General features: G+C 47.8%; 4 protein-coding genes across 8 annotated transcripts in view; 2 read left to right on the top strand and 2 right to left on the bottom strand.

Annotated features, from left to right (window-relative positions):
* The window catches only part of MMGT1 (membrane magnesium transporter 1), a 4,640-nt gene extending 1,280 nt beyond the window's left edge, over positions 1–3,360 (bottom strand). Inside the window, exons 1-4 of the mRNA XM_075435770.1 lie at positions 3,223–3,360; positions 2,884–2,936; positions 1,906–2,009; positions 1–977 (exon numbers count right to left, since the gene is read on the bottom strand). The exon at positions 1–977 is cut by the window's left edge and continues 1,280 nt beyond it. Of these exons, the coding sequence (XP_075291885.1) occupies positions 815–977; positions 1,906–2,009; positions 2,884–2,936; positions 3,223–3,304 (402 nt within the window). The 5' untranslated portion in view covers positions 3,305–3,360 and the 3' untranslated portion in view covers positions 1–814. The remainder of the gene's footprint in view (positions 978–1,905; positions 2,010–2,883; positions 2,937–3,222) is intronic.
* Positions 3,361–5,408: 2,048 nt separating this feature from the next.
* Positions 5,409–30,900, top strand: SLC9A6 (solute carrier family 9 member A6). The gene is made up of 16 exons (XM_075435376.1): positions 5,409–5,682; positions 11,632–11,831; positions 12,202–12,279; positions 12,955–13,031; positions 13,962–14,074; positions 16,377–16,482; positions 20,737–20,878; positions 21,107–21,212; positions 21,439–21,527; positions 21,745–21,858; positions 23,451–23,562; positions 24,027–24,180; positions 24,361–24,391; positions 25,626–25,705; positions 26,353–26,458; positions 27,500–30,900. Exons 1-16 carry the CDS (start codon positions 5,424–5,426, stop codon positions 27,773–27,775), a joined length of 2,043 nt encoding a protein of 680 aa, XP_075291491.1. The 5' UTR covers positions 5,409–5,423; the 3' UTR covers positions 27,776–30,900.
* Positions 30,901–46,026: 15,126 nt separating this feature from the next.
* FHL1 (four and a half LIM domains 1) lies at positions 46,027–78,398 on the top strand. 4 transcript variants are annotated; one of them, XM_075435834.1, is made up of 6 exons: positions 46,027–46,104; positions 74,119–74,300; positions 75,000–75,177; positions 75,667–75,836; positions 76,423–76,609; positions 77,399–78,398. In XM_075435834.1, the coding sequence occupies exons 2-6, from the start codon at positions 74,145–74,147 to the stop codon at positions 77,554–77,556; spliced, it is 849 nt and encodes a 282-aa protein (XP_075291949.1). In that variant the 5' UTR covers positions 46,027–46,104; positions 74,119–74,144; the 3' UTR covers positions 77,557–78,398. The 4 variants fall into 4 exon arrangements, with proteins under 4 accessions (XP_075291949.1, XP_075291950.1, XP_009939747.1 ...); XM_075435835.1 differs by lacking the exon at positions 46,027–46,104 and adding an exon at positions 66,083–66,136; XM_009941445.2 differs by lacking the exon at positions 46,027–46,104 and adding an exon at positions 66,223–66,336 and having other exon boundaries at positions 77,402–78,398.
* Positions 78,399–81,060: 2,662 nt separating this feature from the next.
* On the bottom strand, positions 81,061–126,352 carry MAP7D3 (MAP7 domain containing 3). 2 transcript variants are annotated; one of them, XM_075435831.1, is made up of 20 exons: positions 126,227–126,352; positions 112,328–112,429; positions 111,429–111,509; positions 109,822–109,985; positions 106,035–106,149; positions 105,044–105,076; positions 100,416–100,517; positions 98,077–98,175; positions 97,575–97,673; positions 96,397–96,522; positions 94,170–94,315; positions 93,666–93,796; positions 92,852–93,096; positions 87,957–88,092; positions 86,683–86,863; positions 85,422–85,526; positions 85,108–85,161; positions 84,061–84,154; positions 83,417–83,615; positions 81,061–82,286 (listed from the first exon to the last, which is right to left on the bottom strand). In XM_075435831.1, the coding sequence occupies exons 1-20, from the start codon at positions 126,312–126,314 to the stop codon at positions 81,977–81,979; spliced, it is 2,610 nt and encodes an 869-aa protein (XP_075291946.1). In that variant the 5' UTR covers positions 126,315–126,352; the 3' UTR covers positions 81,061–81,976. The 2 variants fall into 2 exon arrangements, with proteins under 2 accessions (XP_075291946.1, XP_075291947.1); XM_075435832.1 differs by lacking the exons at positions 109,822–109,985; positions 112,328–112,429; positions 126,227–126,352 and having other exon boundaries at positions 92,852–93,099; positions 111,429–111,512.
* Between the last annotated feature and the right edge of the window lie 14,433 nt (positions 126,353–140,785).

Raw genomic sequence — 140,785 nt, 5'->3', positions numbered from 1 at the left:
CTTGTGAACACGGCGTTCAGCCATCTGAGGAACATTCCCGTGTTCACAACCACAGAGGACAGGAACACAGGGGGCACACGAGCTGAGCGTGGCAGATCATCTACACCGACAGACGCAAGCTGCCTCCCCCTCGCAGGCACCCAACGTACAGCCACGTCCCGGGCAACCTGGGGCAACACCAGGCAGTTCACATTTAAACGAAGGACGGCAACAAAGAAATTAATGTGACAATGAAAAACTAGGGGGAAAAAAACTCCAAACAACCCTTCACACAACTATGTTTCAGCATTGTAAAAAAATAAAAGTGAAAGCAATCTTTTTGACTTCCCGTGCCTACACCGTGCAGGTCTCCTAGGCGTTCTAGGCACCGGAGACGCTGCCCCTCTTTCTGCTGTTAAGTGATGCAGTGCACACAGCATTTCTGAAGGAGTTCCATAAACTGTAGTGCAAGCAAACTGAGAAAATAAATAGCACTCGAACATTCCCTCCTGTCAAACAACATTAATCGCAGTAAAAACTAGCTTGCTTTTTGTTTTAACTGAAGTTAAGTCAGCTGCAACTTGTTTTAATATATGAAAATTTGAAGATGTGTTTCACAGCATAACTGCAGAATAATTTACACTGCATTGCCAATTCACAATTCAGTCATTTTCATTAACAGTGTACAAAGAAGGTCCTTAGTTTATATATATATACTTTATAAAGTCTGGAAGATCAATATAAATACTGCTCCAGAAATTAAAAAAGTGTTTACATCCCCGACTTCAATATTACATCTCAGTGTCCAGGATTATTATTATAATCTGTAAAAGTCTTAGCGGCGCAGAGGTTCAAGTTTTCGAAATTTCAGTGACGAGCTGGATGACAAAGCATCTTGGTTTGAAGAAGAATTCACTGTGTCTGGGGACTGGAACAATACTCTACCACGATGATTAAATACATAAAAAGACGGATGGTTCCTTAACGTGTCAAACGTCCTTCAAAACAAATGTGAAAAGTCAACGTTAATACTCTTTTAGAACTGGGGTTTTGGAAGAGTCAGTCCAGGGCACACCAGCTTTCACAGACACAGAAATGTAAGTTCCCAAACTCCCAAACTCTTGCTGACTTTGTAAGTTTCCTAAACCAAAACATGGAGGGAACACAAAGCCAAGCGTGACAAATACCGACTGCTCAACGCGCAGAGGCCTCCAGCCCACTGACAAACCCAGGCCTGCGGCTCGCTGCACGCACCCGATGTGCCAGCCTTAGCTCAGCTGTCACTGGTGTTAACACCGCGACGCTGTTTGCTGTCAGCCTGCCGTCCCTTCCTCTGCCTGAAGCCAAGGGCTTTAGGTAAACGCTGTGAAACACAACAATGTCAGCTTGTTTGCTTTCCATACTCCCCTGCGTCTTTGGAAGTGCCCAGAGAGGCCGTGTCTGCCCATCCAATTTCACACCCTTTTCAAAAATCTCGATTCCAAATCCCTTATTTTCTCAAACTCTTTCAGATACTCTGCCTTGAAGCGTGAGACTCAAAGAATTCAGGCTCTCGTACAGAAGCAAAGAGCAGCAGAGGGCGAGCCAGGCACACTGCCCCGCAGTCGACGAGACCATCTCACGACGGCAGTTTGTGACTGCTGAGCTCTTACTTCCCACGTCGGCATTTCATTCCTCTACCAACTCTGCACAGCAGGATTTTGGATGAGGAAAAGCAAAGAGTTTATTTAGTTTGTTCCGGGTACCTAACTCTCTCTGAAATTCAAGACATTGTTGGCTTTCGCAGGCGTGACTGCTCCCCCCGCCTTACTGTCTACAACACGCACTTAAGAAGAACTGAGCTAGAGAGCAAGCTCCTTCACAGCGTTCACTTTGTACAGAGAGCAGCGGATACAGGTGTTTATGAAAAGAAGAAATAAAACATACTTATTTTTTAGTTCTGAAGTGGCATCCATGTCTTTAAATTCTCCTGCAATATGTACTATCCCATAGCAGGTAACTGCAAAGGCTAACAGAGTCTGAAGGACTATCTGCAACAGAGGGAAGCACAATGCAACGTACACGTTACGAGATATTCTTCATATTTACCAAAAAAATCTCATCTTTCAGTGTCCCTTTGCGCTTTTCACCCAGGGACAGTACGTCCTGTACAGCAAGCCAACGTCAGGGAAACTGAGGCACGGGGAGATGAACCACCCGCCTACGCAGGCGCGGCAAAAGGGTGGCCGAGCTGCCAGGAGCGTCAGCCGCCTGACACCGCTCCGTGCCGCGTGGACTGAACCGGCTCACGCGGCTCCTCGGCAGGATCCCTCGCACAAAGCCCGGCGTTCTCGCGCACCGAAGGGCCTCACGCTCTCTGCGAGGAGCGAGCTGGCTGCCAGCACGCGCCGTGCAGCGCCGGCAATGCTGCTCGGTCCCAGGGCCGTGCCTGGCTGTCGTGGGCATTTGACCTCCTTGCCCTTCTGATTAAGCAAGAATGGAACAGGTAATAACTGAAGCGGAATTTAAAAAAAAATCTCAAGCAAATAAAACAAGACAGACCCTCTTCCTGAAGCAGGCTGTGCTGGGATCAAACGGGCGCGCAGCCCCGCTGGATAAACACACGTCAGCCAACGAAAGCCAGAGGGAGGAGGATGTTTATGCTGCGAAGCAGGAGACGCAGGCACCGGCTGCGTGAGCTGCGCTCGGGGCGTTCCTGGGCCAGCTGCTCCGGGGCCGCTCTCCAGGAGCGGAGGGAGGTCTGGACCCGGGGCTGGCTCTCCCCGCAGGCAGCTGGGGCAGCGGCTCTTTGGGAGAGCGGGAGCTCGAGCCAAAGCGCGATTTATGAACTACTTCACCCTTGCTGCTTGCCCGCGACACCAAACCAAAAGCAGCTGCGAGAGGCGCCGCACCGCTGCAACTTACGTCCACGGGCAAGGTCTCGTCCTCCTTCTCCGTCAGCCTCATGTAGGAGCGATCTGCAACACAGAGACGGGCGCGTCCAGCCGGGAGGGAGCCGCGGGGCACGCGGCACCGCGCCCGGCAGCCCCGCGCTCCCCCCGCTCCGTCCGCCCCGGGCCGGCAGCCTCGGCGGTGCCGCGGGGACAGCCATGGTGGCCGTGGCGGTGATGGTGACGGTGATGCCGCGGCCCGGCCCGGAGCTCCGGCGGGTGACGGGGCCCGGCGGGCCTCCCCGCGCCGCACTCCCCACCCCCCCTCCGCCGACGGCATCGGCGCGGCCCCCCCCGCCGCCCGCTGACTCACGCTGCGCCGCCGAGAAGGCCGCGTGGGCCAGGGCGAAGAGGCCGAGCCCCACCAGCCCCTTCCACACCGAGCCGGCCGCCATCGCCGCCCCCGCCTCCGCCGCCGCCAGGGGCGCCCGCCGACCCCCGGCGCCCGCTGATGGCGTCACGACGGGGCGGGGCCGGGCCGCGCCCGGGGAGGGGCGGGGATTACGGGGCGGGGGCGTGGCTTTCTCCAGCAGGGGGAGTGGCCGCGCCGCCGCTTTCCCGCGTAAGAACGAAGCCATTGAGAAAATCCAAGGGGTCGGGGGACAGCTGGGGGGGCCCCGTCCCGTCCCGTCCCGTCCCGTCCCGAGGCAGAGCATGGGGCCACCGGGGCCCGACTCCCACTTCCCATGTGTTTAACCTCAAAGCTTGAGGAACCTGTCCGAAAAATAAAAAAGAAATCGGTGTCGGGGGATGCACAGCGTGTGCAGAACAGACGCCGGGGGCGAAGCGAGGGGAAACCCGACGGTCCCGCCCGGGCCTTCCCCACCCCCGAGGCACACAGCCGTTCTTGGAGGCTGTTGGCTGCAGGCCGCCTTCCAGCCGGGCACTGGGCCATTGGTCGCAGGCCTCGCCCCACCCGCACGCCTCGGCGTGGGGTGAACGATCCGGGATCCCCCCGGCCCCCCCAGCTCTGCCCTCCCGAGCCCCCACATGCGATGGAGCACTCCTGCAAAGCCAAGGCCTGCGCAAAACCCCTTCCTTCCTGCAAATCTGTCCTGGGGGGGGGAATTCTTTTTTCCCCTCTTGCAGACCTCCCCACGCTCTGGCCACCTCGCAGAGCCTCTTTTGGCACCCTTGCAGCCCGCTTTCTCCCTTGCAGCCCCTTCCCCAGCACTCCTGCGACACCCGCCCCCCCACCACCACCTTGCATCCCTCTGCCCTCTACACCCCTGTGGCCCGGTTCCCCTTCCCTGCAATAATATATATATGTATAAAAAAAATACATCTCCATGTGGAGACCAGTGATGAGTGGTGCGTCTCAGGGGTTGGTACTGGGGCCGGTGCTGTTCGATATCTTTGTCGGCGACGTGGACAGTGGGACTGAGTGCACCCTCAGCAAGTTTGCCGACGACACCAAGCTGTGTGGTGTGGCTGACGCGCTGGAGGGAAGGGATGCCATTCAGAGGGACCTGGACAGGCTGGAGAGGTGGGCCTGTGTGAACCGCATGAAGTTCAACAAGGCCAAGTGCAAGGTCCTGCACGTGGGCGGGGCAATCCCAAACGCAAGTACAGGCTGGGCAGAGACTGGCTTGAGAGCAGCCCTGACGAGAAGGACTTGGGGGTACTGGTGGACGAGAAGCTCAACATGAGCCGGCAATGTGCACTTGCAGCCCAGAAAGCCAACCATAACCTGGGCTGCATCAAGAGAAGCGTGGCCAGCAGGGCGAGGGAGGGGATTCTGCCCCTTTACTCTGCTCTTGTGAGACCCCACCTGGAGTCCTGCGTCCAGCTGTGGAGCCCCCAACATAGGAAGGACATGGATGTGTTGGAGCAGGTCCGGAGGAGGGCCGCGAAGATGATCCGAGGGCTGGAGCACCTCTGCTACGAGGACAGGCTGAGGGAGTTGGGGCTGTTCAGCCTGGAGAAGAGAAGGCTGCGGGGTGACCTTAGAGCAGCCTTCCAGTACCTGAAGGGGCTACAGGAAGGATGGAGAGGGGCTTTTCACAAGGGTGTGTAGGGATAGGACAAGGGGGAATGGCTGTAAACTAAAAGAGGGCAGATTTAGATTAGATCTTAGGAAGAAATTCTTCACCATGAGGGTGGTGAGGCCCTGGCCCAGGTTGCCCAGAGAAGCTGTGGGTGCCCCCTCCCTGGCAGGGTTCAAGGCCAGGTTGGACGGGTCTCTGAGCACCCTGGTCTGGTGGAAGGGGTCCCTGCCCATGGCAGGGGGGTTGGAACCAGATGAGCTTTAAGGTCCCTTCCACCCCAAACCAGTCTATGATTCTGTGACTCTGTATGTAAACCCCCTCTCCCTCGGGCTCTCCCCGCCGCCCCGCCCATCCGATTCCACCCCAGCCCCGCCCCGTCCGTCAAAGCCCCGCCCCCCGCCCCCACCCCGCCCCCGCCCCGCCCCTATCCGGGCTCCCGGCCGCGCTGTCCCCGCCCCCTCCGCGCCTGCGCCCAGCGCCGCTTCCTGGTGGCGGCGGCGGGGCCGGGGCCGGGGCCGGGATCGGGATGGCGCGTCCGGTGCTGGCGCTGGCGGCGGGGCTGTGGGCGCGGGGGGCGGCGGGGGGGGAGATGGCGGCGGCGGCGCGTCCCGGTGCGCTGGAGGAGGAGATCGTGTCGGAGAAGGCGGCGGAGGAGAGCCACCGGCAGGACAGCGCCAACCTGCTGGTCTTCATCCTGCTGCTCACCCTCACCATCCTCACCATCTGGCTCTTCAAGCACCGCCGCGCCCGCTTCCTGCACGAGACCGGCCTGGCCATGATCTACGGTGAGGGGCGCGGGCACCCCCACCCCCTGCGCGGGGGGGAATGGCGGGAGCACTGGGAACCCCATCCAGACCAGTCCCGGCTCCGCGCTGGGCCAGCGGGAGCAGCTTCCCGGTCCGTGGGCTGGGTGGGTGGGTGGGTTGGTTGGGTGGGTGGATTGGTTGGTGGGTTGGTTGGTTGGTTTCCAAACCCTGGGTACCGAGGGCTCGCCAGGGCCGCGTCACTCCAAAATCTCCGATGGCGAGGAGCTGGGTGGGTTTTCCCGGGTGACCTCGCGGGGTGGCTGCGGCGTGGGGGAAGCTGGCGGGGTTGGGGGCTGCCACGTGCCGAGCGACCTGGAAACCGTGTCACAGAGCACCGACAGGTCCTGCTCGCCCGCTCCAGGGTGAGAGCGGGGACTGGGGCAGCACAGACCGGGCGTTGCGCTGGTCAGGAGGCTTCTGTCCTGCATGCCAGGGCCGGGGGTTGCGTCTCCACCCGGTGTCGAGCACGCCCGAATTTCCAGAAGCTGGCCGAGAAGAGTGGAGAGGCCATTTGGGGAGACGCTCCCACCCTGTGCTGTGCTCAGGGACCCGCAGGACCTGTCATCCTGCTGCTCGGGGACCTGTGCACATGAGCTCCTGCATTTGGGGTTCCTCCTCCCACTGTGACAGGACCTGTCGGTGAGACGCCCCATGTGTGTTCCCACCAGAAACGGGGCGAGGCCGTGGGTCGGGGGAGCGCGTTGGTAGCTGGCTGGACTTTAATGGTGGCCCGTGATTTACGGAGGCGACGTGGCCGTGTGAAGTGGCCTGAACCGCTGTGTGGCGATGCCGTACGTGGCTCTGCCCAGGTTGTCTGTCATGACTTGGGAGTTCAACCACAGTAGGTCTGGGAGTTGTGCGGGGCAGTGATTGACACGGCCACGGATCCTTATCTAGACGAGATTTGTTGAGTTTGGGACTGAGAAGGTGCCTTCTGCGGAGTGCTGTGGTTGGGGTCTCTTCTCTGCACTGGCCTTGCCTTCGCTGGGTGTGGGTGATGTGCGACCAAGCTTGGTCAGAGCACAACGTGGCCGAGTCCCTCGCCCAGCAGAAAGCTTGGCTCTGGAGGCTGTGACCTCACCCGTCTGAGCCGTTGGCTTTTGTGATCCGAAGTTTCAGTTAATTGGAGGTGTCCTTCCAGACGAAGGGGTGGAGACGCTTGCGTCAGCCCAGAGGCACAAAGTACTGCTCTGCCTTTTCGGATTCCTGCAAGCCCCAGGGTGCCGGCGTTGCTGGCCTCCTGCCCGGGGCAGTGGTGGTCACCTCCTCGGGACAGGAGCTGTGCTTCCAGCATGGAAGGTCCTCCTGCTCCTGCTGCCCCGGAGCTCGCCGCCACACCGGCTTTCTGTTCCTTTCATGCTTTCAAACTTGCCCTTAACCTTGTTTTTCTTCTCCTGGAGTTTTCTTCCTCTCGGTCCTCCATTCTCCCTGACCCACCTGAGAGCTTCCCTTGCTCTCAGAGGAGGACCCGGGTTGTTGCGGGCTCCTGCCCATCCGTAAAACGCATCTTCTCTGTCTGCTCTTTTGCAGACTGTGCTGAGAGGGTTGCTGCTGAAATCAGTAAGGTCATGCAGAACATCCCGAGTTTTTCCCTGCTGTCAAGGCTTTTGGCGATTGCTTCTCGGGTTGTGACAGCTGCCGTAGGAAAAGGGGTGTGTGATTTCCCAAGGACTGCCGAGGTGCTGCTGTTTTACAGCCACAACTGAAAAACTGCAGGGAGCGAAGCAGAGACCGCTTCTGCTTTGCTGTCCCTGGCCCCCTGCGATGCCTTCAGCCCCGGGGAAGTCCGCGGAAAATGTGGAAGTGCTGCAGCAGGCAGGCTGCGAAACAGACGCCGAAATCTGGGCAAGGGAAGCAATTTGCAAAAGCTTGTCTTTTTCTAATTAAAAAAATCCCCACAATGAAGTCAGATAAACCTTTTGCAGACATCTCTTCTTGCTGAAATACATCACAGTTTTCTTGATGTCTGTGATTTTACCATAAGTTATAAGCTCGTGCTCCAGGTGGATTTATATCTTACAAATCACGCTGCCGGCTCAGAGCTGGTGTTCAAGAGCCAGACACAGGCTGGAGTAATTTTATGGTGATAGACGAGAGGTGTTTCATAGCCCCTAAGCTTCATTTCAGTGTTTCAAATGAGGCGCCCGTGTCTGAGGTGCTCAACATTGAGGACGATTAAATGAACAATCTTGTTTCTGTTCTTCTCGGGGGCTGGTGGTGGATGTGGCAGGAGCTTCTCTAGAAGTTCAGTTTCCTGCTGCTTGTTCCCGCTTGGCCCCTGGGTTGCGTGGGTCTGAAGTGCCGGTTGTCAGGATGCCTGCAGTTGCTCGCTAAGTTTTGCGTTCCTTTTGGTGCCCAGACTAATGCTCGCCTGGGGATCCCCTGCGCTTCCGTTGTTGTTAAATGCCGAACGGTAACATATTAGTCTTCATTTAAACCCTTACCTCGGAAATGTTCAACAGCACCTTATAAAGAAAAAAAAAGCCCATGGGCTTTTGTTCTCTTTAATGAAGTTGGGAGAAATGCAATGAGAATAATCTCTTGCACTTTGCATAAAAGAACTCAATTAATTTACCAGCTTTGCCTTTAGCTTCGCTGCTCCTTGCAGCTTTCGGCTGGCAGCTTCCTCGGCGTCAGGTTCCCTCCACCCTGCTCCCTCCCAGGGCTCGGTTTTGTAAAACTTCTGGCTGCGAAAGCGTGTCGATACTGGCGGCGCGGCTCACGAGTTGCTGCTCGAATGGCCCTTCAAGCACCGAGAGAAGCTGAACCGTTTCCTACGAGACCTGCGGGGTCCCCTGGGCTTGGTCCAGGTAGCCTGAGCCCAGGACTGGGTTTGGTGTCTGAAAAACCTTGGCATCGGAGTCGGGTTTGTCCCGAGTGCCCCCAGCGAGCATCGGTAGGTGGGGAGGGCTGAGGAGAGACCCACCGCTGGGCAGGAGGGGCCGGTGGCGGGGTCATCGTAATATCGGCCGAGTAATTGGCTTTAAGCAGCGCGGTAAGTAACCGTGATGGTATCTCTGCGCCGGGAGCCGTGGGCACGTTGCTGGCTGGTTCGCCCACCGCGAGCCCTGTGTGCGTGTGTGTATTTGGAGGTGGGCGTCTTTTCCCACCCGGGTCCAGGGAGCTCTGGGAGCGTCCCAGGCAGCGTGTTACAGCGCAAGATGAAATGCCTGGCTTTTGGAGCCCCACGCACAGCCGTCTTGGCAGATATCGTAGGCTCATTACGTCCCTTTTCCCTTATCCTGTTCCTGGCTGGAGCGGGAATTCGGCTGTGGCTGGCGCGTGGGGCCGGGGACAGCTGCCCGGGTAAGCGAGACGGCGAGGAGGAGCAGGGCTGCTGTCAGGTGTAGCGCTGCTTGGGGACGGGGATTAGGAGCGGAGAGGCGGGTGAGTCAGGATCCTTTCTGAATTCCCAGCGGCGATGTCCGTCCGTCCTGCCTCTCATGTCAAAGCGCTGAGCCTGGGCGTTGAGCTGGGTGGCTTTCCAGCTGACAAAAGACAGGCAGCTGCTGCTGCCGGGGGTTTCTGACTCCCACATGAAGCTCTAAAATAAATATTTTTTTTTTTTTTTTAGAGAAGACTTTTAAAAGCCACCCCAGGTAGCTCTGGAGGGCTGCAGAGTGTGGTGTACCTGGTGCTGTAGAGGGTAAATGAGGTCTCCAGTCTGGCTTTCCTCCCTTTCGTTTGAATTCTCACTGTAACTGTTTAAAGCTGCTTAGCAGTCATAAGCAGATGTCAATAACCCTCTGCAGCTTGCTTTATCCCAGCGAAGAGTTTTTCTTGTCTCTGATGGTACCTCGGGGGTCGTCATCTGCTGGGTGAAAGGAAACCTGGGTGTTTTGTGCCGATGCTGTGGTGCCATGCCCCCGCCGCCACATGCTCACGTGAAGGCGTGCTGTGGCATCTCAGTGTTCTTGCCTTTGTTTCCGTGCTTTTATTTCCAGAGCACTGGAAGATCACAGGAGCAAAGAGGCTAGCAGGAAAGTAAGCAAAAGGATTCCTCTTTGGTGTCCCCTGGTAGCGTCGCTGGTGTAAAAACAGCTCTTGGATGCTCTGCTCAGTGTGATGTTCCCTGGAGCAGCTCTCCTTGCTGGAGCTGACCATGCACCAAGAGACCTTTTCTGTTGCTGCCAGGGCGATTCTGCACCGATGGTGCAGTGCGGGATAAAGCCCAACGCACGTGATGAGCCTGGCCGTACGTGGCTGAAAAGCATCGGTCGCTTTGCGAGAGCAGCTCTGCTGTGCTGCAGAAGGGCCCTGTGTGACCAGGGACGGGGTTTTGGGTGCAGCTCCCAGGTCCGTCAGCCTGGTCCCTGGGATGAGCCGTCTGCCTCACTGGTGTGGTGCGTTGGCAGCGGTGAGTCCCTGTTTGCCTCTGCCCGTGGCCTGGGTGCATGCGTGATGGCCCTGCTGTGCATGGCATCCCCTGCGACGGGAGGTGGGGGCTTTTCTTCTGGCCATTGGCAAAGTCAGCAAATCTCATCCTGGAGAACCGCTGTCGAGGGAAGAGAAGACAAAAACCAGGCGTCAGGTTGGGAACTGGCTGCAGGGGATGCTGTACGTGCTGGGGCCCTGCAGTCTCCAGCCTGGCCGTGGCGGAGCTCCTGCCCAGGCTCTGCTCCCGTGAGATGGTGCTGGAGGAAGAGTTTGGTGTTCCCTTCCATCAGGGTTGTGCCCTGCCTGTGGGAAAGCACAGAGCAAGATCTTAATTAAGGCAACCGTAAAGAAGCAGGAGTGTCCTGGGAGGCAAACGGAGAAGCCTTCTGAGCGTTGCGGTCTCCGTTTAGTTCCCACAGGTCTGAAAGCTCTGCATAAGTGTGTGGTTCAGAGATGGGGTTGAGATCCGGGATTTCTGCGGCGGCTCAGTGCTGCCTTCGTCGAGGAGTTTCCAAACCCTTTTGTGCTGAAGGCTACGTGGAAAGGTGTCTTGTGGGACATCCCTCCTCCCCAGCCTGCAGAGGTCAAAAAGCTCTGCCAGGAGAGCACGCGGCGCGGCGTGCGGGTGAGTGGGAGCCGGAGGAGCCTGCACCGTGTGAATGCTGTTAATCTGGATGTGAGACCTCGGAGCGCGGCTCATCGGCTGCGCTGCAAACGAAAAGTGCCGTATAAATTGCTGGCTGGCAAATTAACCCCACGGTACTCCCGCGCAGCAGCGGAGCCGGAGGCAGCGTCGGCTCGCGGGGCTGTCCTGGGGCTGCTGCTTGTGGTGCAGAGCTGAAGCTTGCCGGTGGCGAGGAGCAGACCTGCATGGTCAGCCTGGAGTGGGAAGCTTTTGTGGATTTTATAAAATTGGGATCACTGCTGTGCGGTGTGAAAGCTGCCGGGGGTGGGAGGAGGCTGTGGTGCTGCAGCGTCGTAGGAAGGGTGCTCACTGCCCTCAAAGCGTTCATGGTGCTTGCTCGGTATCGTTCTTAATCCCCTACCAAAATGAAGGGTTTGGTGTGTTTCTGTAGTGGCAGAACGTGCTGCCGTCAGGTTTCCAGGTGCAACGTGCGCAGTTTGGGCACGTGTGAGCAGCGCCTTGCCCGGGTCCCCAGCCGTGTGCCAGCAACACCAGGGTGCTTGCCCTAAGAAAATCGGCGTGCCCTTGGTGTCGGCTGTTCGCTGCACTAGGGCGAGGTTCTGACTGATTGTTGAGCAATTAAAAACCTTCAGGACCAGTCCGTGCCTGGTGTTAGAAGGTCAGCACGAGCTTGGAGCATTTGCGTGGCTCATGGGAGGATGCGGGTGGTTTAATGTGGGCCGGTATCTGGATGGTGGCTGGGAGGACGCGGGTGGTTTATTGTGGGCCGTTATTTGGGTGGTGGCTGTGCTCAGCGTCTGCGCAGAGGGTCAGGATCCTGGCGTGCCTGATGCTGCGTCTGTGCTCGAAGACATCGTCCCGGGAGTTTGCCACAGCTCGTCTCACCGGTGCGTGTCCCTCCGCAGGGGTCCTGGTCGGTGTGGTCCTGCGCTACGGCATCCACGTCCCCAGCGACGTCAACAACGTGACGCTGAGCTGCCAAGTGCAGACCAGTCCTGCCACGCTGCTGGTGAACGTCAGCGGGAAGTACTACGAGTACACCCTGAAGGGGGAAATCAGCGCCCAGGAGCTCAATAACGTCCAGGATAACGAGATGCTGAGGAAGGTAAGGGAGCCAGTGACTGGAGAGTGGAGCGATGCTCCCCACTCCCTCTGTGGGATGGGTCCTGTGTCTGCTGGATTAAAGGATGTATTTTTTTTTTTAACTTCAGTCAGATTGTGATCAGCTATAACTTATAAGTTGAACACGATATAATGAAACTCTACTTTCAGTTGATCTTAATTTAAGCTGTTTAGACTCTGAGCTGTGTCTCCAGAAGATCCCAGACACATCCTCGGCATTGGCCCGACAGCATTTTGTCTGGCGGGCATACAGGCTTCCCTCCCTATGTTTTATATGACTTTCTTATTTGTGTTTTGTCTTGCAAAGTCTTAACAAACCATTTTACTGTTGTGGTTTTTTTTTTTCTTAACAGGTGACTTTTGATCCTGAAGTGTTTTTCAACATTTTGCTTCCTCCAATTATATTTTATGCAGGCTACAGCTTGAAAAGGGTACGTGCCTTTACAGCACCTACGTTTTTAGTTCCTCTGCCTCCAGAGCATTTTTAATACTTGAGAGTGCTTTAATGCTTGCTCAGCAGGCCAGGGCTGCGGAGGTGGGTATGGTTTTCCCCAGGACATGCGGGATTGTAGGAAGCAGGGATGAGAGTGTCCCAGTCAGTCTCGTCCGTCCCTCTGCCCCGGGAAGGGTCAGCGATTTCCACCATTTCCAGCATGGGTTTGTGCCGGGATTTTTGAGGTCAGCTGGGCCATTTCAGCCATCCTTGCTTTCGAAACACATAGGAGGGTGGGAAGGTTTTGGAAAGCAGCAGCTCTCCGAAATGCTGATTTGGAAGGAGAGGAAAACGATCCTGTTTAGCTTGCGGGAGAAGGAAGGAGGAATGCTGCTGGGTTAGGAAATCAGTTCCCAGGACTTGGAACAGCGCCTTATTAAGTACACGGGTACACGAGAATGATACGTTCGTGTTTATTAGTGCTGCATTAACATCTGCTGCTCTGGTGGTGTACGCTGTTGTGCTGGGCACCCTTCAGCCGTGCTTGTCCAGCTCGTGGCTTTTGAGCTAGATCCAAGCTGCTACGGACACTGTGGGTGCCTGTGCAGGCTTGAAAGAAATTGTTAACGAAATACAGTTCACGCTGAGGTTTTTTTTTGTCTCCTCCTTCTAGAGGCACTTCTTCAGAAACTTGGGCTCCATCCTGGCGTACGCTTTTCTCGGCACGGCGATTTCGTGCCTGGTGATCGGGTGAGTAGCTGGAGCGGGTCTGGTTCTTCCGCGGCGGTTTGAGCCACACTGGGAGCAGCGCTCGGAGCCCGGAGCTGCGGCCGCTCATCCCAGCCCTGAAGGATCACGCAGGCTCTCCGGCAAACGATACTGTTTACTGTCCCGACTTTCGCTGTGTGGGCAGGGTGCTTGCTGGCGAATTGCACAGCGCTTGCTCAGGATCCCGAGCAGAATAGTTATATACATGGCAAGGAAACTGTCACACTTCTCTGAAGATTGTCTTGAAAAAACAGGCAGTGACTTCGAGTTATTGAAAGCGCAGCCCTAACAAGCATGAGACAAGGGACGGGCAGGATCCTAAATGCGTGTCCTGTCCTTACTCGCTGGAAGCAGGTGCCTAGCGAGCACGGATTGGCTTTCAAATTATTTATCCCTCTGCGCAGAGGGAGCTAGATGATCCCCGCGCTGAACAGTAGCACGCAGGCCGGCGCAGGTTGTTCTCCACTGGAGAGTCCGGCGGATTCAAGCAAACTCAGCATCCACATTATCTGTTCCTCACTGAAAGTTTTGGCCATTTCAAAGTCAGGCCAAGGTTGTCCCACTGGAACGTGTTAATGTGAAACAGTGGAAAATGATCGTGAGACCGCACGAGCCCGGCTGCTGCTTTTTTTTCGTTGTGTTGTGCTCGCGGAGGAGTTTCGGTCCCAGTTCCTCACCAGTGCTGTGTTTGTGGCCTGCTGTGGCGGGTGCTTTGGTGCATGTGGTCCAGCGTTCGCCTCCGAGACCACGACCATGGGGTTTCACCAGGCTCAGCTCAGCCAGCACAGTTCTTTGGTGTTTGGCATTTGGGTAACTTTAGGGGCTGATCTGGCAAATTCAGGGGAACTGAGCTGGTGTGAATGTCGTTTTCATTCACTGCAGAGATGAGTAATTGCCTCTTCTAATCACCAGCTCTGTCGTGTATGGCTGCGTGGCGCTGATGAAAGTCACGGGGCAGCTCGGGGGAGACTTCTACTTCACCGACTGCCTCCTGTTTGGTGCCATCGTATCGGCTACTGACCCAGGTATGTTAGATGGTTATTTTTTCCCTCATTGTGCCTACATTTGGATCTGTTTTGAGTTGTGATGAAGAGGGGAAGAAAGTCTGAAACCCCTGCAAGTTCCCTCCTTCTGATTTTTGGAGTTTATTTGTGACATTCTTAGAGGTCGAATTTGTCTCCATGGCTTTTTATTTCCTTCTGGTTACGTGTAGTGCACCCTCCAGACCTCTGCTTTCCTGAATCTGTGTTCACAGTGAAGTCCTAGGCCGTCTCTCGACTTCACTGGGCTTTGGGACAGGTCCACTGTGTCCCTGCCACCCTATGCCGACAGCTGACGCTGAGCAAGATGTGGAATGTGGGGAGGGGTCAGTGGATAGTTCTAGTTAGTTTAGCCATTTTCTTCCGCTTCCATTTGGGTGGAAATTTGGGAGGTGCTAATTTAATTGAAAATTGATCTTAGTGAGCAGTACTGAGGACAGGAGTGACATCTTGGTTTACTGATGCTCTTCATAGATCAAAACTATGAAAAACATGCGTTGTCGAACTGAATTTTACTTAGTTCATGATTGCTTTTACACGGTGGCTGTTTATTTGCACGTTCAGCTTCACCTAAAAAGACAGGACCACGAAAAGGCCTCTCCTTCCTCCTGCCCTTTGCTGAACAGGGCTCGACCTTCTTCCTTTGCAGCCTGGCTGCTGCGTTGGAGACCAGCGCGGTGGGCCTGGGGGGCGGCAGCATCGCCCCCCTGCCGATGTTACGGTAGCTTTGGGGGATCTTTTTACATCCAGATGTTGGTCAGTTTTGCATGGAAGGGAGAGGTTGCATGTCTGGATAAGGCAAATCTCCTGCCCTTTTGAGACAAGTGCCAGTGGCTGTCATTTCCAGATGAACTGGGACTTCTGCCCGCTCGTCTTAACAATGAGTCGTTTCTGTTTTCAAAGGCAAAATGAGGAGCATTGTGTGTATATGCATAGATGCAAGAACAACGCTGCAGAACATAACCTGCAGTGTAAAGTGGCAGTAGCCACATCTGTCTGCCAGGTGGAGATGCGAGATGTGCATTCCCCATGAGTTTTTAATAACTTATTTTTTACCTTTCCCTAAGATTTGCCAGGTTTTGGTGTGGCTATTACTGCTGATATTTTTATTAAAACAAAAAAAAAAATCAACTTGAAAAATAAGGTACAATGATTTCCCAGCTTCTCCGAACGTGTCTTGGGTGGGCCTGCATTCAGGCCACCGGTTCCTTTAGTGGGGAGCTGTTCCCACGCGGCTGCATCCTCCCCGTGACTTCGCCGGGGTGTTGACATCAAGGGGGGGCACATCTGCAAAGTGGGGAGCACCTCACAGACGCAATGGTGGCGTGGTAGGTCTGATGGCAGGCGGGCAGAGGCCAGGCAAGGACCGTAGGTAGAAGTAATGCTTAAAAATGCTGCGGATAAGCTGTTGGCGTCGCGTCCCTGCTTCAGGCTTGGTAATAGGAACAAGAAGATTTCACAGGTAAAAATGGAGCATTTCTCTGGGCTTAAAAGGGTTAAACTCTTTTCAGTGTGCACAGATGAGTCCCTGAATGCTGTTTTAAAGGACGTTCAGAGACGTTGGTTGGAAGAAGCTCATCCTACCATGGCAGATGGAGATGTGTGCGGTGCACCATGTATTCTATCTCGCTTGCTTTAGATGTTGTGGTTTTTTGCAAGGCTGATACACAAAACCTGCCACATTATTATTATATTCTTGGAGGCACTGGATTGCGGAAGGGCTTGAGGGTCCTGTGGTCTCAGCCACATGGCTGTAAATCACAAGAAACTCCTGCATGGAGTTTGAGACGATGCCTGGCTTTTTCCGGTTAGGTCTGACAAGTCAACACATCTATGCTGGCATTTCCAGTGTGTCAACCTGTGTTGAATCCAAGGATTTCTCCTGGCCTTCTGCAGGTGGATGAAGGCTCTCCCTGATGCTCTGAGCTAACAGCGTCCCAAAAGCTGGGTGGCTCATGTCAGCATGGTACCGTGGTTCAGCCCACGAGCTCAGACCCTCAGGAACCTCAGAACAGAGTTTGTTCATGTCTGCCTGCTAAAGACTGGATAGACCTAATGCTCAGGACGTGTTTTAGTAAAAGGAGGAGGAGGGAAATGATAAAGCAAATCCAAATCTGAAAGGGCAGAAGGGAGATGATCAAAGTGAGCGTGGGGGGCAGCTGGCACCATTGCAGCAGAGTGGCACAGATGTGCAGGCAGGCAGCTTTCTAAAAAGAGGCGTGTTGTCTTTGATTACACCAAAATAACGGCACCTTTTTGAATGTCTCTCTATTTTTCTATTTGTCAGTGACTGTTCTTGCCATATTCCATGAACTCCAGGTTGATGTTGAGCTGTATGCCCTTCTCTTTGGCGAAAGCGTCCTCAATGATGCCGTTGCCATAGTGCTGTCTTCGTAAGTGTGTTCTGTTTTTATTTTTAATTGTATGTTACATGTCAGGCATTGTGGGGAGCCACTCGGCCGTGCTTCTGTATAATGGGAGCATCGGTGTTTGCAAGACCAGATTTCCATATTGTGTCCCCATATGCAGCAGTGCTGCCTTCTGATGCATGTCCTCACTGCAGACCGCAGCTTGGGATTGCGGCTTGTCCTTACGACTTCCCCTGCATGACGGATAGTTTTGTTTTGCTTTTGTGGCCAGTGACCCAGCCAGAAGGAAGTTTTTATGTCCCTCTGAAAGGAGATAAGCACCGTGTCAGCTTTTCAGCCCCAGGATCCCACTGAAACCCCTCGCTGATGGCTTTGCTCCCACCTGTCTTCCTTCCCATCCACAAATACCTGCTTTTGTTGAGGTGGAAATAGTTGGTAAAGCAGCTGTTTCCTTTCTCTCCCCACTTTCTGTGCATCAAGATGGTATTTCTAGCAGCCAGAGTTAATACCCTGGGCTGAATGCATGGGAAACTTGCTGGCTTTCTAAGGAATGTTTTATATTCTTTAATATTTTATGTCCTCTGCACGAAGGACGTATTTTATCTGCGTTTTCACTGTATTGTCATCACAGGAATTTGTTTGGAAATACATATTATCTGCACTGGTGGCAGGTTAATGTATAGCTCAGACTAATGCAGAAGATATTTCTAGAATACTTGTCACTCCGGCGTGCTGGTTGCGTGGGTTTTGCTGAGGTGGAGGCAGCAAGTGACATACTGTGAGCTGCCTATCGCCACCCGCATGAGCTGTATTTACTGAAAGGAGTGTTTCTGTTGAGGTTTCTGGAACTGTTTGTATTGCTCGCTCTGGCTTGTGTGCCGGATGTGTCACACTGAGAGTAAGCGCTGCACAGCCAGGTTGTGTTTCAGAAGCGATCCCGACTGAGGAGGAGACAGGGTCTTCCAGCCTCTGCTGGGACGTTCTGGGCGGGAGTGGGTGGGTTCAGCATCAGAGTAATGGGATTTGTGGTGGATCTCCACACACGCAGGTGACTGCACCACGCGTGGTGATTTGCCTCTCGCGCTGTTCCAGTACCAGCTTTGTAGCTGTTGTTCTGATTTCCCACCTTCCTCTTTCCACGAGCGGAGTTCAATCCACCTCTATCCCTGAAATAAGATAATTTGCACCAAAACCGCTGCTCCGAGCTGCAGTCAGCAGTTATTTTGCCGCAGGGCTTTTGTGCAGACCAGCCCAGCAGCATGCTGACATCTCAAGGGCTTCTCAGCAGTTAACCCGTGCGCGTTTTAAAGCTTGCTGTGGTCTTTGTCTTCACTGTCACCATAAGCAGCACGGGGCAGCCCCGGTCAGCACAGCGGGTGTTGTTCGGTGCAGGTACCTCAGGGACAGCCGTGAATCACCTGGACACAAGCACATCTTGGGTGCAAGGAGGAGATGAGGGCCTTTTGCTCCAGGGAGGAGAGCTCCTCCAAGATCAGTCCAAAGCTCCTATTTATGGTTCCCCTTTTTTAAATTTAGTTTGGCATTTGCCTGTTTCGCAGCAGAGGTGCAAGTCGGGGAACCACGTGGGGACGGTTCTGCTCCCACAGGCAGAAGACCTGCTCCCCTATTAGGAGATGGCCTCAAGTTGTGTCAGGGGAGGTTCAGATTGGATATTAGGAAAAATTTCTGTACTGAGAGAGTGGTCAGGCACTGGAACAGTCTGCACAGGGCAGTAGTGGAGTCCCCATCCCTGGAGGTGTTCAGAAAATGTGTAGATGTGACACTTCAGGACATGGTTTAGCAGGCATGGTGGTGATGGGTTGGCGGTTGGACTTGATGATCTTAGAGGTCTTTTCCAACCTTAATGATTCAATGAGATGCAAGGGTGAGCAGGGAAGGTGGAGAGCTGGGGGGTCTCTGGGTAGGTGGGCTGTGTTGATGGAGGAGCTGCTGCCTGGGTGCCAGCTGGTGGTGGGTGCTGCCTTGTCCCTGGGGTGACGAGGGGCTCCCGCCACAGCCACGGGTTCGGTGATTGGCCCCAGAAGCGCCGTCGGCTCCTTGCATGTGGTGACAGCGAGCGCTGCGGGCACCATCCCTGCGCCAAGGGGGATGAGGACCCGGGACTGCTCCGCAGTCTCTGCCGGGAGCTGGGTGCCCCGAGGCCCCTCTCCTCCCAGCTTTCAGTCCCAGACAGACGTCCGTTCCTGCCCGTGGGGAGCAGGATCCGTGCCGTTCTGCTCTGCCTCGTGCTGGCCTGGCAGCAGGGAACCAGTTGCAGGATGAAGAGGAATTGAACCCAGAACCGAAAGCCGGTGGGCAGCGAGGTGCCGGGGCTGCGGTTCGTGGGCGGGGGGGTAAATGCAGCCGCAGGGTCCCCGCCTGCTTCTTCCGAAGGGAGGTTTCACAGGGGCTGGACGCCACGGGGAGCCCCACGGGCGGGCACAGCGGAAGCAGAGCACGCAGAGGGCGGCTGGCGATAATGTCTTATTAGCAACGCAAAAAGCAAAACCAGAAGGAAAACTGTGAGAGGTTAAAATGCAAAACCGACATCCAAACAGTTGGTTACGGAGGAGAAACGAAACCAGTCTGGATTTAAAAAAAAAAAGCACACCCAAACACCAGAATAAGAGGACATTGGTGAAAAGGAAGTAGAGGATGGGACTGATGAAAGAAATTAAATCACAGGGAGAAATCTGCGGCTTGCAGTGCAAAAGACAATGCAGAAAAATGAAATGTATGAAAAGCAGGGAGGTTTAGGGAGGTTTAGCAAGGGAAGTGACCCGTGACGCGTTGGAAGGGGGAGGATTGTCAGTCCTGTTGCAGAAAAATACTGGTGTGTAGTTAGGGAAAAAGAGCTGCAGGATGTGTGCACGAGGCAGTAACTTTCCGTTCCAGCAGAACTGGGGAGGTTAAACAGCAACTGTTTAAAGTTCACATCCAAGAGTTTTAACAGAGCCAGCCAAGGGATTGCTAACTAGCAAGTTAATGTTTTTGGGAAGTTTACATCAAAGAAAGCGATGCAAGGAGTCGATAATAAAATGGGATTTAGGTGATGGACAGGGGACCCCTGTATCTCAGCCTTCCTGAGTAAAACAGTGGAATGACTGATGCAAGGCTCGGCTGATGCGGAGTTGGGAGGGAGCAGATTCAGAGATGGGATCAGCGCAGAGACCGATTTGCCGGCTCATCACAAAGATCTGTTGGAGTTTGGTGGATGAAGACAACAGCGTGCTGTAGTGAGCCAGCACTGTGCCGTTTGCCTTGCTGCCCAGCGATATTTCACTTCAGAACTTGGAGCAGTGCAAAATAAATGTAGTGCACATTAAATGCAGTAAAATGGCATAACTTACAGTTCCCGAGGGGATATTCACATCAGCTGCCTCTGTGGAGTTGACGGAGAAATGCAGGCTTCCCACTTCAATGCTTTGTGGTCCCAGAGTGCCTGACTTTATAGAAAGCTGATGCCAAACCCCCAAAATACCATCATAAGGGCTACGAGGATGGTGAGGGGACTGGAGCATCTCTCCTACAAGGACAGGTTGAAGGAGCTGGGCTTGTTCAGCCTGGAGAAGAGAAGGCTGAGAAGGGACCTTATAAATGCTTATAAATGTCTGCAGGGTGGGTGTAAGGAGGATGGGGCCAGACTCTTTTCAGTGGTGCCCAGCGACAGGACAAGGGGCAATGGGCACAAACTGAAGCAGAGGAAGTTCCGTCTGAACCTGAGGAAGAACTTCTTCCCTCTGAGGGTGACGGAGCCCTGGCACAGGCTGCCCAGGGAGGCTGTGGAGTCTCCTTCTCTGGAGATGTTCAAGACCTGCCTGGACAAGGTCCTGTGCAGCCTGCTCTGGGTGACCCTGCTTTGGCAGAGGGTTGGACTGGGTGACCCACAGAGGTCCCTTCCAACCCCGACCATTCTGTGATGAGTGACGGGCTGTTGCCGAGCAAATGTAATTGCAGGAGATCGGGCAAGAGACAGGCGTTGGTCCGATGCTCTCTGATGTCTGGAAGGAGCCCATGCAGAGCCGTGCCTAGGAAGGGTGGCTGAGCTGCAGAAAGCTGTCCAGGAGCAAAGGGGGTCCCCCAGCTCCCCGGGACAGGGCGAGCGTGTGGACGCGGGGGGTTGCAGCGTGGGACCCGGGTTTTGTCTCCCTGCTGTCTCAGGCTCGGTGTTCGCAGCCGTGGTGGCACTTCGCCAGGCTCGCGCAGCACGGCGGAGGTGCCTCTCCCTCCCGGCTAAGGAGCGTTGTGTTCCTGTGTGTGCTTTTCCCCCTCTTTCAGTTCAATTGTTGCGTACCAGCCGGCGGGCGACAACAGCCACACGTTTGATGTCACAGCAATGTTCAAGTCGATTGGGATCTTCCTGGGGATATTCAGCGGATCTTTTGCAATGGGAGCAGCTACTGGAGTTGTGACAGCTTTAATATCCTTTTTGTTGTTTTTTCCAAGTGTTTGCATAACAGCTGCTTTTTTGTCTGCACTGCATTTCACCCAGATCCAGTGTTTCGTGATTTTTTTTGCCTAAATTAATGAAAGGCAGCGCCACAGCCTGTTTAAGGGCAGGCTACGTAGCGTTGCTGCATCTCACAACTGGGTTTGATACGCTCTTAGCCTACAGCTTCTCTGCAAATTCTCCTTAGCCATCTGCAACGTCACCAAGTTCACCAAACTTCGGGAGTTCCCGCTGCTGGAGACCGGCTTGTTCTTCTTGATGTCCTGGAGCACATTCCTGCTGGCCGAAGCGTGTGGCTTTACAGGCAAGCCCCAGCACGGCCCCGCGTCTGGGACGGAGATCTGCAGGGGTGATGGGCCTGTCGAGTTTTGCTTCTCCCAGTACCGATTGCAGTCGGGGCTTTCCCTCTGCTTTCGGAAGTTTAATTATGCTGGGCACTGGGGTTATTGCATGAAGTTCCCTGCGCTGGTGGGGTGCAGCTCAGCTCCCTTTTCATGGCCAGGAGTCTAACGTGGTGCTCTGCTCTCCAGGTGTGGTGGCCGTGCTCTTCTGTGGGATCACGCAGGCCCATTATACCTATAACAACTTATCTACGGAGTCCCAGCACAGAACTAAGCAGGTGAGAGCTCCTCAGTCCCCTTCAGCCTCTCTGAATTTCAAGTTCAATATTTTTTTATTTCCCTTTAGCCAGAATGAGGGCATCCGTCTTTCTACAGACGGATTTTACTAGGGTTGTGTCTGCAGAAGTATTTATTGTGTGATGGATGGGCTAACATGTTTTTCTTGTTAACTCAATGTTGTATCTAACTCACTTTTAATTTGTTTTTCTCTTTCAGTTGTTTGAGCTTCTGAATTTCTTGGCAGAAAACTTCATCTTTTCCTACATGGGACTCGCACTGTTCACCTTCCAGAACCACGTCTTTAACCCTACCTTCGTGGTGGGGGCTTTCGTATCCTTTGGAGCCTGGTTTACAGAACAAGAAAAGAAAGGGAGAGGGGCCTCATTTCTAAGTTGTGTTCTTCATTCAAGTGCGTGGGGCTTTCTTCAGTCAGTCTAGCTTTATTTTTAAAAGGGAATTTCTCCCATGTAGTGGTGTCTTTGCTGGTTATTTTAAGAAGATGGAGATTCTTTTCCCAGCTTTTCTGTTTGTGTTTTTTTTTTTTTCCCTCTCTTGTCTCCTTTCATGGGCATTCGAATTAGCTGCTGCAGGGACACAGCGTTTGATGTGAACGTGGTACTGAAGCCCTGGGCTTTGTTGGGTGGCAACGTGGCACCAGGAGTGGCTTTGCAAATGGGAACCGTCTGGTATAGCCATTTATTTCCACTTTTCTCCGCTATTCCATTTGGTTGACCCCGAAAAAAGCATTTTTTTTTTGTCAAATAGCACAGTTAAAACGACAGTAGATGCCTCTGAGTGATGTCATGAGAAAGGATTTCCCCTTCTGCAGGCTGATGCTGATGGAAACAAGCTATTGGCCCTGGTATGTCTCAGAAAAACAAGGATTTTGAAGGAATTTTTTTCATAACACAGAGAAGCCAGTTCAGATGTGCAGAATTATTTTCACCCTTTGCAGTGAAGCGGGTTTATACGAGTAAATAAAATGTTGTTATCTTTGCCAGTGCTGGCGCGTGGCTTTGCCGCGGGGTCTGCTGAATTTCCCCGATGAGTTCTCGCAATGGGGTAAGGGGAGCGAAGAGCAGGGAAATGCCATTTGGGTGGCGAGATTGAAATTTTGTGCTGTGCCTCTTCAGTAGGAACTGGCAAACTCGCTGATGAAATAGCTCATTCATGAGAGAGATCATGAAATACGTCTCTTATGCAAATTCACGATGTTCAGGAAAGAACATAAAAGCTGGAAGCATTTTCCATATTATTCAAGGCTGTGCTGAATACTGGCTCCAAGATTATTTTTGCCATCTGGGTGCCGGTATTAAAAGACACAGCTTCAAAGATAAAAAGCAATATGAAGAGGCTGGTGATTCTTGTATCTTGCAGGCTATGGAAACAGAAAGAGTATTAGTGTTTTTTTTTCCCTTCTCAACTGCTGCTGCTTTCATTTTGCTGAATAATCTTTGGGAATTGGCCTTGGCTTAAAGCTTCAGACCCAGCTGTGAAGTGTGGTGCGCTGGGGAATGTCAGAGGGGTTGTGGTAGCTGTGATAACTTGAGCTTTGCAGAGGACAAATAATTCTTGGGGTGGAAAATGGACCTGGCAGGGGAGAGCAGAGAGTGGGAAACTGTGGTTTTTCTCTCCTCTCACTCATCTAACCTGCTCTCTCATCATTTCCCTTCTTTGTGTGTGCTTGTCTCCGTGTGATGTTCCTAAATGGCGATGTGTGCGTTGCTCTGGTGAGGCAGTAGCATGCTCTTCCCCCGCTGCTGTAGCACTTGGAGGTGGGCTGTTATCTTTGCACCCAGAGGGCTGGTGTTTCTGAGGCTCCCCAGCGTTTCCATCAGGCAGCAGAAATTGGCTCTGTGTGCAGAGGTGGGATGCAATGGGAGGCACAGGAAGAGCAATTTCCTGAACATGTGCAAATACAGCTTGCTATCTTCCTAGGAAGAGCTGCCAATATTTACCCACTGTCATTTTTACTGAATCTGGGGAGAAGAAATAAGATCGGAACAAATTTGCAGCATATGATGATGTTTGCGGGTACGTTATTGCATCCTTGCCTCCGACCGCCTGGCCCATCTGCAATTCCTTGTCCCTGAGCACCTGGAAATATTCCTTATTGAACTCTAAATCTCTTATGGGCAATGTCTGGAGAAGAGGCTGGGCGGGAGGGGCTCCCTTAGGCTCGGTTGCGTGAACGCCTTGGTTTTGAGATTGGGAACGGGCTCCTCCTGCCCTCCACTTGAGTGCACGGCGTGGGGCAGGAGGAAGGTCTGTCTTTCCGGGCTGGGAAAGAGTGATGATAACCCAGGCTTTCACAGCATATGCTGTGAAACCATCCCTGTTAAAGCACCGTGGTCTCCTCCGGTGGTGGATGTCCCGTCAGAGGGACAGGACCACGCGTGGGGCAGTGTGCTGTCGATCCCGGGTGGAGAAGCCTGCGGCGGGGTCGGCCGCCTGTGCTGTGGGCTAACACTGCTCTTCTGCCGTCCCTTCCCCGGCAGGGCTGCGAGGAGCCATGGCGTTTGCCTTGGCCATCCGTGACACGGCCACCTACGCCCGGCAGATGATGTTCAGCACGACGCTCCTCATCGTCTTCTTTACGGTGTGGGTTTTCGGCGGGGGCACCACGGCCATGCTGTCCTGCCTGAATATCCGGTGAGTGCGGCGTGCATGGGGCTCTCCTGGCACAGCAGGTCCTCTCCCTCCTCCTGCTCTTGAGTTAATGTGCTCGGTTTTAAGAGACAAGAGGAAGATCATGTCCTTCTCTCCTGGATCACAGCACGTACCCGCCTGGCATTGCTTCTGCTAACCCTGTGCTTGTTTTCTCCTCCGCAGAGTCGGTGTGGATGCGGATCAGGAGAACGTGGTGAGTGTGGCGCTGCCAGGCAGCCTCTGTCGAGGAATTTGTGCGGTGTTCGTGAGTACAGGGGTTACATCGGGACCCTGTGAGTGCCTGTCTGTGCTCCGCTGCCTTCCACCCGTGGGAGGGTTTTTAGCTTCTCTGGTGAAAGTTTGCAGTCAGCGGGAGTCACGGCTTTGCTGTGCCCTCTGTGGTTATAAACAGGCTTGCTTTTATTCCGCTTGAAAGAAGGGTAGAGAAGTAACGCTGGACTGTTCAGTCAGTCCACATTGCTGCGATAGGTTCGGTCTCTCCCTTGTTGGGTCTGACATAAATATCAAAAAGTGCATGACACGGAGGCCGTCTGCCTCGTCCCAGCATCCAGGGCAGTACAGAAATGGTTTTTACTGGCCCATTTTTTGTGGCATCTTCCATCCCACTTTTACCTGTGGGTACCTGCAGCCTCCCCGTTGCCCCCAGTTTCCTTTGGGTCATTATGTGGCAGCCCAGGAGCCACCGACCGCGCTGAGAGGAATGCTGGAGTGTTGGGAGTTTTCCTGCCCGGTAGCCACAAGCTGCCTCGGTCGTGCGTCTGCAGCCCGGTCGTGCTGTGGCTGCGGCTCTGATTGATTTCAGTGTGGGTTCTGCACCTTGGAGGTTCATTTTATTCAGAGCCATTTATTGGGCTGTTCACCTCCTGGAGAGAAAGCATCAAGTGCTAAAGGGCCCAGAGCTGTAAATCTGAAAGCCAAATTTCTGTGAAATACATAATTGTATTCATAGTCCCTTCCAAACAGTTTTGTGTTTTTTCTCCGACTAAAAGGAAGCCAGGAGTCCCTGTAACATGCGATTATTTGCATACAAAAATCTCAGGCGAGGTTTGATGGAGGTTGGACCTGTCAGTCACTATTAAATATGATGTCTGGATGCAGGCGCTGGCTCTGAGGCACTTTAAACCTCGGGGCCAGAAACTGGAAGGCTCCAGCAGAAAAATGGTCACTGTGTGCTTTGATACCACCTCCCGAAGGCTGTTGTACGCCGCGAAACGCAGAGCGAGGTGCCGGATGCACCTTCAGCCTGTCGTGGTGTGGATGTCCTTACGCTCGCTGCAACCCAAAGGTTTCTTCTGAAGGGGCAGTGGGAAGCTGTGTGTCTTCTTCTGTCCCCCTGGGAATAACGCGGTGCCCCGTGGGGGCTCCTGGCCCCGATCTAGGTCGTGGCACGTTGCCCTGCCGCTGTCTCATGTTTTGCTCTCCCGCAGGGTGTCCCGGAGAGCGAGAGGAGGAGTACGAAGGCAGAAAGCGCCTGGCTCTTCCGCATGTGGTACAACTTTGATCACAAGTATCCTTGAATGGTGGTCGGCACGCGCCGTGCCACATCCCGTCTGCCCGAGCAACACCATTGACCTGGAGCGTGACTCACTCCCTGCTTAGCAGAGGAGCCAGCGTTTGCTTTCCCGTCGTGCTGCTGGTTTTTGATTTGCACCTCCTTGTGCCTGTGGCTGCAAGAAATGGCCTTTTCCACCCGCTGTTAACTGGGAATGCAGCAGTAGCTCAGTTCAAAGCTGGGCTCTCCAAGGCTGGACGCCCAGGGAGTCCTCGATCCCTGTGGCAGGTGGGCAGCAAGGGCAGGGGGTCTGCTCATTTGTAGCCCTCTTGCTAGACCCGTGCCTCTCCTCTCTTGCCAATGCTTTTCCATGAATTGGTGGAGGAGCGATTAGCCAGGCTGAGAGGCACAGGGTGATGGGACAAGTGATGCTGCTAAATCTTTTCTTACCAGGGCTGTGTCCTGATCCACCTACGTCCTGCTGTGTTTGATTGCATTCACGTTGCTCATCCCTGTAATTTTTGTGCTTCCAGGGACTTGTGTTTCTTGCCTTCCTGTCGTTTCCTCAAGACATTGAATCCCTCGCTGCTGCCTCTGCATCCCACCCCTCAACTCACCGACATGGCCCTATTCCTCTTTCTTCCTTAACCAACTTTCTGTAGCTATCTGAAACCTCTGCTGACGCACAGCGGTCCTCCTCTGACGACCACGCTCCCGGGGTGCTGTGGGCCTATTGCCCGGTGCCTGACGAGTCCACAGGCATATGAAGTGAGTCCATCGGTGTCCTTTCTGTCACAGTGTCGGTGGAGTTTGGCGTGTTTGTGTTTCTGCGTAGCTTTTGGATGCTGCTCTGCAGCTTTGAGCTGGGAGCCTGGGGGGAGGTCAGATCCTGGGACAGATGGGTGGGCTAATTCCCGTGAGCATTTTGCTTTTCCAGTTGACTGGCCATGAAGGCATTTGTGGTGTGGTCATGGTGGTTCCTCAGTGACAAGCTCCATGAAGCTGTCACAGCTGTCCTTCCCCAGGCCCAGCTGGGAGGACACATGATTTCCCTATCCCCTGCTTTCTTCCAGGCTTGCAGCTGACCTATTCCTGCAGCCCCTTCAGCTGCATCACTCACAATCGAAAAGGTTTCCAGGGTCTGAACTGGGGCTGATTTTCTCCTGAAATGGTGAAGTGCTTGTTTGAGCAGCCCAGACAGGCGGGGAGATGACAGGCAGCTTTGGAGAGCCCATAGGCAGCGACCTCTTCCACCGCCGCTGCAGAGCCTGCGTGGACGCGTGCTCTTTGAGGAGCTGGGTTTGCTGGTCAGGTTCGGCCTCCCATGGCTCTGCGGGTGGCTGGTGCCGGCACGGCTCTGGCAGGGCCGCGGCTCTCGGGGCATTGCCATGCCGGGAGCCCCTTGCAGCAGCAGCTCTCCATGGCAGGAGTTTCCTTGCCCTGGCTGTGAAGTATCAGCATCAAGTTCCCTGCAGAAAACAGATGGCTCCGATGGGTTGGCGATGCAATTCCTGTGGTTGTGGGTATTTTAGTCCAGTTAAAGCCACTCAAAACTGCATTCCCCACGTATCTGGCTACGGCATCAGAACGAGGAGCCGAGAGCGCCCTTGTAGGCAGTCTGCAGAGACGTTGGTGTCTTGTGCGAGTCTCCTGGGCTCGGAGATGTGTGTGTGGCACATCAGGTTATGGTCATGGTGCAGGGCAGTCTGTGATTTGGGGCGTCTATCTGCTTGTTCACCGCCATCGTCTGATTTCAAACTCAGCTATTCAGGAAGACTTAAACACCATTTTCCTCCTGTTTCTCACCAGAATCAAGAGCAGCTGAAGGACGATGACTCTGACCTCATTTTGAACGACGGGGACATCAGCCTGACCTACGGGGATTCCACCGTCAACACCGACAGTGTCGCGTCCAGCGGCACGTCGCGGCGGTTCGTGGGCAACAGCTCTGAAGACGCGCTCGATCGGGAGCTGGCTTTTGGGGACCATGAACTTGTAATCCGCGGAACGCGCCTGGTCCTTCCCATGGACGATTCAGAGCCACCGTCAAACGTCCTGGATAACGCAAGACATGGTCCGGCATAAGGTTGTTTGGTTTAATTGACAGTAATATTTGCATATATGATCAAGAATATGTACTACCTAAAGTCTAATGCATGTCTCAAAATGTCTAAGCTGTATAAATATTATTTATATGGTGTCAGAAGAATATAAATATTCTCTGCCAAGCACTTGTAAAGAACAAGCTGCAAATTTAAGTTAAAAACTGTGTTGACTGCACTGTGTAGGGTGGAACTGTTTTAGCGTAAGAGTCTTTTGCACACAGTGAGCTTCTTTAATGTGTGGTTTGATGAAGGGTTTAGTTCCCAGCGGGATGAGTAAAGGAGCTGACTCCCTGTTCATCCTCTGAGCATAGGCGAGGAGGGTAGCGAGGTGCTGGCGAGCAGTGGAAATCACTTCCTATTCAGATGAGGGTTGATTTTTTTGTTTTAATTTTTTTTTTTTGTCTCTGATCTTTGGATTAGTCACATTTGAAATATCGGTGAAAAAAATCTGCCCACAGACCCTCTGGCCGGGCAGCGGCCGGTGAGAAGGATGCTGGCTTTGTGGGAACCTGAGCTGGGACCTGGAGACTTTGTGCTTTTCAGTGACCCTCTGCCCAAGCCCTGCTTTAGTGGGCTAGCGGCAGGCACCGGCCAAAGCTGAGAGCAGGGGCTGCGGGTGCCTGGCTGCCCGGTGGGAGCAGGAGGGAGGGCTGGGTTGTGTCTGTGCTCGTGTTTAGGAGAAGGAGGTGATCCCACAGGAGCTACACCAGGCGCGCACAGATTCTAGGGCTGAGTCCTTCTTTCAGTTGTGGATCAGCCGTCAAGTCCTCAACTGGCAACTAAATTTCACGTTTGGGAAGTGACCGTGTCTTTGTGCCAGCGAATCTCTTCTCCTGCAGTCACAGACGTAGCCAAGACGCGCAGAGGTACCGCGGCTGCGCGCGGGGCCGCGAGCCCGGTCAGCCTCGAACACCAACTTTACAGCTACAGATTGACACGGTACCTCCGGACCTCTCCAGAGGAGAGTTGTCCGTCCGTCCGTCCTCCTGTATAGTCAAAAATCATTGCACTTTGTTTAATGACTCCTTAGCATGCTGTGTGTCTGTAATCTCCACCCCATCTCTCTCACGTCTCTTACCGTTTAATGAGAAAGGTTTGCGAGTTGATTTTTTTTTTTTCAATTTTTATTTTCCAAGGAAGAGCACAGAACAATTTGCGATTTCACATTAGTGTTAAAGGATTTACTCTGTCATTATGGGAATGGCCAAAGGTGCAGTGAAATTGTTAACCCTGCCATCCTCCTTCTCCTGAAAAGGGGGAACGCAGAAATTTACTGTATGTAATTTTATTGTCTGTTTTAGCTGCAGTTTTGCTATAAAAACTTTTCAGGGTTGCCGGTGCACTAAAAGCCCATTCTGGAGCTAACCCTCTCCAGAGGGCTTAAGCAAAGGTGTTTTTAAAAAGAGAATATATGAAAAAGAGCCGGGTGAGTCTGAGCACTCACAGCTCCCATTAGCTTTCCTTGGAACAAGCTCGGCATCTCTCAGGGTCCGACCCTGAGACCCCAGAGCAGTTTCCCCACAGCTGTTTTCCCCAGCTGTTTTCCCCAGCACCACCTGAGAGTTGGAGGAGACAGGAAATACTAAAATTTTGAGTATGTATATGTATAGTTGAGAAAAGAAATTTAAACTTTTTTTTTTTTTCATTTTCTCAGGTCTAAGTAACATTGCCTTAAATTTATGGATGTGAAACGAATTATTTTGGCAGTTTATCCCCAAGAAAATGCTTTCTTTTTCCTTCTGAACAAAATGTATAAGTGTTGCCACAGGACTCCTCTAGAAGGGGGGTAACGCTCTGTATTTAGATAGGGCATCTTCCTGGCACCAGTCAATGGCAGTCTCACTGTTAATGTAGCTGTTGGGTTAGCGCTAGCCTCTTTGTTTCCTGCTATGCAGGAATTCCATAAAGTGTGCATTTTATATGATGTCTGTAACTTAACTTCATGGGTTTAAAAAAAACAAAAAAGGAAAAAAAAAAAAAGTAGGTACCCGTTGACTTTAGGTTTACTGCATCACTTCTACATCCTGTTTTGTGTTTGTTTTGCCTTTTTGAAGAGGTATGATAAATAACTACCTCGTGTTTTTTCCTGTATGACCTGACTATGGATTCAATTTACAAAGCTGGCGTTGGTGCAGCTGGAGGCGCAGAACGGTTCCACTCCCCCGGGAAGCCCGTGGTCCCGTCGGCCGGCCCCGAGCCCCGGCGCAGCAGACGGGCAGCCCAGGGCTCCCTCCCAGGGGATCCCCAGCCGAGGGGTGAGTTTGCAGCCGAGCGCTGCGAGATGGCCGCAGCGTAACGTTTCACCATAGCCTTGGTAGCATTCCTCTCTTTCTCTGACCCTCCAGCTTCAATAATTTATCCACTCTCTTTAAGTCAGCACATGACCGTAAGCCTCAGCTTTTGACGCCGGTGACAGTTCAGTTAGTATGTTAAAGCAAAAAAAAAAAAGTTAAAAAATGATGATTTCATGGGTTACCTGTGAACCCTTACGATCCATGCATAATACAACCAGGACTGTTTTGAATAGTCTTGGTGAATGAATGAATCTAAGCTGAAACTCGGGAGTGGTTTAATAAATGACTCGGATTCATCCTCAGCTGATTATGCTCTTTGTCCTGCTGCTGCAGAGAATACGGGAGTGCCTGGTTTTCAGCGCAGAGCCCTGATGGCTTCCGTGCTGCTGCTGAAGTTGAGGGTACCTTGGAGAATCCGTCCCCGAGACCTTTTGCCAAATAGATAAGACAGTCCCGAGGAGGCAGTTTATAGCTCCCGCAGAGATTTAGAGGAGGTGCCCTTCTTCTGTAAATTGAATTTTCATGGTTTTTTGCACATGAAAAAGCATTGTAGGCGAAGTTATGATTTGTACTAATACTGTCGATTTGTGTGGTAATGGCATTAACTCCGTAGTTCTGGTGTTTGTGCAGCTGATCTGTGATAGCTGATGATCACTGTCGGACCTTCTGTTTACACTGACTAAATCCTTTACTGTTGCGTTGTACTGTGAAAGAAGGATTATGGGCCTATAAAAGATTTTTTTTTTTTTTTCTCTGGACTTGTGTGTACCATTTCATTAATTCACACGGAAATAAATCTGCAGCAAAGTGACGACGTGCCGCTTGACCTTCTCGGACGAGTTTGTTGTGGCCTGTGGCCAGCGGGTAAGGCAGCAGCCGCGGATGCAGGTGCCGAACCCCGCGGGCTGGCGGGCGGCCGGGCTGGGGTGCACGCTCCTGCCTTCGCCCCGGCTCCCGAGGCACAGCCCAGCCCTGAGGCCGTCCTCCCTCGCAGGAGCAGGCGCCGGGGAGCGGAGAGGCGCTGATGGCTGCTGAAGGGACTCTTCCACGGGCAGCAGAACGCAGCCGGGGTAGTGCTGCACTGGCATGTGCCCTGGGGCGGTGGGGGGACCTGTGGGAGAGCGTCGCGACGGGGTGCTTGCAAAATTGAGGAGCTTTCGTGGGCTTTTCTGTCCTGTGTTTTTGCTGAGTTTGCAGTTGGGCTCATGGCGGGTGACTCTGCCCTCCGTCTCCCGTCCATACCGTTTTTTTGGTGCTGTGCGCTGGCAGAGCAGCTGAAGAGGTTGTTCAAACGCTTTGCAATCCTTCGGTACAGAGGGCACCTCAGAAACTCCAGGAATCTTGTTTGGAGGGCTTTGATTCTCAAAGGACAACCTTCATCTTTTGAATGGCATTAACATACGTTCTTCGTAGCTCTGTATGGCTGCAGGAGGATAGCCCCTAACACCTAGTTAAACACACTTCCCTCCCGTCCATAGCAGCGGCCAGCCGAGGGGACGTCAGTTCCAAAGGACCGCAGTCCTCGCGTGGGGCAGCGAGTCCTGAGCTCTCGTGCTGGGCTTTGCCAAAGCCTTGGCTGCAGCTCGCAGAAGTGCCATGAGCCGCCATGTGAGGAAGGCTTGTCCAGCATCCCGCGGCGCGTGGGTGGCCTGTGCTACTGGAAGTCACAGGAGCGGGACGAGAGACAACGGCGTTTATTTTCTTACTGTGAAATGATGCCAGTTCCACCGCGCGCTCTCACACCTCAAAATCCTGACAATCAGAATAAACACCGCTAATCCTGCTGCACGCACACCGCCCAGCCGGGCTTGGGTCGTACCCGGGCACTTAACTAAAACAAACAAGGAGAGAGTTCAGCAGTTGAACAAACGCCTTTTGGCAGCTCTTTACCCTTGCAAACCCTCAAAAGAAGCGCAGCACACCACTTACAAATGAATTGTTTTATTGATATAAGGTATGACTTGGGCCCTTGGGCTCCCCATTGCTGAGCGCCGTCTCCATTGCCCAAAACGTAGCTGGGACAGGCGGGCGTGCATCCACCCCCCTGGCTGGGACGGGCTCGCTGTCAGGCATGTCGCTTCAGCCATGCAGAGAGGTTTTGGAGAGGTGCTGTTGAGAGGCGCTGGAAGAAGGGACGAGGCAGATCCCAGCACGGTCAGGGGAGGAGGACTTGCACTGCAGGTAGGTGCGTAGAGCCGCCACATGCTGAATAGTCACTGTTTTATCAGCTCAGTTCAGTTTGAGCAGAGTAGGGACAGCTGTCAGTTAAGCTGTTGTACCGCCTGGCCGTGTTCACGTGGGGCGCAGTAAAGCGCTGGGAAGTGGGCCAACGCCGGGTATCTACGGCCTCAAAAACTCACAGGGCTGTTTTTGGAGCAATCCTGTATTCTCATGCCCAAGGCACGGACAGTCCTGTGCGCTCGGCTCTTCATCTCAGTGGCATGCTGGAGAAGCCCTTACGTGAAGCAAAATAGAAAAACCAAACTTTTGAATCTTCTTTATCTCATCATGGCCTGCACAAGGAGTTCTTGTCCTTGCGGGGTCCTCTAGATGGCAATATTGGAAAGGACAGTAATTGTCCATCACTGCCATGTTCCTGCAGGTCCGGGCAGTGCAGAGGCCTGGAGCCCACCCCTGTTCACAGAGACCCTCTCCATCCCCTGCCATGTTCGCCATGCCCTATGCACCACATCCAGCTCGAGTGTTTATCTTTAATGGCCTCAAGTTGCATCAGCGGAGGTTCAGATTCGATATAAGGAAAAATTTCCTTACTGAAGGAGAGATTGGAACAGGCTGCCCAGGGAAGTGGTGGAGTCACCGTACCTGTAGGGGTTCAAAAAACGTGTATACATGGTTTAGCAGGCATGGTGGTGTTGGGTTGATGGTTGGACTTGATGATCTTAAGAGGTCTTTTCCAACTTTAATGATTCTGTGATTCTACAGAAACAAGAAGAGACCCCATGGCGACACTGACTGTTGATACACCGCAAGCCCATTTGCCGAAGCCACCACCTTCTCAGAGGAAGCGCTCAGCTTAGCGATGGCCTCGTTCTGCCTCTGCACAGAAGAAAGGGAGGAATTTGGTAACACAGCCTGGATCTGGCTGTCTCAGCAGGGTACCTGTGAGTAGGCATCAGCACCCAGGAGTCCGGAGATGGCTGAGGTGATTTTGTGCTCAGAGGCTGTGCATCTACCTTGCATCTTACTTCCCCCTTTGAAGCCAGCTGCTTCTTGGCATTTTTTTTCCCCTGTCAGGCTTTTAGAATCAGGAGTTTAATGCTAGCGGTCAGAAGCGGGTTGCAGGATCAGTTTTAACCCCTTGGAGAAGAGATGCAGCCCTTGCTGGAGCTGCTAGCAAGTGTCAGAGCTGGTTCAAACCCCCCACACAGCATCTAACCTGCAAGGGCACCTTCCTCCATGGAGATTCTCCCTCCAGGCTCCCCAGCTCTCACAGGCAGGACATCACCTGGGCTTTAAGCTGTTCCAGCACGAGAAGTTGCTGTCATCTGCAGCCAATTTGTGGCCACGATGGCTGTTTGCACTCTTGCACAAGGACATTTCTCTCTGCTTGGCTCCTGCTTGTCACAGCCTCAAAACAGTGTCCGTCACCAGATGTGGGGAATGTTCTGGAGGAAATAGCTTGGCAAGGTAAGAGAGGAGGTGGGGATGGAAGTGCCTCCCGGATTCTAGTGGGCCCAAATATATTCTTATAATGCTAAATTGCAAAAAATCTTCTGGTCACATGTGTCTGTGGGTGGAGACTAATTGGAAGACGAGGCAAGTGGAGGGGAAATGAAGTGATGATGTCTCTGCTGACAATCGCAACAAGATCTGCCAAGCCGAGGAGAGAACCCAGAGGCTGTGGGAGTATTTGTGTACTCTCTGTGTCCACTGCAAACGTAGCAACACTGCCCAGCTCAAACACCGCGTGTGCCCGCTGCTTTCCATCTCCTCTGCTCTCTGCTGAGCTGGGAGCGGTGTGGGTGGCAGCTGATATAAAGGCATTTACAACTCGCCTGGCGCCGTCGACCGTGTTAATATCAGAAGCTGCTTTGCACCTTGCTGGTAGGAGCAGCACTGGGGACAGCCTTGCAACCCACTCGACCGTTATAATTCGGCGTAAAGGAGAGCAGCAGAGCAACGCGGAGGGTCTGATGTCCCCGAAGGCTCCTGGCCCTGGAACAGGCCCAGTAACAAGCGAGGCAAAGTCTTGGTGGGTTGGCTGCTGCAGAGGTGAGATGTCAGGGGTGAGGCTGTGACTGGAGAGCCAAAGCCGGGGAAAGCAGAGTTCAAGCCTGTCACCGCTTGACATTGCAGGATGGTACCAAAGGTGTGCAAAGGTCTGTCCTCAGAAGGGAGTTTGGGGACCAGGGGCTCTGGAGCCTGTTACTTTGGGACATGCAGCCCTCAAACAGCCCATCTTCATGCTTGTCCTTACTCCAGCCCTTACAGTCCATGCTTTGCACCTAGAGCCTGGGTCAGAGGCTACAACGTCCCTTAGTGACTGCAGGAGACTATGTAAGGTCCAGGACTCTGGGGTAGCAGAGCCTTGAATTTGTTGTCCGATATTTAGACATGCATATATACAAAAGGATTTGGTCTTTGTTGATTGGCCTTTCCTAGGAAATTCCACCAGCTGTCCTCCTCCGAGGGGTGCCAGCGATGCTCCAGCCCCAAGGAGTCCATATATGGTTGCAATCTCCTAACCCCGCATGTTTCACAGAATAGTGTGGTCATAGCTACTTTTAAGGATATGTGTGAACATTGCTCCCTTTCCTGTATGCATAAGCTCCCAGGAATGCGGACAAAGATAAAAAGTGTATAAGTTAAAGCTGTCAGCTTTACGCAGCGTGTCAGCTCTTCGACTCGCAGCAGCAGCAAGGTTAGTTATTCTAGCTGGCCCACACGGGCGCTGCGCTGAGCTGGGAAGGCACCACGGTGCACACGATGCTTTATGAATAGGAAAACGCCAACCGGCTGAGCATCAAAGCGTTTCGCAATGCAAATGTGCCTAGGCTGAGAGCAGCAGAAATGTGTTCCCTTGCCCCTCCTCCTCCCTCTCTAAGCACATGCTAACCTACAGCCAAGAGCTGCAACCCGGCTGCTGCCCCTGAGCCCTTTTTGTCTGTGAGGGACTCCTGTAGCCTGAGTTCTGCCTCACCCTTCTGCCAGGGACATCTTCCCGTTCCTCCTCGCTCTGTGGCAGGGTGTCCACAGCGCGTGGTGAGCTCCTGCTCTGTTCGTTCTCCAAAGACAGCAAGAGGAGCTATTGTCCCCTTCCGTATTTGTAGCAGCAAATGTCTTGCAACCCACGGACCTCCTCCTCCTCTTCCCCATGCTAGCTGCGGCCCCTTTGCCTGATTCAGGATGGGCTAATCAGAGAAAATCAGAGGGGGGCCACAGTAGGCATGTTATGAACCTGCATCCCATCTGCAGCATCTCCCTTGCCTCTCCCATGGCACTGGCCTGTACCAAAACGCACCTTTTCTGCTTGGTATCTCCAAGGCCATAACCTTAAAGACAGCTGAGGGCAGTACATCTCCCACATCCCTGCAGCACCCTCGTTCTCTGCAGCGCCTTCAAGTATCTCCTCTGCACCCTTTGATGATGGATGGCTAAATCTGCTCCTCGGTGATATGGCTCCCTCCTAACATTCCCAGAGGTACAAGACGAAGGAGAACAACAGATGCAGCACGGCTTGCTTTTTCCCTTTTCCCAGGCAGTTAATATTAATCACTGGTGCTTTTGGATATGCTGTGTGAATTCTCCCAGCCTCTGAAGCTTTTGAGCTCTGTAATAAGAGAGAATTGGAAATGCCTCTGAATCTCAGTGACAGAAGGGCCAGATTTTATGCAAACTTCTTCTCCAGATACTCTGCCGAACTTTTTAGCTTCAGAATAGACACGAACATCCTAAAGCTGTTTAGCTGAGTTACAGCTGGTTGAGTGGTCCGAGCTTACTATTTGCACTGGTGTCCATTTCTCAAAGTGCGAAATCAAGGATTCTGCTGACGAGGCAGGTCAAGTGATACAATGCTGCAAACACACCAGGTATGTCCAGATCATGTTTTCCACCTTGGGACTTCAGAGCTGTGTCTGCTGCTCACACGACAGTGGCCAAACTTTTGCAAAAGGCAAAAGAATTTCCCTCGTGACTTCGTTTCTGCTCTGCATGGGCTGGTTCAAAAGCTGGAGCTTTGTTGCGGAGATATTTGCTGTCGATAAAATGCCTTAGCTCCGGGACAGATGCCTTAAAGGGCTGAGTTCTATTGTCCCGCTAGAGAGAAGCCAGCGCCCTTGGCACAGTTACACGCCCAAACTCAGCTCCCATCAGCAACTTGTTGCTTCAGCTGGAATCTGTCCGTGCTCCGATGACAGAGCAGATAATAGACTGATGGCACTCGTGACAAGGGTGTAGGGGTTGAGTAAAAAATTCCCTGGAACAAATGGATCACCCTGTCTTTACAAATATTTAATCTGAACTTCCATACCCAGCACTGAGCCTCAGCAATGCTTACAAGACTGGATTTTATTGCCCTAAGAAAGGAGGAGAGCCCAGCCAGGGGCCAGGCCCGTGCCCAGCCGGCATCGGAGCAGCTGTGTTCGCAGCAGCAGCACGGAGCTGGCTGGGCTGCAAGGCTCCGCTGATCTGGGGACTGGCGGGGCAAATCTAACGCTGCAGATACACCGGGCTTGGAGAAGGATGCATTGGCACCCTTGAGCTGGGAAGAGGACCATCCGCTGGCTTCTTGGGAGTGGATCCGACCCGGGACACTGAGAAGCTGGGGATTATGGTCCATCTGAAAGTCCTGGACCACAACAAGTGGGACAGTTAATACCTGGACTTCTGCGGCTGGCCGTGCTCCTGATGCAGCAGAATGAGTAAAGCCGAGGCGCAGCGTGTAAATATTTATAGCCCAGTTACCAGGTTTCATGTTTGGCCAGTCCCTCTTGGCTCCTACCGCTTGATGTTTGTGGCTCTGAGTTGCCAAGGACACTTGCGGCGTTGCTCAAGGGGCAGAAATCTCTCTGAAGGGAGCCAGGGGCATCACTGGGGCACTTCTCCTAGGTGGTGGGGCCAGCCTGGCAACATCCAGGGCACCGGCCGAATCATTTCCGCAGCGAGACTTGGCTCTGGCTGCGGTGCCACACCACAGAGGCACCCCCTGCACCCACCCAGCACCTGCATCCCAGCCTGCAGCTTTGGGGAGGGGGACACAAGGCACTGAGGAGCCCTCAAAAGTCGGTCTGGCAGGGTTTTTCACTGACCAGCCTGGGTGTGCATGAGGGAGGCGGGGAGTGAACGCGCGGTGCCCAGAGCCCTTTTCCTCTCGGGGGCCAGCTCCGTCACCCCTCGCTGTAGGGTGTTGCTGTGCTGAGAGAAGGCTCCTTCACCAAAATCTAAACAACTTCTGCATAACTCTCATGTTCTGCCTCAGATCCAGGGTCTCTAATGCCAAAGATTTCTCCCTGCTGGTGGTTCAGTTCATTCTTCTGTTCCCAACTCTTGCTTGAGCTGCTGAGGGAAAAAAATCACAGTCTGTTTTTACTGAAGATATTTATTTCAGTTTGGAAGTGGAAGGAAGACAGCTTCTCTATATCCATGTCTATATCTGAGATCTTTCTCTTGGGTCTCTTTCAGCTTTGACTTCAAACCATCTTTAAATTTCTTTTCTTCAGCAGAAATCAGCACAGAAGTGAGCTCTCTCATTTTCGCATAAGAAATGAATCCCAGAAAACAGGGTTTAAATCAAAGCAAATACACCCATGCTCCCTTTGCGCTGGCTGAACTAAATCAGTTGGCAATGCCTTCTGAACTGGAAGGACGGCAAAAGTCCAGCACAGATAAATCTCCTTCAGAGAGGGGTATCATGTCTAAAATCTTTTGGTAAAGAGAGCTGCCTGACAGCTATTTACTGCGGCTCCTTCAGCACACTGAGCTCAGGAAATTGCATTCATAATTTCCTTAGTGCCAAACGGTTTGTAATTTTCCCATGACTATTCCTTTTTTTTTTGTTGTTTGTGAGACAGTTTTTGAAAAGCATACACAGATTTACTTTTTGCCTAACTATGAAGTTAACATGAAGCATATACTTTAAGGTGACACCATTCACTCAATTTGTTTGACATAGGGAATAAAAAAATTGTTTGGCATAGGGAATAAAACTCCCCAACCTTGTTTGTGACTAAGCCTTCCATAAATAACCTTATAAGTTTAATATAATCTTTTTTATCTAAGGGAAAATTGATCTGACAGAGAAAGTTAAAATGATCGTGCAGCCAATGCTGTCGGACAACAGGAACAAGCAGAAAATGCAGAAAGGTGTGACCTGGCTTCTCTGCGTTCTCATCAGCGTAGGTCTGAGTAGTAAGTATGATTCCCAGCACATTTATATGCAAAAAAAGGACTTGACTCTGATTTAGCCAGAGGCACTTGGGTCTGATGAGCTGGATCTGTGGCCTGATCACAGCTGTGTCCTTGGACAAACTGCTTCATTCTCCACTTTGCCCTTGGTGTAGCTGTGGGCACCATGTGGGTCGTTCAGCTTGGTACCTTGGAGCACACCAAATTTAAGCCTCAGCATAGCTCCAGATGCCAGTAAGTATCTTACTAAATAAGGCTTTCACCAGCATTAATTGTGAGTCACACAAAATTACTATGCAAAGAGCCAGCAGAACGTTAATTAAGACTCCTTAGATCCAGGCTTTTTTTTTGGACTCGATGATCTTAGAGGTCTTTTCCAACCTTAACAATTCTACGATTCAGAGAGCTGTGGAGACGCTGACAGCGGGCAGCGGAGGGGCTGGGGTGCGACTCGCATCCTGTCCCACCTCTGAGCAGGGCGGGCTGGAAGAGGCTGTGGCAGCACAGGAGGTCTGTGGCGATGCCTTGCAGTGATGCCATGTCTCCAGCTCTTCTTTTTGAACCTGAATCTTCTCCACAGGGTGCTTTTATGTCTGACAGCTCGTCCTCTTTCTACCTGTCTGTTGTCTTTACAAAGCCTGCATTTTAAACAGAAGACGAGCAGCTCACAGTCTTTGATAACACACCTCCCTAGGAAGCATGTGGGAAAGGAAAAGTGATATTATGTCTTTTTAAGCACATGGGAACCCAAGGCACAGCGAGACAAGGTGAACCCCTCCAGCCTGGTGATGTAGACAGGGCAAAGGCAGCCCCAAACTAGCTAAGCAAGGGGCTGCAGGCACTGAATGCAAACGCTCCTTTCTGGAGCGTGTCCATAGCACAGCCGGTAGCCGCGGAGCCAGGCAGGTAGCGCCTGAGGGACGGATGTTATACAACTCCGCCAAAGTCAAGCAAGAAGTTTGTACCGGGATGAGGAATTTAATTTTGGTCCCCTGAGCTGTAGGCAAATGCTCTAAGTCCCAGGTCATGCTGTGCCTATCGCTTCTCGTGTTCATTGCAATCAACTAATCCAGTTGTGTGTGTTTCTTCATGGTCCTCAGCTTTCTAATTGATTGGATTTTAGCTGCAGACTCAAGCAAAATGAAATTTGTCAGGCTTCAAAAAATCTCCTCTGCTATTAAAACACTTATTTTACTTATGCTAGCCTGTGGGTACCTTGAATTAATTTTTATCCAAGACTAAAATCTAAAGCTGAAATTAATAGAGGAGCCTAATTTCGCTCTGATGCCTGGAAGCCATCTTTTCAAATCTGGAACATGAAACCTCTGGTGAGCCTGACACCAAGGAAAAACACCACTGTTAAGGTAATTATGTACAGTAAGATAAAGATAAACATGTTTTAGGTGTGCATAACACAGACCACCACCAATCCCTTTGCTCTGTGAAAAGTAAAAGCTTGTATTAAAGTGCTATCACTTTACCTCATTGCTATTAGAATCCTTTTTTTTTGTTAAATCTCTCTGGATATGTATCCACCCAGTAACTGATAACTGATAAAGACCAAGCTGACCAACAGAGCCAAACCTTGTCTCGAATTTTATCTGTTTTGCTTATGCAAATACTCAAATATTTGTTGGATTTCTGTCCTTGTTGAATGGCTGGCCAAGGTGTTTGCCGGAAGGGCCAAAGTCTGGAAACGTTTAAGCAAACTGTGACCCAGCAGCTGCTGAAGTCAATGGAAACTTACTTGACTTCAGCAGACAGTGGCTGAAAAATTTTAGTCATAGCGATAGTTCTGCAGGAGCAAGGTTGGTTGTTTGCCCAGACTATTCCCCGTGCTTCAGTTTGTGGGCTCTGCTCAGGATTAGCCAGGGTTTACGCAAACCGTGAGACCAGGCGAGGCTGGCGGGTGAGGACGGAGGGGCAGAGGTGTGCACGCTTGTGGGGTAGTGTGTCCCACGGGTGCGTGGCCAGGCGGAGCGATGCCCGTGGCCGCAAGCCGCCGGCTGCTCCCGCATCCCTGCCTGTGATCCAGCAGGCAGCAGGAACAACACCGGGACCCAGCGCATGAATGTGGATGGAAACGCTGAGGTTCAAATGATCGTGGAGCAGAAAACCTCAAGCCCTACCCTTGGCAGAAAACCTGGCGTGTTTGACTAACCCCCTGCAGGCTGCAGATAGATAGCTGTGACAGCTGCCAACATACCCTGAAAACTTATATTGTTGCTGGAAAGACGGTTGGAAACCTTCGTTTCTGTTGCCTGTTCAAAACGTAGCCACGCCAGGGCTGGAGAGTCAACTGATGGGTCCATTTTTGCAGGGCCCTGGTACATCATCTTTTATAAATGGGAGTCACCTTTGTAATTTTCCATGCACGAGAGGAGCAACTTGTACCGGGAGAAGCATTTTGGCCTCTGCCAAAGGACGCCAAGCAGGCTGACACGGCTGCTCCTCTTAACCTGATAGCTGAGCCATCCCTGCAGTTGCTTTTTAAAGGTGGGAACAATCTCCAGCTAGATCCTCTCTCCATGTGCACATTCTGGTGTCACTCAGGAAAATCTGAGTAGCGGCGATGCTTTGAATAACGAAGTTGCTGTAATTACTCCCAGGCTCATCTGATAGTGGTCTTTCAGCAGGTGATTGCCCAGTTTTTAAAACCCTCTTTTGATCCCGTTGATCCAGGTTTGCTGATGGTATTGTAGGGCTATGATGCAGATGTATTTTGACACTAAATGGTGGCAAGCTGAGTAGTTTTATGCATGTCCCCAGTACAACCACAACCCTTTTCTTTGTGTTCTTCTGTTTTGCCCACTAAATCCAGAGCTTCCTACTTCATCCTTTGCTGGTTTGCACAGCCGCTGGTGAAGACAAATCCACTGATGCCCCTCAGCAGCCATTGAAGCCCTCGCTCCCATGCACGGGTATGATTTCCAAACCACCCCAACAGGAAGAATTACAGCAGATGTGAAGACGGAGAGCTGACTGACGCCTGCTTTTTGCAGAGGTGCAGCAGCAACTTGGAAAGCAGCACGTTATGTGTTTAAACTCCGTGGAAAAAGGGTTTACATCACTGATGTTTTAACCACACTGTTATAAAAACCCTCACAGCCCCACCCTTACTCACTCCCCAAGAGGAATGACTCTCAAATGTTTCAACCTTTCCATTACTTCACCTGCCTGGAGACTTTTTGCTAATGGCCTGCTAGGTAATTAGCCAGTCGGTCACAGGTGAGCCCCAGCTGCCTGCAGGGCGGGGGTTCAGTTTGGCCACGAGTTATCCCCCACGGCAACAGAACGGTGGGGTGATTTGGAGACTGCTCTGTCTCTTTCCTTGTTTCTCTTTTTTTCCCCACTCCTCCTTTTCTCTTGGATATCTTGAAATGCCTCACTGCAGGGTGCCGTGTCTCTGTGCATCTGGGGCTACAGCCTTTGGAGAAGCTGGAGGACATCTTGAGGAGCGAGCCATCACTAGTGCCTTGAGGGAGCAGCTTTCCAACATGAGTCTTCTCTTTTCAGCTTTTGTCCAGGAGCCCTGTGTGGGTTACAGGTGCTTTATATGCCAGCGGGAAAACAACCAGCCCAAAACAGGGCATGGGTCTGGAGTATGGGGCCATGGACAGCCAAACAGCACAAAACCAGCATGGGAACACCTAGCCTGTGTGGCTGCCTCTGCCAGGAGGTTTCCCACTCTTGGAGGCTAGTGTGAGGAGGTGGTTGTGTTTATACAGACAAAGTCTGTAAATCAGGCAAATAACAGGGCAGTGACCCAGGGGAGCCAGTGTGGATGAGGAGGTGAGAGGGTTTGTGATGGCACCTTGTCCCCAAAATGGCTGCTTCCCTCAGGCTGCAATGTTGGAAGGAAAAAAGAGCCCTTCTGGCTGTTTTGGACAAAGGGGTAGTGTTGCTTGTGAGAAAGGAGGTCTATCTGGAGAGGGTTAACGAAGGGGAGTGGTGATTGTCCTCACCTGGGGCTGAGGAGGGAGTGGGGGCAGCTGAGGGGAAGTAAGGGCTGAGTGGGGAAGGAAGGGCTGAGGCACCAGCCCTGCATGCTGGGAGAAGAGAGTGTGAGGGTTCTGAAGGGCTTGTGTGGTGAGGTCATCCCTGTTGGTCTGGAGAGCTGCTGTGGTGTCCCAGAGAGGACAGGTGAGTGGGACAGCCATGTCCCCTTGCATGGGGTGGTTAATGCTGCTGTTGGGTCCTGGCCTGGGGACACCATGTGTGGGGTATGTCACCCCCAGTCCCAGCCTGGCACATGGGAACCAGGAGGACAGCCAAGCCCGCCCAAGGGGTTTGTGAACGTCATTCTGCGTGGATTCACCCCAAAACGCACGTGGCTTCCTTCCACAGAGTATTGACTTGCAAAATGGGACCCACTGCTTGGAAGACTTTCCTCCCTTTTGTGGCTGCAGAGAGGTTTAATGAAATCAGCATGGAGACCCAAAGGATGATGCAAAGCACATCTCTTTTCACCAGTGTGGACGAGCCCAGGATCTGAGGTGAGCCCATTGCTTTGGGGTAGCGTCCTACTCCACAGGATTTCTTGCAGAGCGCTTGGCTGTAGAGCAGCCTCCCTGCACAGCTCTACAAGCTCCACCATGTCCAAATAAAGTTCCCTAGCAGTTGGATTTGAGTGAGTAATTCAACGGACTCAGTTTTTAAGTGCTTCTGCTCATAGTTCATTTTGTTTGGATAACTAGTCAAGGATACATTGGAGCATTGGAGTCCTTTAACTTCTCGTGCTTGCCAAAAATCAATGCCCCTGGTAACCGATTATATTCCATAGCAAGCAATGGTGATAGCAAAGGGTTGACTCAGAGTTGTCTCAATCCTTTGAAATGAGTTGTGTTGTTCTTGCAGTTTGTTCTTGTTTAATCCAATGTTTTGGCAGATATTTTTATCGTGGTATATTGTATCTGTAACATGGCAATGCCCGAGTGCCTTTTCCTCGACTCTAGTTGCGTGCCGTCCTTGCTCTCTAAATCATCTTCTGTTCTTTTCCAAACAGAATAAAGCTGCTGTTGTGATATGCACGAGGTTAAGACTGCTTAAATTCTTCTCTGTCAGGTATACTGGTCATTTTAAGTCTGCAGATCTAAAGTTTGATGCTGCAAACCCTCACTTGCTGTCAGGAGCAGCAGTATTGAAGGTGGGGTAGAGCAGTTGCTCTGTGCCATCTGCCTTTGCAGACCTTTATTCTGCTGCTTTTTTTCTGGATGAGACACTGTGCCCTTGGGGCCAGCCGGGGAGGCCAAAAGGGATCTGGAGGATGCAGCAAGCGTAGGATCAGGCCTTGAGCTGTAATCCAATGAGAGCAGCGAGCTACTGTAATAGCAGCTTGCTCTACTGTAATCAGCGAGAGGGACATTAAACAGATCGATTTGTTATTTTGCTGCTGCTCTATTAGGCCAACAGCCATATTGCCTTAGAGTTGCTTTTGATGGCAGCTGGTGTTTGGGATTTGGCAGTGAAATCTCATGTTTGTGCTGTGTGTAGAAGGCATCTACTGTTTTAAATAAGAGGTCGAGGATCCTGATAGCAGACTGATGATGTTCCCTGCAGATATGGGATGCTTGTTACGCTGCTGGTGGGCTGCAGGTACCTGTTGACAGACTTGTTTGCTTACTAGCATACTTGTGCTCCTCCAGGACTCATAACGTCGTTGTGGTCTTCCAAGATGCATCTGCCGAGATGCAAGGTCAGTCACAATTACCCCTGTGGAGGCAGTGGCCAGTCTCTGGAGAAGGGGCATTAATTAAGCTTCTCTGGTACAGGTGCTCCTGGAGCAGGGTCCTTTCTACTCTTATGTCCTCCTACCTCTGCTTGTGGCCAGAAGCAGGAAGGCTCCTTTCTTTGCAAGAAGAAACCCTGCAGGAGTTGGCTGCAGAGTAACTTCTCCCTGACATTTTCCTACAGCTGTGCAACATCTGGATTTTCTTTATATCCTCACGTTCTACAACTCCGGTTTCTCCTGGAGATTTTGGCTTGATCTACCTAATAGGGAATGTTCTGTCTGAATGTCCCATCCTTGAGGGGTCTTAGTCTCTGCGATTTCTCATGAGTCCCAGAGCTCTGCAGCTGCAATCATGTAAGCAACATCATACCTCAGGGGCAGGGGGCTTTCGCTAATGTGCTTGTTGGTCTGATGGTTGGTTACAGACAGCCACTAGAGAAAAGCTGTTGCTGATTGTAAATAAGTTTTATGCTTGTTGGGAGAGCCGTTGGAAAAACGAGCTAGAAATGGGTATTTGGATTCTTTTGAAAATCAAATGTAAACTTCAGTCCATAATGATAAATAACGTTGAAGGTTCACATCTGTATTTTATGCACGCCTGAAGTTGCTCTTGGCAAGCGGTGACAGTCTGAGCCTTGAACCTCAGAGCAACCCAATGTCCTCGTCCCTGCTAGGAACATTGTTAGTATGGATGATGCGGTGTTGGAAGAATCTGTGGGACTTACCTGTTGAAAGAAGAGACACACAGAAATACAAACGCTTTTGTAAAGAGCGTGTGTTTGCTCTTATGCAATGCTTGTTTCATTTTACCAAACAAACAGGAATTCCTTGGCCCGAGTATAACGATCTGCTTTTCAGGGATACCGGCGGGGTGTCCGGCATACCCACCAGGATGCCCAGCCTCCCCTGCCGTTAGCCAGCAGCGCTGTGCCTCTCCAAGGCACCACAAAAGCTTATTTGTAGGGCAAGAGCTCCAATCCAAGCACCTCCTGTTAAAAAACAAACTAACGTACTTGCTGGACTATGTATCCAACAGCAGAAGCATGCAGGAAAGTAAGACAAACTTGGAGGACATAAGAGCAGGGCAAAAAAAAGGGGGTAAGGGATGGGGAAAGGAGTGGGAAAAGAAAACAGAAGTGAGTGTTGTTGGATTTGTCTGGTGCGGTGCAGCAGTAACAGCCAGATTTATTTAAAAATAGGAACAACTTGCTACCTGATAGTACTTTTTCTCATGTCTGCTTTGAAGAAAATACTCCTCTTTCAGCATCATTTTTGCTGTGCTTTCTTCAGCTGGGTTCCTTCCCTCCCTGCAGGCTGCTGACTTGAAACGCATCCCTGCTGTTTATTTTCTGTCCTGGAAACTCTGTCTGTGAACCTGAAGGTGACACATACTGTAACGGAGCTGCCAGCAAAAGCTGTAGCTTTGGGAGAGGGTCTCTTGGACAGGATGGAAGGCTGGTGACAAATCTGCCTGTAAATGAAGCTGTTGTGTGGCATTTTCCTTGTGTGAAACAGCCTGGGAGCGCGACTCCTAGCACTTTGGGGTAGCAGGGCTTTGCCCGGCTTGGTGAGTCCCGTGGGTCCCAGTAACAGTCCTGTGGGTCCCAGTAACAGTCCCGTGCTGCTGTGGGGAAGCAGGGAACGGCTATGCTGGCAAAGTGCCGTCGCTGGTTGGGTTTCCCCCCCTGGACTGTGCCGGGGCCCTGGGAGGAGCAGGCTGTTCCCCCCTTCCAGCTGCTCCCCGGGCAGGCACGGTGCTATTGGCTGGACTAATATATTTTTTTTGTTGTTGCAACGCGCCTCCCTGCTATAAGTGGCAATGTAGCTGCTGTCCCGCACAGCCGCACGCAGCGTCCAGTCCATCCCTTCCCTCCTCCGGGCAGCGGCCGCCTCGCAGGCTCCCAGGCTCTCCGGCAGCCAGTAAGCTCATGCCTCTGTCTCTCTGCCTCTCGAGCATCATCTCGCTGAGCAGGGCAGGGAGCCTTTCGGCATCCCACGCTTCACAGATCTTTGGATTTTGGGGCTTGTTCTGGGTCTTTTCGCTGCCTTGTGCCTGCTCTGCTGGGGAAGGGTTTGGGAGAGCAGGGCTGGGGGAAACGGGAAGTCTGTGGATGTATAACATACTTTTAAAACACTCTTTCTAGCAAGCAGTTTCTCCATGGATCACTGAGTTAACCTCAGAAACTGCCCCTGTTTTATGCAGTGTTTTGGGGGTGGGATTTATCTAAATTCTTGCTTCTGATTTCTCTTGCATCCTCTTTTTCTGATACACCTATTCCCTCCTGGAAGGTGGTGGCTTTGAAAGTACAGGCAGCCACTGGGTTATAAATACAGCTTTTCTCTTTGCTTCCCAGCCTCGTGGGTGTTTGGGGAGTGTTAGCAGTGGTATGGAGCTGTGTAAGGGCTGTCAGCTGGGTGTTTTCCTAGGCAGGTGGTCAGATGTGCCTGCCTGAAGCTTTTAATGACAGCTGGGGAGGAAACAGCCAAAGCAGTGGCTGTTCTTTGGGCTCTCAGGTGATGTGATGCTCTGGTAAAGTGAGGACTGATACCCTCCGAGTCATGGGAGCAGCCTGGCAGTAGCAGAATTGGGCAACATGGAAATGCAAGCTTTTACTTCCTAATTATGACATCTTTCTTTCTATGTTATGGAATATCAGGCAATTGCAGAGTTTCTGACAAGCCACACTTGCAGCGGTCCCCATGTGAATGCAAACACCTTTATCTTTATACAAATACTGCACCTCTGTCTCTATCCAGATTTGTGGAATTACTTGCACAAGTGAAACTATTTGTCTGTGTGTTTGCAAGACGGGTGTTTCTGTCATTAGTCTTTTCTTTAGCAACCAGGCAAAAGATGAGTGTGTGTGATGCTGGTCCAGTTTGGATTGTGTAAGCAGGAGCCAGTCTGCCGTTTAGAAATGGATGTGGCTGCTTTTTAATTCACTGAACCATAGCACATGGAAGGGGGGGGAAAAATGATTAAAACAATCCTCCCACCAGTTAGTCTGTTACCTTGTTGTGAGAGGAAGGGTGTTTTTTAGAAACAACAACAACAAAACTTCCGAAAGGAAACTGATTAAATTCTTAAGCCAGGATGTACAAAGCAAATAGCTGATCAAGCAACCAAATATGGCTTTAAAATGTAATCTTTCTTTTTTAGTGATAAAAGCACCCACACACTTCACTTCAGTGACAACATCCTCTTCTCTTCCCCTCCCCCCAGTACAGCGTTTTTTGAGTACAACCCGGTTCTTAATTTTTCCTTAAAGAGCAAAGCATATAAAAAAATCATTCTTGACTAATACCTGCTAGAAAAATGTGAGTTAGGTGTTTCGGAGCTAATACCACAAATGCAAAAAAACCCCCACCAACCACCAAAGAAACCCAAGAGCTCAGTGCAAAAGAAAGTTCATTGCTCAGATTTTGGACTGCGGCTCTAAGGAATCGGTTCAGGGCTGGGGTTTGACAGCTGGTGTCTGACTTGTGCTGCTCCTGGGGAGTTTTGGCTGCGGGGGGTCTGTAGGACTGGGCTCTCAGTGTTTCTAACTGGAGAAGTCATTCCCTGCTGTGAACGATGGCCTGCCTCCATGTATGCTGGTGTGATTCTCTGCCTGGGTGTAAATAATGGCTGCTGTTCAAAAGGAGACAATGTTTAGGGTACTCAAACACTTGAGAATAAACACTCTCCAGCCCATCTTGGCTGGCCTGTTTTTCGGAAGCAGCCTTTCCATCGAACTGTACCAGGAATGGAAAATCCAGACGTATGGTACGAAGCAGCTGGTGGGAGCCCTGTCAGGTCCCTGTTCGCATCCACGAATAGGGGAACGATGCTGTAAGATGCGCTTTATCTCCGATCTAAGCCCCCATCCTGTGGATATGATGTACAGTCCACACCCCTTGCACTAGGATACTACAAAAGCTTTATCTAACTGCCTTCCTCGCCCCCAAGAAGCAATTCACTTCCTCTTGTGTAATACCTAGAATTATGTAATTCCCAAGAAACATTCAAGGCCAGGTTGGACAGGGGTCTGAGCAACCTGGTCTAGTTAAAGATGTCCCTGCTCACTGCAGGGGGGTTGGGCTAGATGACCTCTAAATGTGCCTTCCAACCCAAAGCAGTCTATGATTTGATGACTCTATGTGAAAAGAGGGTAGTTCTGTGTTATAGGATATCCCATGGCCCTTTCTGTACTTCGTGCATGGTGGGGGATATTTGTGCTCCTTTGGTGTGTTCCGGGTACCACAGCTGTCGTCACACTCCCACCTTCATCTTGGAAGCACGTACTCCCTGTCAGTACGTACAGCTCCTAGCACTGGGTGGGGGCTGGGCCATGGCTGAAACTTCCAGTGCTTCAGTGGAGAAAACTAATGATGGGAGCCAGGAATAATATTGTCCCCTCAGCAGGAGACTGTGTGAATGATGTCCTTTTAAGTTTTCTTCCCCCTCCAGGGGATGCACTGGGGGGATTTATGTGTCAATTCCTTAAAGAACCTTGGAAAATTCCCCTTTGCTGATGAGCCGATCCAGTCCAGCCTATGTTTAGCACTTTCCCTTTTCGTGCTGCTCAGACCTGCAGTCCCAGTGGCATTAAATGCAGCGAGGTAACCCTCGCCACCAGCAGCGCGCAGTTTGCTCAGGCTTTGGGAATGCCCCTAAATCGGAGCAGCTTCCTGGAGAGCAATGGGCAAGTTCTGGCTGGCTGCTGCCAGGCTTCCTCGGGGGTCACGCTGAGATGCCAGTGTCACCTGGGGAGGGCTGAGCCGTGCAGCCGGTGTCCCCCACTCGCCCTCGTGGTCCCCAGCCATAGTCACCTTGAGCTCTGCGTGTAGGAGGGCAAGGGTAGCAAAGCTGAGGTTTCAGAGGCGCTTCTGTAAATCTAGCTGTGTGGAAACACTTTTTCTTGAAAAGGTAATGGAAATAATGTCTATACAATAAACCTCCTCAGACCTGACCTGTGATTTTATAATAAAAAGTGCATTGTAAGTCAAGATACTTCATCTTGATTCATTGGGATCTCTCTCTTTTTTTTTTTTCCCTCCATTTCTCTATTTCAGGGGATGCAGACAGGGAGAGTAACAAAGCAGAAATGTCTGAGATCAGTCGTTTCACGCCTGATTTTTGCAGAGGGAGTGTGGGAGGAAGAAAGGCACCTCATGTTTCATTTAGATACCCTGATTTGGAGATGAATTTTAAGCAGATGGCTCTTGAGACACTAGGACTCCGAAGGATTAAATGCTATTTAAATAAATGCATGCTTCCACTCATGCAGCATGGTTTTAGAAGGACTGTGCTATATATTCTGGCTTCAGTTCTTTTGTCGCTGGATCCAGTAAAAGCCCTGTTTGCAACCACTTGGCCAGGTGTAAGAGCAAAGGCACTGGGACTTCCCTGCGGTTTAGAGACTGGATATAGCCCAGCGTGTTTCAACTCCCTTCTGTGCTTTGGCTGGGGCTTTTTGTATGTGGGCAGCCCAGACCCAGCTCTGGGGATATCACCCCAGCTGGCTTCTGTGGGAATGAATCGGAGCCGAGAGGCTGAGGCTGGTCTGTGATGAGCGTTTTTCCCTGCTAACCCTCCGCCCATGTCCAAAGGGAGCCTGCAGGTTGAACAAAAGTACTGCAGACACTTGGGTTCTGAAACGATGTCTGAACTGGTGGAATGAAGTCCCCTAAAGAAGGATTATGAGATGCTCAGTGCGAGGAATTAGTCCTGCAGTGTCTCGAGGCAGTCACAAAGTTGGGCTAAAATGAGGTCTATGTGCTGGGAGGGAGCCTGTGGGTGGATGCTGCTGAGCCTGGGCGCTGCAGAGCTCCGCAAAGCAGGCACAGTGTGGCAGGGAAAGACAATAGTGTCCCAGCTGCTCACCCTCAGTCCCAGGGGATGCAGTGCTGTGCCTACCACAGGCTCGCTCTCCCTAGACCCCTAGCCAAAGATCTCCTACCAGAGGTTGATTCATTTTGCTGCTCGAAGTATTTCCCACAAAGGCTTTTCTCTGCCCCAAGCTGGTATGTGGAAAGCCACAAAAAAGCCTTCTTGGTGGGGCAGTGTTCCCCCTCACTGCGTGTTCCTGTAGCATGTGCTGAAGCAGGATTTGGCCCTTGATGCTTTCGGAGTGATTCAGGCGCATGTGGTGCCAAGAACGCTGCGAGAGCCAATTCCTGCTGTCGGAGCAAGAGAGAGTGATGTTTTCTGGGGGATGGATGGATACTCATGTCCTTCTCCAGCTTTTTAATCTCCCTCTGAAGAGATGGCAAGTATGGTTTGTGTCCTATGTCAGGGCAAGGCTAAAATGACATTTAGGGCTTTGGAGCTATTTGAAAACAGGGAAGGATTGCATTATAGCCACGCTGGAATGGGATAGGCAGGGTTCTGAGGAAGCACTCTTTCCAAAAAGGCCAAATTATAGAGTGCTGTTGAAAAGGTTGGAGACCCAGGACAGGGCTCCCGACAGTGACAGAGCTGCAGCCAGTGTGGAAGGGCTGCTATTTTGCTGTGCGCCTGACTGGAAACTTTAAAGCAGAATTACAATTTTGGTTTGGATGCTGTTACAGAATTGCACTGTTTTTTGTAAATAGGAAATTCAAAACCTCTTGACCTCAGATTGGTGTTTTAAGAAGACCCACTCATTCCACAGATGTGCCTGATCTTTTTTTGTTCCTTGAGCTGACCCTAGTGACTGGTGTAATTTGGGATGCACCTCTCCCCCTCCTGCTTGGCAGAGCCAGTGCGTAGGCGGTCAATAGTTGTTAACTGTCAGGGATTAAAAATGGTGTGGCACAGCTGCGTTTGTCGTCCATTGGGATCGAATGCAGAATCCTAGTTCTCACCCAGACCTCTAATGAATAACAGGAAAAAACTATTCCTGCTGGGAACAAGCACTGCTGGGTGGCTTTTCGGCTTCCTTGATTCTAATATCTTTCAACCCCTGGAAAGGGGAAACCAGAGAAGAAAAAAAAGCTTTCCCACCTGGAAACTCCTCCCACTTGCCTTCAAGACATCACAGACCTTCATGCTTTGTGATGCTTTGAGACACATGGGGAGCTTCAAATCAGATGATGGCTGGTTCCAGTGGCGTCTGTCTCCTGAAATGATGGGTTTACGAGACCACTGTTAACAACCAATTGCGTGTGCTAGATATGCCGAGGGACTCCTGTTGGGAGGCATGGTTGGTACGGGGATCTATGATCCACCTATTTAGCTTCAAGCTAGCTTCAGTGCTGAAGCAGCTGCTCCAGTATGTGAGGGTTCTTGTGTTACACCAGCATCTAAGCAGCAGAGGACTTCAGAGCTTCTGGCAGGGCAAGAGTTGTTCTCCACTGTTTTGCTTGGCCAGAGACAGTGAAAAATCCACTCCATCCTGGTTCACAAGACAGAGTTTTGGAGGGTGCTGCAGGTGCCTTTCTTACTTTGCTAAGAAAAATAGAAGTGGGTCATAGCACTAAACCCATGGCTGGTCCAGCCCACAGTAGTTGTTAGTTGGCTTTCCTGCAGGGAATTGGCTACCAGCTCTTCCCCAATTGCCTTCATTTGGGAATATTCAGTTTTCATGTGCTTCCAGTGGTCTCTGACCAAAGATCCCCTTAACAGTAACCATGGAACCACCCTAAATATAGCTCCCCCATTGCTGATAGGATGCTGGGTGGGAGAAAATTATATGCTTTCCTTTAAAGAAATGCCCCAAATTGTGGGAACCATTCTGACTTGGCAGGCTACTTGCAAGGCATTTGCTATTTGTTTAACTTGGGACTGGCTGCCCCTGGCAGTTGTTACCATCAGCCGCCTTTCTTATCTGCTCTTTTCTATAATAAACACTGGAGCAAAGGTTTGGAATTAGTCACTTCTGAGGCACTGCTTGCCTGCCTTTCCAGCTTCTGGCTTATCTCATTTTTTGACTTTCGAGCCTTTTCCACTTTGTTCCATTTGTCCCTCTTCTCAATGAACTGACACAGCGAAGAGCTCTTTAAAACACCTCGTAGGTGCATCACCCCCAGGACCGCCTGCATCCCAGCAGACACGCTGCCCTGGCACAGCTGTGGGCACTCACGTTGCTGCTGGGTACTACGGAGATTTTTCTAGCATGACTTCCCTAATCCAGGGTGAGTGGTTCTGGCTGATGTCGGTTCGGATGAACAGCCTGCGGAGGCGGTGCTAAGATCCTGAAAGCATCCTGGGGGCCTGGCACTGTGTCCTGCTCTTTAGTACAGCCTTAACTGCAGGGCAGTTGGTGGTTCGAGGGAATGCAAAGGCAGACAGCACCTCCAGAAGCACAGGGGTGTGTGGTCCTCGCTCAGAGATTGGAGTCATTCCTACTGATTCGCTTCCACTTAAAAATTCCCCGGTGATCTCTAAGCGTTGTCTTGACGTGGTCTTGCTTCTGACAGTACCATAGGAGAGACAGTAATGAGCAGTCCAGGGTGCAAGAATCTCTCTCTCTCTCTAGTCTCATCTCACTTTAAAAATACACAGAGCTAAATATTTCACTCGATGCATGCAAATACTTTTTCCTGTCTACCCTTGCTCTGCTGACTGAAAGCCAGTCACGCTTCCCTGCTGGGACAGCCTGCCAGGTAAATGCCACTTGATGTATAACGTGTTCTGGTGCTGCCTCTGGAAACGGGCTGGACGGCAGCATCGGAGCGGGAGGGGAGGGCAGCCCGCGCTCACCCTGCAGCAGTACAAAGGGACTCAGTCGGGATGCAGATCTGTTCAGTTCTGTCTGGATTTGCTTTGCTGGCTGCACGAGCATGTCATCCACCTCTTGCCATAACCTTCCCTTCTCTCTTGTACCGTTATCACCACAATGATTTTTAGCTGAAGGTGGAAGCTATGACTCTGGATCCCTCTCTGTAGTGGGATGGGTTTCTTGAAATGGGTAGGGGACACAGCCTGCCTGCTTTCATTTCAGAAGACAGGACTGGGGACTTAGCCGTGGATTACATATCTTGACCAACATTTCAGCTTGCTGGATTGAGCTGCTCAGGGTAGAGTTTTTCTTTCTCGCAAAAACATATTCAGCAAAAATCCCCCAAAACTTTCATTACACGTAAGAGGTGATCTGGGCAACTTCTGAGCTGTAGCTTGGCTCAGGTCTAGGCGTGACGGTAAAACAGACACCGCTGAGCTCTTTCAAGCACTCTACATTGCAGACTGGAGCAGGCAAATACCCTGGGGTTAGTCCTGCTTCCCTGGCTTCTTAGTGCCTTTCGTGCTGATGCATGTGGTGATGAATGGGAGGAAATTCCTGCCCAAGAGCATAAACAGGCAGCGAGTCCTTTAACCGTCCTGTGTCCTCATAGTCCTGATATGCGAAATGAAGCTGATGATGGCTGTTGTTAGGGGATATGCTAGTGTCAGACCCTCCCAATACCTGATTCAGGGATTTTTTGATTTCTGGCTGGAGAGGACTGCAAACAGCAACTCCCTGGTTATGCTGATGGGCTGGCGGAGGCTGTGACAGATCTCTGGTGTCTGGGATGGCAGAGGGCTGCCGTGCAGGGTCGCCCGCGGTCTGTGCGAGCAAAGGCCATGTCTCACACCTCCATTTCGCAGCTTTGTGTCTCTGGGGTTAGGCCCGAAGTCAGCTTTCCTTCTGACCTCCAGTGCTAAGGCAGCCCATCTCCATAGCAATGGCTGTAAATACCGTCCTCCGCGCTCTCGTGCCCCAGGCTGTGTTGGTGCTACAGTGTGGTGAAGCTCTCTGTGTACTTCACTAGACACTGAAACAAACAACCAATAAATCTGTTATAAACCAATGAGTAATTGTTTTTGTTACCAGGGAGATTGCCAAGTGCAAATTCAACCTGAAATAGCGATGAGCTCATTCTTTGAGCAACGTCGGTGCCTGAGCTGGAGCAGCCAGATGGAAAGGGAGCCAGCGCCAGTAACGCTGTCTGCTCCACCGACATTTGGATGCTGTGCGAGCTGTTTTGCCAGAGAGCTTTTGTCTTGCAAACGAGATCGAGCAGGAGTTGCTGTGTGGGGCTGGTTGCTGAGCCCAGGCTTTTACAACTCCTGCAAGCATGGCGGTGATGTTCCTGGTGGGCTGGAGAGCCCTGGGGTTGGGTTAAGGTGCTGCAGAGGTGGTCTCCTCTGCTGTCTCCCCTATTTTGGAAACTCCTTCCTGTGCAAGGATTGTAGGGAAAACCGAGATGCTTGACTTGTAGACCAGGGCTAGTTTTAAACAGCTAGTTAGATAGGTGTGTCTGATGGGCAGAGCGTCTCCCCTGCTGCTGCTCCAGGCGCTGGAGCAAGGACTTGGAGAAACCTCAGCCCGCTCTATGACATACCTGGGGCAGGAGCCTGAAAATTTGGGCTCTGCCGTTATTTTTGCCTGAAGCATCCCCAGTTTAAATAGAGCAGGACTTGACTTTTGAAGGGCTGATGCTAGTGGCAGGGTCTGACAGCTTTCTGCGTCTGTCCGTCCCTGCAGTTTCTCCCAGGAATCAGCTCGCAGGTGACACTAGGTGTGAGGAGGACCTGTGCTTGGGCAGCCACTGTGGTCACCTCCTGCCAGGGCACAGCGGGCAGCAGCCACTGCAAGCAGAGAGATGGATTTCTCGCTCTGCTGCAGAGCAGAGAGCTGGGTGATGGAGGCTGGAGCTGGAGGGGCCTCTCGCAGGGCTGCTGGCCATGCCAGTCGGAAAGGCAGGACAAGGAGGCTGTGTTCTTCTTAGTCTCTTTGGCGGTCCAGACAGGGCTCTGATAGCATCCCCGCCAAGGCAGAGATGTTTTCAGATGTATTTGCATTCAATAAATTCATATTTTCTGAAGAAGTGACATTTTTAACTAAGAAAGTCTGTCCGTAGGAAGAAGCAGTGCCTGTCCCTCTGTATTAGGATGCTGCAGAGGAGAGGCTGGTGGGTGTGGCAGTGGTCTTTGCTGCTGCCTTTTCTTGGTTTTTGCTCCCCATTGCTGACTAATCAAATACATGACATGATGGAGAAATACATCCCCATGTGGCCTGGCAGCTGTCTTGATGAAGCAATGCATAAGCCACTTACCAGAGGCCCACTGATGGATTTCACTGAACCTTTTAAGACATAGTTACCAGTGTCTGAAAACAGACAACAATTGTAAACAGCACAAATGCAGACAAAAGCTGAGACCCTGAAATGTAATCCGTGAACCTACTCAAGTGACACAAACCCACAATCTTTTTTTGGATTAACCTCATGGCTTTCTGGAGCAAGGGGTGAAGGATGCATCTATAAAAAAGGCATCGGTCTGGAAATCTTTTATTATAATTTTACAAGCATGGAGCGATCTGTCTCTGTGTTCTTGCAAGTGCCTTCCAGGCCTGTGGGTGGAATTCTTCCAGTTTGTTTCTGGAGCCATGTGGGAAATGCTTTGGTGACATGACTGAGTCCCACAGCATCACAGGCATCTCTGTCGCAGCCACCAGTGCCTTCAGCCATCAGCTCTAGCAAAGGGCTTCATGCAACCCTAATGCTTGGAGTAAGCCGGCGTTTGAAAGAAGGTGATTTTACTGTGAGGAGTTATAGCTCGGATTTGGGTGGGAGAGGCACGAGTTCACCCACACGCATCTGCCTTTTATAGCTGGCAGCGGTGTGCCTGGGCCCTGCCAACGGCTGATTTAGAGCCCGCACAGCTCTGCTGGGCAGCACAGCCCCGCGCCTCGGCCACCGCGTGCCCCGTACTGCCCATAGCTGAGCTGGCAGGCCACTAGCCAACTGCTCGGTGGCATTTTATCTTTTGCTTTCAGCAGCATGTTGGAGACGAGGCATGGCATGTCTAGCACACGTGTGAATTATTTGCATGTGGTGTTGGATATTTCTTTGTCACCTTTTTTCCATGAAGTGGAGCACTGGACATTAGCGTTTGGGAGAGGGACAGGCATCTCTGCAGGTCTGCAATGTCTCTCTTCTCCATGTCCTCCCTCAGCAGTGGGTCCCCACCCCAGCGTTTCACCTACGCGATATCAACCTGTGTTTGCTTTTTGGCTGTCTCTGGGCAACTAAAAACGCTGCTCTGCTTTGCAGATCCTGGACTCGGCTGGGACAGAGTCTAACCTTGCTCAGTGCTGGCATAAAGCAGGCCAGGCTGGCTACCAGGCTTGCTCTAGCACAGCTGAGAAAGAGAATTTGGCCCAATAGGTGTAACTTTAGCAAAGGGGCAGCAGCGTCCTTTCTATCGTAGGAAAAGTCCTCAACAATTTGGGAACCTCACCCTTTCCCCATTGTCCTGCAGCGTTCCCAGTGGGACGCGGGTGCTTGAGGGCTCTCGTGTAATGCGGCTGCACAAGCTGGTTTTAAAAGAAAGCGAGCCACTCTTTCACATCTGCTTTAACTTTTTGACAGTTTTCTCTGGCGCTTGTGTGTAATTAGCACTGCTTTGTCGTCTCATGGAGCCGATGCTCTATTAGTTTGGTTTGGACGGTAGTTTGACAGCTAGCAGCAATTGTGTTGAGAAAGGTTGTTTCTCTTTGCAGACTGCGTTACTCGTTGTCCCTGAATTTATTGTCTTGCTGCTACTTGAGAAAGAAAACAAAATCATTTTTTGGGCCCGGATCCAGCCACAGAGCAGAGGATGGATTAATCAAACACATAAGTGGTTGTACCAACTCCAGCTGGTTTATTTCTATGTTTAAAATCAAGCAGTCTTTTAAGTATCTTATTTTTCTTATTCCAAGGTTTGTGTTTAATAAATGTAACAACCCGTAGACTTTGCTCGTTTCTCCAGGAGTGAGCACTGATAGAGATGCTGTAACATGCAGTGCTGCTGGAAGACCCTCGGTGGGAGCATGGGAGAGGAGAGGGGACCTTCTCTTGCCTCTGAGCACCCTGGCCCATCCCTGGGGAGGTGGGGGATGAAGGTATTCGCTGTTTCAGCAAATAGGAGGCAAATTAAATTTAGTAGCTTGAATAACGTTGCCCCTCCATACTGCTTTGGGCTGAACTGCCTCTTGCCAAGTATTAGTCTACTGATCTTAGTATTTCCAAAGACACAAAAGCAGCTGAAATTTTGTTAGGTTACACAAAAACTAGAGTGGGAGGGTGTTGTAGGGAGGAGATTTCTCCTGCCCCCCCGCCTCTGAAACAGCCTGCATCCTGCAGACGAGGACACTCAGCTGGGATGCTCCAAACCAGGGCTGGGCTCCTGCCTGTTGGCTGAGAGCCATTCTGTGCTGGGTCTCTCTGGTTTTGTCTGAAATTGAATCCTAACCCTGATGAAAGATTTAAAGATACTTGTTTTTGGATTTTTTTTTTTTTTTTTAATGAGAATTGCTATTTTCTAGCTGACCCTGTGGAGAATGCTTTTTAGTATAGTCCTTGCCCAGCTCTGATCTGACATGATTTCCAGGGAGACCTGGGATCCTTATCACTTTATGAAAAAAGAGATTTACATTCCTGTATCACACAGGCACTTTGAAAATATTATCCCTGACTCCAGAGAAATGGCTCATACATTTTAATGCCATTATTAGAAATTGAATTGACAACACTTCTCCTCAGTGGAAATAGCTGTGCAGCTTGGGGGGAAAAATATGCAGAAAGCACTGGTGGAGACTTCAGAGAGCTCTCGTCACCCTGAAATGTGTGTGCTTTTGGTGCAGTGTTTCTGCTGAAAGAAAAAAGCAGGGTTTGATATACATCAGAGAAAGGGGGAAGCACAAGCACATGGGCCAGCAGCACGGGGTGAGGCACAGTGGTGGGGAAACATGGGCTGCTCTGGGCTTGCGTGTCCCAGAGTGTTGTGGGGATGTTGCACACAGGTGCTTTATTTGTTGTCTTAATAATTGCGGAGAAATTGAGCTGGGTGTGTGCTGGCTTAAATTGGCATAAGAGTGAAGAGCTGTTGAGGTGCCGAGGCTGGTGAAAGATGCTTTTGGGAGGAGAAGCAGCAAGGAACTACAACAACAACAAAACAAATTAGGTTCCTTTTAAAATAATTTTTTTTTCATGGTAAGTGAACTTGAAAGATCTAGCTGATCTCTGCTCCTCTCAGGAAAGATGGCCTCTGAGGAGGATTTCACATTTGGCTGCAGTGCATCGAGGCTCTGGAGTTGCTGAGCTGGGAGTCCCTTGCTCCTGAGCATGGAAGGAGGAAAGAGGGTCACAACTGGCAAGATACTCCTTTTTCAGGGCTCTAAGCTCTTCTGGAATTCTGGCTGACTTCTCTGGTTTTGCCCAAGTGCTTAGTCTCTTGGAGGTCAGTTTGGGAAAGAGCAGCCAAGGCAAGTTCAGTAGGATCAGTGCGAGTGGTCTCCTAGTCTGGCAAGGGCTCCAACTTCCCTTCAAAAGCAGAGGGACAAGGAGCCTGGCTGAGCAGGGTGATGTGCAGTCATTAAATGAACAGGGCTTTAATGAGAGACTTGATGGGCTGATTTGCAAAATGTTAATGTGAATGGTGGCTGAAGTCAACTCTGGCTACAGACTAACCCTGGGCAAAGGGTGAAGTTAAACGGCATCTGTTTCAGCAGAGGAAGTGTGTGACAATGCAGGACCAGAGCAAGGTGGCTTAGAAAGGCTGCACTATAGCTCCGTCTTACAAGTGAGTAGGTGCTTGTGGGCCTCCTCACCCCACTCTGGTGGGTGTCTTCTCCTTGGCTTGTCCGGGAGCACATCCACTGGCACGGCCAGTGAGTGCCCATGTGATCTGGTGCCGAAAAAGCTGTTGCAAATTTGAAGCCACTCCAAGGTGAAGGGTTTTCAGTTCTCCTGCCCTTGTTGTTGGTGAAATGTGGCCCAGCCTGGCTGAGCCTTCGTTGTCAAGCATCAGGGTGTGAAGAAGTTGACAACCTCCGTTTTAAAACACACTGAGCTGAAGTTGGAAACAAAATCAAACCCTCCCAAAGCAGAGGTTTCTGAGAATAATTTTGTGACTAATCCAACCCCATAGGCCTCACCGGAGGGGACTTTGCAGCTTTGTTTTTCCTTGTAAAGAACGCCCAGCATATGTCCTGACAATTAGTCAGAGTGCCCAAAAATACCCGTCAGCCCTGAAAGCTGATCTCATTTGGCTCTTGGAGCCGAGACAGACACAGGGTTATGCACTGTGGGGCTTTGGGAAGGTTTATTTTTAAAATGGCCACGTAACAAGGGTGATTTGGTCCTTTTGGCCACCAGCGCTGCCTAACAACTGAAGGTGTAGATAGCCAAATGCTAATCTTGACCGAGGCGACTGTCCTGCGCCCAGGGCGATGGGCTGGTTGTCAGCTCTAAACCAGCGCTCAGGGCATGGCCCTGCGGTCTGTGCCAAGTTCGGGCAGTGCTTTGATGGTGTGCTGGATGCCAGGGAGTCTTCCCAACCGGCATGCCAGTGCTCAGAAGGGCATGTCCTTCTCATTGAAGCGGTGGCCTGTGTTCACCCTTAGCCAGGCAGCGTGCTTCTGCCCAGCCCTCTTCTCAGAAGCTTTTGCTTTAACCTTCTCTGAGCACCTGAGCTGAAGCTTTCTATCCTCAGTGTTTCCCACCTGCAGAATTTCTGGAGGATGTTTTGCCAGAATCACAATCCATCCACAACCAGCCCTTTCTTCTCCTCCCCTGAAAATAAAGCTCTTTAAGGGGAAACACCAAGGCTCCTTGTCTTGCAGAGAACCTTGGGTAGGTTTCCAGAGAACCTTGGGTAGGTTTCCAGAGAAGGCGAATGACCCAGCTTTCTAAGCAGTGATGCAAACTAATGCTTGAACTTGCTTCCATGCTCTCCACAGTGAGCTGTTTAACTTCACTGGGGTGAGCATCACCCAGCCAACTGCTGTGCCTACGAGAAGTAATTGAAAGCAATTAGCAGGGCAGAGACCGTAATGGAGGTTGTGAAATATTACTTCAGTGATGGCTCACTAACAACCCAGTGAAGCCCTGACATGAGCATTTATTGTGTGGGAATGGTAGGATTATGTTGCTGTGAGTGTTCATCAGACCTCATCATTCCTGGAAAAGACTGCCATGCTGCCTGGCTGGGATCAGTGGGGTATTTCTGTGACAGGGATTTAAGTTACTCTCCTCAGCTCTGAAGCCAGGGCTAAGCCATGGGTGGCAAGCTGTGACTGGCAAACCGTTGCCTCATGTTTGACTCCACTGGTTATTCCTCCTCTACGTGACTGCATCTAAACTTGAACAAAGAAAGACCCCTGCAGTTGGCCAAGACCGCCCTAAGGAGCTCCGCTGTCCTAAATGTGATGCTTTGGGGTAATAACCTGGGTAATAACTGAGTTGTGGCGCAGCTTGCTTGGCCCCAAGGAGGGCTCCTCTGAGGACCACATCAGCCCTGGCAGAAGTGCTGTTGGTAACCAAGAGGCATCACACCCCTGCCACCGCTGAGGGCACAGCACTGCGTGGCTGGAGCTCTTCAGCCAAAGCTTGGGGCGCTGAGGTGAGCGGGAACCCCAGAGCTCTCCATGGGACCTCTGAACGCAGGGGCTTTGCTGGTATGGGTGAGACCGTGGCACTGCTGCGGCCCTGAGATGCTAACCTGGAGACCTTCCCCACTGCTCCTGTGTGACCAGATCCCCCGTGCCTGCTGGCTCATCTTCCCTGGTAAACGCTGCATGCCTTGTTCCTGCACCCTCGGCTGGTAAACGGACTTGCAAGAACCAGCTGATCTCTGCTCCTCTCGGGGCAGATGACCTCCGAGGAGGGCTTCACGCTTGACTGCGGTGCACTGAGGCTGCTTTGCTCAAACTGGGCACTGCTGGGTGGATCTGTGCATGACGCAGCCATAAGGTTGCTGGGGAAAGGAAGAGGCGAACGCTGTCTTTGAGGCTTTTTAGCCTGGTTATGGGCTTGATGCTCTTACAAAGCATCTGAATCCGACCAGTCTTGGCAGTGCATGTGGATCTTTCTCACAGGAGGATCAAAGGAAGTCTTTCTGTCCCTTTAGGGTTGGCCACTGTCTCGGCACATTCAGACCGGTCGTTTCCACCTTGCAGTTCATGCAAAGGCATTGCCAGCAGCGTGGCCGAGCCCCCCAGCCTGCTGCCTGCACGCTCGCAGCTCCCCTCTGCAGACTGAGGCGAGGCAGAAGGACGTGGGAGACGGAGCTGGAAGGAGAAACACTGCCCAGGTTTAACCCAGTGCATCGAAGACTAATAGATTTGTCTTTCTAAGAGATTTTAAAAAAAACATCTTCAGCCTTTTGGGACTGTCCCTTTTGGAGGTTGTACTGAAGGTCTAACCGCAGGGACCACAGCAGGTACTTGGCATCCTTGCTGCTGGAAGATGTAGTCTTGGCATCTTGTCTATAAGATAGCAAAGAGCCACAGAGCGGGGGAAGCAGGGACAGGAGCAAATCCACTTTCTTGGTGCAGTTGATTCAAAGACAGCCCTGCGCAGCACCTAATACTGCTGTAGCTTCTTCTCACCCCCTGGAGCCTGGATGTCCTGGGGCTGCTGCCGTGGGTCTGCGTGGTCCCTGCGCCCCACCACGCTGCAGCTTCTGTTCTCCAGCCCTGGCATAGCCAGGAGGGGGGACAGGAGCTGAACAAAGCTTTGGGTCTACAAAGCAGCTCTTGATTTATGCGCAGACGCTCCCCCCAGGCCTTGGTGTGGCTTGGCTTTCAGCAGCAGCCAGAGGTCTGCCATGTCAGCAACAGGTGACGGGAAGCAGTGCCAGGCGGGAGCGTGTGTGGAGGGGAGCCGCAGAGCAGATGGCAGCAGGGAAATAAATTTGGAGCTGCCACGGGAATAGTCCTGGAAACAGTCCAGCCTGGAGGCAGATGGGAAAAACCCAGTTTATATCTCTTCCCGGTTTTGCTATTTTTTAGATGCCTCTATTTCCAGCTTCGTTATCTCTTGACCATTCTTTCCTGTCTGTTACTACACCCTCAACCTTCTTTTTTTCTCTCTTCTTATCCTGCCTTCTTTTCCCCCTTTTGTTTCTGCTCGTACTATATTTGCTTTCATGAAAGTTTACCCAGCCTGTGTCCGCTTCCTTATAAATGTATTCCCGGTTCCTCCATCCCTACCCTCACAGCTGATCCTAAAATCTTCCCCTGGCACTGAAAGGCTCAGCATACAGATGTGGCCCAGCTGTGGGCTGGAGTTCAGCATGGAAGAAAGGAAAACACCCTGTGTGCTGCCCATTTCCTTCTCCACCTTTCCCTCTGAGCTGGTTGCTCGCGGGCACGGGGCTTGCCTGATGGCTGCTGTGTTCGTGCCCTCCGTCACCGCAGTGATGTCCTGGCTGGTTGAGCTCTGGATGTGGGCACACCCCGTGTGAACCGGGGTGTCTCTGTCCCATGCTCACGGGAGAGTCTGCAGGATGCTTCAGGGGCGTGGAGGTGCGTCCTTCTGTGCTGAACGGGGGAACTCAGCCAGGTTTGGGTCTTCTGAAGCTTTTTTGTGATACTTCAAAGAGAAGCTGTCCGGTTTCGAACTGATCGGCTGTTTGAAAGGACTAGGTGGAAACTGCCCCTTTTGGTTTGGGCGTGATCGTGGGTGGCACGCAGGGTCCCTGGCTGGGCGGGGAGCGGGGGCCTTTCCCTGGCAGCCCTCTCGGGCTCCGCAGTGCCTCTCACCAGCGTGGAGCCAGTGCTGGGAGCAGTGGGCACATGAGATATTGGATCAGTCCCGGATCCCAGACCTGCGCGGCGTTTCTGTGGCAGCGGGGCTGCTGCCTCCGCCGTCCCGCTGACTGACTGGCTGCGAGTGCAAGAGCTGTGTTTGTGTCCTCTCTCCTCTTACACCCAGCTCCTTTATTGGTTGGCTTCCTGCCCACTCTGTCTTTATATTAAGAAAAAAAAAGGTTTAACAAAATTGATTGTGTTTTCGTTTCTGCCTCGGAAGAGTCAAGGGAGGTTTGACTGGGATCTGCAATAAGCTGGGCAGAAGGAGTGCTCTCTCCTGTGGAGAACACGCATTGCGTGCAACCTCAGGTAGATTTAAAATTAAAAAAACCCTGAATCTGCTGCGTTGTTACCTGAAAGGAATGAAGTGTCTGTGCAAATGGTGAGAGGGAGCAAACCTGGAGACGGAGCGCTCAGCCCCTCGCTGCCGGGCACAGCCCCGGCCGATGGGACCATGCGGGTCCTGCGCTGTCACAGCACCAGCCTCCGGCTGCCATGAGAGCACGGCGCGAGCCCAGCGCCCGCTTGCACGACAGCAAGGGTAGGGAGCAACGCGGGGCTCTCGTGTTGCGGGGAGCGCGGTGAATGGCCAGCGAGCGTCTGCGTGCAGGTTTGCCGTGCGTTGCGAAGCGGCGTGTGCGTGGAAGCAGAAGGTAGAGCGTTACCCCAGAAGCTGGACAGGTGCTCCCTTCCTGCTTGTATTTATTGCTGCCTGCTACTTTCTTTGATGATGGTGACTAATAGTTCATCAATGCCAGGGTTATACCGGCTCTATTTAGGACTTTCTGCCTGTTGAGTGACAGCAGGATGTGTGAGCAAGCTGAGACACCCAGACCTTTTCTGGCAGGATTGTTAGGGCAAGAAAATACTCTGGAAACCACAATGTGAATCATTTGTCTATCCGAGCGGATGACACTATGCCCCAGCCATGCTGCTTTGCGGTCAGACCTGTGCGGTGGGATCAGTGTGTCCAAACCAGCTCCCTGGAGTTCTGAAAACCTACGGGACAGGTTTAGTGTTAAACACGTGAAAACCCGAGCCTGCATGCCCTGCTCGGCACTCACTGACGGGTTTGTAGTGTGCTCTCCTCTGGGACCCGTGGGTACACGATGCCTGGCTGGCAGCGAAGGGCTCAGATGGGGCTGGCACACCTCCTTCCATAGGATTTCTGCTCCTGACTGTGCTCCACAGGGTAACGATGTCCCTCCTCGGCACTTGTGCTATGCCTTGCACCACCAGTGTGTTTAATCACACCTGGAGGGAGCTGGGATTGTGGGGGTGAAGAGGAGGGATTTGGGGAGGGTATGGGAATTGCCCAAGGTCATGTGGCTAAAACCAGCCAAGAAACCCAAGAGCAGCCCCGTCCTCTTGGAAAGGGTTGTTCCCCAGCCCGTCCCTGCTGCGCTGGCCCGGGGGGCCACAAATTCAGATAAAATGGCCATTTCATTACTGACTGCTCTGAGGAATCACCAGTGGCTTTGCAGAGTGAGCTGTGCCATGAAATGCTGCTCTGGGGAGTTTCATGGTGAAGCTTCATGGGCATCAGCAGGGCTAGGTCTTCTTCCCGCTCTTTGGCCAAGCTTTCTTTCTCCCATCTCCTCCAGCCCGTGCCTGTTGCCACGCCGCAAGCACACGCGCGTTTGTGCACGTGAAATATCGTGATGGCCAAGTGTCCATCCCTACTCTCCGCATGCCTCTGCGATGCTGTCAAACCGCTGCTGAACTGCAGCTGCCTCTGGGGTGGGACGCGGCAGCTGCTGGCAGTGCACAGCAACGCTGCTCCGCCTGCTCGGACGGGGAGCAAAGGTTACCATTTTCAACTGAAACGCGAGGGTGTTCTGGGGGAAGTAGGAAATGACTGGCGGGTGGGAGGGTGCCAGCGCTTTGTGTAGGGAACTGGAAAGGAATGAGAATGGTTAACGGTGCAAACCCTGCGTGCGTTGCCAAAAATGAACTCGTGTCTGTAAATACTACACTGCACACAGCAAGATTAGCGCAGGAAAATACCAGTTGTTAGGGTTCCTGTTACCATCTGAATTATGCACACAATTTGCTTGAGTTTAATAGATGAGCTGGGGCAGGATAACGTTAGGTTTCTCCTAGCCAAAGTGTTTCAGTGTGCTAATATTTTAGCGTGTTTCCCAGCCTCAATCTGCTACATGAGTGGACCCATGCTGTGGTCTTTCGGGACAGCATGCTGTCACGCATGGTGTTCCAGCCCATCTTGGAAACTTGGAGATGTTGGGATGCTGTTGAGATGCTGACCTTGCACCTGTGCTACCTGGGAGCCCTAAGATGGGTGTACAGGCCCAGAGGGTCACCGAGCCCGGTGCTGGGGCTGGAGGCTGTGCGCGCCCTGCCACGTGCATGTGGTCAGGGAGCTCTTGGGACCTCTGCAAGTGGGAAGCAGAGATGTTCCCGGTCCCAGGCTGTAGCAGGGCCACTCGGCTGGAGATGCTGATTGTTGTTGGGAGGCCAGACACCACCGCGATGGGCTCCCTGGGAGGAATGATAAACATTGGCTCTTCCCAGTGGCTGTCAGGGAGGTTAGCTGCTGTTCCCACGGCCATGCAGTGAGTCAGTGTCAGGGCAGGATTAGCAGCCGGGTGTCCCTGGCCCCAGGCCCTGAGTGAGCGCCGCTGCCTATTGCATAACCCGGAGCAAGCCGTGCACCAGAGCTCCCTCCGCTCCCGGCTGTGACTCGGGTGGGAATAGGTCGGTCGGAGCCACCGCGCTCAGGTCTTCTGGCGAGCTTCGTGGACACCCGAGTAAAGAGGACGGAGACATGAGCTGGTGCTCTCCGTAAGCCACGTGCTGGGGAATGAGCCCAGCCATACCGTCAGATGCTGGAGAAGCCCCGTAATCATGAAACCTGGCTTTCTAAGTGCTGCTGTTCAGGGACTTGCTCGCTTTGAACAGTGCATGCTTTGAGCTTCCTTAGGGCAAAAATTGGAGGAGGACCAGGTACAGGAGTTTTATTGTCAGTAAAACTTCAGTGTGACCCTCATGTTGAAGATAAGTCTAACCCACCCATAAACGTATCTTCTGGTACTTCTGTGGACTGTCAGCTGGGTCTCCAGGGGTACAACTCCTGTCCTTTCTGGGCCCTACAGCACAGGGACAGCCCCTTGCTGGTTCCTGGGACCATGGCCCCTCTGGCCCTCATGGGGCTGTGATCCACCTCTTCCCTTCAGCAACGGCAGTGCGGAATTAACGTCAGGTCTGTAATTTAGCTCAGGACTGTTATGAGACACAAACTATCTCTAAAGCCAAGGCCAAATAGTACTAGCATGGGGTCAAGTTCCTGAGGCACACTCTGCCTTTGGGACTAATTTGGGTGCTGAGTAGCCGGGCAGGTATTTACATGTTGCCGACAGAGACCTAGAGGTCTCCGGATCCCATTCTTCTCCCTTGGATCACCTAAAATGGTAAGAATTTTCAAGGGGGATTAAGGTTGTGATCTCTGGGGAGGGGAGTGGACATCTGGTAGGAGTCCCGTCCATATTAATAGCCTCCGTTTAAATGTATGTTATCAAACGGGGCAGCTCCTAATCGGCCAAGAGACTGTGAACCTAAGGGGCTGCCAGTGACTTCGGGCTTCTAATCATGGCTTTCCACAGGCACACAGGTAAAGTGGACGTGCTGCCGGGTGTTGTGGGAGAAGCCCTGTGCGTGTGATGGCTGGTAAATGGGGAGGGAGGTTTTGCTAACAGGCTCCTGCACCAGCAAAAGAACTCTTTTGAATGCAGCCTTCAGCCTCAGCCGCCTGCAGCGGTACCTAATGATGGCAAATGGGCTTATAACCAGTGTGGGGGACTGGCGGCGGTGGTGGCGGCCTCATCTGTTTTGCAAAATGCATTGGCTGGTAAGTGCTTCTGTATCTGCTGCTGTGGGAAGGCTGGGGCTCAGCTGTTATCTGAGGAAGACTAAGTGAAAATGGGGGACGACGCTTCTCCTTGCAGCGAGCTTGCTATGGCGGTTTCTGCAGTGAGCAGAGGGGAGCGTGCAGAGCTCAGTGTGTAAACCCAGATGGTTTGCTCTGCTCTGGTGGGACGTTTGTGGTTATTCCCTCTTCTCTGTGTTTGTCTTGTAGATCAGACGGGTCGACCCTCATCAGATTAGCTTTTCCTCCCCATTAGCGCTGACAGGAATCTCGAGAGCATGTTTCGCATGTCCCCCACGGAATGCAGATGTGCTGTGTCTTCCCATCTGTGCATAAACTCCTCTAGCCCTCCGATTCCCGACAATTGAAAGCTCTTGGGGGTTTTTAAGAGCTTATCCGATTCTTAGAAGCTAACCGTGCTTGTGTGTGTGCCCAGCCTGTGTTCACAGCCCGACACCACAACGTACCACGGCAGTGCTATGGCACCCCTTGGTGAGAAGCAGCCCAAGGGGTGGACATGCAGGGGGAGAGGATGCCACGTTTGGGGTGCAGGTCCTGTGAGCATCAAACTGAGCTGCCGCGCACCGGGAGCCAGGGGAGAGTGGCACTCACGAGACTTGGCTGGGGGCACAGAGCAGCTTGAAAACCAGGAGGGAAGTGGCAGCACGCCGTGCGACTTCGCGCTCGGCCTCCCAGCACCCGGCAAAACCACGAGGCTTCTGGCATGGCACGTAACTACTCAGGGTTTGCTTCTGTGATGTAGACAGACATTTTCTGAGTGAAATCTGACTTCTGTGGTATAATTTTTAAATACCACAAAGGTGTTAAAAAGAGCAATCCCTTCAACTAAAATGTAAAAAGACATTTATTTTTTAACTTCAGGCCACGAGACTGACCGATGCTGTAGCATCCTTTCATGATACTCTCAGCTGTACCTTTTTCTTTCTCCTTTTCCTCAGGGAGGCGTTCCCTGGGGCAAGGACCCACAGATTTGATGTGGTGCTGTAACAGAAAATGCTGAAGCGTCTTCTGAGCAGATGCTGTGGCTGGAGTTCTGCCATCCACAAGTTAGAGTGCAGCATCCACTCCTGAACCTGGCAGGGAGCCCTGCTCCCCGGGACAGCTGCAGTGGGGTGCAGTGGGGTACCCTGGGGGGGGGGGAATTCCCTGCAGCAGGAGAAAGCCTCTCTTTTGGGGGCACCTGGGCACGAGAAGGGCATCCAGCTACCGAGCTGGGGGCGGATCCGTGCGTAGCTGGGAACAAATTGAGGAGTCTCAAAGGTCAAAGCCTAAGGCAGCCGCAGAGTGAGCTAGCTACTGAACAGGACCCTCTTGCTTTAGCTGGCTGGGTTAGTTTTGAAAGGTTTGGACTTCACCGCTTAAGCTCTGCCTAAGTGCTCAGCTGTACTCTAGGCAGTGGTGCTCTGCACGCTGGGAGCCTCGTTAGCCTTAGCTGAGCTCTGTCTTAAGCACAAAAGCAAGCCCTGGGGAAAGTGTTTTCAGAGCTGGAGCAGTGTGTTTTTTAATAGCACATCCCTACGTCTCTGGGGAACTGTGAAGATTGAATAATGATCAGGATGTGCTCAGACATGGTGGCAATAGGACCTCAAGGAATGCTTTTGGCAACTGCCTGAGGAACTTGGAGCCGTTCTTGTTCTAAATAAAGAAGCTTCCATTTTATCAACAGACTAATTTTTGAATTATAAAGTGTGAGACTCGCACGTGCCCCAGCCTGGCAATGGGATAGCACAGCTCTCCACCCGTTACTGCCAGCTCTCCCAGTAAAAACGACCTGCAGGTGATCATCTTCTTTCCTTGCTGTCCAGGGCAGTGTGCCAGTGACCTTGAGGTGCAGTCCTGAGCATTGCTTTGCATTTCGAACTAACAGGACCCTTCGTTTCAGGGTCTTCCCTGGTATTTATAGCAAACCATGCGACATTGCACAGAGGAATGCTGAGAATAGTAACTCAGGTGACAGACCAGGAGATGCCACCTCCTGAGCTGAAACAGGCATTGCCTGGCACTATGGGGGCTGCGTGTACTCAGTCTGCTGAGAAAAATAAAGCTGACGGAGAGTCAGAAACCAATTGCTCTTTTCCTTCCATGTTGCCATAGAGTATTCAGCTGTGTGTAGGGCAGAGGGTTAATGCCTTCAGCCTCATCATCTTTCTTAAGCGGCAGAACAGCCTGCAAGGTTTAAGTAGTTTCGCTGGTTGTGTTTAGAGACCACACTTCAAGTTCTTCCTTGGTGGTTTATCACATTTAAACATCTTCCCCAGAGACATTAACACATATCCTGTGCTAAGTGCTTTGCTTATCAGCTGCGCTTCAGCTCCCTTTGCAGAGTGCTTCGGTTTCAGCCGTTTTGCAGACGGCTTTGGTACACAGCGGACTGAACTGGGAGGAACCAGCCCAGGGACGACAGGAGGCAGGGATGAGGGGAGAGGCACGGGGTTGTGTTAATGCAATAGCTTTTGTGGGGTGGCACTTCTTAGGTCTGTACCCTTTCCCTCCCAAAGCTTGCCGTGCTGCAGGGTGCAGACATCGCCCTGACCCCGACCACTGGCTGGGACAGCTTTGTGACTGCTCCGCAGCATGGTGACAGTATGACTTGAGGTGCGTGGAAGCTGGCAGGGCTCAAACACTTGAGATCTTTGGAAGATGGAAGGCATGGTTGTCCAAGGACTGAGGAGCTGTAGCTTTTTGAAAAGCAGCAGATGCTTTCTGGGGACAAGTGTCTAACTGGCACCTCTGTGGTCAGGTAAATGTTAGGGTTGAATTCCAGTGGGTCTTCGTGCCAAATACCCTGCTACTCGAGAAGGCCACCGGTCTGGCCAACTGCCCTCAAGCTGTAGCCAAATCCATCAGGGAGCTGCATTTAGACAGCACCCTGCCAGGGCAGGGGTGGGAGAGGGACACCTTGCTTAAAGGGGGAGTAGTTTCTGGAAGTATTGCTGCATTTTTTTCATGAGCTCTTATTTTTATTGAGGGTCCTCTAGGCTATGTAAGGATGGGCACATACTGCATTTACCCCTCTCCCCAGCAGCCTGTGCTCTCTCTTCTCACCTGCTTCTCCCCAGCAGAACGTCCTCTGCATGTGGATGTCAGCCTGGGCTGGAGAATAATGCCAGTCTGTCTATACATGTCCTCTGTTTTCTGTGGCCCCAGAGTCAAGCTGAAATGGGGTTTGGATCAGTGTGTGTCCTCAGGGTACGTGATTCTCCTGGGGTTAAGCAGGAGACCTTTGACCAGGCTGTCAGCTCAGAGACACGGTAGTCTGGTGTAAAGGCACAGCCAAGGAAACTGTGTTCAGGTAACTTCCAAGCTAAACCAGCTGCGTGTACCGTTGTCGTTTTAAGCACACCACTGTGAAAAGCAGCACAACGGTACAGTGCTTATGGTTTCAGTGGTTACCTTGAGCACCTGAGCACTCCTCATGCGTTGCTGTAGCACGGTTGTACCACTGCTGTGGATCCTTACTGCGTGCCCAGCAGCTGCTGCAAGGCTTGCGCAGGGAAGCTATGCAGTGTGCACTAAAATACAGGCCCTAAGAAGAGCAAGAAGGAGTCATGGTTTTTCCATTCACCCAATGTATCCTTAGTTTTCTGACTTGGCTGTTTTCTGGATAGCAAAGACAGGCCAGGGTTAATATCCCTGGAAGCTCTAGAAAGGTAAGGTATGGGGACGTGGTGTAGCTGAAGGGTGAACAGGTTATTAGGGAGATAATGGTCTGCTGCCAACCTAGCTTTAGAAGATGTATTTATTTTTTTACCGAGTACAACAAATAGATGTTCTGTCTGCCTTCAGTGAGAGAGGACAGGACTGCTCAGGGGAGCAGCAGTAGGATACCAAATGCTTCTTCCCCAGGGCAGCAGAGTTCTGAAGTCTCCACAGACGTTTGCTCCACACTGGGAAAATGATCTAGTGGCCCCAGCACAGCCCCTACAAGCCACAGGCTTTCAGGGCTCTCGTGGTGGGCTGCTCCCGTGGGGCGGCTGTGGGAGATGGTCTGGCTGATGTGGGCTCTTGGAATGGCGCGGGTGCGCAGAGACCACGAGCAGCCAGCACATCTGCTGGGGCAACATGGTCAGTGCCTCTTCGCTGCAGGCAAGGGGACAGGGGTGCCTTTCCTGGGTCCAGGTCAGGAATGACGCTGCTGAGGGCAGAACGCTCCGGGAAAAACTGGAAGCAAATTCGTGCCCCAATCTATGTATGAGAGGGGCTTTTTGGTCCATGAGGTGGCACGAGGTGGACAGAAGCTGGCCTGTCTGCATGTACAGCCCAGCTCCTGGGGCTGCCAGGCTCAGTGTTAATTAGTCGGTGGAGCTCCGAAGTTGCTGTGATACATGTGCCTCGTGTTAGAGCACGACGCATTACATGGGAGCGCAGGATGATGTTACTCCCCGAGCCATATGTTCATAATTACGCTTTCTGGTTGAAACCAACCCTAAACCCGAGATCAGGAAGGTTTCAATAGCATTTTCCCTGGACTCTGTGCACTTGCATTTCTTCTAAATAAAACCCACTTGCTTGATAAAGCTCTGCAGAGCTGGCGGTGGCTCGCATAGTTTCCGCGTTTCCCAGCTGTTTATTTGTTTCATTTACTTGAACCGGTACAAACACAACCCTTGGCGTAGCTGTCAGCAGGACGTGGCCGTCTCCTGACCTTGTCGAGGCGGCGTTTCCAGACCTCGGTCTCCGTAGAGCGCAATTCCTGCCAGCTCGGCCTCCAGCCTGCTTCTGTAGGATTTAGGAGAAGGGTGTGAACCTGTTCCCCACCTCTGCTGCAGTCGCCCTGTGTGGTGCTCCTCTCCAGGAGATGCTCCAACTCATTCTGGCTTGACTTTATCAAAAAGATGGCAAAGAAGAGATGGTGAGATGACTCTTGGGTTTGAAAATCTGCAAAGTAACAGCGCGAGTGCCGTCTCCTGCCCCAGCATCTTCCACTGCCCGTCCAGCAGCTTTCTGAACCTGGACACAAGGCAGAAGAGCTCTGAAACAATGGCAAAGTGTTTGTTTGCAGGCAGGCACCTCCCTGAGCTTTGCACCTGGCTGCATCACGGCTGCTCGCAGTGTGCTGCCAACAGCGTGTCACCCAAAAAATACCAAAAATTGGGTCTTGAAGGAGATGGTGAAGGCAGTAGCCACCCTCATGTCTTGCCGCGCTGCCTGGGCTTGCCAGGCAGGGCTATGCCCTGGTCAGGACCTGCGGGGTTTGCAGGGTTGTCTCCTTCTCTGGAGATATTCAAGACCCGCCTGGACAAGGTCCTGTGCAGCCTGCTGTAGGTGACCCTGCTTCGGCTGGGGGGTTGGACCAGATGACCCACAGAGGTCCCTTCCAACCCTGACCATTCTGTGATTCTGAGGCGCGCTCGTGCGATGTGTGCTGGTGCTTGTGCCTCTGCCGCAAAGCCCCGCTCCTCGCAGCGCAGTGATCCCTCGGCCTCGTGGGCTCCCGTGCCAGTGTGGGGGTTTCTTGCGCTGACAGCTTTGGCCACGCAGTTGACGGTGACTCTAGAATTACCGGGGTGGGCAGGTGTCCAAGAAAAAGCTGTGTAAACAGGTCCTCGTGCCGTAACAACACAGCAGTCCTGCCTGCGCAGGATCCCGCAGCCACGGGCGAGACCGACGGGCTCCCACTGACCCTCCCTTGCCGCGAGGGTACAGCGGGAATGGCGCACCCTCTCTGCACCCCGAGAACCCCAAGCCCTGGTCCAGTTTCTAAAGGTGCCGTGCTGGGGATTGGAGCGGCACGGCTGGAAACAAGCAGCCACCGAGCCTCTGAGCTCTGCCAGGAGCGGGCAGCCGAGCAGCCCTTGGACTCCGGGGCTTGGCGGGGTGGTCCAAGGTGAGGCAACGCGACGGAGGTGCTAATGGCCTCCCTCATTTATATGGCCTGACCGCGTCCTTCCACTTTTCTCACTCTGAGCTGGCGCTGCCGCTCTGTCGGGAAAAGAATAATTAAATTTCCTCTTGGCAGCCCCTGCTGCCAAGCTGCTGCTGCGTCTCCCGTCCAGTTGCTGATGGTGCGGAAAGTCCAGGGCTGCGCCCCGGGTCGTTGGCCGCGCAGGGAATCGGGGCTCTGCAGCGTGGGGGGCCGTGGGGGCAGGGATGGAGCTGCGTGCCGGGGAGTGCACGGGCTCATGTAACCCCGCCGGCGCTTTCGCAGCCCTCGCAGGGGTGTGTGGCTTCCTCTGAGGAAGGGCGTAGGGAAATGGAGGGAGCTGTTGGCAGCAGCGGTCTGGGAGGCTGAGACAGGGCGTGCAGGCTGGGGTGGGAGCCTGGGGAGACAGCATAAGCCTGCACCTCCGGCCAAAGTGGAAAATCCTCTGGTCAAGAGCCCCCGCTCCCACCAGCGTGCTGGCTTCCTGGCCATGGTGGAACATCATGCCTTGGTGGAGCCCTGCCGGCATCAACTGAAGAAGTATTTTTACATGCAGGGAGATCTTTTCTTGTTTTTTTTTCCTTATGACTTTGTATGTGAAAGCCCGGTGAAAAGAGGCAGCTGGAAGCTGCACAACTATCCAGCACAAATGGCCTCGGAAGGCTGCAGCTGGCTGCAGGCTTAGGCTGGAAACATGGAAACTATTCTGCTCTGCTCACGGCTGGCGGCGATTTCCGCACACAAATTATGCGGCGCCTCGGCCAGGACCTCGCCGAGGCCTGCAGCGGGCCGTAACGCGCTCAGTGAGTGATTAGGCATCATTATCCTTGCTTGACGCGAAATGCATAAATAAAACAGCCTGGTATCCTTCCTCTTCAGAAGGTGATGGGGCAAGGCTGGTGTGGGGCTCTGCTCTCCCGCCCAGAGCCGTGCTTGCGGCCGATGGGACCCCCGAGGCAGAGCGCTGCGTTTCTGCGCCTGGCCAGAGCCCACCCCGCCTCTGTCGGCAGACAGCTAGCATTCGCATCTTCATGGCTGTTAAGGGAACTGAAAATACTTGTGTTACTAATGCATTGCTTACGCTTGCTGTAGGGGCAAGCAGAGTGCTTCCAGGAGACCAGGTGGCCCCTGGCCTTGGTGAGCTCCAGCGCGCAGCCAGGAGTCGGCCCACACAGGCTTACTCCCTGGCCTGCACTTTTCGTGGTTATTTCTCTCTCTGCATCCTAAACGGCGATTTGTGACCTCGGAGGGGACGTCCAAGCTGCCTCCTTTAGCAGATGTATGAGTTTGCGATTGCTGTAACCAAACCTAGGTTGTCTACTGCACCCAGCCTCCCTGGGCGTGATGGTTCGTTAGCCTAACCTGGACCCCGGGGACAAAGCTGGAGGCACCTGGAAAACGCCAGTGCGGCTGGCAGAGAGCTGTCGCGTTTTATAAACCACTGAGCTGCCCAACAGAAAAACTGCCGTTAGCAGTGCTGGCACCGAAGCTGCTTTCTCACCATCCAGCCCTCCAGGAGCGTGACACCACCACACGCTCATTGCTGAGCCATCTCCTTGATACTTCTCATTTGCACAGACCCAAGAAGCCGAAGCAGTTATCACAGCCTCAGTGCTCCAGCTTCACCCTCTTTCCTCTTGCAGGGCCTGGCAGTTACACTGTGGGCACCATGTCGGAGCGCTTTGACTGCCACTACTGCCGTGACCCCCTGCACGGGAAGAAGTACGTGCAGAAAGAGGGCCGCCACTGCTGCGTCAAGTGCTTCGAGAAGATCTGTGCCAACACCTGCATTGAGTGCAAGAAACCCATTGGAGCGGACTCCAAGGTGAGTGCTGAGCTGTCAGATGGGTGATGGGGAGACAGGCAGAAGCTGATAACCTGCCCATTTGCTCTCCTGGCTCTGCTCCGTGTGTAAGCTTCTTGTGAGTCCTCTGGCCCATGGGCCACGTGCTCCTGGCGCAAAGAGCCAGAGGCTCCGGGGCACTGCGGTAGGGATGCTCATGATGGGCTGCTTTTGCACAGGAGCTAATTTCAGGATCCAGATTCAGCCCCATGAACTGCTGCAAAGGCTGAATTGCCCCGAGGAGAGTACTGCAGCTACCCCAGCCTTCAAGCAACTTGCAGAAAACTCATCTTCTGGGAAAAGCACTCAGCACTAGGGTCTGATTTGTGTCAGTTTGCCAAATGTTTATTGCTTTACGGCAATAATAATGTACACCTGAACTAGGGGGAACCAAATGGAGAAGCCTATGCTTACAGGACTTCAGATCTCAAAGCTGTCGGTTTGAAGCATCTTCTGCTACCCTGGAAGTCCAAAGTGAATGTGATTGTGTCAGGGAGTTTGGTTAAGTCCTTCCCTTAACTGCTTGCAGATGAGCTGCACCTCCAACCACCAAGTGCAGACATGCTTAGGAACTAACGAATCTATCCATTACTGCTAAGGCTGACGAGGCTGTGGCTTGGTTTCAGGGCTGCTCAGCAAGTGAGAAGGGCTTACTGCTCACTCCATTTCTGTTCATTCCAGGAGCTGCATTTCAAGAACCGTTACTGGCATGACAGCTGCTTCCGCTGCTTCAAGTGCTACACGTCTTTGGTCAACGAGCCCTTCATGCTGAGGGAGAACAACAAGGTCTGGTGTAGCAACTGCACTGCCACGGAGGACGCGCCCAGGTGTAAGGGCTGCTTCAAGCCTATAATCGCAGGTACTGGTGCCAGCGACCCAGTGATGACTGCCGAGGTCTGCTCTAGGGTAAAACCATGGTGGCTTCTCAAGGCGGGGAGGCTGCGGTTAGGTGCATGGACATCACAGCTGGAGCACCACAAAATGGTGCAAGTTCTGACTGTTGCTCTCGCCTGTCCATTTTATTCAAGTGGTGAAAGGCTGCTTTGCAGTTAACCCTCACCCTAGCAGTTAGTCTTAACCCATTTCTACCAAAAGCTTTGCTCTGTACATCAAGGTCCTCTTCTCAGAAAGGCTCAGGCACCTGTCTGACAAATATTTTAAGAAAATCTAGAAGGCCCTGGCTGAAGTCAGATACAGAAGTTGACAGCTCACCCCTCACCCATATTATAGTTGAATCCTGGGCATAGGTATGGACAGGTCTTGCCTACAGGTGTGTTACACTGCACAGGGTGGGCAGTTTGTCACCAGCCTGAAATCCCACATAACAAGTTATTTCTGTCTGTTGTAGGAGACCAAAATGTTGAGTACAAGAAGATGGTCTGGCATAAGGACTGTTTCACTTGCAGCCAGTGCAAGACAGTGATTGGATCTGGGAGCTTCTTCCCCAAGGGTGATGACTTCTACTGTGTCTCCTGCCATGAGCATAAGTTTGCCAAGACCTGTGCTAAATGCAAGAACGTAAGTCCTTCCACTTTGCAAAGGCAGCTGCCAGAACCAGCCCTCACACGTCCTTTGGAAGCTAGGGGAGTAAACCAGCAGACAGATCACGCTGGAGCTGTACCAGTGCTTATGTTCTTCCCTTGAGCTGCGGGTGCAAGCAGCTGGTGGCATGATCATGTGAGAGCCAATGGTTCTTGCACGTTACAGCAGCCGAGCAAGGGTTGCAGGGTAATCCAATGGCAACTCTGCCGAGACCAAGCGGGCACTGGCCTGGCACTTGCTTTGGGGGTGGTGTAAGCTCTCTAGCAGGCATTGTGTATTCAAGCAGTAAAACAGCATTTGATAAGATAGCTGGTTTACAACTTTTGCAACTGCTTAGTGTAGAATTGCAGAGTCACTGCAGGTAAAAGAAACTATCATGAAAGCTCCAGGCATGCAGGATTTCAGGCTGGAGGCACTCAAGTGCGCTGCACTGTTTAATTTTAATGAAAACTTTCAAGCGCTCTTCTCCCTGACAAAGCCCTCCTGCCCCACACCCCACCCCTGCATCGCCTTGTTTCCTCCCTACTGGTTCTGAATCACGTCTCTGCCCTTTGCCTTCCAGCCCATCACTTCTGGAGGCCTCACTTACCAGGAGCAGCCTTGGCATTCAGAGTGTTTCATTTGCTCCAACTGCAAGAAGCAACTGGGTGGGAAGCGCTTCACAGCTGTAGAGGATCAGTTTTACTGCGTTGACTGCTACAAGGAGTGCGTTGCCAAGAAGTGCGCTGGCTGCAAGAATCCTATTACAGGTAAGCTGGATTCACTGCACCTTGAGGGCAGTGGGTGCTTAGGGTCGGAACAGCGATCCCCAAAGACGTGCAGCTCGGAGGCGGCCAATGCCAGAAGCAGGTCTGGTACCCCAAGCCCAATCCCAGCAATCTACATGTGATGTAACTCCGAGCCATGTGCTCTTGCTGGATGGCATCCAGGTTAGCAACTCGGCTCTTCACCCTTCGCACACCTCAAATTCACCCCCTTCAAAACTTCCCCAGTTAGAACTGTTCCCAACTGTATCTTAGTCTGGGAATCTTAAAAGGAGCAATGTTGTATTGCCCCAAAGTGACATTTGCTTGACTTGTGATGTATTTTCCACGTCAGTTTCTGGATCACAAAGCTCAGCCCTGAAATGTGGGCACTATCCTGCCCGCCCCATGAGCCTTGCGTTCCATTCGGCACTTCGGAGCATGGACCTGAGCCCACAACAACGAGGCAGGGTGTTTAGTCCAATCTGTCCTTGGTCTACACCTTTCCTTTTGCTTGATGCTTCCTGGAGAAAGGACCCAAGGGAAAAAGCTTGTTGCAGAGACAAGCTATGTAAGCCTTATGCTAAGCTGCCTGTTTCTCTAAGAGCAGTAACACTGAGCAGCAAACAACGTGGCTCTCCATTGCAGTTCTGGCTAGTATTTTAGGCGTACGAATAAGGTCTGCACGACTGCAGAAGCACAGGAGGCAGCAAGAATGGGATCTGCTGGTTGGTGGGGCTATCCCGGCCAAGGGAAAAGCTACTATCGCCGTCCTATAATTGTTTTCTCTCCTAGCAGGATTTGGAAGAGGAACCAGTGTGGTTAACTACGAAGATGAGTCCTGGCACGATTATTGTTTCAAATGCACAAAGTGTGCCCGTGGTCTGGCCAACAAGCGCTTTGTTTGCCATAATGGAAAAATTTACTGTGCTGATTGTCCCAAACGACTGTAAGGAGCAGACAGCAAGTGCTGTGAAATGGATTTTAGAGCCCTGCTTTCCAAAACAATCCTGGTAAAGAAGCAGGTTTTTGCATGTTAATAATTCTAACTTTTTCCATTTTAGTATAAAAACTAAAGTAGCCTCAATATACTGGGTTTGACTTTTGAAGCTCCTGCAGTACAAAAGCATGTAGCGTTGCAAAAATCTAACTTTGCTTCCAAGTAACTCTTAGTGTAAAGGCTCAAAATGCCGTTAGATTCAGTATTAGAGATCCACATACTACATAATCTGCGTGTGGCTTAAACTAAAACAAAGCTGGTTTTAAGCTTGTCCGGTATAGGTTTAAGCTTGGCACTTAGATGAAGTGAGTTTGACAAGGCATGCACCTCAGAAACAGAGATGCAGAGATTGCACCCGGTATCAGAGAGATCCATTATTCTGCTTTTACAAGTACAGGTCATTACAGACACCACACCACTAACAGCAATAAACCCCTCAGCTTCCCTACCACACCAAAGTGCAGCACATGTATGGAATGGCTTCCTCTTACATATAACAATGTTTTGGCAGTATGGTTTAGCTTTAGTTGTCTCCATAAACCTGTTTTAGTCTTGATTTCTGCATGGTTTGCCCAAAAGTTTTGCTCATCAGCTTTTTTTACATCATTTACCTCATTTAAAGGAGGCTCTCTATATACAGTTATTAATCCAGTAACAAAAAGTAAACTTTTCAACTACAAAAAATTGCACATGCATTTAGAAGTGCCTTAAAAATAGCTCAGACAACAATAGCTCTCCTATCACGTCAGTGTATGTTTTATGATTTAATAAAAATGAGACTGGTGCCTGCTTGGAGTCCTACAGTCTGGAAAATTGTTTTTTCATTCTGCCATCTTACACGATTGACACCTCTTGCGGCTGAGCTGCTGAAACCAAGTCTGATACGTTCATACTAGCAAAGTGAAGAGCCAGCTGTTCTGCCATAGTGCCCTTAAATATCTGAGGACCAAAGCAACAATTTCCATAAACTAATTAATTTTTTTAATATGTAACTGACACTGGACCATCTGCCAAGAACCGCCTGTGTGAAAAAGCCCTCTGGAGACCACACATATAACCCCTGTCCATACACAGATTCATGCCCTTCAGCAATCCGAATGCTGGCTTAGGGGTTTTTCCACAGCAGCAGTTGATACCACACAGAAATAGTTATCAACTGGGTGCTGCTCTAGTCCTTCCCTTTTGTTCACAAGCACTGACCAGAAACAAAGAACCCTCACAAGAAAAACAGAAGGCAGCATCTTGCCATATTCTCGATGGTCCCTGCTCCGCTGTGGCCACGGAGCACTGTAACAGACTCGCTGTTAGAACATCAAGATGCTGGCGCTACAGGTAAAAAGCAAAGGCTTACAGTGAAAAGCAAGCTAAAGACTTCAATAGTTATGAACACATCATCAGCAGAGCTGAGGGTGTTAGTACAAATACCTTCCCAGCCCCCACAACGCAGCTGCCCAAGGGACTACCGGCTTTGGGAATCTGCAGCGTGGAGCAGTTAGAGCAGTACTAGCAGACATGTCGAGGCAGGTGAGCAAGGGGTCGGAGGCTCCTAGTAAGGTAATGTTTAGCATTACAGAAATAAAGCATTGTTCAACTGCAAAGTTTATTTCACAGTGCGCACATATTTACAGAGAGCTGTAACAGACCATTCAACAAATAATATCAGCACAGAAAAAAATATCAGCATCCGTTTCCATTAGAATGATTGTCTCTGCCAGGATGAAACAGCTATCATAGAAAAATACATTTTTCTTTTTACCTAAGGCACTGCTCTAAAGTCTAAAACAGTTCTACTGTGTTCTGAATAGCAAACAGTGCGAGTAAGAAGGCTGAGGGTTTCCTACTGCAACAGCGATGTCGAGGAAACAACGCGTTCAGTTCCAGCAAACCCATTTGCATTTAACCACTGCAAACACAGCTGCCAGGTGGATGACTCATCTGAAGTCTCAGCCAGTGGGTTCCGCAGGGTTTGAGACAGCTATTCTTTACAGTAATCACTTATCCAGTATATCGGTTACAGGAGACAGAAGAACAAGACTGCATTATTTTAGTAGCAATTCTCAGAAGATGCTTAGTTAATCTCTCCGTGCTGTAAAAAGCAGGCAGGTTTAGGTTAAATAGATTACTTAATGCAGGCTTTAGGGGAAGGGAAATAGATATGCAGCTTGCAGCCACTGTTATAAAGCTAGAACAGGAACACTTAGAATAATTAACATGAACAAAACATGACTTCAGTGTCTAATACTGTTATGTACACAATAAAATAATACTTCCATGAGCGTAGATAAACTTAAATAAGTAATTCAAAAGGAAAACATTTTTAAAAGCATGACATTAAACTGCACTGTGACAGACATACCTAGGGACTCAACATTTTTGTAACACATTAGTGCATATGCTGTAAAATGCTTTGATGTTTGCCAATAGATTAAAACATATTAGTGATGGAACAATACTGCATTTTGTAACTGCCAATATTTTCACGTTAGAAAATCAGGAATTAATTTTTCTTCTCCATTCAAAATCGAAGATACTAAATTTTAAGTTTTTAAATAGCACATGAACCAACAAGTTAACAGTGTTTTTCTAGAACATTACAAAGGGGGTTCAGCTTTCACTGAATTTTATTTCATCAAGTGCCATTTTCGGAATACGCATAAATCTGTTCAGCAGCTAACCGGGGAGCCTCCAGTGGCGCGCTGCTGTACATGACACTGATACGTAAAAAAAAAAAGACTCAAACAGGTTACTGTAAAGTCTGTAAAAGGGAAACAAGTGACATTTGAACAAGGAAATGTTCTCTAACACTCAGCTAAACGAATGGAAAAGGAACATCAGCACAACAGTTTCCCTGAAATGTTTCAAGGTGCAAATCCAGAAGTTTGCCATCCCTCCCCTGCTGTTTTTTGCAAACTTGCAGATGGATAAAGGTAAACAAGCAGCTTTTCAAAACAAGGCCTTCGGTACTTGATAAAACACTGGATTACTGCAGTGCAATCAGATTATTTCCAGGTCTCTAGTGTTCACAGTTCTGTCCAAAGAGCAAAGAGAAGAAAACATTTAACGATCGTAACGGTGTGTATGCCACATATGTCTAGCATCACGGACAGAGTCCACATCCAGGGTCAGCGAGCACAGGACCACCTGGTTACTTACGGTCCAAAATCAGCGCAGTTGCCTTTTCTTTCTTTAGATATGAATATTAGTTTTCAAAGTTATGTACATAATTCTTAAACCGTATTATGTCTACACGTTTTCACATTCAAAATTAAAAGACAACACTTACTTCACTAAAAAGTTAATGATTTTGTTCAGAACAAAATGTGATCAGCAGTATCACATTAAATCCTCCTATTCCCACAGCCCAATTAGTCATGGCCTCAAGGAAAGTCTCAACACAGCTATGTCTGTGGGACTAAAATTCACAAGACGCAGAGTGACAGAGGAGACTCAGAAACAGTTCAGTCTAGAAAAGTGCTACACTTTAATCAAAAAAAGTGCCACACATTGCTTAAAGAAAACGTGGATAACAAGTCTTGTTTTTTCCACTACCATTCATTTCAACTGTTCACGCAGTCATTTATCTCATGGAAAGAGATCTCCTGCTGTGAGTACACCCATTCGGGGTTCAGCTCCAACACCAGAGAAGTTTAGTCCTACGTAAACTAGCTTACTGAAGCCTCTCTGACACGCTAAGCTGTATGGCATCAGGGTATGGCTTCTCAAGTACGTGTGGCTTCAGACACAGCCCTGCTTCTTTCAGAAAATTGAGAGTATTGTGTGTGCAGCTTTATTACTCCTCCCAACATGTAACACAACCATCTGTGGAATTTAAGGTTGGTGTTACCCCCCCATCAGGGAAGTGAAAGACTATTCTACAGTAAGTAGAGAGGACAGCTACTACCTTGCCAGAGCCTGGAGAGGCCTTGTAAGACCATGCCGGTCAGCATCAGAAAGTTACAGAACACGCCTAGGAGTGGAAAGGTCTTGTCTGTAGAGTTACATCAGACACCTTTTAAACTGTTAGTATCTTCAAAAGTAACATGTGCCACTTAAGACATCTTAGAAAAGCCTAAAAATACAACAAATGGGCTTGAGTGCTGGTAGGAGATACAGGAGCTTCCCAGGGGCTCAGCTGTGTCTTTGGCAGAGCCTTAATGTCGGGCCTTAGCTGCTGTCCAGAGCAAGTCCCTAAAAAGGCATCAGTTGGTGACTCCTTTTGACAGAACACAAGTTACAAGCACTAAAGAAGGAGCTTTCCCTCCAGTCTACACATTGGAAAAAGCGCCTTGACAATAAGAAGCTGAAGTTAAGGCAAGGAGAGTAAAATGCAAGGAAGTTCATTACCTAGCCAGAGGAAGAGACAGACAGGGAAATCAGCTTGGATTACCTGATGAAGCATCTATAGGTTTGGTCAATGAATTCACTGCACCGTCTTCCTCAAAAGCCAATTTGGGACTAGAAGGCATTGTAGCAGCATCATTCAAGTTTTGATTACAGTTACCAGCAGAGATGCTGTCCGAGCTCAGTCTGGTTGACTTGGAATGCACTCCAACGTCAATGAACTCCTCGAAAGTCCACGGACCAGATTTTCCATTAAGATTCTGAGTAAGTCCAACTGTATGATCAGCTTCATTAACAGCCAACTTCACTGAGTCATCAATAACCATTTCTTTTGCAGGATGGCTAGAAGGAAAAAGGAATGCATGCTTGTGTTACAATTTCTGCATGTTTAACGTTTAGATTTATTACAGGCCAGCCAATTAACAGCCTGCATACTTTGCAAAGCACTGAATATCCTGAAGGGCATTCCCCGACAAGCTCCTCCAGCTGCCAAGCAATCTCCTCGCTCAGAGCCAGTGGGGAAGAACGACTCACCAACATATGCTCACTTTTTACTACACTAATAGCTCTCAGGTAAGGTCTGGCTCCAGAAATTTCATTTAAGAAAGCAACAAGTTTAAAGCCCTGTACAATTAAAACCCTGTTTTAGTAGTGTGCATTTTTCCTTTTTTCTCCAGTTAAGACTTTTAAAACACAAAACTGAGCCTCACAAGACTAGCAATACCTAAAAGAGAAAACTCTAAATCCAAATCAGAGCGATCAATTTTCATTCATTCTGAAGAAAATTGTGAAAAAGTCTTTATATTCCATCATTGGAGGAATAAAATGAATTTATCATCACTTTAAAAAAAAAATGAGTTCACAATGTCATTTCTAAATCATCAGCATTTAGATGAGCAAATGGAACAAGCGTCAGAGGACAGATTTTCCAGTAGTAGACGGAAATGCTTTATGTTCAAAAAAATAAAATTTGAAATACTAAAAAAAAAAAATCCCATTTAAGAGAGGTTTTTGTGTTTTATTTGGTGTTTCAGCGCAACTGAAACTGTTCTAGAGCCTTCTACAGGTTATTCTTCCTTTTCAGTGCTGTCCCCCTCCCTCTTTACCGTTTTGTCAACGCAAAGAGCTGCTGGCCATTCCAAGTGAAAAGATTTCAAGGCAACATTGTGCTCTATGAGTAACACCGTGCTGCCGGCTGTGCGTCTCGCTTCTTCGCACAGCCAGTACTGCGAACACAGTGCCATCTACACAAACAACTGTCCTGAACTACCTGCCTCCTCTTGAAGCAGTAAACTGACAGCACGCACACGCCATGTGCCTAGAGCAAGCCAGAGAAATACCATGAACCTAGCGGGGTGCAAAATTCGATGCAACGCTACATACAGCACTAAATTTAATTTACACATGGAGAGGGATTTCTCCTGTGACAAGTAACCACTCTGACAGTAAAGTGGCCACCTACACAGACGCACCTGGAATCCTTCAATTCAGTAACAAGCAGAGACCCATCATCACTTTTTACATCGCCTCCATTCATAAATACTTCACCGTCCTTCAACTCTGACACATCTTGTTCCTCAGATTCCATAGAGATCAAGCTATGCGCAGTCTCTAAACAACCTTCTGCTTCCCCCTTGACTTCCTGAGATAAGTCAATGCCATTTAGCCTTCCTGAAAGTGGGAGGGAAAAAAGAAAGGAAAAAGAGTGAGCTTCAGTAACAGAACTGCTATTCTAAATGAATAAAATCCAAGTGCCAGAATGACCTTTCCTAGCCAAAACTTGAGGCATTTGGTTTTGACTGAGTAATTTCTCTGTAGACGAGCTGCCTATAACAACATGAAACTTGTTTTCATCTTTAAAAATACACTTGTAAAAGAAAGCATGCTGCCTGCATTTCACTCTGAAATAATTTTTGCACTTCATCATTTTGACTGTCTCCTGTGTTATGGAACAGGCAATGATCTACCCTCTATTCAAGCAGAGAGCCTCCTGGCATTTCTGCATCTTGGATCTCTGACCATCACAGTGTTATTAAATGACTGACATCTTTAACAATGCTTAAACATCACTGAGACACTGACTGCTGCTTAGACCTGACTCATCCAGTTTCCTTACCTGGTTGATCAGGCTTGTCAAGACCCAGCTCCTCCTCCTCTTCAATATCGTCTCCCTCCATAGCCTCAGAGGCAGACCTGCCTTCATTCTGCAACTGAAGTGCCGGACTGTTACTCAGAATAGCTCACTACCACCCAGCATTTCACAAACAGCTCAGGCACAGCTCCTGCGCAGGACTGCTCTGTGCCCAGCAGTAAGGCCACACCAGTCTAGAGGCTCACAGACAATCAGGTCACCCAGCAACACGTGCTCTGCTGAGCCAGAGCCTGTAAAGGAATGTGGGGGCCCACATCTCCTACCTATGAGCTACTCCCGAGTTCCTTCCCCCTCATTCTTCCAAGATATGTGCTAGATATGTATTGATTTTCGGCTATGAGACGACTTGGGTCTTTGAACGTTCAGAGAATCACATAATACCTTGGGTTGGAAGCGACCTTTAGAGGTCATCTAGTCCAATCCCCCTGCAGTGAGCAGGGACATCTTTAAATAGACCAGGCTGCGCAGAGCCCCGTCCAGCCTGACCTTGAATGTCTCCAGGGATGGGGCCTCCACTAGAAGACCACCAACTGCTCCTCAATTATGCATAATTTACCACAAACTTTAGGTCATTACATTAGCAAAAACACATCCCGTTTATTGTAGCAATCCAAGGGGCACTCCAGATTTGCTTTAAGCAAACAGATGAAGCCGGGGATTTAAGTTTTCTGGGGAAAAATAGCCCCAGCAGGATGCACAGTTTGGGGAAAAAAAAAAAAAAAAAAAATCCCTTCCTAATCAGTGTTTTTTTAACCAATCTGCAAGCAACACCACCAGATCACATTCTTTCCATCTGCCTGGAAGTGAAATGCATCAAAGACTTCTGGTCAGAACAAGTACAGCAGAACAACGCGTGCAACGGGAAGCCACTGAGAATCATTCCGCTGCACCCGAACTTTGCCCTTCACATGGAAGCCAGCTGGTGTCAGGATAACAGAGGAAGGCAGGCTACAAGGCCAAGCCTTCTCTGGGAAGGGCCTATTCTGTCATTATACAGATCCAAACAAGTACCTTCAATTCGTTTTGATCCGATTTTCGGGTTCTTTTCATTATTTCTTCAATTCTCTGTTAAAACAGGGAAAATATTTCCAATGACATGCAGATCTTTATATTTCAGCATTCCAGTTTAAATTTTCATCAATCATAATATATTTTCCCATTTCATACATTTACTTTTTTTTTCCCACCGTTTTTAAAGCTCACAAGCCAGAGTTGGCTTTTTTTAAAGAACACACGACTCAAATGCATCCGAGACTGCCTGTCGAGTTTAACACCTCAACCACTATTTTAGGGTGAGAAACTTCTCTGCTTTCAAAACAGCACACCTTTTTTCTTTCAAGCCTTTCCTGCATATTTTGCTGCATAATTCTCTCTCTCTCCAGACGCTGTCTTTCAGCCTCTTCTTGAGCTTTTGCTTCAGCTTCTTCTCTCTGAAAATAAAACAAGAAGAGAGCACCCAGTGCACAACTCATTCCGAAGAGTCGAAAGCAGAGCTGTTACAGAGATTCTGGTTCAACACGGACAGGAACTTCAATCACTATTTAGTTTTACCATACATTGCAGCTAAATGCCAATTACCCAGCTACTGACATGAAATATATATTACTATGGCATTCAGAAACTGATCTGAATAGAAGAATAATGTACATGGCTATACCGTGATTATGCAAATATTCTGGATATTGTTGAGCTACCCAGGGTTCAAACTATACTTCACATTGAGGATCTGTCTAGCATGGATAATTTACAAAGCAACAAGACAGCAATTAAATTCTAAATGTGGCAAGGTTAACTTCAAAATCTTGGCAGTCAGGTATTACTACTAAGATACTTGGTGCTGAGCATCTTCTGTTCCTTCCACACTGGAAAATCTTTTCCAGTATGACTGGAGAGAAGACAGAAGTATACTTAACACTCTGAGTAATTGTTATAAACTTCAACAAGCTTTTAAAGAAAAGTTCAGACACACATCAATGCTACCCATAAAATATAGCTCTTCAAACACAAAGAAGTTCATTGTAAAACTGCCTTAATTTTCAAAATTATTCTAATTTAAAGAAAGTACACTTTCTGCAAGACACCGCCCTTCAGTTAGCAGGATGCCTTTGTAAAGGTACACAGATATTGGCTGTGGAGGACTATTTAGCAATCGGCAAAGCAGATTTGGAAACACTACCAATCTTTTACATGAATCGGAGCAAGCCAGATGACTTTCCCGACAGACCACCACCTCATAATCCGTAGCAGTAAGCTGGTGAAGCCACCTCGTAATCCGTAGCAGTAAGCTGGTGAAGTGGGCTCAGTACCAATGTTTTATGTATGCAAAATAGCATCCCAGATGGCTAAAAAAAGAAAAAAATTTGCTTCTGCCCCACACTTCAATTTATCACATGTTAAAAAACCAAATCACATAGACTAGGGCAAGGAAAGGACTTCAAAACACTCTCAAATCCATCTCGGACAAGATGAACTCTGCTTTACAGCATTTGTCAAAAATGTTTTGCGACAGAAAATCAAAGACAACCCCCTCAAAACATGTCAGCAGCTTGCATGAGGAATACAGTTGGAGCCTACAGATAAGCAGACCTGGTGCTGAAGCTCTGCAAGTTTTTCCTGCTCTTCGTGTTCTCGGCGGACCCTCTCCTCTTCAGCTTGTCTTTGCTGTTCTTCATAAGCCAATCTCTTTTCTTCCTCCTGTTTGCGGAGCTCCTCCTCCCGTCGTGCTTTTTCCTCAATTGCTCTCTTGGCCATTTCTTCTTCTTTGATTCTAGTGTTTCCAAGATATAGATTACCAACTCGCTATTTATTTCTTTCGTAGTGTGCATGCACAAGACACACTAGGAAATCAAGGAAGTTCTAAGCTATCCAACCACAGAATAACTATGTAAAGATAGTTTTCTGGTGTGAATTTACAAATGCCACCATTCAAACACGTCAAAGGTAACTTCAAAGAAACTACACAGATGTTCTTTGCTGACTAAGTCAAGGCCAAGGCAGCTTGCTCCAATAATGGAATGTTTGATTGAGAACAGGATTCGGTGACAGCTGTTTAATAAATACCACCTGCATCCACAACATGAATGAAGCTTCCAATCACTGTCAAACAAATTCAGCTGGATCTTCTAAAGACTGTTTCTTCTATAGTCTAAATTCCAGATATACTGGAGGTGTACACTGTCAAATTATGCAGACGTACACAACAGATCTGACACTGTATGTCTGATAAAACATCTGTAGCAGGCTATATGCAAGTTTATGACACCTTCATACCCCTGAATGGAAAACAGACAAAATCTAATGTTCTGTAATGTTCACAGAAGCACAGACAGGTGACCCCTGATCTAGAATACAGTTAGTCAGCACAAAGTTAATATATTTTTTTTAACAACTTCCATGCAGTGAACCAAATGTACACCAATTTATCACTTTGCATTATTTGGATGCAACATTTCTGATCCAGATTTAGGATCGCTAGCGTGAGATTTAATGTACCACCAAACCACTGCCTGAAATCATCAAAGGAAAGTTTAACAGAGAGAGGTTGACTATTTCAAGACAACAAAACAAATACAAATGGTATAAAAAGCACACTCTAGTTTTGAAATAGAAGCATGAGTGGTGACTGGAAGGAAAAAGCAGCACAGGGATCGTTCATTATGTATACACTGAGATACAGGTTAACGATACACACAGCAGCCCGTCCCATCTCAAATGGTGCTAGAGCCTGTCTCTCTGCTTCAGGAACTGCATTAGGATTTACAGGATCTTAAGTCAATGCTTAGGAAACATATAGAGCTGAAGGGTCCACTCCAACCACAGCCCACCACTGAAAGCATGCCTGCCTTCGCCAGAGTAGTTACCTTTCCTCTTCCTGTCTCTGAATTCTTTCTTGGTCTTCACGCTCTCTTTGCTCCCGTGCTAGACGACGTTTCTCTGCCAAGATTTTAGCAGCTTCTTCAGCTGTGGTGGTCCCTGCTACTGTTTTGCTACCTGATTCTGTAAAGGTTAAAACAAACTGCTGTTAAAAAGCCCCAGTAACGTAAAATTAAGACGTTATCACTGCGAGATGAGATTTTTCTTTTGGCCAACTGACCCACAATCTTTCCATTGGTGCTCATCACTCAGCAAGTACACCTTGTATCTAAATGCCCACAAAAGCCAAAAGGGGAGTCCCTAAAGAGATGCAGAGCCACAACATCTCACTGACACCGCAATAATAACTCATTTCAACTACACCGATCCAGCCATATTCTAGATGATACAGTTAAAGCTATTCTCCAGTTACTATAGTACTTTAAAACATATTTCTAAAAAGACACATTTATTCTATGACACTTAAAAACACGTAAAAGAAAACTGAAAAAAAATACTGCTTTAGGAAATGCACTTAACTTCCTTCTAATAAAACTGAACGCACATGACTTGAAAGAGGAAATATTAATTTTTGACTTTCTTGTTTCATAATATTAACATAATGCCATTATATTTATAGAGTATATTAGGGTGCAAATAATCACCATGCTGTCCGGCCCTGAAGGCACATACTAATGACTTCAGTAATACCGTTATTTCTACGCATTTTAGCAACAAATCAGTTTCCAGCTTTCATGGAGATAAAAACAGCTCCAACCACCAGGTTAGTAGATATTTGTACAGTCCTGCAGCTTATGTTTCTTCGTGTCCTGCCTGGTGTTATGGTCAGAGGTATTATACATTATATATGATAAAATTTATATACATTAATTATTTCTATAAATTATAGATTAACATTAGGGAAAAAGACACCCTTGCCATCAGTTGCTCTCAATATATATTGAAAGAACTCTGATTTTTATCAGTTATTCCCACTGTCTAGAAATACTACCATTTGAACGTGGCTAAAGAGCTGATCATCTGAATATTCAGTGAATTAGCTCTTGGAGTCAGTAGAGCAATATCATCATAATGTAGGTGAGGACCTGCCCTTCTTCTTTTTGTCTTTCACAAATCAGCACACTTATGTTTGCTTAACGTTTATAAAGCCTTCAAGCCAAGGTAATTTTAATGAACAATGACATCAGGGTTTCATCAGTTATTTCACTTCTGTCCTAAACTCAAATCATTCAAAACACAACGCCATCATTAGGAACTTTAATACCTGAAAAGCTGCTTAAGCCCCATGGACACGTAATCACTACCTGTAGCTGTAGGACACAATTACACAGCATGCACCCAGAGCAGCTGAATCACTGCAGTGTTTTATGCACAAAAATTGTTCTTGCAGTCCTAGGAAAAGCATTGCAACACACAGAGTGCAGTCACAGAGAGGTCTTCTAAAATTTAGATTTATCCAATGCTGATAAAGAACCACCTCCCCAGGACACACATGGCTTCCAATATGGGCAAAAATGCAGTCATGTTGCTGCAAAGAAGAATCAGCCACAACACTTCCAAATTTGAACTCAGTCAAAAGCGGTTCTCCTCCTCCTCATCCCTGAGCAGGAAAGACCAGTCCTTCGCAGTGAAAAGAACCATCACCAGGATCTGCCCACCCAGGACTTGCACGTACTAAGTGCTTCTCTTCCCATATTCTGCAACTTTCTTTTTTATTTAAAGGAGGGACATTTCATTTAGAGTTGCCATGAAGAAATCAAAATGCCTCTCTTCTCCTCTACCACCTGAGCATCTTGCCAGTTCAGACCAGTCACTTTTTACAGCAGAGGTCATATTCTGTTAAGCACTTGCACAGCAACCAATGCCACAGTCCTGTTTTAACAGCACCGGAACTTCAGGCGTACCAAAATCGGTTGACATTTAATGTCAGGTTATACCTGCCCCCAAAACCTAAATAAGACAACTTAATCCTCAACAAGAAGCCTAAAGGTTTTAGGCTTTTAGGTTACAGCATGATAAGATAGCTTGAAATATGATAAATATCTGGTATCGAAAATGATAGCAGAAAATTAGTAATAATGATTCAGACCACCACAGATATGGAAACAACAGGGGACATAAAACCAAAAGAGAGGGCAGGAGACCTGAAGTCTATGGGGGATCTTCCCATTGCATTTTCCCTTTTGATGCTTTACTGATGTTTTCTATATGGTTACTTCAATAGTGCTTTCATCTTCATGCACCCCTTGTACAGCCCGTTTCCACAGGCCAGGACATGGGACTTCCCAACATGATTGCTAACATGCCTTAAGAAGATTCTTCCAGTGTTTTATACTCAGCTCCATTTTCCTTGTACTCCCACTGTTATTCCTGATAAGAACTGCCTTCTTCTCCAAGGACCTTTCTGTGATGGAAGGGGAAAGAGGGAAACAGGCAAGAGATATGTCCCAGAACAATTGCAAAATGCATCTACAGGACTGACAGCTGATCTGTTGGCCTTACTTAATTCTAGCCCGTGGTTTAAGAGCAGAGAGGCACAATTAAGGTACTTGCGGCCATCAGGAATACGGACTGCCTTTAGGCAGTTCCTCTTCAGCAGTATCTGCCTGCCAACTGAGTAGCAAGGATGCAGAAGATCTGCAACTTGTGAAGAGGTGGAAGCCGAACCTCCTCCTCTTCTCCCATTGATCTGTAATTTTTTTTTTTTTTAAGAAGGTAGAGAAGAATAGTACACAGATCTGCTATGTGAGGAGAAGCTGGTGTCAGTTCCTTATCGGACTGTTATTTTCCAGTTTGACAGGAAGAACACAGATATGCTTGTGTTGTAGTCTTAGTTGGATGGAGGGAGGATTCCAACAGATTTCAAGGCAAGCCATTTATTCACAATTTATCTAGGAATCATATTCCAAAGCCTTCACTACCCAGCTACAAAAAAAAGCGAGGCTCCATGATAGATTACTACCTATCATCATGCACAAGGTGAGAGCCTGTGAAGGAGCACTTCTTATGCTTTCAGTTGAAAGAAGCCTTTTAACTTTCAGAGAAGCTGCAAAAGGCTGCTGCCAGAAATGGCAAGTGCTCCAAGTCACTGAAAAATGTAAAAGTGTTTCACTGCAGAACAGTATATTTTAGTAGGAAGACACAAAAAAAACAGGACAAAGACTTGATTGCTATCTGTCAGCAACAGGCAATCAAGTTTATTTTGAAGGAGAAGAGATGGCATGAAGATACAAGTACACAAAGCCAAAATTAGGTTGAACCTACAAGACCTAGAGACTGCTTTGCCACATGCCATTCACTTGTGCGCTCTGACTTCTGAAGCTGTCTGGAATATGGTATTGCACCAACCCACAGGCTGAACTGCCTACACAGGTGTGCAAAATGAAAAATGCCTTGAAAACTGAAAGCAACTTTTTCTTTTCAAAAACATAGATTTTGCCTCACTTAGCAATATTGCAGTGTACCGAAACATCCAAAGAGATCAATGAAATAATCTCTACGTTGAAGAACATGCCCACTATTTCCTGATCTTGTACGTGCCAACGAAAAAGAGCTTCACCTAGTCCCAGTATGAATCACTACAAAGATGACTAGATTGGAGACTGGCCATAAAATAAAATGGAAACAGATAAGCTGGGTTAATACAGTTCCAGAACAACTGGAAGATACAGGTTGCTATGGAGGTTTCAACCAACCTATGATTCTACTCACAACTGATTATGCCCCCCCTGAGGCACGCAAGACATTTATCACAGTCATGTAGCACATCGAGGGACGGACATTCTGACTGCACAGATGAATGATGTGACACTGAAGACGGATGTGCAACTTCATACAAACATCCACATTTGACTATGACATCCAGGCTTCCTTCTAGAGGAACACATGCTCAAAGAACTGTACCACAAATGAGTTCTTCAGCTGACTAACACTAGTTCACATCCAACACTGAGCAGTGTCGGGAAGAACCTCGGAAATCAGAGACAACTGCAGCAGCTGAGGAACGCACAACAGGAACTGCACATGCAGTAATGTGCAGCAAGCGTATGTTCCCACTTACCTGGCATCTGAAGGATTTTCACCCCCCGTACTGCCCACTGGCTGTAGCTTAAATTCCAGAGATGCCTCCTTTTCGTGTTAAGTCTCCCCTAAGTCCTTCTCCACAGAGAAGTGCCTGCCAGACCCCATCAGAAGGCTCTCCCAGCTTATGTTCTGGAGATGGCAGATGGCGTTCTTCCAGTAAGAGGGACAGAGGCTGTGCTTACTTGGCATGATGAAGAGGATGAGGAGACTAACTGCTTCTCCAGAATACGGCTCTCCTTAATCTACCAAGATAATTTCTCAGTGTGATCCGTGCACTGACGACTTCTTCCTGAGGCAGCAATGATTATACATTCACTGGAATTGAGACCAAGGCAGCCTTCTAGCTTTGTGAAAACTGGTGCTCAGCCTGTGATGCACCAATAGCTAATTTCTTCCTCCAAGCAGGTCACCACACAAGCAATTTTAAGAACTACTGACTGGAATGAAAGACTTTTGCATCGTTTAACTATTGACTTTGCAAACCTAAACTAGTAGATCTCTCTGCTAGTGTGGCTGAAGTCCAGAAGGCAAACAGGATTTCTGCTTTTTTTAAAATTATAGTACAAGCAATAATATTGAAAGCTCCTGACATAAATCTCCAAGTCAAATAAACTGACTACAGCACTAAAATCCACAACCAAAAGTCATGCCACATAAAATTATTGTATAAATAATCAGCTTCCACCTTAAAGCTTCCTACCCTCCAGTGGTCTGCCTCGTGAACACATTATTTCACTGGTCCTAGTACACACTGGAGATGTCTTGAATAAGAGTGCATCAGTCACTGAGAAACACTCACCTTCTTTGGCCTTTGTGCTAGCTGCTACCGCGTCCCTGTCCGAGGCTGGTGAAGCACCTTGATCTTGTCCTGTTCCTTCTGTGCTCTTATCCTTTGGTTTGCTCTCTGCTTCAGTTTTCTTTTTGGTAATATTTATAACACCTGGTGTCAGAGGTGGACGCTGGATGGGTGCTGGTTTAGAGACTGGAGTAGGAGATGGTGGCCTTTGTTTTGACACGCTAGGCGAAGGTGGGCGAGTCTTTTGTCTGCTGAAATAAAGAACATTTTTCAGGGCTAACAAGGAAAACCTCAAACACGCAGCTGAGGACAGCAGTCTACTTCGGTTAGCACACATTAAGCACCTCACTTTCAAAAATAAATCCACGCACAAACTACTGGTGCCTTCCTCATAAAACTCAAATACAGGATTCCAAAATACCCTGGGCCCGTGGACTCGCTACTTGCGGGCTAACATCAAAGCAGGTCTGCTAGCCCAGACCTCCATTTACTCCGCATCAAGGATGAACACTGATTCCAATCCAAGAAACTTCCTACACCAACACAGGCAGATCAGCTCGCATGCACCCTGTTGGCTTTAGCGCACAGATCGTACAGAAAACCAGGGTATGTTTTGTCTGCACAAAAGAGACAAAGGTTCAAGTATGAGCTGCATCCCTACTGTGGAAAAGGAAAATTGGATCAAAAGTGAAGTCCTTACGCATATAAACATGGCATAGCGTAACTCATACAAAATTCTAACAGCACAGCTGTTTGAGGCAGGAAGCATCCTTCATTTTGTTCTGAATAAAAGCAGTTATTTAACCTGGACGCATACCTAACTGTAGAAGGTGATGGAGGACGCTTCACCAAATTAGCAGGAGAAGGGGATCTTCTACGGGCAGATACAGATGGCGAGGGAGGGCGTCTTAACCCAGAACCTGGGGATGGTTTTTCCGTCTCCGATTTCTAAGAAGATACATAAACCCCAAATAGCACTCACTCTCTAGAATACGTTACAGACAGAGCAGCTGCTACCACAACAAACATACAACTTCTCAAAAAGATGTACTTGACATTTTCTGATGTTCCAAACCATAGACCCAGTCAATATGGTACCCAAATTAAACTTTGGGAACTGTAAGCAGCAAACAGCAGGCCTTTAAGATACCAGAGAGATCAAGGACCACAAAAATACATTTTGATTTTAATACTGTGTTTCTTCAGCAAATGCTATTGAATATTTCAATAAGCAAGCAAACTGTTGAAACATGATCCCATCCTGAGCTGTTCCAAACCCCGACATTTATACAAACCTAGTTCCTGTGGATTTTCAACAAACCTGGGTTGAATCTGGTGAACTTGCATCAGATGAAGATAGAGAGGACTTCAATCTGTCGATGCTACGACTGCGCAGAGGCACTTTAGGAGTTGGGACTGGGGAACTGATGGAACTGGCTGAAGCTGAACGAGGACAGAGGTGAGATTCTATAAAAGTTAGGAATTTGACAAGACAAAACAAGAACCAAGTGCACAGCATAAGAACAGGAGAAAAGGAAGAGGGAGAAAGAGAGAGAGAAAGAAAGATTGTGTGTGTTAGAAACCGTACAGAGAAACACCACAGGCAGTGCACACTGCAATGGGTCACGGACACGGACACCACCACCACACAATTAGTACTTTGGAAGCAACAGCACCAAGAGTAAAACCATTTTGAAAGCAGCAGCCTGGAGTAGATAAAAATAAAATGCTTTTCCAAACAACATCTAAATTTGCAATACAGCAGTTTAATTGTAGTCAAGCTGCATCTAATCACAAATACTTCAGTTTTAATGGCTTAGCATCTTTCTTTACAAGTTCTTCATTACAGGTTCAAACTGTAAGCCTGTTTCCCCCATACTCAAGGAAGAAATCTTCCTTCTTTTCAAAGAGTGGTTATAAAGCAGCATTACATTAGGACTCTGAGCATTACATTACAAACTTTTCTTGTGAAATATGCATTTGTGCAACATTATTTTATTCTGCTTTCCCTCTCTGATCCCTTTATTACTATATTTGTGTGCCTTTATCTACATTAACAAACCAAAACAAGTGGTGTAAAAGAAACCTACCAAGAGAAAAAGGTGAACCATTAAACTAAAATACCTTTCCTACCTTAAGTGTCAATCTCTTCACACATAAGATATGGAAAGAAATTGTATCTTCTAATTACTTTTTTCACTAACATAATCATAGATGGATAAGCGTCCATAGACGTAAAAACATACTTCTGAAACCAGATATTGGATTTTTCTATAGTCTGAATAAATTGTGACAGATGCCAGCACTTAATTTTGTAACTTTCTGGAAAATACATTTTATTTTTATATTTACAGCATTTGTGCAAGGAGACCTGCATTCTGTTTGTGCATAGTTTGTGCTAAAGCCCAGGTACGTTTCTACTGAAACGAAGAAAGTACCTTTATGTAAACTGATCAAAATGTAAAAGTTGTCTTTAATTCAGCAATGGTGAATAAGTCACATGCTGTCAGTAACAGTGAAAAAGATGGTATTTCCCCACATGACATGAACTGAAATATTAATGGTAAAATAAAAGTGGCACATAGATAGGTGTGCAAAAATATGACCAGTGACTACAAACCAAAAAAGTAAAAACTGATTATTACACAAGGGGAACAGTGCAGTAATGTCACCGTTACCAACAAGGACCAAGTTAAGTGGCATAAGATAAAAAATGAAGATGGAAGAACATACTTGAGAGGAAACAAGCGAAACTGGGAATGCAAGTTGTAAGGTAAGAGAGGAGAAAGGACTCCACATTGGTTCCAGATATGCATTTACCTGGGCATTCTTACAATCAATAACAATTATAAGACGTGGGATGCAGCTGGGGTTTGCCCACAATGCAGAAATTCCTGCGCTACTACTACATTGAGCCACAGAGTGGGCTTATCAGCTCAGTCAGGACCAATAGGAAATTGCTCGAACCAGCCAGGGTTTCTCTACAATATCTTCTCCTCCTAGTATGCCTCTGCTTCTGTAATCAGCCTGAGTGCAGGCAGCTCAGGGCTCCCTGGGCTTAATATTAAGATAACCCCTTTGTCAAGTTCCTACAAACATTTGTGCCCCTAAAGAAATTTAGGCTTTGCACATATTCCTTTCAGCCTCCTTTGAAATTAGATGTTTGAGTTTTTTCCCTTTTATTTCCCAGCACTGTTCTCTGACCAATAAGTCGCAGACTCATTTGAGGGTGCGCCCAAATGCAGGTCTCTGCCAGTTAAAAAAACCCCAGACAAAATCCCAAATGAACACCAGCATCTGGTTCTCTGCAGAACAAGTAAACTGGCACTGAAGTTTAAAAGCCAGTATTATTCTATGGTTTTGTAAAGTAAACATGCAATGTTGCCTATGAATTTGTTATTACCGACCAAAGACAATACTGGATAAGTAATATTACACATAACCATACATTAACTGTCTGATTCACAGCACAGTTAGTGACTATCATGTAAGTTCTTGCTTGAAGAGCAACTGCATAAACCTTTCAGGCTTTGCTGCCCTCCTGTTACCTGAGGGATCTTGTCCATCAGCCGATAACGTAGCAGCACTTTTACTCCTAGCTAAGGAGGCCTGTGTGGGGGCGAGGAGGCGACTGATTATGCTACTGTCCAGAGGACTGAGCTGGGAGCGACGAGCTAAATGATGGGAACAAATCAAAAAGGATCCAACATGAAATCATATCATGAAAAAGACAAGCAGTACATAGCAAAGGAAGACTGAGAGCATTGCTGCAAATCGTAACAGTTGTGGAAGAAAAATACTTAAGTCATGGAGAGGGAAATCCAAACTAATGGCACAGAAGGGTTAAACACTGCAATCTCTTACGTTGCACTTCTCGCGCAAAGACTGGCATGCATACAACAGATATGAATGCTGAAGTCAGTCAAAATACGGAAAGTTTTTGACCCAGCTCTTCAGAGCTATATTCTCTAGATTGCAGGAATTCTGACATAATAAACAGAAGACTTGCAAGTCAAAGCAAATAGTTATCATCAGGCACCTTTTGCACATACAAATTCACATGGGCAAGCACCCATCATTCTCCCATAAAGGAAAGATTCTGAAGCAGAATATCACTTCCATGGTTGGCAATAGCTGCTAAAAAGAACAGTTTCAGAATTGTTAACTCAAAGGGAAAAACATGTTGGAAAAGTTGCTAGTCTTCAGCTTTAGGAAGAGTTCCTAGAAAAGAGGTTATTTGTAACCTGGTGGGGAATACACAGACCAAAAGAGACCAAAGTGAGAAGAGGATGCCTCCTTCGCTTGCATGCACAAAGTTCAGGCCAGCAGCAGGAACAGAGAAGTTGCTTTCAAACTGAATAATGAAAGAGAGCTTAAATAGTAAAGGTAAGATTTAACTAAGAAGTGAACACATCAGTGACGTTTTTACTATATTTTACACTTAAACCTACCAGCTTTCAAATACGTGTGTGTCTCAAAGACATTTTGCTCTTTACTTACAGTGCCATTTAACAAAGTCAAAGTACTTCTTACAGGATTGCTTTTTTGTGCAAAGGGAGAAATTTAATCTTTACCATTTACAATTTTATCTTTACCACTGGATAAATAAAAAGCCATTAAAAAGTCCTAAAAATTTAAGAACCAAATAAACTAGCAGAAGTAAGCCTACCCAAACTTTACTATGAAGGGCTTTAAAAAGAAATATTCAGCTTTATGCAACAACCACCTGGTTTTTCTTCCTTTTTCACTTTTTCTAGTTCTGGAGAGGACTGGGGTTTACTACTCATTCTACTCAAAGATGTACTCCTCTTCTTTTCTGTTCCTCCTAGAGATCAAGCGTAAGGAAGATTATTTTTAACAACATATTTCTATATATGATTTCCTAAACTGCCACTCCCATGTTTTGCTTTTGCCAAGAAATCAGCTAAAACCACCGATCTATCATTACAAAGCACAATTTTCTCATGAGCTAAATGGTTTGGCTACTATTTGTCTACTCCCCCCACCTTCCCACTTTTCAGACGACTGAGGCTGGTTTGCAGACAGAGTTACCCAATATCTGGCACTGCAATGTGCATAACAATTTATGCCACAGTGCACAGACTATACGCACAGCAGTGAAAGTCTGAGTAAAAACATTTATAATGAAACTGGGACATGGTTTAAAGTCTGCTTCAAATATCCCGTTTACTGCCTCCCAATTCTCAAAAGAAACTGGTTTCTAGCACCTTTCTGTTCCACCTGCGAACCTTTGAGTGCTGACTGCTGAGAATGTAGAGGAACTTTGTTATTCAGTCTGTTTAATGAGGCACTTCTCTTTGTGGTACCTGGAAGTGAAAGTGCATGGATTAATAATGCTGAAAAGCCTAGAAGCCCCCTCCAACACCAGCCCCACTTCCCTAAGATACAGAAGAGTAATTAAGTCACTTTGCAGCACGAATCCTTCGGAAGCAGGAAAACTGGATCAGGGAAGAATTACTCCATATAAACCATTATTTCTTATATTCCTGTATGTTACTGATCATAGCAGCAGGAAGCCAGTCTCAACAGACCTTGTCTGACCTACCGAGGCCATCCTTGTGCGCCTTTTAAAATAAATAATTTAAAAAGGCCATTGCTCACATTCTGTATGACTAAGAGCAAGAAACCAAGTGCTCAGCTCAGAATTAACAAAGAACACAACTGATTAAATACACCACTGATCCAGGGACAAGTGTCCTCCTCTCAGTTCCGCATTCTGCTCCTCCACCTTCCCAGGCACACACATACAGCAGCAGCAAACCAATTAATTCTGCAACTGTATTTTCGGTCGTTTGAATTTAGCCATCATTTACCAAACAGCCATTTCTTCTTGAGTGCCAGATCAAGAGCACAGAATGGCTCTAGATTGCCGTGGTGATCTAAACCAGTCAGTCAACCTCTGTATAGTTGGAGTTTCACTCAAATTTCTTGCATTTCAGCCCACCTGAGAGTTTTCCCTCCAAAGCGAACAAGGATTCACAAAGGATTTCAAGGTATGACAGTAAGATTGAAAGCAATCCCAATTAGTTGATAATTAGCGACTTCCTCTGTTAGCAGCTTAATTTGTACTTTACAGCCCTGTTTCTGACTCATGCTCAGAGCTGAACCCTGCAGACACATTATATATAAATATGATTTTAAATCACAAGCAGTCTCCAGTGACTCAGAGCCCCTGTAGCTATGCCAGTATAGATATATTCACTGATTCCCCTACCAGGCATATGATGTATCAGTTTTTCTGCCGCATCACCTCCTAACGTGAACCAGCAAAACCACTGTTAGCTGTGCCCATGTTAGGGATTCTTCTAGCACAGCTCATTTGATCAAAGGTTGTAGACTGACAGAACACTGCAGTGTAGGCCTAGCTGAACTTGTTTTCGTATTAAACAGCTCTTAGTTTATTAATGCTTTTGGTATTTTTTCCAAAATGACATTCGGCATACAGGCAAACTCCTATTGAACACTGGGAAGATTCCCCACAGGAAATCCCAGGCTAAAGCAAGCCGGTATGTGCTCATGCAAATAATTTTTATTTTTCTTAACACGTAGATTAGGACAATTCCTTGCGGCTCCTCATTTTTTTTGATTTGGAGAAGGGAGGTTGCCATGATTTACAGAATAACCCTGACGTAACATTCTGTCAGGTCTGTTTCACATTTCCTCTCTACAAGTAGCTCACATGTATCGGGACGGGGCAGAGGGGAGGAGGCATGGAGGAGACACACACATATAGGTTCACTAGAGTGGGAAAACCACAGATCTACGCCATCCTCTACATCCCTGTTAAGACTGGTTGGGTGGTGCACATTTTAAACATGCCATGCTGCAGTCAGGAGCTTCATCCACCCCAAAGCTGCAATTCAAAATGAGTCTTCAGACTACTTTACTGGGCTAGGAAATGATGTCAGAGCTGCGCACTATGGCTAAAACAACTCTAGAACTCCAGGTCAAAACAAAACAACCTCTTCCCACCCAAAAAACTCCCACAGGTGTCAAAAGTTTTTCATGCATCCTCCTCTATTTGGTTAAGGTAGAATTCTAATATTAACAGAAAGTGTGTGTCTATAGAGTACAGGACTGGCACAACTGAAATGTTAAAACTACCTTGATTTTTTCCTTCCCACAGGCAATCAAGTGACTGAAGCTGTCTAACAGAACAAGGCAAACTTTATTTCTGTACTATTTTCATTTTGGTGAAATTTTAGGGTGTGATTTAAGGCATGCAAATCCGTAAAGATAATGTGAAATGATCTGTGAATCATCATTCACCAAGATTCAACTTCAGTAAAACAATTACAGAAATAAAAATTAAAAAAAAACAGTGATCTTTACCGTTACTCTTCTCCTCTAACAGAGATCACATCAACTGGGTCAAAGCCCTCAACAGTCAAGCTGGATTAACAAATTGCATGAAATGCATTTGAGATCAAAGTATGAAGTGAGTTACAGAGGACGGGAGGAAAAGGAGTATCATTCCACCTCCTGTCTCCTCCCCAAGTAACAGTGAAGCAGTACACCTGCTACCAGCAGACACACAAACACTTACTTCGATCAGAAGCATTTAAAAGTGCTGCAGATGATGACAACCGTTTATTCATGACCGTTTCTGTCTGTTTGAGGTTTGCTGTGGAGGTGGACCGCTTGCTGGCTGTGTAGAGAAGTGCTTACTTTAGAATTCATCTTCATACCTGAGGAAGAACCTTTCACACACTGCTGTCAACTAACTTTGGAAGTATTACATCCTGAAAGCTGCTTCCAGGTTTGCTTCACGAGAAACAGAATTTTTTTTTCCCCCGTTTGAACAGACTTGGTACAATTAGCACCAGTTGTAACGTGCACAGAAAAGGCATTTAAGTTGAGTGGAGTGATGCCAAGATTTCAGGCACATGCATGCAAACAGGTGATTTTTAAACCCTGTGCTCCTAACATGTAAAGACAACAGCTACTGAGGTTGTGTGTTGTTACCAGACTGGCAAGACAGAGAAAGTAACAACAAAACCTGAATAACAATAATTTCTTTCTTTGTTCCTTCCACATAGGTATGTCAAAACAGTTTTTCAATCCTTAGTTAACAAAAACAAACCAAATGCTTTTGGAGGGATAAAACCAAGTCCTGAGGAAAGGCAATAAAGCATTCCTATTTCCAATTACTTCCCAAGGGTTGCTCCATTTTAGAAATTTCTGATTTATTTTTTTTTCCTCAAAAAAAGCTACTCCTTAAGTTAACGTTGCCTACCAGTTTTCTAACTCTTCTGAAAAAAATTGCCACAAGAAGCTTTTTTTTTTTGTGGCATGTGTATATGCACACACACACACATATATATACACATAAAAATCACATCTCACATGGCAAAATTTCAAGTTTACCACAAGCCAGATAAATACCTGCTTTTTAATTCAAATAATGTACTTTCAGGATGAACACTACTCCAGAGTGTGAAAGCCTTGGAAAAGCATGTACCTGTTGCTAAGGGAACTCAATAAGCAAAAAACAGTAATGCACACAAAGTAGTGGGGACTGGCATAATAAACAGAAGAAATTCTATACACCAAACACAAGTAATTGATTTTGCTGGCATACTGGACAGCAAAGATGATTAATGTGAACTCATTAGTGCTCAAGTACCAAAGGAAACAGCAGCACTACGCACCACAGAGGCAGCATCCTTTCCCTTTGGCCAGCATGCCACAGCAGCTCCTCACAGCAAGAGCCAGGACGGAGGGATCCCTACGGACAGCCCTGCCGCCGCATCGTACCGCTGACACACGCGCCCACCCCAGGCGTCCCGAGCTAGGGGCCTTCTGCAACACCACGCCAAGCGAGGTTTTGGAGCCGAAGCTATGGAAGTGGCAAGCTCTTGTCACAGAGAACAAGAGCAAGGTCCCCAAGGGGTAAGAGGGAGAAAAGGTGATCTATTGAATCACATTAAGAAATGAAGAGCTGAGCTTAGTAGGTACTTTCCAACATAACAAAAACAATTAAAAAAAAAGGCATTCTATGAATGATGCTTGAGTACTGGGATAATTAAAACAGCCTTGAGAGGTTTTATATGTGAGAATCAGAAAACTGATACGTCATGTATTTGAGTATTTTCAAAGGGAAAGACTACCCTCTAGTGCCTGCTCTCAAAGAGAAAGCCTGGCTCCTGGCGGAGCCCAAGCCTGTGAGTCAACAGGCTTTCAAACGTGCAGAGATGCTTCTTCCCTTCCTCAACCACCAGACAGCTTCTGCAAACCTGAAAGCTTTGGACAACTTGCTAGGAAAAGACAGGATATTCTCGAGTAAAGCAGTCTGGTTACATCGGTAAATTACTCTCTTGTATTTTGGGGGGGAAGTTAAGATTACTTACATCAAGGTATGCTACATAGAAGCAGTGGATAGTATAGCCCCAGGCAATAGCAAAAGCCTGTATTGTTTTTAACAGAAGAGGGAAAACAAACTGAAGCAGCAAAGCCAAATAAAGCATAAGACTCCCGTGCAGCAAGGCTTGTAATTGGGTAAGCAGCGGGGAAACAGCATCTTACAAAAATGGTCTAAATTTGAGACAGCAGCTCAACCCAGCTTCTGAGTTTCACTGAGAGAGGGTGCTGGAGAACTGCCTGTCTGAGGCTGGATAAAATTAGGCTTAATAAAATAAGATTATCTGTCTCCTAGTTCCTTCCAAATTTCTACTAGGACAAGGAAGCTCTTTATTTAGGAAAGAGAGACTCTGGCAGCCCAATTTCTGCTCTAACAGCCCGTCTCCACTACAGATGCACCTGAACGTCTAGTTTTGCTTAGCAGTCATCACTAAGTCTCCCTCATTTACAAGGACTGTCATCAAGAATGCTCTATTACACAGCCTTGCCATTTCTCTTGGCAGACCCATGCCCTGCATGTTTCATCTTAGTGCTGACAGCAATACCATTAACATAACACTTCACTCTGGGGCTTTTATCAATTTTTTAATTTCAGGCCATCAGCAGAGTATCCGGTGCCATCTCAGTGAATCACATTCTGTACGTAATACAGAACTGCTGATGGCTGGTGAAGTGTTCAGTTACAGGAGTTTACTTTCCACAGCACACTACCTTTATCACCCACAAATGCTGCTTTACCAGCCAATGCTCCTAAATATTGCTGTTGGCACAGCCAGTTCATGGGAGAACATGTCTGACTATATTTTTTTTCACAGAAATACAAAAGACCAGAAAGCCTTTAGTCCTAGCGTTAATATAAAGCATATTTGAAATCAGTTCCTCCAATGGTTTTTATTTTAAAAAATGGAGGCTTTAATCCCGAATCTGCCACAGAATCTGATGGTGGAAAAATAATATTGTACTGAAACTTGGTCTACACGTGCTGTTAGAGAAGGTGTACTACTCAGCCACAATGATGTAATGTAGCAGAGCTCGTATGGAGTCATTTTTCAGAGTTTAAAAAAGTCATTGTTGTCTTTCCAGCAATTATACTAACGTAAGGTGAAAGGGACCAAAAAAGGATTTTTTCAGAAAGCCTGCTGGACTTAGGCATCCTACATGGATTGAGCAGAATTTAAGTAACAACTAAGCGAGGAGCTCCTAGAAAGATAAAAAGCTAAAAATGATCCTGAAATGCTAATAAATACAAGAAGTGTGAATTCAATCACGATTCCACACTATCCAGCCCAAGTAAGACAGTGGTACACTTGAAATCTCAACACAAAACCAAACACAAACTTAAAACAGTGTGGATGCATAAGTGTCTTAGTTGAACACTGCATTATCTGTTTATCTCCACAGTCAATTTTTTCAAGATTGGTGCCAAGTTATCCAAGTTGATCTACTGTAGCTGAACATATCTGCTCCTTCTGTTCTTACTTTATGATGCATAAGGTACAGCTTAAGTGCCTATTTTTACATCAGCAGCACGTTTGTCAGAAAGCACTTTGTTTTTCATGTGTTTCAACAGCACTGAAGATCGTCCTCCACGATCCAAAGGACAGACAAGACTCATTTCCTCGCATAAATTAGGAGAGCTAAGGAGATTATGTTTGTTATAAGATTTAGCTTTAAAATTCGATAAGGTAGAAAAGAATGGAGGAGAAAAAAAAAAAATAGTGCTTTCCTAAACGTGTCAGGCAAATGTGATTTCCTAGTTTCAAGGTTAAATGGCATTTGGTAATGTGAAACACAGTAATTAGATTTATATATGTAACCAAGGAACACATTTTTTTGAAGAAAATTAGAGATTCATGCTGTGCAGAGAAAGGGAAGAGAGAGGTTAAATAAAATACACATGCTTCTGCTGTGTTGCCAGAATAAGCCACAGTAGTTAAATCATACTCAGTCAGACTTTCATTGCATTTTCAAGTCTCATATTGTCAGCATTATGAGACAGCTGTATTGAATTAGTAATGCTGGGAGCATGCACAGATTTTCAGAATTCAGATTTAGCTGGGTCTCAGCTGAGAGCTATCATCTTCAACTAGCTACAAGAAATAATTTTGCTTATTAAACATCTAGCCTTGACAAATGTATCAGTGATCCAAATTGTTTCTACGAATGGCTCAGTCTGCGCACTGGCAAGTGCCAGAAATCCAGTGAAAACACATTTCATATATAGAATTGTGTTTAGATAATTGGACAGATCTGATTTTGCAAAACCCTCCACTGAAAACATACCAAACTGCACAAAGGACCCATTCTCTTTCACAAGGTTTCAGCAAAATATCATTTGATTTTGCAAATGTTACTTCACCTGCTGCTAAAACAAAGCAAAAAGAAAACAAACCAAGCCCTACCATATACTTTTTGCAAAATAAAAAACAATTAGAGAGTCTGAAACTGCCCTTAAAAAAAAGCTTAGACTACTAAACTAATTTCTATCCAAATACACACCACTTAGAATTTATCTTCTCCTCCCCCATGCTGTGTCCAGCCACCTTTAAAAACCCAGATGCACATATCCTTTCCCTGAAAACTCCCTCAGGATGCCATGACTTAAGCTGTAGTTTAATTAGCTGGGAGGGACAGTTAAAAACGTAGGGGACTGCTTTCTACTTAGGGATCACATTTGTTGCACAGCTGGCCAAGATCCAGGAAAAGGTCTCTAAGAAGATGGTTTTGCTTAGTTTCAGAGAAACAAGAACTCAAGTTTAAAAGGTTAGTAGTGAGCGTAAAACAACAGAAAGAGAACATTATAGAAATCAATACCACCAGTTCTACCTTCATCTGTGGTCTGTTGTTCTGTAGAAGAAGAAGGTTTGTAAGCTAAGTCACAAGGTCAAATAACAAACAATGCAAGTTAACCAAAAAATGGGGAAGCTGGATATCATAATGGTAATTTACATCAAAGCACTTTCAAATATGATATAAATAAACACTTAGAAGTCAATACTCAAGCTGACAGAAGAAAACACTACTAAAACACACTCAGTATAATTCCACCAATTTAGAAGACAGGCTGAACTGAAGCAATTTTGTTTTCTTTTATTCATGGAAAATAACTTATGTTAAGTTCCTTCCTGGTGGAGTCTTCCAGTTAGCTAGTGCATGAAAGGACCCCTTCCATGGCAATCTTGATTTGTTGGTCTGATTTCAGAATGTTTACAAGCAGAAACAGTTAGTTGTGTGAAACAGGAAACAATCTGAGCTCAAATTAAAGAGCATTACAATCATGACCTAATCTAGAACAGAACCTATTCTCCGAGAAGCTCGGACACTGCATAATGTATCTCCTTACCCATTACTGGTCATTCAAATAGCTAGCATTCTGTAACTCTAAGGACGTGTTTAAAACATTTTAAATGGAATATTACAGTACAACTTGGGTATTTTTGTTCTGCTTATCATCAGTCTTGGCCCACCATTACACGTACTGCATCTGAAGGACTCAATGATTTTCACATTATACATTACATCTCCCCTCATCTGATGGTTGGAGGCTGACAATGCAATGCTGCCAGGTGTTGCATTTCCCATGTGGCTTCTCCCTAGCTCTTTCCAAAGTCAAAAACAGCTCTAAGTCTGAGCAGCATTTCAGGGCAAGTACAGATATGAATCCTCCCCCAAGAGCTACCCGTACATCTGTTGTAAGTTCCAAGATAGGACAAGATGCCCAGGTCCCTATGAACCCTGCTGCAAGTGCCAGTGTGCACACATAACATTCTGTTGTTTTAACCATGCTAAAAAAGGTGCCACTTACCTGTTTTGCTCTCTGAATCTGGAGTTACAGACCCTCCCCATGACCATCTCTTTTGTCGAGTTTCCAGTCGCTGATTCCGTTCCAAGGTACGATGCATAACTGCTTCATATCGCTCCTATCACCAAACAACATCTCTATGAAGCTGTGTAACTAGAAAGCACAGCTATGCCAGAACACAAAATAGAGATATTTTTTTTTCCCCAGTATGATTTAAAATCTGTTTTACCTGCACTGCCTGATGACAAGCTTTTGATACAAGAACTATCATGCCAAGAATGTTAAGGGCAATTAATGGTTTAAAAACATTGCAAACATGATTAGGTTGAGCTAAAGCACAGATAATCTCTTCCACTCTTTACTTAAAATAAAATTTTAAGTAAATTTCCACCAAACAGATTTCATATTCAGTAAACAGCACTACTTATTTTCTGAACAGGAATGAACCCCAAACTAAGTAAAAACAATTGCTTACCCTTTAAACCATTTATGTGCTGAAGTTATTTCTAGAAGGTGGTAAAAATTCTCCATTACAAAATACCAGGTATAAGGGGTTTTGTATTTTCAGAGAACTATACTAACACTGGACCAAGTCTTAACAGATATTGGCATTAACAGAGGTAGCAACGAAACCAGAAAGAGCAAGACATGAAGGCAAACCAGACCTCAACTGCTGACAGGACAAAGGGGACTGAAAGAAGCTTTCTCGTTAGTCTCCAGGACTACTAACTGCTAATGGGGGAATTTTGGCTCTTGTGCATAAAGATGAACTGTAACCATGCTAGACTGTTTCTTCTCCACAATCAGCCAGGTTTCCACACATGTGTCAACAACAGATCTCTCTTCTGGAGTAGTCATATCCCAAGTGATCTTCTGAAGCAGTATTTACTGCTGATACATTGCAGTAAGATGCCAAGGGGACTCATTATCCTAACATTTCTCCCTCTTGAGGACACACGACCTTCACCTTCTTTCAACACCGTTTCACAACACAAACTAAAACACTTGCAGTGTGTAATAGACAAAGTAAACTTGGAAGGAAGGGAGGAAGGACACCATTCACTGACAAAAGATAAAAATAAAAGGCTTTGTTTGAAACATAAAGCTTAGCTTCTCCTCTGTTAAAGAAACCTGAACTAGAGTTTACCTACGGTGCCAAAGTACCCAGACATTACGTAATCTGCAGATGGTATTTCCATGGAGGTATCTGCAGTGCGGTAATTCTTCAAAGTCACAGTTAAAGACATAGACTTCACTTTATAAACAACAGAAAAATAGTTCAATCAGCTCAACACATCAACATAGTAAGTTCCATAGCAGTACAGAATAACGGAGTAACTGTGAAGACAGGCATCTCAACCCTTGCCATGGCTAGTTGTCTCCAAGACTCTCTTAGGCAGAGCACCACTTATTTTTCCACAGTATTTGCTATTGTGCATCTTTTTCTATTTTATCTAAGGAAGGTGATTAACTAAATCAGACTTGGCTGAAGTACAAAACAAGAATGTTGGACACTATCTATTTTTTGATGCACTTATATCTACTGAATATCTAAGTGTAGGTGATATAGATGAGAAGTGGGCCCAAGTGAACCTCATGAAGTTCAACAATGCCAAGTGCAAGGTCCTGCACCTGGGTCAGGGCAATCCCAAGCACAAATACAGGCTGGGTGCAGAATGGGTTGAGAGCAGCCCTGAGGAGAAGGACTTGGGGGTGCAGATTGATGAGAAGCTCTACATGACCCAGGAATGTGCGATCACAGCCCAGCAGGCCAACCGTGCCCTGGGTTGCATCCCCAGCAGTGTGGCCAGCAGGGTGAGGGAGGGGATTCTGCCCCTCTGCTCCGCTCTGGTGAGACTTCCCCAGGAGTCCTGCATCCAGATCTGGAGCCCTCAGCACAGGAAAGACATGGGCCTGTTGGAGCGGGTCCAGAGGAGGCCACAAAAATGATCAGAGGAATGGCGTACCTCTACTACAAGGAAAGGATGAGAGAGTTAGGGCTGTTCAGCCTGGAGAAGAGAAGGCTGCGGGAAGACCTTACAGCAGCCTTCCAGTACCTGAAGGGGGCCAGCAACAAAGCTGGAGAGGGACTTTTTGCAAGGGCCTGTAGTGATAGTACACGGGGTAATGACTTTAAACTGAAAGAGGGGAGATTTAGACTAGCTATAAAAAATAAATTCTTTACTATGAGGGTGCTGAGGTACTGAAACAGGTTACTCAGAGAAGCTGTAGATGTCCTCCCTCCCTGGAAGCATTCGAAAGCGGGCTGGATGGGGCTTTGAGCAACCTTTTGTAGTGGCAGGTGTCCCTGCCATGGCAGGGGAGCTGGAACTAGATCATCTATAAGGTCCCTTCCAACCCAATCCATTCCATGATTCTATAGCTTGCTGGCAAATATTGCCCTAAGATAGCTTAGCTTCTTTAAAAGTGATTATTTTCTAATGTTGAAGTATAAAAGTTAAGATCTGTTTTCACTTTCCGGTTGAAAGCAAGGTTTACAGGTCAAGTGTATGCTTATTTTCCCACCTGCTGGATTCTTCTTGTGCAACTCTCTACGTACAAAGTCATCTATGCCCAGGGAGCAAGTAAAAGACAAGGTTAACAACAACCAAACATTCTCAGCTAGTCCTTGTCTTACTTGCTTAGTCACTTCAGTGGCCACTTAACACGTATCCACCATCCTCAAAATTATGTGATTAAATGTACTATAGGCTTGGGGGCAACACTTCTTGAAGAATAATGGGTGCTTTTTGCTTAAAGTAGTTGCCTAAAGAGATGATACTGTGCCGGACTGCAGTCAAGGCCCACCCAAACATTTCTGCTTGTTCTTCAGCAATGTAAACTATTCCATGAAGTTCAAATGGAATATCAGTCTGAACACACCCAGAAGCTGATTAGAGATAACCAAACACCAGTGTAGCATACTTGCCAGTCAAAAAGGGCAAAAAAGATGTATTGCTAGAACAACGTAACAACGGCTGGACTCCAAGGAAACAGCCAGCCAGGCTTAGAGGTTCTTCATCAATGGCCCACAGCAAGCTCTTACAGCCAGCCTATGCAAGCACACGTGCGTGTCATGCTTTTACTGCTGACACCCTGGAAAATCTAACCTTTCAGAACCTGTGTCACATTTAATCACTAGTAGACCTACTCTTCAAAGGGGATGGCACAACTGCATATATTTGTTTCTACTTTCAGCTTCTATCAATCTTGCCACGAACTCTGGAACTCAAATACTGCTCTGCTCATCCAGGTGCAGTCAAAGCAAAGAGTCAAGTAAGAACAGTCAATACACAGCTCAAAGCAGAAAATGGTAACTACGCAGATAACATTATCAGTGGTACAACATACAGCAACAAACTGAAATTCAGAAGAACTAAAAGAATGTGAGCCTCTTAGGCCACACTGGGGCTCCCAGGAAGCAAGATACAGAACTAAGGAAAGTCTAAGACCTGTCACCCAGGCTGATTTACAAACAGAATGCACAAAGTGCACCAAAAAGAATCTAGCAATCTAGGAATATGGGGTGGGGTTTTTGCTCATGTGAAAAATGGCTACACAGCAACCACAGCTCTTAAAGTCCTGAGTGCCTCAGGGACAGTTAAAGCTAGGCCTGGGACGGGCAAGGAGGACATCTGTCGACTTTGCCCACTGTACAGATGTGGAAATAATTACATCGAATACCTTCACCATTTCCGTAACTTTCCATTTCACACCACTTCAGAGCACGGTAATGTGGGAAAACAATGCGGGCGTTTCTTTAAAACTATAGAACTTTGACATGTAGTACCTTTTCCTCCTCTATTTTTTGTTTTCTCTTTTCTTCTACTGCTGCCCTCCGTTGTTCCTCTTTCTGCTTCTGTTCTTTTAGCTTTCTCTGCCTTTCTTCTAACTGTTTTTCATACTGGAGTTTTGCTTTTCTCTCCTTTTCAAGGATTTGCGTCTCTTTGGCAGCTGTAAATTTTTAGAAAAAATTAAATTCAAACTTAACTATTAATTGATATTACAATGCGACTTACAGGCAAGATGCTACCAAGCAAACTTACCACTGCTTAAAGCCAAAACATACAGCAAGATTAGCTTGCGGTGCTGGATTAGCTTGCAGTGCTGGATGACACTGCACACGACGACAGAGGTGTTTAATTCTGTCCCCAGGGTGAGCAGGAATTAGAGCTTTTCCTGCTATTAGACTTCACTGCCTAGACAGGAATGTCAGGATATGCATATACCCTATGTTAAGCATATACTTTTCGTATATCATCATAACTATGAAGTCTTTACAAGTAAGCAGTAAGGTGACTATCAAAGGGCAGAATTTTCTATGTTGCAATTTTATTTTTTTTTTAGAACAAGATGTAATGAAAAGATTTAAAGCACTAAGTGACAGGATGGGAAAATCCCACAGTTATTACGTCTGAGTTCAAAATAGTCACGTCACTATTCTCTGCAGCCTCCACCTAGGAACAGCTGCGCGCAGTTTAACAGGAAGCTTCAAGCCCTGTGACAAAAAGCTAGTGGTTGAATACACAGTGGAAGTATTTTCTGTGGCTACACAGATGAAATGAACTAAGAGACCAGATCATTATACCAGCAATGCACACGCAGTATCTACATCAGGCCCCACAATACTTCTGAATTTATATGTGTCCTAGTCCTAGCCTCTCTGCATGTTAGGATAACACAGCCGTTCCCATTCCGGTGCAGTTTTGCTTTTATGCTAAGAAACAAACATACAGGCCAGAGAGACACCACTCCACAAGCTGGGAGACCGAGAACCATGACTGCAGGGCATATGGTGACCCTTTCATCTCCTGCTGCACATCACACACTGATTCACGTCACAAACAGCATAAAGCTGGGCAAGAGTTATATGTTCTTCTCTAGGCCTCAGATTCTTTGCTAAGATAAAGCGTATCCTGCTGACGCTTCAATCCAGGAGTTGTTTCAGTGTGCTAGGGAACAAGGGAAGCAGTGTTCAAGGCAATCAATTCATTCAACTACCCAAATCTTCTTTGCTTTTCTCTGAATCAGTGCTCCCCAAACCTCTACCTTCAGGGCTGCAGGAAGAAGTTCTAAGCTATAAGTTACCATTTCAGAAGTGGTTTTATTGAGGTTTTCAATAAGAAATTGGCTAAATTTGCTTGGTGGTCACTAAGAAACAGAAGGTCAGAAGTGACATAGCTTCAAGAAGCTAAAAATCTCTGGAATATTTTCCTCTCAAATCTATTACTTCCCCATTCAGGTTCACAGACAGTCACTGATGCAAGACCAAGAGCAGACCTTGTCTCTTGTCCCCAGCAAGCTGAAAAAAGTGACTGAACAAGGAATAAGAGAGTAAGTTATTCCCTTATCAGGAACATTTTAGGACATTATATTTTGAATGAAACATGAAAATACCATGTTGCTTTTCCCGCTCTTCTCTACGCTCCCTGGCCAGTCTTTGTCTTTCTTCTGTTCTTAGAGTGGAACCATCTATCACTGTCAAAAGAAAAATTGAAGACACATAATCATCAGTCATTTTGAACTTTCAAATTTGGATTAAAAAGTCAAAAGAATAATGGAACTTCCCGATACACATGACACCAACGCACTGCACACTCTGTACAGAATTAAAGATGTCATCTGAAAAATTCACAGAAAGGTGAATACTCTCCTTTTCCCCCTTTCCATTCCCTCACAACCACCAACCCACTATCTTTAATAGGTGCAGCAGAAAGGAGACACTGTACTAAAAGGCCCAATGCACACAGCCAAAAGAAAGCCTGAGCAGAAGTCAGATACGTGAGAACATACCCTTATTCCAAATTCAGCTCTGATCCTCATTCTTGTACATATTAATTCCTATGATCAAGAATTACAGGAACCTAGGAAAACTCAATCTAAGAACAGACAGTTCACCCGTCATGACAAATTCAAAGCGCTGTAGGATAGCTAGTTTGCAGGCTAAGCAGAACCAAGACTGCTTAAGTCTTTGCAGTACAAAGACTTGAATTTCAGCAAGAAGTGAACCGGTAACCTGACCAGAGTACAAAAAAAATAATTTATCTTTGTTGTTACGCCCCGCTGAAAAGATAGACAACTTCACCAACTGAACTCTGAGTGAGTCAAGAGCAAAAGTCTGTGATCGAAACCAGACCTTCAATGAGTCTACAAACCATCTACCAGGTGCTTTATGCTCTGATGCCTCCTGAAGAGCGAGTATCAGATTTCTTTTTAAAAGACGCTTTATTTCATTCCCTACTAACTCTCCCTTGTGAACCCAGTACTTCATTAAGAACAACGACCAACAATTATACCTGGTTTAGTTGCTGTCTTTATATTTACTGAGGTCTGGATGGCAACAGGGCTAACACCACTTTGGCTTCTTCTTTCTTCTGCTATGGCTTGGGCTGCAGCAACTGTGAGAAAGAATCACTCCATATTAAGAAAAGCTCTACAACCAAATAAATATATAAAATTCTATTTGAGGTTGCAGATCCTTCTATTTAACAACTCAGGACTGCTCAACATGTAAGATGAAAAAACTTGTCACATGATACTTCAGACTTCGCACAGCTTTTCTTTGTAAAAACAACAGTTACAAACCTTGTATTTTAAAATGTGTAGCAAAGGATTATAGAGTTCTAAAAAAATCAAACTTATTTAATAACTTTTCTAAGAAGAAAAACAGTATTTAGCAAAGTTATGAGTGACTTACACTTAATAATGAAAACTCTTTGCTACCGCATGTGTATTTATTTGTGGGTTGAACACATATATGTAACAGTCAATGAGCACTGGTAGAATCATACTCTGATGAGACCCAGGCAGGGAAAGGTTTATGAAACCCTTTCATTATTTCATGACGTGAAACAGAAAGTGGATTAGCTGCATAAAGTAAACCATTAAGGAATGCTTACAACGTACTTCTAAAACTAGATCTTAAAAAAAAATATAAATTAGACTCCAAAACAGTAATTTGGGCATTTGTGCAAAGACCCATTATCATTCGAGTTTCACCAAGGTGAGTACAGTGAATTGCAGCGCTATGACTCCCAGTTAATCATACAGAAATGAAATGCTACCAATGTTAATTTCGCTAAATAATGAAACCCATTAAGAAGTCAGGGAGGCTAATCTACTGTCTCACTTTCCACAGATTTCGTTTATTTTCATAGCAACTTTCACTTTAACTCATCACCTTTTAGAGTGTGAAGGTGAAGCGTTACAGGGAAAGCAGGCAGGGCAACCTGTAAGACAGCATTACCCCATCTTCCTGCACAGCTTTGAACAGGAGCGTCCTTACAGCAGTGACACTTTGTTCTCACCTTGGCTGACAGACACGGGGAGATCAGCCTGGTTCTTACAGAAAAGCCCAGCTTCGGGGGAAGCAAAAGAGCATGCCACGCAATCAACCAAACACAGGAAAGCAGTAGTCGATGTCCGTTTTAAACAGAAAAGGCAATCCACAAAAGTAACGCGTACCGTGCCATGATTTCAACCGTAATGTGAAGGACTAATAGCAGAATTTGGTGTTACATTTAAAAAAAGGCGACAGCTTTGCCAGTGATGTCAGGCTTCCCCTTAACAGAGTAGTGCAGAATGCAAAGGAGGAAGGAAGAGTCTTCCTCTCCTCCATGCATTGCCATGACAACTAGTTGTGTCATGGTAATAACCCTCCCAAAGGCTGCACCCAAGAACAATCACCACAAAGTGTTTAATCCCATGTGATGCCAGTGATAAATGCCGATTACAATACTTATTCAGCAACTCTAAATTGTCACCCGCAGCTGTTGCCATTTCTTGAATTAATTTTTCATTGCAGCACCAAACAAACGCCTTCCTCAGTTCCATCCCATACATCTCGGAGGCTCTTTTCAAACAAATCAGAGACCAGATATACTGTGACACGGTAAGATTACCAATTGGCAAAGAGAACAGCTAAAAAAGGGCTCACTGTAACTTCACTATGTAGACCAACAGTCAGTCAAAAAGCTGATTTTGTACACTGTTGCACGCCATATGGGTGGGAATCTAGCCCAAATATTCACCAAGTGATGAAAAACAAAATTATATATTCTCAGCACAATTAGATGTGAGAACAGCCTGAGGAAAACCAGCCTACTGTAGGTTTTTCTAAGAGTAAAAATATACCGCCAGGGCATTTATATCCAATGACACCTCTGTAGATCACAAAGGCTGAAAGACCATAAGCGTCTTCAAATACCATTTGAAGCTAAGACAGATGCAGAAGGCCAATTGCATCTTCAGTGTCCATCAGCGAGGGAAGAGAGACAGGAGGTGCACAGGCAGACTGAGCAGATTCAGCCCAGCCCAGCTGGAAAATGAGCCCCACCGAATAAATTCACCCTGCCCCTACACAGGGTTTAGTTAAGGACAACACTGGAATTTTGCCTCAATGCTCAGAAACTTTAAGCATCAAAATTTCTGTAACAAAGTTATAGTAAGAAGGAAGCTACAATTCACACAGGTACAATATTCACCTTATTTTACTTGCAGAAGCATTTCACTAATAGAAATCTTGCTGAACAAACCAGTCATAATGGACGTAGAGGATTACGTATTTCTTCATTTGAAAAAAATAAACACTTGAATAATGTTAATTATTAGAACCCACTCATTTAAAAAAATGTGTCATATCTGCAAAGCAATTAGTTCATCTGAATTCAGGCTGCAAAAAATTACTTGAGGTTCTACAGAACAGGAAAGTGGGTTACAGAAACAGTACAGCTTGCAAAGGACACAGAAGTGAAAAAAGTCTAGAAATACTTAGCCAAAGTATTTTTTATATCAGTTGAAATATTTATGTTCATTGCTTCAATGCTTCATTATTTGCACAGAAACAAGGTGCTTATAAATTTCAAAACAGCAGATTTAAAGGCACCAGGAGTGCACCTTTGTGTTACACAGAAGCAATCCATTTAACTAACAGAAAGTTAGAATTAAAAGTGAACTGAGGATTTGAACAAAAGACTACTAGAAGGGAACAGCCGTCACACTAGATGCAGCCCCAAGATGTTGTTCACAAAGTCTCAGGTCAACAGGCAGGTTTTACAGTCCTTGTCAATTTTATGGTAAATTTACAGTATGCAACTGTGGTTTTCAAAATCCACATTCTACTACAGTAAGAGAAAATGAACTGCATACTGTTGTGGTCTGCAACCTTTAAAAAAATACAGATTTTATTTTGCTTTAATATGATGACAAACCTTAATTTTCAATACATTTAAATATTCTTTGGCACATATGCCTGTAACTTCTTTGCCTCATTTTCCATAATGAATGTAGCAGTCTGCTATGGAGCAAAGCTTCACTGAAATGAATTTTCCACAAAATCTAACTATCTCTGCAAAATAAGCCTAATACTTCTGTAATTAATCAGGATACCCCAGAACAGGAAACCAGTTAACAAACATTTCACAACAACCTGTGTCACGTGCTGTATTACTGGGGGTGCCTTCACAGATATATTCAGCAAACTTCCTGGAGAAGAAAAAAAATCTCTTAGAGGCAAACAATCTCATTTCTATTCTGAGCTTCCTCTCCCACAGTAGTCACTAAAGGCTTTCACAACTATAAGTTGTGATCAGCATAATGTGTGTGGTTATTTTACAGCAGCCTACCATTAAATACTTCAACTAAAATTAACAAAAAAAAAAGTACAAGCCACACATGTGGCCAATAATAATATTTGCATTCATGCATAATAAAATAGGGCTATTTGGAACACAGAATGGTTAGGTAATTTGGGAAGCAGCTTGCCTTCTGCACCCTCGTCACCGTTTAGCACTATGTGTCTGGCCAAGCGTATCACGGCTAAACCAAGCCAACAGAAGCACCAGGAACCGGCTGCCACAGGAGGCAACGTGCCAGATAAAGCCGACTCTCCCTTTCCGCCCTCCGGCTCACCATCACGCTACCCCACAGGTACGGCGGTGCCTCCCTTCCACTCAGCGGGACGGGGCTTCCCTTCGCCGACCAGCTTCCAATGTGCCCTGAAGAGACCGGTGCTAAAATAAAACAACTTTATTTCTATTTCAATCCTTGCACTGAGTTAATACCCTTGGCCCCTGCCAAGACTGTCTGAGGACTCACACAGTTGCTGTTCTTAGTAAACCTCATTAGGGACTGAGCTGGCTCCGTGCCTTTACCTAGCGAGGTTTAGGGCTTCCGTCCCATCGCCTCTCTCAGTATCTGTGACCCGGCTGGATGCTGCCCCACTTGCTCTTCCCTTCCCATGCTGAACCAGAAAGGACAGCAGAACAGCTGACACTCACAGAAATCCTTCTGATTCTTAGGATTTAGTGACTCATTATGCAAAATAAAAACAAACTAAAACATCACAGACTAAGCCTCTGAAACAAAAGTGAAGAGGTCTCCTGAATGTGAAGCATTGTTGTGAATCTCAGTGTTTTCACAGAAGTTTAAAGCAGACAAGAAGCCATTAAGCAATCCATAAACCAAAAGTGAACTTCCCTGCAAAATATCTCTGATTTTATAGCTGTGTCAAATCTGCAAGGTGCCATTTTTGTCTTGCGCCACTATAGGCAGCTACAGTTTGTCTAGCAAACAGTCATCCTTTTCAGTAACACCGTTCAGATCCTTTTACATTTTAATAATTTTTGTACATGCTTTCAGGGAAGACAAGGGAAGTCAGCATTTAAGTTTGAGATTTCCGTGCACAGTCTTTTAAGCTCACTTCCACTCACTAATGAACACAGGTTAAGACAAGATCCAAGATCATACATTAGATGCTCTAAAAAGCAGGTATCAGTGTTACACCACTACTCTTTGTTTGAAGGACACCAGAAGAAGGACGTAATCCAGAGGAGCCCTCTCTCTGTGCATTCCTCTTTCCCCTGCTTTCCCCCTTCTCTGTCTTTCCCCACTGATCCTCACATCCCATCTTCTGGGCTGCAAGGACTGACAGGCTCCACAATCAAACACGTGAGCCTCCCAGTAGGCACCTTCTGACGGACCAGCTGGAAGGCAGATGGTTCTCCTGTTTTGTCTGGGCAGCCACCAGCTGGGAAGCACACAGATCTCCGGAAAGCAGTGCACGCCGTCTCTCAGCTTCAGCAGGCCAGAAGAGCTTCCTGTTGTCTTATCCTTATTCCAGATGCTACTTGCACACTTCCATTCAATATTTATTCCCTGCATGAGATACCTATTTTATTACCTTTTTGTGCTTTCTTCCCCTTAAGCCCATTCTGCAGCTAATTCTATACAACAATCTGGTTTTCTTCCCAATGTTCAAGGCAGTTTAGGATGGTTTCTTCAGTTCATCAGAAGTCTCACTCCCACTAGAAAACTCTTGACGCTAGCATTTCCTTGTAGTCTACGAATTAGCAGCTCCACAAATAAGTATTTGAGACATATTTGCAAGCATGTAAGCTTTTACTCATCCTTAAAACATCCACACTCAGATTAAGAATTAGAAACAAAAAGAAGCGTGGCACGTCATAAACAAAACACTACTTACTTCTTCTAAGGAAGCCTACAAAGATATGGCTAAAGCAACCTCAAAGAGATGTTACCGTGTTCAGTCAGCCTGAAGCATGATCAGAGAGGCACCAGGAAGGTTGGTAGTTAACTCGTGCGTTGATCTCTGTATACTTTTCCCTGGGGGAAGCACATAATCTAAACCAAACTTGAATGTAATACAAGCACAGAGCAAGGAATCAAAATTTGTCCTTAAAGAATCAGCAGCCATCTGCAAAAACTTTCTGCAGTCAGAGATGCTATACCACTGTGCAACAGCCACACCAGGCAAGCACCATCCTTAGTCCAAATGCTAGTGATACATACTGTGAATGTATTTCCCATGGAGTCTTACCTATTCCTGCTGTCACTCGCATTCTGTCACTGTAACCTTGCTCACACTGCTTAGCAAAGAGTTATGCTTCTCTCTACTTAACAGGAAAAGCAACTGCCAGCACAATGCTTAAAGAGGACAAATGGATGTCACCAGCTCTTGCAGAAGCTATCATAAGGCCAGTCACAAGCACTGCCTGTACTGTGTACAGGGCTGACAAGCCAAATCCACCCCCTCCTCTGGAAAAGACATCCAGCTTCACAGTTTGGGGTTCTTTACTTGTCAGGTATGTTATTAATCACCACTTGAAAGAAAGGAAACTGAACCACAGCAGATACTCTGCTCTCACTCACTCATTGGCTTTTTGCTGCCTTCACTGTCCCCTTTGCCACTCTCTTCTTCCCCACTGCTCCCCCTCACCTTCCCAAAGGAAGGTGAAAAGGCTTTGCATTCTGAATGATCCACTTGTCACCCTTCTGTTTTAAAGAACACACTCACCAATCTCTCCACACAATACCATGATCTGCACAAAAAGATCCTCCAAAGGGAACACTTCTTCAATTCACATATTCCAACTCTTTGCAAGCTTTAATGCAACTCAGATCATCTCCCTGCTCTACCTAGCATTAGTTATTAATCTGTTTATTGCATCGTGCTTACCAAGCTTATCTGCTCAGCAACCTCTCTTTAGAGCTGATGCTTCCTATGCAAAGCAGACAAGCCTCAGAGCCCCACTTGGGTTCTTCAGCAAACAGCCATGCAGTGCTGTCGTTTCTTCGCTGTGCTGAAGCACAGTCTTAACAAGACACAGCCACAGACAACTACAAACTCTTCTCACCAGCTGCAAAACAAACAGAAATTGCTTTCATCCACCTTGAGCAATTTCTTTTAAAGACGTATTAGACACTCATTGTAATGCTGATGCAATAAACTATGAATAAAAGTCCCTCGTGAACCTTTCCGAGTGTAACAGAAATCAGTATTTACCAGTTTCCGCATAGCAGAAATTCTAAAATATCCTAACACGTTGGACAAAATGAAAGCAGTTTATATAATAAAGATGCCCTTACATCACTTCAAGTGGATTCACTGTGAAATGTAGTAGTTATGTGACGTAACTCAAATGCTTACATATAGAAGTATCCAGATTAAACGCTCTAAACCTGGCAGAATTAGACACAGGTTTTACAGCTACAGGATGAAAAAGGTAAACAGAATGGAAGATTATTAGTAGCCACTCTGATGTACAGATAGATCATTTTCTCACGTTACTAACACTTTGCAGTACTTCAGGCTCCTGAAGTACATTAGGGAGGAAAAACCTAACGTTTTTTGTCACTCACACTGGACTGGCTTAACAGACGTCAGAGCAATCACACTTTTAACCTACACTGAGCAGTTTAGTTCCCATCCTAGTTCCAGCCTGCGTGACAGCAAAACCTAGACAGCCACAAATCAGGTAGCTCCGCTTTACACCTCCAGCCCTGAAGGCTGCCTTACATTGACTCCTGTCCACACTCCTGCATAGCCACTGCAAAAACTAACCTCTAAGCAAACTTTTGCTCTCTTCTCCTCTTCCACACCTGTTTTCCCCATTGCATTATTTCTTTCTTTTATAGTGCTCTACCCCTAACACTGGAAATCAGCTAACTTCTGTCCCCTACTTCCCCCCTTCCTGAGCAGTCTGGTTTCTTTAGCTTGCTCGAAGCATGTTCTTGTAAACGCTTTTGTCCTCTTGTTTGTAGGCTGGTTATTGTTTAATACACCCAGCCCAAACAATGTCAGCAAAAAACACAGCCTAGCACTACAAGTCACAACCAACTTGAGACAAACGCTGTGAAAACACCATTTTGAGCTTTCTTTAGATGGAAGGATAATAGCTCCATTACATGATAGCAGTGAAAACTACTGCCTTTGCCTTTTACATTTGATGAATTTCTTACGGCAACTTTGGAGCTCATTCAAACACTGCCTCTGCTCCAGAAGAAGAGGGACTGTGTTGGCACTTGCCCCCAAGAGACCAGTCTCCAGACCCAAATCAAATCACTCCATACAGCTGCACAGCGCTCTAAGACACCGATAGGTCTGCAGCGTGTTTAATGCAGCAAATCCACTGTATAAACATGAACACAGTGGTGCAAAATGCAAAAAGGAATTAAACTGCAAGTTTTCATAAAACTGTATGCTTAACCTAACCACTTAAAAAAGGAAGGCTCTGAGGCATTCCACTACAAGTAATGTAAGATCTCAGCAAAGTAATCACAAATCAGTCCCTGCTCCAAAGAGCTTAAAGAATGGGGAAGTGAAAAATAACAACTGGGTGTAAAAAAACCAAGCAGGATAAATGTGCAATAGAGACCAAATTTTTGCTTCATTCATTACCTAGTGGCAGAAAGTCTTTCAGAGAAATCTGAAAGTGAGTAAGCTGACACTCACCAACTGGTCTGGAGACAACCATCCTCAGTTCTGAACATCCAGACCACAACTTGCATATCACTGATCAACACTGTATGGCAAAATTACGTTCCTTTAAGAAATTTGCTTGGCAAAACTAATCAAAGTACAAACTTCCAAATGAATAAACATGTTCTGTAAAATTATGTTCTCTAAAGATATCTGCAGGACTTTTATATTCTTGTAGCCAATCCCTCTCAGACTTGGGAGAGGAATTTTAACATTTGGAAGCTTTACAACAATTGCCCAGAGAAAGCGACTCACGGGCCACTACAGTATCTTTGTTCCCTCCCAAGATTCAGGTCAGTGCATTTAAACAGCAAAGGACGTCTGTAAATTAACAGTTGAGTACTCATCAAACAGTGTTCTAAAAGTTCCCCGTGAATTACGAAGGCAAAAACCACCACGAGTAAAGACAGAGGTATTCTGAGCTCGGCTAGTGGCAACTGTTCTCTTCAAAGGCAACTTCAGCTGTGGATCCTTCACCTAGAAAGCAGAAGTTCAAAACTGACCGAAAAATGAAAATAATTTAGAATAAAACAAATGTCCAGCAATCTGGCCAGCCTTCCTTAAAGGCATACACCTGTGTCCATTTAAGCACACTGTGAACACCACGGGCACACAGGGTGGATGGCTGAGGCGTTATGCAGGGCAGCCGAGGCTTCTCTTTCAAACAAAACCACTTTGAGCAATGCTTGATTTTCTTCCATGAATCCCACACTCCTAACAAGATAATCTCCAGCACCTAGAGCAGTTTTAATTATTGGACAGGCATGTGCAAACACATTCAAAGCGTATCATCAATTAAGAATTACCTGGTTGTAAGCTGCGTAACTGGAAGCTAAACGGCACTAATTTACTTGTGGCAGACCAGGAAAGTGAAGTTCCCAGTTTGTTTTTAAAATAACTCAAATCATCTGATAAGTCATAATCACAGAAGTCATTAAAACTGCATGCTCAGAATTTTATTTGTCAGGGTATCCTTTCACAACAGGACTACAAGCATCTCCAATTATTTAATCAAGTTTAAAGACAGCAGCATTTGATACCCATATGATTATGACTAACCCAGAGCATTTCTTCCATTTGTCTCATTGTAACCCAGTGCTTTTCTACTTAACTCTTATCACTTCTAAGAGCTAAGAATTAATAATAGCATACCAGTACTTTAAATATTCCTGTCTGTTTTCCTTCTGAAAACCACAAGTGTATAAAGAAGCAGCAGTCTTTCACTCTAGTCACACTTTATGGCTGTGCAGAGTTCGGGACAGCACAAGCCACAGTATCTCTGGGCTCTCACCACTAGAGTTGCAATCCTTGCAAATCATTATTTGTTTAATACTTCCATCTGAAGTATGGAATGCAAACTTATATTTTCTAACTTTGACAAAAGAAGAAATATGTAGAGAATGGAACATTCCATATAAGAAATAAAAAAAAAAAATGCTGCATATACACATAGTTTTGAGATTTTTATTTTTTTTTTTGCTTTACAGCAAGTAGGATAACTTTCTTCAACGCATCTGGAGCAATCTCAAGAATTTAAAGTTTTAAATTAGAATAAAGCCTTTTTTATAAACCACTTACAACTGAAAGTAATCTTCAAAATGTTAAGCACCTAATACACAGCATCCATCTTTATGAATCAGCATGAAATTATCCCTACTCTGTACTACTGCATTTCCATGAACAAGAAGATAATGCAATCAAGGCTCACAGCCATTACAATTACATTAAGTTCTCAGCCTGACTTGGGAACGTTCTCTCCCACCACTGGGATCTACATGAAATCCAATTTCTGTGTAGGTCTTCGCATTTATCACCTTGGCACTCTGTAAAGCAGCGTAAATACCACTTCCACAGAGGGACAAAAGACGAAGCACAGAAAAACCTCAAAGGCCTTCTCCAAAGTTATTTGGAGTTTAACCCAACAAGAAACTGAAGCCAGACCTCATGAACACCAGCTGAATACCCCGGTCACTGGTCCACCTTTGCTCCACAGATGGAATATGTACAAGTCACTCGTACAAACACCACCGAGTAGGACAACACCTGAATGCTGAAGATGCTTTTACTGTAGCACATCCGTGGTACCAAAAACCTGACAAAGGAATAGTTTCCAAGTTTTGAAGCCCACCTCTACTCACAACCACTCTGTAAAAGTGGTTAAAGATCCAAATAAAAATGTAAATTCTTTCTCTCTTCCAGCGAGCAGCTTTGATGCAGAGGTCAATTCATTGGTTGCCTGACTGACGGACACTTCTGGATCCCAAATCATTTCGACTTACCAGCTTCTGGTGTGGGACTTTGGGACCACGACTCTGCCAAGGAGTTCTCTAACCCAAGTTCATACCAACACCTGTGGAAGTACTAAGTTACATTTTATAGCTGTTACCTAGAGATCAGAGAAATCTGCACATGTTCCTGACTACTTGCTTGAGTTTGACTACTAGCTATCCATCCAGCTTTCTTTTCATGCCAATTCTATGTATATATATATACACACGTATATATATTTTGGTAAAGAAATTACCAGGAACTGTGTTCCAGGCAAGACAGACAGTGTCACTCATCCAGGGAGAAACAACTGATCAGATGGAACGAAGCTGTTGTTTTATCAGACAACTTCCAACCAAACTGGGCTTGGCCATGCAGGTCATGGGAATTACGCCTGCAGCTAGATCTGTTGAAAAAGGCACTTTATTTTTGTTCCATGTCCTGAGACAGGTTTCCCAAAAGCTCATGTAGGTCTTGGAAAGGAAAATATACGTACAGCATTTTAATGTACTGTTTTGAACAACCTTCTCAACAGTGATTCAATGCACTAGTGGAAATCCTAGCAATACCGCAGCCAAGCTCTGACAAAAGCAAATACACATTCTCTACCACTGATACTCCAAAAGACAGGATAGGAGACGTCAGTATTTCAGTGAAAATGAAGATAAAACAATAAATGTAGGCTACAACAGCTCAAATTACACGTATTTTTATTCTGATTACCCATACCATTCAAGAAAAATCTCACTTACTGGGTAAACCACAAGTAACTGACTAGTCCCCTCTTCTCAAATCTTAACAAGCTCAGCAGTGCTTATGATGTTAACAGGAGCAAAAAATCCTCTTCATCCCTGAAGGATGACAGCAGCAAGCATCGATCACAAGAATGGAGTAAGCAACTGCCATTTACGCATTGCTGTTTCACAGTGTACAATCACAATTCATTTCTACTCTTAAGTGATGTTCAGGCATCACTGACAGAAATGTTAACTGCCTTCCAGCTGTAGTAGCAAATTCTGCTTTTTGTCATCCGCCTAAGGGAAGTACGATTGGACAGGTGTGTAAGGTCAGAAAAATCTTGCAAAGGAATTGTAGAACTGACACAGCAGGCATGATCTGGCCTGCAGAATCTTAATTATAGTTGATACTCAAAGAGTATCAGAGAAACAGAATCACAGAATGGTTGGGGTTGAAAGGGACCTCTATGGATCATCTAGCCCAACCCCTCTGCTGAAGTACCTTTCCTTACCTCAATACTAGCTTGAACTGGCGAGAAAAAGATTCTCTTTAAACTTACCACATTGGTACAGAAGTTAGCAACAAGTGGCACCATGGGATTCTACGCTTTCAAGGCCTAAAATAATTAACAAGCACCAAGCAGCCACAGATCAAACAAGTATCAAGAGGCTGGTAATGGAGAACGGAGGCAGGGAACAAGAATCCAGCACTATCCTGTTGTAAAGCCCCACAAAGGAACCTATGCAAAAGGTAACTATACAAAAGGCATACGTACACTGCCTAGTCAGACTAACAGAAAGAGCCGTGGTTTATCAGCAAAGTGCTGCAAATTCATATTTATTGCCTTCAAATGTGAGATTCCCAACCAGAAGTTCACTGGCAAATGACTGAAGGTGCAAGGCACTGTATTTGTTTTGCACACGTTCGTTGTCCAGATAGCTTAAGATAGCAAAGTACACAATTGTCAACAGACCAGCAGAAACTGGGTGCAAGTATTCTAGTCGGTAAGTATTTTGGAACTGAGAAGTTCCCCATGCAGCCAACTGAGCTTAGAAAGGCAGAAAGTTACACCCCTCTCCGAACCTGCTGAATGGCAACTCAGGACCAAACAAGGTTCCTCCTGCTGCCTTTTTTTTTTCTCTACATCTTCTCCAAACAGCTGTGGTATCAGACTCGTTTGCTGCTCATGACTGCTCCAAACAGCAGCAAATACAGCGGCAATTATCTTGCGAATTCCACTGTTAACCACTGGATCGAGAGGATGATTTCTAAACATCATTTGCTTTCCCCAGAGAGCGAGGGAGTGCTACTGACAAGAAGTCAGGAGCAGATCTGCAGTGGCCTGTGCACCCACAGACAGCATTACTTCAATTCACATTAGCAATCAGTTCACCTTCTAGCACACAACTGCTAGAAGCACATTCTACGTAAACTGAAGTTTAGATTCTGGTTCAGTGACTTCTGCCCGCCTCAGGGGAAAAAAATCAAGGTCTAGCCTTTCCAGGACTGTTTTTCGTTTGGTTTGTTTTTTTTTTTAACATGATACGCATATCAGAACATGTGCATATCTAAAGGGAGACGGAGCTGCCCGGTTCAAGAAACATTTCACCTCCGGTTTTGGGACTAAACCCAAGTCACGACAGCTGTCAGCAAACATGAGTGCCGTCTGCTTTAGAAAAACTTAGGAGTCACAGTATATGAGCATCCAACACACAAAAGCGAATTCAGCAGTTCTAGCAGCGAGGATAAGGATCAAATAGACACGGTCTGTGCAGGTGAGAAGCTCTATCTTTTGGCAAATCATCCTTCAGGAGCACTAGATTATCTTAATTTTGAAAGAGAAAAAAAGTAATTAAATAGTATTTCTGACACATATCACGCTGAAGAAGAAAGACTGCCAGCTGAGTGCTGCGCATTCAGGACTGTCTGCCAGCACTCCTCTTTATGCAATTACACAGGTATATTGAAAACAATCAAACAAGAGGCTGTCAGAGTAGTTTTTGTACATAGTCCAGGTTAGCTAGTTTAGATCAAACCACAATTCTCTTTCTAGAGACTAAAAACTTTAGTCTAAAGACTAAAAACTTTTTTTTTTAGTCTGGGATAAGAAACTGTTTACCCTTTCAATGGCTCACCCACCAGGCCAACACGTGGGGATGTGCCATGAAATCACGCCTGGAACACACACCATGCGAGCACAACGCCCGTCTCAGAGCAGGGCGTTATTCAGGACCTGCAGTACCAACAGGCGCACAAACGCACTCGAGGACAAAACCGAAGCGGAGTTTCTTCAGCCCTCTTCAGACACCAGTTCAAAAAAAGTCAGAAAATAAAGAAAAAGATGAAGTTAAGGCATTATCCAACCGCTGATGAGGAATCAACCGCGGCAGGGCCGTCCCTGCCGTCCGTGCCCGGGGCTCGCCGCAGTCACCGGACACACCGCAACCGGCGAGCTCCGACCGCCGAGCAGCGGAGAAAACCGGGCGATTCGCGTCGCCAAGCGGCGCCGCAGCCGGCCCTGCTGCTGCCTACAAGCTGGAGAGGGCCCCAGCCAGCAATTAACGCCCCGAGTGTGTGTGTGGGGGGAGGACTCGCCGCAGCCTCACGGGCCCGTCTGGGCCGGCGGGCGGGGAGCGGGGCCGGCAGCCCGGCCGGGAGGCGGGAGGGCCGCCTCTCCCTCAGCCGCCGCCAGCCGGACACAAAGCCCGGCGGCGGGCCCAGATCCCGCTCCCGGTGCTTCTTCCTCACCCCCCGCCCCGCCGAGGGAAGGCGACCGGGGGGGTGGGGGGGGCACCCGGTCCCATCAGAGGGGCCGTGCCCTTGGGCCGCCGGAGCGCGGGGGTCCCCAGACCGCCCCCGCCGGGACATCCCCCCCCCTCCCCCGGCGCGGGGCCGCGCTGCCTGCTCTCACCCATCTGCTCCCGCAGCCCCTTCAAGGAGGAGGAGGAGGAGGAGGAAGCGCAGGAGTGAGGGGCCGCGCCGCCGCCGCCCTCCGCCATCTTCAGCGCCGGGACGCGCGACTGGCGGCCGGGCGGGAGGGGGGCGCGGGAGCGCAGTGCGCAGGCTCCGCGCCGCCCGGCAGCGCCGCCGTGGGGCAGGGCGGGGCAGCGCCGCGCGGGGCAGGGCGGGGCGGGGCGGGGCGGGGCGGGGCAGCGTCGCGTGGGCCGGGGCGGGGCTCGGCGGGGCGGGGCTCGGCGGGCCGGGCAGGGCCGTGCCGGGGCGGAGCGAACGCTGGGGCTGCGCCGGCGAATGCGCGTTCGTCCCCTTCGTGCATCGCGCCCGCGGCGGCGGAGGGGGAGCTCCCGTGGAAGGGGAACGGGCCGCTCCCTGGCTCCCGGTGGGCTTGGCCCTGAGAGGGGGCCCGGCCCCTCAGAGCGGGCCGGGGTCTGCCCTGCCCTCAGGCCGCAGGCGGGGGCCGTTGGTGGCCCCACAGCAAGTGCGGCCGTGATCCCGCCGTTAGCCATGGCGGATCGCCTGCCGACGGGGAGCTCTCACAGAGGGAGAGCTTTCGGCCAGCTCTCATTGCTAATAAACCTGTAAACTCACTTTTCCAACAAAGAGGCTCAAGCAGAGGGGCAGCGGGCTCGATTTTCAGGTGGTGAACCGGGTTTTTAGCCTCAGCTCGGGCGGGCGAGGGCTGGAGGCAGTTGGGCGAAGTTACCTCAGCAGCATGGCCTGAAGCAGTGGAACGTAGGGAGAGTGGGACAAGCGCCCAAGGGTTGGAGCTGCCGGGTGCTGCAGACAGTTTGCTGGGCTTGAGTGGCCCAAAGGTGATTTATCGGTCCTATGGGAATCTAGGTTCACTGGATTGAAGAAAGATGAGGAGCTACTGGAGAGAGTCCAGCGGAGGGCTATGAGGATGGTGAGGGGACTGGAGCATCTGTCCTAGGAGGAAAGGCTGAGGGAGCTGGGCTTGTTTAGCCTGAAGAAGAGAAGGCTGAGAGGGGAACCTAATAAATGCTTATAAATATCTGCAGGGTGGGTGTCAGGAGGATGGGGCCAAACTCTTTTCAGTGGTGCCCAGCGACAGGACAAGGGGCAACGGGCACAAACTGAAGCACAGGAAGTTCCATCTGAACATGAGGAAGAATTTCTTCCCTCTGAGGGTGACGGAGCCCTGGCACAGGCTGCCCAGGGAGGCTGTGGAGTCTCCTTCTCTGGAGATATTCAAGACCCGCCTGGATGTGGTCCTGTGCAGCCTGCTCTGGGTGACCCTGCTTTGGCAGGGGGTTGGACTGGATGACCCAAAGAGGTCCCTTCCAGCCCTGACCATTCTGTGATTCTGTGATTCAAAAGAAAACAGCCCCAAATGTATGAGTTAGGCTGCAGCCGCTGCGTGAGGGAGTGCTCGCCAGCTTGAGACGGAGCCGGGGACCGAGTCCTGTGTTTCAAGCACCACCGGTTGCGTATGCGTTTCCAAAAGAAGAGCGGGGTAAGGGTGAGGCCGTCCTGCCAGTCAGGGAAAAAAGGACTCAAACCCCATCGAATGAATTCCCAGATGTTGTTCTACGTTAACTTGAATTTGTCACCTCATCGTCATTTTGCTGCCTCCTTGGTTATCAATGAATTCTGGAATAGTCTTTTCTCATTTTGCCTCTGGGTTTATGCTCTGGGAAGAGTCAGGGTAAAACAGCATCCGTGGCTGTATTTAAAGGACAGGCTCTTTGCGCCTTGTGTGGAAAACTCCCTTTGAAATCCTAAACTGTAAGTTTACCTGTCAGAGGGCCACAGAATTAGCCCATAAATGGGAAGAATGCAGAAAAAGCAGCAGTAAGATCAGGTAGTGTTTCAAGAGAGGAAAAAGGAACCTTACAAAAACTCAGAGTAGCGCTCCATTTTAACTTGAATATTCAGACCACAGACTTGCCCTGTTCTTTGTTTCTTGTTTGTTATGTTGGCTTTCCCCACTTTAGCATGTGTGTACAGAGAATCCTTTGTCTGCTGTTTCCTCTCAGTGTTAATAGAATGCCAATTATTATTATTAGTTAAAACAAAAGGGCAGCTAAAGGGGAAAAAAACCCTAAACATTCTGTGCCAAATTTCCCAAGTTTGTGTTTACAATATGTAGTAATAATACCTTGCCACTTAGCAATCTCAATGTGCTTTCTACACATGCTGAAATTAACTTTCACCACTTCACTGTGAGACATTCAGACGTTACCCTCATTTTACAGATGAGAAAACTGAGTCACTGAAATCAAAGTCTCTAGTTATGTCATGAACAAAGCAGCACAGCAAAAAAACTCCAGCCCAGATTTCTTGACTCCGTGTTCTGTATCTATGTCTTTTCCCATCTTCCTTTCATCAGCAACTATCACAAAACACCACCAAAATGGTTTATATTGATTCTCTACAGCATAAAGTACAATAGGTGTGGTACAAAAAAGAATGGTCAAACTACCTGATAGAATGTAATTTTCATGTTGTTGCAGACTCCATAGTCAATGTGTAGTTACAAGGCTGTATTTTCCGTATCTGTAAAAATAAAGTGCTCATGAATGTTTCGGGACGCCTTTGAATTTTGATTAGGTTACATTATTTTCCTTAACTTACAGAATTTCTTTAACACACTGTGCAACAAAAGGGGTCAATGTCTATCCATCCATTTTCATCCCGCTGTGAAAAATGAGACAATTGGCATGGGAGGAATCACTCTGCTGAAGGGAACGCTTACAAATGCAACGGGCAGCTAAAATTAATTTTCAAATGAGGTAGTATTTTCTGTTCTTCCCATTTCAACAGGCACATGTACAAGTGGCCTCAGTGCTTGCAATTTAACACGTCTGATATTCTGCACATGCAAAGCTTCAGAGTAGAAGGTATAAATTACAGGAAGGGAAATAAACCGAGTGTTGCACACTCAGGATATTTGTGGTGGGACAGTGGAGGCTGTAAACTTAAATTAAAAAGGCCAAGCACATACAAATTCATGAGAGATGAAAGGACTCTGGAGGCAGAAGTGGGGCATTGTCCCTTCCTGCTCTCCATACATATACATACAGCTTGATATGCATATCTTTTATCTCCAGGCACACAGGAACTGAGCTGAGAAAATCTGCCCCAATGTGGAAAATGTGTTACCTTTTTCTCTGCTGAGCAGCTTAGGAACGTTTGAGCTAATGTTTCAGCAGTTGTAACTGTAACTTTCATCTTACTTCCTGTTTAACCTCGTTTCTCAGATTTTCAGTTCAGTCATGCAATTACTACTTATGCATTTTTAGTGGAACTTCATTAAAATTTTGACCTTGCATGGCTTCAGCAGCACTCGCAATCATCTTTCAATTTTGTAGCATTTGCAGATTTGATTGCAGTGGCTGATTTATTTGAATCCTTTGAAGACTGTCCTGTTTTCCATTCTCCCTGTGGAAAAGAGAATAATTTAATTTTACAGTCATTCCTTCTGTCCTTTTAGTTTTCATGTGATCGTTTCTGACAAATCTTTCAAAAATGTTTCAGGCCAAATCACTGATGGGTGCATATTGGCATTATGAGATGAAAATCAATAGACCCCTGGCAGTGCATGCAATCTGAGATTCCAGGAGTTTTATACTATCCATTTCCATTTAAGAAGTACTGAAATTAGTTGAAATAATAGTAGCTGAAATAAGTCAACTAGAAGCTTGCACATGTGACGATCCAGATACCAAAAAAACAAAAAAAAGCCAGCTCAGAAAATAGTTAAGCCATTTGTAGATCCGGGTAGGGTGTTACAGGAAGAAACACCCACCCATGAAACTGTTTCCTACCCTGTTTCCCAAAGTATCCAGTGTTACACAGTATTAGATGTCGTGCTTGACTGGACTTAGTCAGAAATCTGCTATAGCAGTTTTTATATTCTAGTTCAAAAAAACAGCCCTCAGATTTTCTGTGAGCCTACAGCTCCTAATTGCTTTGATCACTGAAATATCTAATAGTAAAATGTTCATGTGTATTCAACTTCATTTAGGTTGGAGTCTTGCTGAGCAAGAGCTAAAACGAGAAACCAGGGAAAGTAGATATATCTGTATATTTATATACGTGCATAAGATTTTGAAAAATTATGGAAAAGTATTTCAAAACGTTCTAAATCCAAAAGCATAAGGCATATATTGTGACAGATTATAGTGGGTTTCCTGTGGTGAATGTAACTGCTATGGCCGATGGAAACAAAATTGGCAGCATGAAAATTACTGTAGTCATCCAACTTTCTTTCCAAACGGACTTTAACTGCACATTCTTGCTTCTGACTCTCCTGCTGGGACAAGTACCCGCAACAATCTGTGTTACTAATACATCTCTACTCTAAGGACCTCATTTCTCTGTCTTGGTTCAAGGTGACTTGTAGTTACCTGGGTGAATAATTCCTTAGATGTAAAGTTATCAAACAATATTGCTTAATGTAAGAGATACAGAATGAAGCCATCAGTTTGTCCTTGGTCCAGTATGTTTATTAGCTACCTGGACGATGGAGTAGAAAGTATCCCTGTAACATCTGTAAGCACTGCTGATACGTTAGAGGACAAAATGATTTTGAAAGTTAGAAATATAGTCCAGGAGAAAATGAGGACAGGGAGGGACTGATGCAAGATCAATCATTTAGACAAGAATAATCAATTACAGCAAGACAAGACAGAGAACAGCTTGCTAAATAGCAGATAGAGCAGAAAATAATCTGGGATGTCACAAGCTGAGCATGAGTCAACAGTGCCGTGGTGTTGTGAAAAGGGAAGTGCCCTGCCTGCGAGCGCGGACAGAAGGGCAGCCTCTCGGACATACGGCTGTCCTCCACTCCGCTCAGCAACGCCAAGGCATCAGCAGGACTACTGTTGGGCCACCACACTAGAAGACACAAGCCAACTGGAGAAGATCTAGCAGAAGTCAACAAAAATAATGAGAAGATGAATGAGGAAAGTTAAAGAATTTGGATTTTTCTTTTAGTCTAAAGAAGAGGCAAATGAAGAGTGATAATCTGCTGTCTTTGACTGAAGCAGAGAGAATAAAAGACAATAGACTTGATTTTAATCAGGGAAGGTTAATGTTTTATTTTAAGGAAGACATTACCTGTTGGGGATAGGGAAGCGTAGCGGGATAGTTTGCCAGGGAAGCGGTACAGCTCCAGCACGGGAGGTCTGTGGCTGGATGAGTACCAGCACAGAAAGACAGGTCTGATCAGAGGGCAAGAGGAGGGACTGCACGACCTCTTGAGCTCTGTGTTGCTGTGATTCTGCAGTTCCTGCTGGTGTGTTTTGGGACTATTGGCCAGAACAAGTATTATTCAATGCAAGGATTGCAGAACTGCCTTCTAAATTTAGATAGAGTGTACTAAGCAGTGACAAAAGATAAAAGAGTTCAAGGGAAGGCACTGTGATCACATGGCTGCCTTGGGTGGCTGGCAGAAAAGGTTTGGTGCTTCAGTCCATGACACGGGTTCTGAATCTTAGCTTGTCCTTTGCTGTTTTGTAAGGACAGGAGATCGATTTATACAGGAAGGAATAAAGTGAGGAAGAACATGCACATGGAATACATGTGGAAACAGGGCCACTCCTTTCCTGTCTGTAATCCTCTGCATGCCCACCAGTTCTCATTTCACAGAATAATACCTGTGTGTTGCCTTAGCATACATATTCACCATGAGATCCAATTTTTGTTATTCCTGGGGTCAAAATAGGGCTGTAGAAGGCTCTTCTCACCATCTCTCATCTTTTCAGTGTTTACGTATCTGCTTATTTATTCTATGGCTTTCCATCAAGCAGAAGATCTCTCTGAGGTTCATGGTTACTGTATTTATGTGTAGATGTGTGTGTCTGGTAGGTTGAGCACACTGAAGAGAGTAAACAAATAGCGGCAAATAATAAAAGTTACGCTCTTGGGCCAATTTGGTGAAAGTGAGTGCCTAAACAGCATGCGTGAAAGCTGCATCTGTTCATCTAAACTGAGATGCTCTGTGCTCGAGTGCTCGCTGCATGTGTAAACACCTGATGCTGTCATCACTAGCTGCTTGTATTGCCACAGCGTCTTAGAGCCCGCAGGAAGAGGGGCTGAACAGAGACGGCAGTAAGCTACTCCCTGCCCCAAAGGGCCTGAATCTGGCCCGGAATTTGTTGCAGGATTTGCAGAGTAGCTGGCTAGTTTTGAAATTAGTTTTCTTAAATTTACTTCTGTCTTGTCCTACTTTCTGATTTGGAGCAGTACATTTCCCAAAGAAAAGATTAAGGTGAATCAGCTCAGTCAATTTTCTTCAGGTACAAATCCCATCACACTGAGTCATTGTACAAATGCTGCACTGGCTGTGCAGATTCCAGCACTTCCTTTTGCCTACAGCACAATCTGGTAATTATTACTGAATCGTTTGAAATTATCCAGAATTTTGATGTGATTACTGTCAATGGCACCAAGTAATACAATTCCAACAAGCTAAACACTGATATGGTAATCCTTATCACTTCTAACACCAAACAATCTTATCATCTTGTGATGATGAGATAATATATTCCAACAGTGGATTTTTATGAATATTGTATTGTTCCAAGTGGTGTTGAGATAAAACACCATTGTGGAGAGTTACAGTATTATGCTAACAGTGCTGCGCATCTGACTGAGAGGACATTTTCTGAAGGCTCTTCAAACTCCTCAAATCTATGTAATGATCTAAAAATCCTTCTGATTGATCTCTGTCTAGAAGTGAGTACTTATGGGAAATTTGAGAATAAAGAATAACTTTTCAGTTAGGAAAATATTTCTCAGAAACTCTATGCTGCTTGGATGTTTTTCTTTCTAACAGCTTAAAAGGTGGCTTCTTTTGAAAGATAAGTTTTCAAAGAAGTCTCCTTGGACAAAAAAAGAAGAGCAGGCAGTGATGCTAATTTTATTATGTGCAAAGCTCCTTGGCAAAGCAGAGGAGAGTCCCCAATAACTGCCTCACTGCTTCTGGAAAAAGCAAAAATAAAGAGCAGGTTGCAGTGATGATGGGCACAGTTCTTAGCACAAGGATAGAAGCTTTGTCTGAAGTCTTTGCTTTCCTAAGTTGATGTAAGATGTTTGCTTGGAGTTTGAAGAGTGGCTCTACCTGCAGTAAGAATGAGATTTGTCAGGAACAGCTCCCATTTCCCAAGCTCTGTGTAGACCTTTTGCTTCGTATTGCCACCTGCTCTTCCTAGATTTCTTGGTGGGCCTAGATTTACTAGCCTCGTTAAATTGTCTTGATTCACTGGGCAGCTTTGGTATAGGCAACGTGCAGCCTTTTGCTGGGCTGTTCCCATAGCAAAGGAGAGCGAACTCCAGCCAAGGAGAACCCTGGCAGTGGTGGTTACACTACCTCTCCTGTGAGGAAAGGCTGAGAGAGTTGGGGCTGTTCAGCCTGGGGAAGAGAAGGCTGCAGGAGACGTTATGACAGCCTTTCAGTACTTGAAGGGGCCTATAGGAAAGATGGGGAAAATATTGTCAGGAGGGCTCGTAGCGGTAGGACAAGGAGCAATGACTTTATTTGAAGGGAGTGTGAAACACTGGAACAGATTTCCCAGAGAGGTTGTGGAGGCCCCATCCCTGGAATCATTCAAGGCCAGGTTGGATGGGGCTCTGAGCAACATGGTCTGGTTGAAGATGTCCCTGCTCACTGCAGGGGGATTGGGCTAGATGACCTCTAAAGGTCCCTTCCAACCCAAAGCATTCTGTGATTCTGTGATACCCTGCTCACGAAGGAGAAGAGGTGGAAGAAACTGCTTTTCAGCAGCAACAACAAAATTCCACCAAAACGCAAAAACCCAATAATGATTTTGTTAATGCACTTAATAGCTGGAGCTACTTTAATCCAAATTTCAACTTCCTGCAGTATTTTGGGATTTACCTACCTGAAACTCCCTCCTTTATCCTAACGCCTTCTAGCTGCCGTTGCAAGCAGCTGGTAGGGGGAGCGTTCTCCTGCACGTGGGAGTGGGCACTAACGAGTTGTGTTTTAGGATGACTGTGTCCAGTCTGCTTTCCTCTCTGCCAGAGGCCAAAGATGCTCCTGGAGTGAGATGGCTGCTGTGAGGGCTGCACAGTAACAGGCTGTATGTGAGTCTGGCACGGATAGGTGCTGGCTGCCTTCACAGTGCTGAGAAGCTGTGGTGCCATTGCTTGTCTGAGAGTTACAATCTGTTCATTCTGCTGCTGGATCTGCCTCTCCCCATTCAGTTAATCCAACTTTACCAAGTTCAATATGGGGTAAAAGCTATGGGTCCTATCAAGAACGATTTTTAGCTCTTGGATAACTTAATCAGTTTTTAAAGACTAATTTCATACTGAAATAATACTTGGGCAAACACAGAGAGGGTAGTTCCTTTTGTAACAAGTGTTTAGAGAAGAGGCTTTAGCAGTGTAGCTGTTACTGAAATCTACAGTGTTCCTTCCTGTTTTGGCTTGGAGTTTGCTGCTTTGGCAGTTCCCACTGGCTTCTCACACGGCTTGGAAAGACCCTGGTCTCACAGGCTACTTTTCCATAGACCCTACCTTGTCCTGCCATGAAACGGTCCCTCTGCTCCTGACCAGCTGAACGGACTCAAGTGGGATTCTGCAGATGAGCTCGGCAGGGACAGCGGGAGGCCCCTGCCGCGGATTTAGACTGTAACACTGTGAAGCTCCTGTATTCCAGTACAAAAAGAGGGCAAGGAGATAAATGACTCCAGTGTTTGTTTGTTTGTTTTGCCTAACGAAGCTTCTTTGTAAGCGTATTCCACATGAGTATTCTTCTGTCCACGTAAAATAGATCTCTTGTGTCTGAATTTAAGTCTCTGTATATTGTTACTTGTGCAATGGCTTAGAAATACTTTGGAGGCATTATCTAGGAGCTTTTATGACTTCTCTCACATATTTCCTCTGCCTCCCTGCACCCACACAACCATGCACATACAGTGAGAGATGCAGGCTCAGATTCTGATCAGACTTCTGCTCATTTTACACAAACAAAACTCTCTTTTTACTTTTTTTTTTAAAAGATTTAATCCAAACGTCAATTTTAGACCTTTCAGACAGCTCTTGGTAAATGCTAGCCCAACAAAAACTGTGCTACTGAGGACCTCAGATTCTGGAAGGAGTGGTAAGTGGCTGGATTTGGAGCCGAGAGCCTTAAAACAAAAGCATCAGCCCATCTGTGTCTGGTTTCGCTGCCTGGTAGGGTTGTTCTGTGAAGTTGCTGGTACAGAAACACAGCAGTGCCGTTTATTCTTGGAACTGTGGATTGCATTGCAGGGACAGCCGTAACGAATCATTAGCATCTGTCATAAGCAGGTTTCACGGTTTCCCATTTGGATTACTCTTCATTTAAGGCTCTGAATGGTGGCATGGAGCAGGAAGAGAAAGGCCAGATGTTTCTCCTTGAGCATTTTCTAATTGTCTCTTCTCCACAGGTTAACCATTCCACCATTCCTTTGGCTTCACATCTGTATTTAACTTCAGCTTTGAGAAGTCTTCAAGATGAAAATCTAAAGGATTTCAGCTTCGCAGCAGTAAACCAAGGAGTGCTTTGCTGTTTGGGAGGTCACCAAGCACTAGGGAATGTGCATGCAGAGTTTTCCTAGCAGAAATAATTTTTGAAATATGGCTATGAGCTGTAACAGAAGTAGGCTCTCCACCACAGAGAGAGGATATGTGCTCCGTTTATGAAAAAGAAAATGAATTAATCAAAATTACTGTTATAAAATGATCAGTTTTTAACAGGCAGGCAACAAGATGTCCCTGGCTGGACTATGCACAGGCGGTATGTGTGAGTCCTGTCTATGGTAACTAGAGTTCTCTAAACGAGAGAGAGAAATCATGCAGGTGATAAAAGTATACCAGTTCCAGTTTGCATGCGCAGCCAATTACACTCCCTTCTAATGTAATCAGTGATATACTCTGCAATTAGGCCTCCAGTGTAGCTGTCTGTAATGAGCACTGGCTCAGTTCTTCGTAGCATTGTGAGTGTAAAATAATATGTAAAAGCATCATGATGAGTAAATTGATGCCATGGGTAATGGATTCAGCAATACTCAGGATTGTAGCCCCCCAAAGATTCGCTCTATCCAGCCTGTTACCTTATAGCTTTGCCTTATTTACATCTTTTCAAAGAACAGTCACATTTTTCTTCTAAAAGATTAATGGCCAAACTAGTAAGATATTTAAGTATTTCTGAAATAAATGAGACAGAGGGACAAGATGTGGGAATCCTTTAGGCACATTTTGTGGCAATGTTGGGTGATCATATAAGTGATAGTAACTCCAGCAGAACCCACCAGAGCACCCACTGTAATTCTCTCCCATACCCACGCACAGCGAGCCATGCACAACAGCCACCAACCCTCTGAATGCCCAGTAGCCAGCCAAGCAGCTCCAGGAAAGCGTTGCACACATACTGTTGTGAGCTTTTCAGCAAACTCCTCAGTTTTGGTACTCTCCAACCCTCTTACCCTCTGAACAGGAACCTCTAGGGCTCTTGCTTTCTGGGATTTGATGGCTTTCAGTATGACTGCTGTTAGCACAGGTCATAGAGCTGCTAATAGAGATTCTACTGGTTTACATGCTGTGACTTCTGCTTTCATGTGTGAAATTTTCTGGTGCAAGTCAACAGCGGTGAGCCCTAGATGGTTTGAAATCCCGTGGTAAGTGGCCTAATATAAATTGCTGTGAATACAGTGCGATAATACCCATATGCTTATAAACTCTGCTGTGAGCTCGTTGTTGAGGTTGCACGGTTTGTGCAGCCAAGAAGAAAGAGGGAGCAAAGTGTGAAAAGCCCTGGAGATTCCCCGTTGCCTTACTGCATTGATGCAGCACCTGCTTTGGTTTCTGAGATTCCTGATTTCAAGGTGTTTTAGCACTGCATCAATCAGGCAGCTCACGCAGAGGCCCTTTGAAGCTTGCTCTGCTATAGGAAATGAAAAAGAAAGCAGCACCCAGTGCCTCGGTAGGTCTGAGCATGAGGTGCTTGCTTTCCACCAGCTATACGGGTTCTTCTCCTTAGTATGACCACAACCTGCTCAGCCTCCCAGGTCTGTAGCCTTGTCTGTTCTCGGGGGATTCCCGGGGCCATGCTTCTCAGAGAGCCTGCACCCCGCTGACTCAGGGCGGTATCGGGGCTGCGTAACTGGTGCGAAGAGAAGTTGTGACGAGTCCTGCGATGGCAGCACTTTAGCTGTTTGACTTCTGCTGGCGAGTGGGTGGAAGAGTGCGTGGGGGTGGGGGGTTTCCATTCAAAGTTTCCATTTAAATACTGACATTTGCCAGTTATTACTGTACAGTGGCATCCGAGCAAACTCAATTATTTTGCTGTTCCACACCTGGAAAAACAACTACTGTAGTTCAGACCTCAGGGTAATAAGCATTGGCTGCTGCTTACTTTTCAGTGGTAGCTCCTTATCTGCCTAAAGGTGATGCCATGAACCTCAATTAGTTAGTGGTTACACAGGGCTTTGAAATTATGAGACACTACGTACCTTTTAAATATTATGATGTTTCTATAACATATTGTAACAAGTACATGCTTCAGTATACAGCAGCACACTTGGCTGTAGGCCGGAAATGCTTCATAAGTGAAATAATCTGGGACTTGGTGTCCCAATCACACAAGGAAAGCAAGGACAATCTTCATCAGTTCTAAATTTACTGTATTTGTACCTTGAGTACCTGGGTAGCCCAGCTAAGAAAATCAAGCACAGTACAAGTAGCTGTCAGATAGAACAGTGGTGGGTGTAGTGCAAAAACCTCTGTACAGGTCCAGTCAGACAGCAGAGTGCTTTGTAGAGCGGGACTGGAGGAGGTGCAGCATCGGGACAGGTGCAGCATCATCTATTTCCAATTATTTCGTTCAACATCCAGCCCTGGAGCTCATGGCTGCTCTGAGCGTGACTGTGCAGTGCTATAGATGTTCTTTTAATTTGAAACGTGGGAGTCAAGGATGAATCTGACTTCCCCATTTTGCTCTTCAGCCAATGCTGCCAGTGGTGCTAAATTAATAAGTCACAGAGTTTTTGGGCTCGGGCCACTAAGCTGTCTCTCTCTGCTTTGCACGCGAGTATGGGAGATATGTTCGCCTGGGGATAGAGTAACAGCTCCGAAAGGCTGCAGTGAAACGCAATCTGGTTCTGACACAGCGCAGCCAGTCAGGCCATCTGCGTGAAGGAGCACCCAAAAAGGTAACGGGCAAAGTCCAATAATCCCCAGCGGAGCCTCAAAAACTCGAAGCACCCGGCCTAGCTGGGGGGCAGTTTACAATTTGCAAATTCGAGAGTTGTGACTGTGGCACTGAAATTTCACAGTGATGGCAAGTGGTTAGGAATCAGGATATTTAGTTTATGTTTCTTGACCAGGGTCCACGCTTAGTCCTGGGTGTTTGGCTGGTTCACCGGATCGGCGTGGGCGTGTGGGTCAGCCAGAGCTGTCACAGAGCAGGATGCTGTGGTGTGGTCTGAGCACCCAGCTGTGCAGACCTCACTGCTGAAAGGAAAGGGTGCCCTGGCCGGGTGGTACCAGCCCTTCGGTGTCTGTGTCCCTGCGGGATTAAACAGGCAGAAGATGGATCCTGTGGACGGGGTCTGAGGGCACAGCTTCCCACAGCAGCTCAGGCACGGCCGGGCAGACAGTGCGAGGCGTGGGCAGGACCGCGGGGATGGGGACAGGGGACTGGTTAGGGATACTCTCTCCCGAGCACGGCGAGCTGTGGGTTTGCCTCCGCTGCAATCCCACACTCCCTCATGCCGCTGGCTTCTGTCCCATCTTCCCCCCGGCTGGGGCTATCTATACCCCACACCTCGGTTCCCACCGCAGTCCCAGAGGCAACGAGGATTGATGGGTGAACCACTGGCCAGCTGGGCCTGGTACGTGGGCTCTGGAGATGAGGAGAGGCCACGCACCGTGCAGCCACCGAGGGTGCGCAGCTCAGCAGGATATTTAGCTACAAGAGGCTCCGTGCAGTGCAGCACAACAGTCTTGCCTCCAAATGTTCTTACAATGTGGTTTCTCTACCTCTATTTGTGTGCCTTATATTGAACAGCTACTGGTCTATCCTGGTTTCGGGTGGGATGGAGTTAATTTTTCCTCCCAGTAGCTGCTGTGTTTTGGATTTAGTACGAGAAGAATGTTGATAACGTGTCCCTATCGAAGAGGGAAGGCTGCAGTTTCATCATTCCTCCCCCTGTGCCCTGCGTTCCTCTCCTTGGCTGATGTCAGCGTGAGGTTTTGATCTCCTTTGCTCTGCATGGAGAAGCTACGGCAAAGCAAGGTTCGCCATGGGACTTCTCCATCTGCTGACAGACACGTCCCAGCCGTGCGAGGCTGTGGTCCTCATCGGCCAGAGAGCACTTCTTGTGCAGATTCACTCACAGGAGCAGCGCAGAGGAATGGGGCCCCGAAACTAGGAAGAAAATGAAGATTTTGAAAAATTAAATGAGACTTGTGAGGTTGTAAAAAAAAAACCCTGCAGACAGGAGTGGGGACTGACACAGAACTGAGAGATAGGACTCAGCTGGTGGAAGAAGTGTTGCATCACCACCTCAGTGAGACATAGCTGATGTCACCACTATCTAGGGATGAGGATCAAAACATGCCCTGTTGCTTTGTCTCTGCATCGTTCTAGCGTACAGGTTGTGATATGGGAAGGGTTGGCAGAATAGCAGAGAACATCTTTTAGATATTCACAATAGCTTTCAAAGAACAAATACATCTTGAAACTAAATGCTTGGTGCCACCTGCAGAAATAAAGAAAGAACTACTCATGCCTCTGTGCTGCTTTTCTGACAAATACCTCATTTCCAGAGAGAAGTGGTACAAGCACATAGCTCTATTCTGCATTCAGATTTCCCCTGCTTCCATGGGACAATTTTCCCTAAAAGCCTTTGATGCTGTACAGCCCTTAAGAAACCATTCGCATGAATACACTGAGTGGTTTAACACTAGAAATTAAATAAGGTGCATGCTTGTGTGGAGTGACTAAATGTAGCATGCAGCATAGAGGGATGCTGTGTAGCATCTGATCTGGAATTTATCTCCAGTAGGCTGTGGCAAAACAGAGTAAATCAGGAACCACGAATGCTTCTTGTGGTGGAGGGCACATCAGCTGCAGATTTGGTGAAAGCTGGTGCTTTGCTTACCACTGTGCTCTTGGAAACTGAATAAAAAGACCAACTACCACCTATTTCTGTAATGAGGGCTAAAAGTCCATGTTTCTCTTTGGTTTCCCAGGCAAAGCAATGGGCTGCATGTCAAAGCTTGTACTTGCAAGGTACAGGCTAGAGGATTTGAGGGAAGCCGGCTGGTTTGTGTGTCAGTGAGAAAAGGTGTCATCTAATGGACTCCTGAAAGACCAGGAGGACAGATGATCTTGGGTGTAGGCCATGCTAATAGCTCTGATTTGGAAACACTGAATAGGAGAAGCCTTGCTTCATTTTCTTCTTCTGTGTTCAAGGAATCATGGCTCAGTATTGTAAATATCTGACTTGTGTCTTTAGCCTCCCATCCTAATGGGAACAGTCCAGTGAGGCCC

This window comes from Opisthocomus hoazin, chromosome 14, assembly GCF_030867145.1.
Source record: "Opisthocomus hoazin isolate bOpiHoa1 chromosome 14, bOpiHoa1.hap1, whole genome shotgun sequence".
Taxonomy (NCBI): domain Eukaryota; kingdom Metazoa; phylum Chordata; class Aves; order Opisthocomiformes; family Opisthocomidae; genus Opisthocomus; species Opisthocomus hoazin.
The sequence above is the reverse complement of the archived record's forward strand: the minus strand, read 5'-3'. Positions and strand labels throughout refer to the sequence as shown.

Excerpts from the sequence above, each read along its gene's own strand:
- MAP7D3 (XM_075435831.1), bottom strand. The coding sequence starts at position 126,314 with ATGGCGGAGGGCGGCGGCGGCGCGGCCCCTCACTCCTGCGCTTCCTCC. Across the intron at positions 112,430-126,226 it reads GGGGCTGCGGGAGCAGATGG|TTGCTGCAGCCCAAGCCATA; the intron begins GTGAGAGCAGGC and ends TCTTTCTCACAG. Across the intron at positions 86,864-87,956 it reads CAGAGACAGGAAGAGGAAAG|AATCAAAGAAGAAGAAATGG; the intron begins GTAACTACTCTG and ends TGGAAACACTAG.
- FHL1 (XM_009941444.2), top strand. The coding sequence starts at position 66,315 with ATGGCTTTCCACAGGCACACAG. Across the intron at positions 66,337-74,118 it reads GGCTTTCCACAGGCACACAG|GGCCTGGCAGTTACACTGTG; the intron begins GTAAAGTGGACG and ends TTCCTCTTGCAG. Across the intron at positions 75,837-76,422 it reads CCTGTGCTAAATGCAAGAAC|CCCATCACTTCTGGAGGCCT; the intron begins GTAAGTCCTTCC and ends TTTGCCTTCCAG.
- SLC9A6 (XM_075435376.1), top strand. The coding sequence starts at position 5,424 with ATGGCGCGTCCGGTGCTGGCGCTGGCGGCGGGGCTGTGGGCGCGGGGG. Across the intron at positions 13,032-13,961 it reads ATTTCGTGCCTGGTGATCGG|CTCTGTCGTGTATGGCTGCG; the intron begins GTGAGTAGCTGG and ends TCTAATCACCAG. Across the intron at positions 20,879-21,106 it reads CTGGAGTTGTGACAGCTTTA|GTCACCAAGTTCACCAAACT; the intron begins ATATCCTTTTTG and ends GCCATCTGCAAC.